This window comes from Coregonus clupeaformis, chromosome 21 (assembly GCF_020615455.1).
Source record: "Coregonus clupeaformis isolate EN_2021a chromosome 21, ASM2061545v1, whole genome shotgun sequence".
In the NCBI taxonomy this organism is placed as follows: Eukaryota; Metazoa; Chordata; class Actinopteri; order Salmoniformes; family Salmonidae; genus Coregonus; species Coregonus clupeaformis.
In genome coordinates, this window is record NC_059212.1 from 40387793 (window position 1) to 40529779 (window position 141987).

General features: G+C 43.3%; 9 protein-coding genes across 23 annotated transcripts in view; 5 read left to right on the top strand and 4 right to left on the bottom strand.

Moving 5' to 3' along the window:
• The window catches only part of LOC121534477 (basic proline-rich protein-like), an 11759-nt gene extending 5786 nt beyond the window's left edge, over positions 1 to 5973 (top strand). Inside the window, exons 3-8 of the mRNA XM_041841070.2 lie at positions 1767 to 1864; positions 2140 to 2297; positions 2414 to 2606; positions 4420 to 4597; positions 4639 to 4741; positions 4977 to 5973. Of these exons, the coding sequence (XP_041697004.1) occupies positions 1767 to 1864; positions 2140 to 2297; positions 2414 to 2606; positions 4420 to 4597; positions 4639 to 4741; positions 4977 to 5086 (840 nt within the window). The 3' untranslated portion in view covers positions 5087 to 5973. The remainder of the gene's footprint in view (positions 1 to 1766; positions 1865 to 2139; positions 2298 to 2413; positions 2607 to 4419; positions 4598 to 4638; positions 4742 to 4976) is intronic.
• A 2122-nt stretch (positions 5974 to 8095) lies between these two features.
• LOC121535484 (zona pellucida sperm-binding protein 3) lies at positions 8096 to 11550 on the top strand. Its single transcript, XM_041842607.2, has 7 exons — positions 8096 to 9123; positions 9201 to 9319; positions 9394 to 9497; positions 9567 to 9744; positions 9811 to 10014; positions 11272 to 11363; positions 11445 to 11550. Exons 1-7 carry the CDS (start codon positions 8650 to 8652, stop codon positions 11489 to 11491), a joined length of 1218 nt encoding a protein of 405 aa, XP_041698541.1. The 5' UTR covers positions 8096 to 8649; the 3' UTR covers positions 11492 to 11550.
• Positions 11551 to 29822: 18272 nt separating this feature from the next.
• Positions 29823 to 34729, top strand: LOC121535488 (cold-inducible RNA-binding protein B). Of its 6 annotated transcripts, none has more exons than XR_005994745.2 (8): positions 29823 to 29926; positions 30745 to 30854; positions 30938 to 31044; positions 31291 to 31453; positions 31595 to 31772; positions 31893 to 31958; positions 34322 to 34412; positions 34518 to 34729. XR_005994745.2 is itself a non-coding variant. In XM_041842612.2 (7 exons), the coding sequence occupies exons 2-7, from the start codon at positions 30755 to 30757 to the stop codon at positions 32307 to 32309; spliced, it is 624 nt and encodes a 207-aa protein (XP_041698546.2). In that variant the 5' UTR covers positions 29823 to 29926; positions 30745 to 30754; the 3' UTR covers positions 32310 to 33297. The 6 variants fall into 6 exon arrangements, 3 of the variants coding, with proteins under 3 accessions (XP_041698546.2, XP_041698547.2, XP_041698548.2); XR_005994743.2 differs by having other exon boundaries at positions 31897 to 31958; XR_005994744.2 differs by lacking the exons at positions 34322 to 34412; positions 34518 to 34729 and adding an exon at positions 32296 to 33297.
• A 4850-nt stretch (positions 34730 to 39579) lies between these two features.
• On the bottom strand, positions 39580 to 43575 carry LOC121535487 (yjeF N-terminal domain-containing 3). The gene is made up of 6 exons (XM_041842611.2): positions 43413 to 43575; positions 41119 to 41227; positions 40922 to 41029; positions 40709 to 40822; positions 40361 to 40511; positions 39580 to 40138 (listed from the first exon to the last, which is right to left on the bottom strand). Exons 1-6 carry the CDS (start codon positions 43466 to 43468, stop codon positions 39936 to 39938), a joined length of 741 nt encoding a protein of 246 aa, XP_041698545.1. The 5' UTR covers positions 43469 to 43575; the 3' UTR covers positions 39580 to 39935.
• Positions 43576 to 44771: 1196 nt separating this feature from the next.
• LOC121535489 (NADH dehydrogenase [ubiquinone] 1 alpha subcomplex subunit 13) lies at positions 44772 to 46156 on the bottom strand. The gene is made up of 5 exons (XM_041842615.2): positions 46021 to 46156; positions 45612 to 45690; positions 45419 to 45490; positions 45222 to 45291; positions 44772 to 45029 (listed from the first exon to the last, which is right to left on the bottom strand). Exons 1-5 carry the CDS (start codon positions 46112 to 46114, stop codon positions 44910 to 44912), a joined length of 435 nt encoding a protein of 144 aa, XP_041698549.1. The 5' UTR covers positions 46115 to 46156; the 3' UTR covers positions 44772 to 44909.
• Positions 46157 to 47945: 1789 nt separating this feature from the next.
• Positions 47946 to 69598, bottom strand: LOC121535478 (transcriptional repressor p66 alpha). 6 transcript variants are annotated; one of them, XM_041842589.1, is made up of 11 exons: positions 69414 to 69598; positions 59033 to 59584; positions 57438 to 57588; positions 57103 to 57252; positions 56716 to 56793; positions 56489 to 56617; positions 55942 to 56133; positions 51091 to 51364; positions 50028 to 50467; positions 49607 to 49847; positions 47946 to 48830 (listed from the first exon to the last, which is right to left on the bottom strand). In XM_041842589.1, exons 2-11 carry the CDS (start codon positions 59578 to 59580, stop codon positions 48694 to 48696), a joined length of 2340 nt encoding a protein of 779 aa, XP_041698523.1. In that variant the 5' UTR covers positions 59581 to 59584; positions 69414 to 69598; the 3' UTR covers positions 47946 to 48693. The 6 variants fall into 6 exon arrangements, with proteins under 6 accessions (XP_041698523.1, XP_041698522.1, XP_041698525.1 ...); XM_041842588.1 differs by having other exon boundaries at positions 55942 to 56136; XM_041842591.2 differs by having other exon boundaries at positions 49718 to 49847; positions 55942 to 56157.
• Positions 69599 to 77856: 8258 nt separating this feature from the next.
• LOC121535479 (MAU2 chromatid cohesion factor homolog) lies at positions 77857 to 83842 on the bottom strand. Of its 5 annotated transcripts, none has more exons than XM_041842593.2 (20): positions 83005 to 83842; positions 82747 to 82764; positions 82496 to 82561; positions 82235 to 82246; positions 81990 to 82085; positions 81699 to 81793; positions 81513 to 81540; positions 81016 to 81171; positions 80537 to 80683; positions 80357 to 80447; positions 80037 to 80140; positions 79877 to 79954; positions 79668 to 79733; positions 79473 to 79556; positions 79336 to 79385; positions 79153 to 79230; positions 78866 to 78977; positions 78644 to 78734; positions 78444 to 78571; positions 77857 to 78026 (listed from the first exon to the last, which is right to left on the bottom strand). In XM_041842593.2, exons 1-20 carry the CDS (start codon positions 83236 to 83238, stop codon positions 77949 to 77951), a joined length of 1812 nt encoding a protein of 603 aa, XP_041698527.1. In that variant the 5' UTR covers positions 83239 to 83842; the 3' UTR covers positions 77857 to 77948. The 5 variants fall into 5 exon arrangements, with proteins under 5 accessions (XP_041698527.1, XP_041698526.1, XP_041698529.1 ...); XM_041842592.2 differs by having other exon boundaries at positions 79659 to 79733; XM_041842595.2 differs by lacking the exon at positions 82235 to 82246.
• A 1632-nt stretch (positions 83843 to 85474) lies between these two features.
• Positions 85475 to 90610, top strand: armc6 (armadillo repeat containing 6). The gene is made up of 8 exons (XM_041842601.2): positions 85475 to 85584; positions 85920 to 86082; positions 86231 to 86307; positions 86463 to 87021; positions 87147 to 87292; positions 87746 to 87877; positions 87998 to 88135; positions 88685 to 90610. Exons 2-8 carry the CDS (start codon positions 85962 to 85964, stop codon positions 88898 to 88900), a joined length of 1389 nt encoding a protein of 462 aa, XP_041698535.2. The 5' UTR covers positions 85475 to 85584; positions 85920 to 85961; the 3' UTR covers positions 88901 to 90610.
• A 426-nt stretch (positions 90611 to 91036) lies between these two features.
• On the top strand, positions 91037 to 112034 carry slc25a42 (solute carrier family 25 member 42). The gene is made up of 8 exons (XM_041842608.2): positions 91037 to 91541; positions 96593 to 96760; positions 100505 to 100619; positions 100723 to 100748; positions 100889 to 101055; positions 108505 to 108621; positions 110433 to 110584; positions 110874 to 112034. Exons 2-8 carry the CDS (start codon positions 96677 to 96679, stop codon positions 111197 to 111199), a joined length of 987 nt encoding a protein of 328 aa, XP_041698542.1. The 5' UTR covers positions 91037 to 91541; positions 96593 to 96676; the 3' UTR covers positions 111200 to 112034.
• The last annotated feature ends 29953 nt before the right edge of the window (positions 112035 to 141987 follow it).

The following is a 141987-nucleotide window of genomic DNA, read 5'->3' on the forward strand; positions in this document are numbered from 1 at the left end:
TCTTGTAGCCCATTCCAGCCTTGTGTAGGTCCAAAATCTTGTCCCTGACATCCTTGGAGAGCTCTTTGGTCTTGGCCATGGTGGAGAGTTTGGAATCTGATTGATTGATTGCTTCTGTGGACAGGTCTTTTATACAGGTAACAAACTGAGATTAGGAGCACTCCCTTTAAGAGTGTGCTCCTAATCTCAGCTCGTTACCTGTATAAAAGACACCTGGGAGCCAGAAATCTTTCTGATTGAGAGGGGGTCAAATACTTATTTCCCTCATTAAAATGCAAATCAATTTATAACATCTTTGACATGCATTTTTCTGGATTTTTTGGTTGTCATTCTGTCTCTCACTGTTCAAATAAACCTACCATTAATATTATAGACTGATCATTTCTTTGTCAGTGGGCAAACGTACAAAATCAGCAGGGGATCAAATACTTTTTTCCCTCACTGTACATTCATCCACAAATAAGTCCCCAATCAATACTTTAAATTGCCCGAACGGCACCAGAACATCAAGAAATGTATTTAGAATTTTGTGCATTAAAACTAAAAGCAGATTTATCGACCTTGGTGGAGACCCTAGGAACCTCAAAAGTTAACCAATCCTGTGAACAGGTTAGGCAACTCAGGTGTCTATACTTCAACAGCAAAGTTAGATAAGACGGAAGTTTATGAAGTAGGGCCTTGTAAACAAAAAGGGAGTAATGTAGAGATATATGGGTCTTTAGCGAAGTCCAGCCAACCTTTTGATACGGGATGCAGTGATGAGTATCAAAACTGTCACCTGTAACAAAACAAAGGGCACTATGGTAGATGGCATCCAAAGGTTTAAGAGAAGTAGCAGCTGCACTTAAAAAAAATTATATCACCATAATCAAGAACAGATAAAAAGGTTGACTGAATAATCTGGTTCCTACTGCTTAGAGAAAGGCTCAATCTGTTTCTGTAGAAAAATACAACTTTAAATCTTAGCTTCTTAACCAGCTCATCTATATGTTTTTTAAACGTCAAATCCATATCAATCCAAAGACCTAAGTATTTATATGCGGGGACACGTTCGATTGGAGAACCATCTAATGAGTGAACATGTAGTTCATCTGAAACATTCTTCCAAGAGTTTGAAAACAACATGTATTTCATTTTGCCCATATTAACCACAAGTTTTAAATCAGCAAGGGATTCCTGCATAGCTATAAAATCTGACTGTAGTTTTGACACATCCAGATTAACAGTTGCGGCAATAGCCTACATAATAGTATCATCCACATATAGATTGTTTACAATTTTTAACAGATTGACCAATGGTGTTTATATAAATGACTTTGTAATTTCAATGACAGGTATTCGTATCAATATTTTAGATTATATAATAAACTAATATCTTTACAGTATTATATATTAGTTTCTAGGGCACGTGTTTCAAAAGTAGCTAGAATTCATGTAGGCCCAATATGAGCTGTATCTCAATTTTTAAAAATCTTATTTTTTGGTGCTCCTAAATTTCATGTGGTGCTCCTAAATTTTTTAAGTTGGGAGCGCCAGTGCTATCAATGAAAATATGTCATTTAGAGCCCTTTTCTTGCTCCCCACGTCACCACGAATCTCATAGTGTTTGAAAATCACTGTTTTTAAAATGTTTTAAGTTTTTGATGATACCAAACTTAGAAATGTACCATTTTCACATATGTTGACACTGGTATTGTGCTGGAGATCCTGAAAATGAGGTTGAAAAGTGGTGGAGTTGCCCTTTAACTGTGGACTCTCCCCTGCAGGAGGAAAATGGATATATGGTTTATGAGAACAGGATGGCGTCTTCCTATGAAGTGGGGATCGTACCCCGAGGCGCCATCACCAGAGACAGCCAATTTGAGTGAGTCTTCTATCTGTAAGATTGAATTTACTTTATTGATTCCCCAGAGCTAGTTTCCTGCACCCAGATTTAGCCCATAAAGTGTTGCTATTTTACATTTCAGTCATTTAGCAGATACTCTTATCCAGAGCGACTTACAGTTAGTGAGTGCATACATTTTTTTATACTGGCCCCCCGTGGGAATCGAACCCACAACCCTGGCGTTGCAAACGCCATGCTCTACCTATGCTTCAAGATCCTACTGTATCAGTCACTACCATTGTCTCCCTCTCTAGGCTGCTGTTCCAGTGTATGTACTCTGCCACTGCGGTGAAGGCTCTGGTTATTGAGGTGAACACTGTTCTTGCACCCGCTCCGGTTGCTGTTCTGGGACCGCTCAGAGTGGAACTCAGACTGGCCAAAGGAAGATGTGACACCAATGCATGTAAAGATGGTAAGGTGCATTTCATTTCAGGCTTGTTCTGTGTACATTTGTAGAACTTCAAACACATCTATTGTTTATATAATTGACTTTTACATGTGTTTTTTTCAATCCTGTCTGACTTCCAGAGTCCAGAGCCTTCACATCGTTTTACACTGCGGAAGACTACCCTCTCACTAAAGTCCTGAGGCAACCTGTGTACGTTGAGGTGCGCATCCTGGAGAGGAAGGATCCCAACCTGGTCCTGATGCTGGAGCACTGCTGGACCACATCTGACCCCAGCCCTGTCAGCATGCCCCAGTGGGACCTCCTCATTGAAAAGTGAGTAACTACAGTACTAATCCACCTGATTTCTGTGCTTGCTGCTCCCTGATTATGAATGTATTTTGAACAATATGTTTGACATTTCTTCATTATGTGACATCAGAAGGCATCATGTACCACTATGTACACTGAATAAAAATGTGAACGCAACATGTAAAGTGTTGGTCCCATGTTTCATGAGTTTAAATAAAAGATCCCAGAAATCTTCCATACGCATCTTTTTTTTTTTTTTTTTTACATCCCTGTTAGAGACCATTTCTCCTTTGCCAAGATAATACATCCACCTGACAGGTGTGGCATATCAAGAAGCTGATTAAACAGCATGATCATTACACAGGTGCACCTTGTGCTGGGGGAAATAAAAGGCCACTCTAAAATGTGCAGTTTTGTCACACAACACAATGCCACAGATGTCTAAAGTTTTGAGGGAGCATGCAATTGACATGCTGACTGCAGGAATGTCCACCAGAGCTGTTACCAGAGAATTTAATGTTCATTTCTCTACCATAAGCCATAATGTTGTTTTAGCGAATTTGGCAGTACGTCCAACCGGCCTCACAACCGCAGACCACGTGTAACCATGCCAGCCCAGGACCTCCACATCCAGCTTCTTCACCTTCGGGATCATCTGAGACCAGCCAGCCGGACAGCTGATAAAACTGTGGGTTTGCAACACCGAAGGTATTCTGCACAAACTGTCAGAAACCGTCTCAGGGAAGCTCATCTGCGTGCTCATCGTCCTCACCAGGGTCTTGACCTGACTGCAGTTCGACGTTGTAACCAACTTTAGTGGGCAAATGCTCACCTTTGATGGCCACTGGCATGCTGGAGAAGTGTGCTCTTCACGGATGAATCCCGGTTTCAACTGTACCGGGCAGATGGCGTCGTGTGGGCGAGCGATTTGCTGATTTTAACGTTGTGAACAGAGTACCCCATGGTGGCGGTGGGGTTATGGTATGGGCAGGCATAAGCTACGGACAACAAACACAATTGCATTTTATCGATGACAATTTGAATGCACAGAGATACAGTGACGAGATGAGATCCTGAGGCCCATTGTCGTGCCATTCATCCGTCGTCATCACCTCATGTTTCAGCATGATATGGCACAGCCCCATGTGGCAAGGATCTGTCCACAATTCCTGGAAGCTGAAAATGTCCCAGTTCTTCCATGGCCTGCATACTCACAAGACATGTCACCCATTAAGCATGTTTGGGATGCCCTGGATCGACGTGTATGACAGCGTGTTCCAGTTCCCACCAATATACTGTATATAGCAAGTTGGCACAGCCAATGAAAAGGAGTGGGACAACATTCCACAGGCCACAATCAACAGCCTGATCAACTCTATGCGAAGGAGATGTGTCGCGCTGCATGAGGCAAATGGTGGTCACACCAGATACTGACTGGTTTTCTGATCCCCGCCCTACCTTTTTTTTAAAGGTATCTGTGACAAACAGATGCATATCTGTATTCCCAGTCATGTGAAATCCATAGATTAGGGCCTAATGAATTTATTTCAATTGACTGATTTCTTTATATGAACTGTAACTCAGTAAAATCTTTGAAATTGTTGCATAATGCGTTTATATTTTAGTGTATTTTGAATTGAGGCTTTGCAACATAATTTTTTTTACATTTTAGTCATTTAGCAGACGCTCTTATCTAGTGAGCGCATAATATATTTATTTTTTTCATACTGGTTCCCCGTGGGTAACGAACACACAACCCTGGCGTTGCAAACGTCATGCTCTACCAACTGAGCTACACGGGACATGAAGTTTTTATTACTCCTCTCTCTTTCTCCAGATGTTCCTACCAGAATGATAAGTACCAGACCACCATGGTCCCCGTGGAACTCTCCTCTGGCCTTCTGTACCCCAGCCACCACAAACGCTTCACCCTTAAGATGTTCACCTTTGTGGATCACACTCGGGCTCCCCGCAAAGACACGGTAATTTGCTACCTTTATTCATACCTGTTCGATATAATAGACACTACTTGATATACTATTGGCTTTTCAGTAACTTACTTTATGCCGTACTCTCTTGCCAGATTTTCATCCACTGTAGGGTATCTTTGTGCTACCCTACTCCAGGTGACTCCTGTGAACCAAAATGCAACAGACAAAGTGGGTAGTATTCTCCCTTCTTTACAAAGGCCTTGCTTGGACACCATAGCCCATATTTAAAGTGTCTCCGAGTATGAGTGCTGATCTAGGATCAGATCCTTCCTGTCTATAATCTTAATCATTATCATGATTTAAAAGACAGCTGATTCTAAATCAACACTCCTGTGCTCAGATGCTTTGTGATTGTGAATATGACCCAGGTTCTGTTCTTAACCGTTTCTGTTGGGTTTTTCAGGAAGAGATGTTGCTGCTGCTGCTTGGAGGAAGACCAGGCAGACTGCTGTGGTCTCCAGTGGAGAAGTGGTCCTGGTTGACAAAAAGCCTGCCTACCCTTCAAACGACTAATACTAGCTACAGTTTGTAGCTGGGTATGAAATGATGTATTCCATACCCGTTACAGCGGAGCTAGTGAAAAGCACTGGCAGTACTTTTTCTATGAACCTTTACTTGGCGATATTTTCTTCGTTCTTGTCTCTTATAAACGTCCATGTCCAGTTGCAGGAGGTACTCCAAAAACCAGGGAATATTTAGAACGATATTAAACTCACTTTTTGCACCGAGTGAGAAGTTCCCTCGCCTTGTATTTCCCAACATCTTTGCAGGAACTACTCGTTTCCATGCGACACGGCTGCAGCCACGCGTACAAGTAGACGACAGCGCGTCACACCGTGCGACCAAAACAAAGATCTACACACATGCAAGCGGCATTTCTCACTCGATACAAACAGTGGATTTAATACTTTAAGGAACTTTTTTTTTTTTTTCGTCTGCAACTGGACACGGAAGTTTATAAGACACTGGAACCTTCCGAATCGAGAATGAATAAAGTATCGCAAAGTAACGGTTAGTCTAAAATATCCTGATTATGGCTAAACAGCAGTTTAGGCACAACCTCAGACACAAGCTTTAACTATGCCGCTGAGTTTCGTGTTTACATGGCTATAACAAAACATGGGTTCCTGATTTCGCTACGTATTTATTGTTTCTAATAAACAGTTGTACCACAAAGTTGGCAATTCATAAACATTTTCCTTTTTACTTATTTGTGCATAGTAAAACCTACTCTCTCGCCACAGAAATGTGGATATAGGATCTGTAAATCTTGTTGAGTTTGTTTTGTGAAGGCATTGTCTAATTCCTGGAACACGTTGATAGCAGTGGTCAAGGTTGTGTAGAGGTATCATTCTATGACAGGCCTCTACAACCCTGTTCCTGGAGAGCCACCCTCCTGTAGGTTTTTGCTCCAACCCCAATCTAGCGCACCTGATTATCATAATTAGCTGCTCGATAAACTGAATCAGGTTAGTTGAAACTGGGGTTGTAGTGAAAACCTACAGGAGTGTTGCTCTCTAGGAACAGGGTTGTAGTGAAAACCTACAGGAGGATAGCTCTCCAGGAACAGGGTTGTAGTGAAAACCTACAGGAGGGTAGCTCTCCAGGAACTGGGTTGGAGTGAAAACCTACAGGAGGGTAGCTCTCCAGGAACTGGGTTGGAGAGCCCTGTTCAAGGCCAAAACACAGAACAGTAGTTTTACTACACTGAACAAAAAATATAAACGCAACAATTTCAAAGATTTTACTGAGTTACAGTTCATATAAGGAAATCAGTCAATTGAAATAAATAAATTAGGCCCTAATCTATGGATTTCACATGACTGGGCAAGGACGCAGCCTTGGGAGCCAGGCCCACCCACTGGGGAGCCAGGACCAGCCAATCAGAATGAGTTTTTCCCCACAAAAGGGCTTTATTACAGACAGAAATACTACTCAGCACCACCTCAGACGAACCCGCAGGTGAAGAAGCCGGGTGTGGAGGTCTTGGGCTGGTGTGGTCTGAAATGAACATTCAATTCTCTGGCAACAGCTCTGGTGGACATTCCTGCAGTCAGCATGCCAATTGTGTGCGCCCTCAAAACTTGACATCTGTGGCAAAACTGCATATGTGGCCTTTTTTTGTCCCCAGCACAAGGTGCACCTGTGTAATGATCATGCTGTTTAATCAGCTTCTTGATATGCCACAACTGTCAGGTGGATGAATTATCTTGGCAAAGGAGAAATGCTCACTAACAGTGTTAAATGCTTTTTGTGCTTATGGAAAATGTCTGATCTTTTATTTCAGCTCATGAAACCAACACTTTACATGTTGCATTTATATTTTTGTTCAGTATATATGGGCAATTCCATGGTAAGAGAGTGACAATGAGACTGTTTTTTTTTTCACCTTAAAATGTAGGCTGTCAAACAAACCAATGATTGCAAAGTTAAACAATACAACTCTATGCACAAAAGTTTGGTAACAGAATGATCGTTTTTGCTGTTTGCCATAATTCTGTTAACAAACCTTGCATCTTCACTGTTCTTAAAGTAAATGTATTTTTGTCAAATTCAGTAGAAATTGTTAAAAGTAGTCCTTGTACATAGTTATGGTTTGTTTAACTTTGCAAATTTGTTTGAGTCTCTGTAGCTAGGTTTTCATCCATTTGGCGACCGATTTTCATGCGAATACTCTAGAATCCGCATAAAGAAAATATGCGCATTTTCCCACCAGTGGTGTTTCCACCAAATTGAGTTTTTGCGGATACAAATCAGTGCGTGATGACAGTGCACTGCCCACAACGTATTTTTTCGCTTACATTTTCATGTACCGAATACAAATCTAAAGTTCAATATGTTTCCATCGCATTTTTAACTCTACTGATTTCGTCACAAACTGTTGAGTTAAATAGCAACTATGCCTACTCTGGTGTTGCCTGGCACCTGCGCTCTCGCCAACAGCTCGCAGATACAGTGCGGGTAGACTAGTCTACATTATATTATTATGGGTAAGAGCGAGAATATTTGTATTTGCCACGGCAGCCAAGCATCGATCATGTCACTAGAATAATAGCCTCGATATTTATTGGAAATTAGCATCAAGCTCATCACCTCGCACATTCGCCACCCTGTGAAGTTCATAAATTATTTCATCTGTAGCCTAATAAACTGTATGCTTTTCCGAGTCCATCCCCCTAGTCGTGACTGTCCATGCACCATGTAATTCATCCGCATGAATGGTTGGGTGGAAACATAGTTAGTGATCAATACTATTATCCAAGTGAGCATATTGCCGCAAAGAATAATTGGGGAGTTGGGAGATATTCCAGTGTAACAGAAGGCCTCAGGTAGAAATGTAATCATCCTCGAGCTCTTACTCTGGCCCTATTCATAATGCACCCCTTTCCCACCTTGGAGGTAATCACTGACCTAATATTTTACATTTCAGTCATTTAGCAGATACTCTTATCCAGAGCGACTTACAGTTAGTGAGTGCATACATTTTCATACTGACCCCCCGTGGGAAACGAACCCACAACCCTGGCGTTGCAAACGCCATGCTCTACCAACTGAGCTAGACGGGACTATATGTCCTGCACTAATATGTTTCTGCACTTACCATGCCTTCAATCATTGATATATTACAGGGACTGATACATAAAAGTCTTTGAAGTGGAGCATAGCTATAGATTGTTCTGCCCTGTACCCACTGAATAAACGGAGGGTTCAGTAGGTTGCAGTTGCAACCCATATGCAGCATAAAATATTGCTGATAGAAATACAATGGAATTGACACCATTTTTTATACTATATAGACAAGTCTGTTCTACATAATGCATTTCTATGAACGCTCTGTAAAGTTGAGCCCTCCTCAATAAGCCCCAGGTGTACTTGATTTTGTCTGCAGGGAGGTGGCCAATGGTAACTAAATGACAATCAACCTCACATTCCTCAGCACCTGTTTGGTTAGTCAGGTCTGGACCAGAATCAAGCTGATTGCTGAAGGGGTTTGTCTCGATCAGACAAAGAGGCTATAAAATGGGTTGACAGACTACAGCAGTATTGAGAAGAATAGTGCAGATGTATTTGCAGTGATGGATTTCAGGCAAGTATCTGCAGGGCTTCTGTTGGTTGTGGCCTTTAGCTGTGTTAGTGATGCTTGGGACTCCAGGCGGATATCAGGATTTCTGCATGATGAAGTCCCAGCCAGGTTTGACGCTCAGAAGCCAGTGCAAGAAGAGCCTGTAAGACAGGACCTTAGCAAGGCTGTTGAAGAGCCTGAGAACTCACAGACATTTGCGACGTCTCTGACTTGGACCTATGCTGAAGTTGAAAAGCCTGAGCACAAGCCCACTGTGTTTGAGTGGCCGCAGCAGGTGGTGGCCAACAGGGTGGTGGCTCGGTGTGGGGAGAGTGTGGTCCGTGTGGAGGTGAAGCAGGACCTACTTGGCTGGCTCATCCAGCCAGAGCGTATCACTCTAGGAGGCTGTGCTGCCACTGAGGAGGATGTTGAAGCTCATGTGCTCACCTTTGAATCAGCGCTGGATGGCTGTGGCAGTGAGCTGACGGTATGTCACTTCTGCTGTTCAACTTCCTGAAGAATGGGAATCGTTATTCTTGTCTGAGACATAATTTGTGTTCCTAGATGACGGAGGATGTGCTGATCTACACCTTCACTCTTGTCCATGAGCCAAAACCTCTTGCTAACACTTCTATAGTGAAGACCAGTGCAGCTATGGTTGATATTGAGTGCCACTACTTGAGGTAACTATTGTTGGGTTCTTCACTTTGATAATGCCTATTATTCTGAGGCTTGAGAAATCAATGTTTGTTTCAAGGAATCACGATGTGAGCAGCAATGCCCTGAAGCCGACCTGGATCCCCTACACCTCCAACATGGTGGCAGAGGAGCTCCTCTACTTCTCCCTGAGGTTAATGACTGGTGGGTAAACCTGACTGGAAGCCTCTTCCTCTGTGTAAACCACCACTAACATGCTACTTGTCTTTCCAGCTGACTGGCAGTTTGAGAGGCCCTCCAACCATTACTATCTTGGTGACGTCATCAACATGGAAGCTTCGGTCATGCCCTACCACCACGTTCCCCTCCGTATCTTTGTGGACCGCTGTGTCGCCACCTTGGCGCCTGATGTCAACACTGTCCCTAGATACTCTTTCATTGAGAACCATGGGTGAGTTTATTTATATTACCTTAAATGTGACCCCTGAAGCCTAACGTTGACCCTTGGTCTCCTCAGATGTCTGGTTGATGCCAAGCTGACCGGCTCCAGCTCCCAGTTCCTGTCCAGATCCAAGGATGACAAGATCCAGTTTCAGCTGGAGTCCTTCAGGTTCCAACCACGGAATGATTCCCAACAGCTCTACATAACATGTCATCTGAAAGCAACTGCAGCCTCTTCCCCCATTGATGCTGAGAACAAGGCCTGCTCCTTCACAGATGGGTATGTATAAACTAAGTTCAGATCAAATAATTGTATTTGTCACATACACGTGTTTAGCAGTTATTGCGGATGTAGCGAAATGCTTGTGCTTCTAGCTCCGACAGTGCAGTAATATCTAACAATTTCACAACATACATACATCTAGTAAGGAATGGAATATATACATATATGGACAAGCAGTGGCATGGACTAAGATATAGAATCCAGTATATACATATGAGATGAGTAGTGCAGGATATGTAAACATTAAAGTGGCCAGTGATTTCAATAGGCAGCAGCCTCTAAGGTGCTAGTGATGGCTATTTAACAGTCTGATGGCCTTGAGATAGAAGCTGTTTTTCAGCCTCTCGGTCCCAGCTTTGATGCACCTGTACTGACCTCGCCTTCTGGATGATAGCGGGGTGAACAGGCAGTCGCTCGGGTGGTTGTCCTTGATCTTTTTGGCCTTCCTGTGACATCGGGTGCTGTGTCTTGGAGGGCGGGTAGTTTGCCCCGGTAATGCGTTCGGCAGACCGCACCACCCTCTGGAGAGCCCTGTGGTTGCAGGCGGTGCAGTTGCCGTACCAGGCGGTGATACAGCCCGACAGGATGCTCTATTGTGCACCTGTAAAAGTTTGTGGGTTTTAGGTGCCAAACCAAATTACTTCAGCCTCCTGAGGTTGAAGAGGCGCTATTGCGCCTTCACCACACTATCTGTGTGGGTGGACCACTTCAGTTTGTCAGTGACGTGTACGCCAAGGAACTTGAAGCGTTCCACCTTCTCCACTGCGGTCCCGTGGATTGGGGGGGTGCACCCTCTGCTGTTTCTTGAAGTCCACGATCATCTCCTTTGTTGACGTTGAGTGAGCGGTTATTTTCCTGGCACCGCACTCCCAGAGCCCTCACCACCTCCCTGTAGGCGGTCTTGTCATTGTTGGTAATCAAGCCTACTACTGTTGTGTTGTCTGCAAACTTGATTGAGTTGGAGGCGTGCTTGGCCACGCAGTCATAGGTGAACAGGGAGTACAGGAGGGGGCTGAGCACGCACCCTTGTGGGGCCCCAGTGTTGAGGATCAGCGAAGTGGAGATGTTTCCTACCTTCACCACCTAGGGGTGGCCTGTCAGGAACTCCAGGACCCAGTTGCACAGGGCAGGGCTCAGACCCAGGGCCTCTAGTTTAATGGTGAGCTTGGAGGGTACTGTGGTGTTGAATGCTGAGGTGTGGGTATATTACCTTCATTACATGCTGCTATATAAACGAACCATATTTATCTGTAGGTGGAAGGCTGCAGGTGGGGATGACCAGGTTTGTGGCTGCTGTGACTCCAGCTGTGCTGTGAGCAAGGCTAATGATCTGGACAGTGATTCAGGTAGGTGTAAAAGCCAGAGCTTTATCTTATCACGCTGTTTTTAGCCCGTCACTTGTAATGTGTGTTTTCTACTCTCCTCAGATTTTCAGTGGGAAGGCGACGCTACCCTGGGCCCTGTAATTGTCTAAGAGTAATATTACAGTAGTCTTTATACATTTGTTTTGGGGAAATAAACTCTTAAAATGCATTGTTAATGTCAGACTGGATTTATTTACAATATAACCTTCAATGTCTGCCAGGATTAATTCAGGAGGGCGCAACGTTATCAAACATTCAGATTGGACAATTATGTATAGTGGATTATTCCTTCAGAAATGTAAACATTGCAACTCTACTGACTTGGCCTGAGTTGTCTGTATTGACTAGATCCTCACATATTTGGGCAACTGAACATTGGATGTGGTGAATTATTAGGCTCCATTGGCTAATCTTCCTGGGGTCCAACGCAGCAGCTTGGCCTCATAAACCAGATGTATCATAGTAAACACATTAGTGTGGTTGCATAACAATGGCAAAAAGCGGGTGGATGGGTACGTGTAACTCAATTGTCTAGCAACCCAAAGGTTGTTTTAATATCATCACAGCTGTTTGGCTACTTCGCAACTAAACTAGGCAAAACAAACGTCCCTTTTTCAGGACCCTGTCTTTCAAAGATTAATTTGTAAAAATCCAAATAACTTCACAGATCATTGTAAAAGTTTTAAACACCGTTTCCCATGCGTGTTCGATGAACCAAAAACAATTAATGAACATGCACCTGTGGAATGGTCGTTAAGACACTAACGTCTTAGACGGTAGGCAATTAAGGTCACAGTTATGAAAGCGTAGGACACTAAAGAGGCCTTTACTGACTCTGGGGAAAAAACACCAAAAGAAAGCTGCCTAGGGTCCCTGCTCATCTGTGTGAACGTGCCTTAGGCATGCTGCAGGGAGGCATGAGGACTGCAGATGTGGCCAGGGCAATAAATTGAAATGTCCGTCCTGTGAGATGCCTAAGACAGCGCTACAGGGAGACATGACCGACAGCTGATCGTCCTTGCAGTGGCAGGCCACATGTAACACCTGCACAGGATCGGTACATCCGAACATCACACCTGCGGTACAAGTGGCAACAACTGCCCGAGTTACACCAGGAACGCACAATCCCTCCATCAGTGCTCAGACTGTCCGCAATGGGCTGAGAGGGGCTGGACTGAGGGCTTGTAGGCCTGTTGTAAGGCAGGTCCTCACCAGACATCACTGGCAACAACGTTGCCTATGGGCACAAATTCACCGTCGCTGGACCAGACAGGACTGGCAAAAAGTGCTCTTCACTGACGAGTCGCTGTTTTGTCTCACCAGGGGTGATGGTCAGATTCGCGTTTATCAGCGACTGAATGAGCGTTAGAGGCCTGTACTCTGGAGCGAGGTGGAGGGTCCGTCAAGGTCTGGGGCGGTGTCACAGCATCATCAGACTGAGCTTGTCACTGCAGGTAATCTCCTCGCTTTGTGTTACAGGGAAGACATTGTCCCTTGTGGTACCCTTAATGCAGGCTCATCTGGATCTCAACCTGTTGGATTGGAGGGCTAGGGCCATTCCGCCCCCCCCCAGAAATGTCTGGGTACTTGCCGGTGCCTTGGATGAGTGGGGTAACTTCTCACAGCAAGAACTGGCAAATCTGGTGCAGTCCATGAGATGCACTGCAGTACTGATTGCAGCTGGTGGCCACACCAGATACTGACTGTTCTGATTTTTGCTGAAAATAAACGCAGTTGACAGTGAGGGGACGTTTTTTTTTAGTTGACTTAGCATGTTGGCTAACTAACCCAACTGCTTAGCTAATGTTAGCATTAGCCACGTAGCTCATGTTGGAATTCATAATATGCGTATTGCAAATTAAAGTTTGGTATAAAATGGCTGGACATCCACAAACTAATACATACGTATTGTACAAACTGAAGACCGACCGATTTTGTCTAACCCGGCGTTCAGATCAAAATATTTGTCACGACTGATACAATAGGTGAGGCCTTTAGTGTAAAATGCTGACTCGCGAGCCCTTTCCCAACAATGCAGAGTTAAAGGAAATAGTAACACAATAAAATAACAAGACTATATACAGGTACCGAGTCAATGTGCAGGGCTACGAAGGTAGGCTAGTTGGGGTAAAAGTGACTATCCTGATTGCATGAACAGAGTAGCAGCAGCAAATGATAGTGTGGGTAGAGTTCAGTGAGTGTGCAAATAGTGTAGCCGTTTGAGTAACTGTTCAGCAGTCCTGTGGCTTGGGGTAGAAGCTGGTTGCAGCCTGAACACAGAACTAAAGATTTTACATTAAGACAATTCAAACATTTTAACAAGCAAAGTAGACCGAATTAATACCTGACAGGTAATGCGTTTTAACAGTCAGTGGGATTATCTGTCTAGTCATGGTTAATTGCGCGACCTTAAGTGATGGATTCACTTTCCGTTCAGTGATGGCTCTGTACAATTGTCCTTGATCTGGGGGGTATTAGATGTCCTGAACTTGCCTGTTTGGTTAAGTTTGTTAGTATACACTGGTCTGAAATACTGGATACTAATTTGCTTTAAACGCGAAGCCATGAGAGATGACGCATACGGTTGACATTCATATAGATGGAGCAATGAATATCTAATCTGGCAGCCCTGTTGAGTGGGCTGGCCAGCTGTCGCTGAAGCTGTACCCTCTTTGTAGCCTTCACTCAGTCATGCTACACCCTTTTGGAGGCTAAGGCGGAACACACCAACGCAGACATGTTGATCAGCCTGTTATGGTGTGGGAGTCAACTGAGGAAAAGGGAGGCGGGTGTATGAAACCAGAAGGAGAGATGGGTAGGTAAGCGGGAAGTGCTGAAAGACGTGAAGTGGATGGGGCTGGGTAGGAGGGCAGACTATTGAAAAGGAGAATGGGTAAGGAGTGGTAACAGGGTTGATGAGGAGTGGGAGAAGGGCACCTATTGCTTGTTTCGTCCTGTATCCTGCTAGTGTTTCAGTGCTGGGTCTGAGTAACGGACAAGACAGACTGTAGACCGACAGTATAACCTCTGATGGGGCATTAGGCCTCCCCCTCACACGCTTCCATTCGAACACACACTTCACCTCCTACACTATGAAAGACACACTTCACCAATGTGCTATACTGACACACAGGAACCTATCAAGTGTAGACTTACACACACTGCAAGCACGAACCCTCAAACGTGGCCTACAGTTACACCCACACACATGCATCCTTTGACACCACTGACAGAGTTCCACGAACACACACTTCAGTCATTCCGTTCATCTTGATCATACGATGCAGTCTCATTTGTCCTAGATAAAGTATGTGGTTTTAAGCGCAACCATAGACTTAGATGGACTCATCTTTGTATCTGTCCCAGTATGACGTCTGTGAGAGCACGGCAGGGCCGTTGAGGCAGTCTCCATTTTGAACTAGTCAATGTTCTACTACTATGAGTTGGTAAACAAACTGAAAGGGTGCATACTGCCACCTGGAATGTCTTTGAACAGGTATAAAGCCAAGGTTGGCGATTTACTGCCACCTGCAGTTATAGAATGTTTGCTCACAGTGTAATGAATTGGCTGATCCCTCCTGATGACCTGGATGGAATCATGTGATCCTTCCTTAAACTATAGGATGTCCCACCCAGTTGACTACTTCAAGAATAGTGGTTGCCCGGGCAATGTCCATGCAAAAACTGGTTGTTTCCAAGTAGGGAACTCTATCCATCTCTATGGTTGCCCTCATTGAGATGGAAGGGCAACTTATACATTGGTAGAATCTGAATTGCATTTCCTTGATTCCTCGCCTCAACCCATTGGATGAGGTCAGATGCGGAGGGACTGCTGACCTTCACATCCAATGGGTTTTGAGAAGGAGAGGATGCGATGAATCAAGGAAATGCAATTGAGATTCTCCCCTTGAGCTCAAGTTCATCCTGATGAAGGGATGACACGGACCATTAGTTTACGGTTGAGAGCCCTCTGCTGGTCTCACTGTGTCAATACCATCATCTACTCAGTGCTCAATGACCACAGAACTGCAAGGAGAAATGGAGCCTCTGAACTAAAGAAAGAATCACAACGGATCACCATGTTCAAGTCACAGTAGCCAACATGGGAGATGTAACTACATAGCAGATTGGTACACACATCTTTGGCAAATTGATCACGCAATAACACATTTTCAAATGATACCTTTTTAGGTACAATATTCCAATGGGGCGAACAGGTTATGGTGGAATAACAGTTCAGGGGTTGAGGTGAGTAACATTGATTAAGCAAGTCCTCTCCCTTAAGTACAGAGGAGCTTGAGTCACGATGTGTCATTAATCACTATGAGTCATAGCAGCTAGTCACGCATAAAGCAGGGTGTTGAGATACTTTATCTACGCCGCTATTTTAGGAGCACTGCACGTGGTGCTAATATTAAGCAAATATTAATCACACTGTGTCCTAATTAGAGTACTGTTGACATTTCCATCGGTTTCTCAGGATTCCTGCAGCTGCTGCATTATCACTAAAACCAGATTTCACCTTATATTTGATCTTCAATGTTACACTCCTTGCAGATGTAGAATATAAAAGCACAGAAATGTATATTGCAGCCTATTGAATTAAATCTGATTTCATTTGAGGTACAAAAAACATCAAGGTGTGTATTTGATCCCAAATGGAAAACATTAAATCATTAATCAAAACTCTTATTTCCAAAGTTGGCCTGAGTAAGCTACGGAGTGGTCTGTTAGAATAGATATGAAGGCAGGGTTCATTGCAGTCTGATTTATATATTGTAGCACTTAAACATGTTACAATAGGCCCTACATGGAAGCCTAAGGAAGATATTCTAGTCCGCCTCAAAGCTAGGTCTACGTAAAAGAAAGTTGCCGCAACTTGTTTTTCACAGAGTAGGCCTACATAGATCTACTGTTCAGTTGCGTAAACGTTGTGATCAGAACCTGCATGTCTATCTATAAGAAGCCAAGAGCAGTGAGATAAAGTATGCAAATAGGAAGATAAAGTATGCAAATAGGACAGGAACATAATGGACACCAGAGGAGGCTGGTGGACAGAGCTATAGGAGGACAGGGGGGTGGGGGGTCAGGGATGGATAGTTGCCTTTCTCTGAAGCCCTTGGTAGTGAACTTTGATCTGTTTCACTCTGTGATTAAATTCAAATGGAGTATACAGCAAAAAACAGGAAACGTCCTTTACCTGTAAAAAAGAAAGCAAAGGGAAAGATCAGATTCTTATATAGAGAAGTGAGAAGCAGAAAACAATACCACTGTGTGCTCTCTTACCTCCCTTTCAAAATGGCCTCTAGCCTACTGTAAAATCATCTCTCTGCAGCATCCTCTCAAGTATCAAAGGATTTCCATGACAACGGCAGAAGCTTTATTTTAGCCCCCTCAGCGTTGGTGTGTTGGTAGTGGAGTAGGCGAGAGGGCATGCCTGTCGGTATCACTAGACTGTGAGACAGCCGGGATGGTGGGCAGAGATGGACAGACGGGGGCATCAGGCTAAGTGTGTGTGTGTGTGTGTGTGTGTGTGTGTGTGTGTGTGTGTGACAGACGGGGGTGGCATCATGCAAGCAGGCTTTGTCTGGAACAAATCGTCCTCTCGCCTCCCTCTGGGCTCACTCATATTCACACTCACACTGTTTTCTCAAGCACAGACAAGCCTCCAGCAGACAGAGAAACACATACAGATGCACAATCTTCATTTGACCCTGTTTCTGACAACAGGAAAATAATCCTCCAGCAACAGGAAATGTGAATTATTTGGATTATAATTAATTGATATTTTTGTAGGGGTTGATACATTTTTTTTGTTAGGGCAAATCAAGTCTGAAGTTTTAAATTAGAAGTTACAAACTTTAGAAGCCTTTTAAACCTTGAGTACCCTACAATTTGCATTTCCTGGAAAATGATCTCGACAACACATTGATCAAATTAAGATAGCAGATCTGTAGGCACATGGCAGCATGATAGAATTGTCTTCCTGTCTGGCTAAACGACACTCCCTCCAGGCCTCCACTGTGGCTTTTCGGACATAACAACAAAATGGGAGGTGCAACAACACTGCCCTCCACTCAAAATAGTTTATATGTTTGTAATACATTGACTGTCTCTGGATAGATTTGAACAATCTGAACAAGTATTAATAAAGACTTTGCTGATCTATACTGAACAAAAATATAAACGCAACATGTAAAGTGTTGGTCCCATGTTTCATGAGCTGAAATAAAAGACCCCACACATTTTCCATACACACATAAAGCTTATTTCTCTATTTTTTTGCACAAATTTGTTTACATCCCTGTTAGTGAGCATTTCTTCTTTGCCAAGATAATCCACCCACCTGACAGGTGTGGCATATCAAAGCTGATTAAACAGCATCATCATTACACAGGTGCTGGGGACAATAAAAGGCCACTCTAAAATGTGCAGTTTTGTCACTACATAATGCCACAGATGTCTCAAGTTTTGAGGGAGTGTGCAATTGGCATGCTGACTGCAGGAATGTCTAACAGAGCTGTTGCCAGAGAATTGAATGTACATTTCTCTACCAATGTCGTTGTAGAGAATTTGGCAGTGGGGGGATAAAGCCCTTTTGTGGGGAAAAACATATTCTGATTGGCCTAGCCTGGCTCCTCAGTGGGTGGGCCTATGCCCTCCCAGGCCCACCCATGGCTGCACCCCTGCCCAGTCATGTGAAATCCATAAATTAGGGCCTAATGAATTTATTTCAATTGATTGATTTCCTTCTATGAACTGTAACTCAGTAAAATCTTTGAAATTGTTGCATTTATATTTTTGTTCAGTATAGAATCAGTTTTGTCTTTTAGGTCAAAATGAATAAGATTATATGGACAGGGGGGGACCTGATTCAAGATCGGCACTACTACTCTGAGACGCTTTATGAATACGGGTCCAGATTTCCGTCAATGTTGCTTACTTTATCATCACACCATTGAATCAAAGTTATTGAGTTGATATTTGTTTGTCCCTCATCAAATAGCCTATGGATGTTTGAGCTACAATTCCACATTTTAAGGTCACAAAGCATCAGCTTATTTAAAGATCCTCCGAATGTTTTAGCCACATAACGTAGAACATAGAACATAACCAACAGCGCCTCTTCAACCTCAGGAGGCTGAGGAAATTCGGCATGGCCCCTAAGATGCTCACAAACTTTTAAAGATGCACCATCGAGAGCATTCTGTCGGGCTGCATCACGGCCTGGTATGGCAACTGTATCGCCCGCAACCACATGGCTCTCCAGAGGGTGGTGCGGTCTGCCCAACGCATCACCGGGGGCACACTGCCTGCCCTCCAGGACATCTACAGCACCCGGTGTCATAGGAAGGCCACGAAGATCATCAGGGACCTCAGCCAATGGAGACAGTACAGGTTTGTCAAAGCCAGGACAGAGAGACTGAAAAACAGCTTCTATCTCCAGGCCATCAGGCAGTTGAACAGCCATCACTAGCCGGCTACCGCCCGGTACTCTGCCCTGCACCTTAGAGACTGCTACCCCATGTATATAGAGACATTGAACATTGGTCACTTTAACAATGTTTACATACTGTTTTACCCACTTTATATGTATATACTATTTTCCAGTCATGGCTCTCACCCATCTACACACAATACCCCATCATGAGAAAGTAAAAAAAAGTTGTTCAGACATTTTGGCACATTTATTGAAAATTAAATACATAAATATCTAATTTAAGTAAGTATTCACACCCCTGAGTAAATACATGTTAGAATCACCTTTGGCAGTGATTACAACTGTGAGTCTTTCTGGGTAAGTCTCTAAGAGCTTTTCACACCTGGATTGTACAAAATTTGCACATCAGTCTTTTTAAAATTCTTCAAGCTCTGTCAAGTTGGTTGTTGATCATTGCTAGACAGCCATTTTCAAGTCTTGCCATAGATTTTTAAGCCGATTTAAGTCAAAACTGTAACTAAGCCACTAAGGAACATTCAATGTCATCTTGGTAAGCAACTCCAGTGCATATTTGGCCTTGTGTTTTAGGTTATTGTCCTGCTGAAAGGTGAATTTGTCTCCCAGTGTCTGTTGGAAAGCAGACTGAACCAGGGTTTCCTCTAGGATTTGCCCCAAATATAACACTTTGTATTCAGGACATTACTGTGCCACATATTTTGCAGTTTTACTTTAGTGCTTTATTGCAAACAGGATGCATGTTTTTGAAAAAATTTAATTCTGTACAGGCATCCTTCTTTTCACCCTGTCGTTTAGGTTAGTAGTGTGGAGTAACTACAATGTTGTTGATCCATCCTCAGTTTTCTCCTATCACAGGCATTAAACTCTGTAACTGCTTTAAAGTCACCATTGGCCTCATGGTAAAATCCCTGAGCGGTTTCATTACTCTCCGGCAACTAAGTTAGGAAGGACACCTGTGTCTTTGTAGTGACTGGGTGTATTGATACACCATCCAAAGTGTAATTAATAACTTCACCATGCTCAAATGGATATTCAATGTCTGCTTTTTTCATTTTTATCCATCTACCAATAGGTGCCCTTCTTTGCGAGGCATTGGAAAACCTCCCTGGTCTTTGTGGCTGAATCTGTGTTTAAAATTCACTGCTCGACTGAGGGACCTTACAGATAATTGTATGTGTGGGGTACAGAGACGAGGATCATGTTAATAAACACTATTATTTCACAGAGTGAGCCCATGCAACTTAATATGTGACTTATTAAGCACTTTTCTATTCCTGAACTGTAGGGGTTGAATACTTACTTATTGACTCAAGCTTTTCATTTTTAATTAATTTGTAAACTTTTCTAAAAACATAATTCCACTTTGACATTATGGGGTATTGTATGTAGGCCAGTGACACAAAATCTCAATTTAATCAATTTTAAATTCAGGCTGTAACACAACAAAATGTGGAAAAAGTCAAGGGGTTGCAGTGCTTTCTGAGAGCACTGCAACTACTGCTGTACACACCTTTTCTATTCATATACTGTCCATACTGTAAATAAAAAATAAAAATAAAAATACTGTCTGTATTGTTACTGTTGTTTTATGGATTATGTGTGTATTATTATTGTATTTCTAGATAATACTGCGCTGTTGGAGCTAGAAACATAAGCATTTCGCTGCACCTGTGATAACATCTGCAGATCTGTGTAAACGACCACTAAACTTTGATTTGATTTTATAACCATAGAACATTAATATTGTCTCAATCAATCAAATTTTTACATCTGCAGATGTCACAAAGTGCTATACAGAAACCCAGCCTAAAACCCCAAACGGCAAGCAGAAGCTCTGTGGCTAGAAAAAAAGAAAGGCAGAAACCTAGAGAGGAACCAGGCTCTGAGGGGTGACCAGTCCTGTTCTGGCTTTGCCGGGTGGAGATTATAACAGTACATGGCCATTAAGGCCAGATTGTTCTTCATGATGTTCAAACGTTCATAGATGACCAGCAGGGTCAAATAATAATCACAGTGGTTGTAGAGGTTGCAAGAGGTCAGTACATCAGGAGTAAATGTCACTTGGCTTTTCATAGCCGGGCATTCTCTCTCCTCTGCTCTTATCCTTCTAGACCTGTCTGCTGCCTTTGATACTGTGAACCATCAGATCCTCCTCTCCACCCTCTCTCCACCCTCTCCGAGCTGGGCATCTCCGGCGCGGCTCACTCTTGGATTGCGTCCTACCTGACCGGTCGCTCCTACCAAGTGGCGTGGCGAGAAGCTGTCTCCGCACCACGTGCTCTCACCACTGGTGTCCCCCAGGGGTCAGTTCTAGGCCCTCTCCTATTCTCGCTATACACCAAGTCACTTGGCTCTGTCATATCCTCACATGGCCTCTCCTATCATTGCTACGCTGACGATACACAACTAATCTTCTCCTTTCCCCCTTCTGATAACCAGGTGGCGAATCGCATCTCTGCATGTCTGGCAGACATATCAGTATGGATGACGGATCACCACCTCAAGCTGAACCTTGGCAAGACGGAGCTGCTCTTCCTCCCGGGGAAGGACTGCCCATTCCATGATCTCGCCATCACGGTTGACAACTCCGTTGTGTCCTCCTCCCAGAGTGCGAAGAGCCTTGGCGTGACCCTGGACAACACCCTGTCGTTCTCCGCTAACATCAAGGCGGTGACCCGATCCTGTAGGTTCATGCTCTACAACATTCGGAGAGTACGACCCTGCCTTACACAGGAAGCGGCACAGGTCCTAATCCAGGCACTTGTCATCTCCCGTCTGGATTACTGCAACTCGCTGTTGGCTGGGCTCCCTGCCTGTGCCATTAAACCCCTACAACTCATCCAGAATGCTGCAGCCCGCCTGGTGTTCAACCTTCCCAAGTTCTCTCACGTCACCCCGCTCCTCCGCACACTCCACTGGCTTCCAGTTGAAGCTCGCATCTGTTACAAGACCATGGTGCTTGCCTATGGAGCTGTGAGGGGAACGGCACCTCCGTACCTTCAGGCTCTGATCAGTCCCTACACCCAAACGAGGGCATTGCGTTCATCCACCTCTGGCCTGCTGGCTCCCCTTCCTCTGCAGAAGCATAGTTCCCGCTCAGCCCAGTCAAAACTGTTCGCTGCTCTGGCACCCCAATGATGGAACAAGCTCCCTCACGACGCCAGGACAGCGGAGTCACTCACCACCTTCCGGAGACATTTGAAACCCCACCTCTTTAAGGAATACCTGGGATAGGATAAAGTAATCATTCTACCCCCCCCCACCCCCCTTAAAAAAAAACATTGTAAAGTGGTTGTACTACTGGTTGTAAGGTGAATGCACCAATTTGTAAGTCGCTCTGGATAAGAGCGTCTGCTAAATGACGTAAATGTAATGTAAATGAAACAGCTAGGTGTTCTATCTAATTACACTTCTGGTTTCAGGAAACCGTTTCCCCATCAAGTAGCTCATTGGGCATAGGTGAGGATAACATGTGGCAGTACGTTTAAAGACAATGTTATTTAAACAGAAAATGAAAGAAAAAATAAACCTGTAGAACTAGAACCCATAAAGTACGGGAGGAGGAGGAACGGAGCACTGACTTTGCCGATAAATACTTTGTTGATGGAACTTTAGGGTACTTGATACGATTGTGATGTGTTGTTGTCTCACCTAGCTATCTTAAGATGAATGCACTAATTGTAAGTCGTTTTGGATAAGAGCGTCTGCTGACTGACTGAAATGTAAAATATAATGTCAACGTGAGCAGAAGAAAGGAAGAGAGATTCAAGGACACAGAAAAATCAAGCTTTTCAAACTGCCAGCAGATGGCAGTGTTTCACACTTTAGGTTATGGAGAGGAACACTGATTATACTCTAACCTTTGTACTTTGTTAAAACAGCGCGAATGGAAAAGTACCACATTCCACATGTAAAGGGTTACAGAGAATTGAAAATGAATTCAATACTTCAAAACTTCAGGACCTGTATTGTAATTGATGATTTTGCCACCATTTAAAACACATTCCCTCATGCAGCACGTATAACCTGCCCTAGCCCCCAACAACTTTGCATTTACTCTGTCTTCTGTGGGGGGGTTCTGTTCATTTACATGGGGATATATCTTGGCCACATGGCCAGAATTCTCATTTCCATCCACACAATCAAGAGTTAACTGTGAATGGGACAGCCATCTGCCCCAGTGTGTCCCACTTTGCATTCAGTGAGGTGGGGGATGGTCACGTCTTTGTTGTTCTAGATAGAGGGTAGATCTTTCACCAACTATCACCCCTGTAGGGACACTGATCCAAAGTTCAATTCCATTCAAAGGGCTTTATTGGCATGGGAAACATATGTTTACATTGCCAAAGCAAAAGTAAAAGTGAAAGACAATAAATAAAAGTGAAATAAACAATTCAAAATGTACAGCAAACATTTCACCTACAAAAGTTCCAAAGGAATAGAGACATTTCAAATGTCATATTATGGCTATATACAGTGTTGTAACGATGTGCAAATAGTTATTAAAGTACAAAAGGGAAAATAAATAAACATAAATATGGGTTGTATTTACAATGGTCTTTGTTCTTCACTGGTTCCCCTTTTCTTGTGGCAACAGGTCACAAATCTTGCTGCTGTGATGGCACACTGTGGTATTTCATCCAATAGATATGGGAGTTTATCAAAAAAAAATTTTTTTTTCAATTCTTTGTGGGTCTGTGTACAAAGTACAGTCATGAACCTGAAGGGACCAACCTTCCCTTTCACACTTCCAAACAAAGACAACTCTTATCTCTTCGACTTAATTTTCCCTCTCAAAAAGACAGAATAAAGAAGGTGATAGAGGTCTCAGAGCAGGCAAGACATACACACACACACACACACACGCGCGCGTAACGGGAGTGTTCAGAATTCAAATAAATGTTGTGTCAAAGAGTTTAAAACAGCTGGCCTCTCTCCATATGCCCACTCCCAGTGCTTAATTTGAGCAGAGGATCCGGCACCTCTCAATTTTGGACTGTTTTGTTCCGGAACCCATTTGCCAGGATCAGTACCTCTCTTGGCATGAAAAATAATTGTCACTGTTTGCAATGTAAAAATTATAATAAAATCAATCAGAGTTAATTCAAGTTGACTTCTCTGTAATTCTCCTGCCCCCTAAAAAACGTAATGTGAAAACGTGCCTGACATTCTAAGAATTGATTTGTGTTGGGCCTGCCCGGGTTTATGGTTTGCGCATTGCTGTGGTGAGAGAGAGAAGCGTGCCTGTATCTCTCACAGAACTAGAATGAGATTAACTTTCTATGTTCTCTCTCCCTCTCTCTGCTCTGATAGACATACTGCTAAATTCTCTAAAATGATGTTAGAGGCGGCTTATGGTAGAACATGAACATTAAATTCTCTGGCAACACCTCTGGTGGACTTCAGCGTTGCACTTCATAATTTATTTCCTTTAGAATCATACACTCTTAGAAAAAAAGGTGCTATTGTAGTGTCGAGTTAACGTTGCTAATTATGCTGTGAAACCAAGGAGTCCGCTTATACTGTACTTTGATTATACTTTTATTTATATCACAAGATTTCAGCATAAGTTTACAGACGTCTGCAGCATCTGGAGAACAGTGTCCCAAAAGAATATGTCTGTTCTGATCTTCTTTGTCTCTAACCAGTACTTATATAATCTTTACCAGGATATGGGTGGTTTCCCATACTGACCAATCACCTGTCTCCACCCAACAGACTTCCTCTGTTCTATGGGGTGTCACTCTAAAACGGATCCCTCTAAAACTGAATAAACATCCTCTCAGGTTCCACTTGAAAACATTAGCAAAGTCATAATTCTTCATACACTACACTATCTAGAACCAAAAAGGGGTTTTCGGCTGTCCCCATAGGAGAACCCCTTTTGGTTCCAGGTAGAACCCTTTCCACAGAAGGTTCTACATGGAACTCAAAAGAGTTCTACCTGGAACCAAAGAGGGTTCTACCTGGAACCAAAAAGGGTTATCCTATGGGGACAGCCGCAGAACCTTTTGGAACCCTTTTTTCTGAGTGTAGCTGCGGGAAGGGTGCTGGAGGTGCCGCAGCACCCCAAATACATTTAAATACATTTGCCAAAGTTCTAGAATTACTGCTGTCTGTTCAGAAATAAATTAAATAATTCAGAATACTACACCAGAAGTAGGCCTATAATTTAGCCACAAAGGATCAATAGCTTTTTTGTTGTTGTAAGTAGCCTAGCTGCAGATTGTGTGTAGCCCAATTACAAGGCATGCCTACAGTCTGGAATGGACAGCAAATCTGTCAGTGAGCAGCCAACACAATCTCACACTCAATTAGTGCAAATATGTACCAAAAGTATTTCAGCAGATTTCGTATGTACCAAAAGTATTTCAGCAGATTTCGTGCATTTTTGTGTGGCTTAATACAAAAATACAAAAAATGTTGTCCAACTTAATTAATAGAAAAAGCCACACATTTTTGTGCGACTTCATTCACAGGAAAATACATTTTTGGGGGCAAACTTCAGAACAATCTTTTGAAAGTTATTGGAGCAATGCATTTTGGGCAGTGGTGTTCTACACTGGCTTTTTTTGTGTCCCACATTTATTTATATAAAAAAACGTGTTAACAACCCAATATTGTTAATCAACCAGGTTGTCACCAAAATACTTATAATATAATAGTAGCCTTACGTTTTATTTTTATTTTTATGAATGCCAATGCTGTTTTCTATGCTTGTTTACGCTGAATACATTGGGATACTGGTGCTATGTTGGATTTTATGAGGGTTGCCAGATTAGAGTAAAAAGCTGATTTGTCTGGGGTATTTTGTGTGGTATCAATTAAGGTATTTGATTGGGGAATGGGGATACATTTTCATGATGGGAAATTAATTCATCAATAAATGTGGGGAAACAGAAGATCTGCAAAAAAAACTCTGTTTGGTTTAAATTCCCCTGGTGCAACTGCATGGTATTTGCAACTATAACGAGTCTGGACTATGATCAATTAAGCCATATCAATGCAGTTAAACAGGTTAATGTAAAATAATGATTTATGTTGCCTTACACTTATGGCACTTCCATGGCCGTTTCATGACGATTATTACGGTTGTGTCCATCATGTTATATTCTTAGGCTATTGTAACAAGGTATACGCCAGCATTGTAGGCCTACTGCCTCTGCCCAGAGGCCCACTAGGCTTTCATGGAAACGGTCGTTAGAGCTCACTTTGCCACGTATGAGCCCTGGTTAGAGTCCCTATTGCAGCTTTCACTTTCTTCCGCTACATTGGTGGCAGCGTTGGGATCACATCCAGCTCACGTCTAGTTATGTGATCTAGTGGTGCCAAGCATTCTGTTTTTCAACACGTGTTGGGTGTAATTACATTGATATATCTAGTGAACAATGGTTAAGCAACAATGGGCGTGACGGATAGAAGTAGTCCCTACAGGTGGGATCAAGCCTTATATCAAAGTTGCCTGAAGCTGAATGGAAAGTGCTATGCCCTGACCAGTTATTCAGAAGAAAATCCTCTGTGACTTTCTAATTTACACACGTTAACTTACCAGTGTGGACCCAAAACAAACACATTTACAAACAACCTGTTTAAAGTGTTATTACAACCATGGTGTTCTTTTGTTACTGAAGCTTATATATCAAATAACCTGACAATGATCCACATCATATGGGTAGACAAATAATGTAAGTGTGTTATGCAGCAAAACACAACTATACTTTTTTAGGATGCAAACCAGTAATAGGAATCACTGTTGATCCATCCTGTTCTGATCTAATGAGATGGATGTAGGATTTTCTACGGCTTAGAATCGAGGCCTTTCCCAGTCATGAAGGATGAAGCTAGGCCCCTCTTGGTTCTCATTGGCGAAGAATGAACTCAAGTTAGGGGTTATATGTCAGACTCTCCTGTACCACTTTGCCCTAAATGTTATACCCCAGAGGTTGTAAATAAACCCTTTTAAGGTGATATAACTTGTATCATTATTATAGGGCTGTGAAATCCATAGCCGAATGGTTTAAGACTGAGCATTTCTCACTGGAAATTGCTGCTGACATTGAACATAGCTTAAGGTTAGGGTATTTCATTCATTTCAGACTCTCCTATGCCACTATTCCCAACATCTTATACCACATAGGTTGTAAGTAAACCCTTTTTAAGCTGATATAACTTGTATTATTATAGTGCTGTGAAACCCATAGCCAAATGGCTTCAGACTGAGCATTTCTCACCATTTATTTACGGAGAGCAATTTCCGTTTTATAACAGCTAGTGTACAGTTATTCACAGTAGTGTGTTGATTAATTATTGCTTTCTTCAGTGAAAATACAGAATATGTATAAAAATGCCAAATATACCAAAAGCTAAATCAAGCAGAGATTTACAACTATTTAACCATGTTAATCATTACTGAAACATGCAAACTACAAACATTTAACCAGTTAAAGATAATGAATACATGTCAACTAGATACAAATATTCATACAAAAGTCAAGAGTTGGCTATAACATGAGTACAAACAAAGTGAGTGTGTGTATATATGTGTGTAAGTGTTTGTGTGCATGTGTGTGTATTATGGTGTGTATTATAATTTCCCATCATAAAAATGTATCCCCATTCCCAATCAAATACCTTCATCGATACCAAAAAATAAATACAAAAAGTATTTTTTCTCCAATCTGGCAACCCTCATAAAATTCGATATAGCCTTGTGTAAAATGCATTATGAAAGAAATGGTGTACATGAAAAAGTGGAGCCTTGAATTAAATGCATTATGAAGAGAATTGTGTTGGCCTAATGTTGCCTACACACAAAAATACCCTTTCTGACTACAAGCATCCCAAAGTATTAAGCGAAAACAAGCAAAAAAAAAAACAGTATTGGCATTAATAAAAAATAAAACAACGTAAGGCTCCTACTATATTAGAATTAAACAAAACAACGTAAGGCTCCTACTATATTATAATTATTTTGGTGACAACCTGGTTGATTACGTTTGTTTTTTTATTTAAATAAATGTGGGACACAAAAAAAGGCAGTGTAGAACACCATTGCCCATCATGCATTGCTCTAATAACTCAAAAGATTGGCCTATTGAGCGAACAACATTGTTTTAGAAAGTAAAACAAGAGAGAGATAGGCTTTTGGCAGAGCGTATCCGCCATCACCCGTGAGTGAGATGCACATTATTGGGTGAGTCAGTGAAACTGGAACGCTTTTTTAGGACTATTTCCTCTTCATTTTGTACAATATGTGTGTCTCCACACACCTAGGCCTAGGGTATTGATGGATCTTTTTTTATCATTTAATAGACGCTCTTATCCAGAGCGACTTACAGTTAGTGAGTGCATACATTATTTTTCATACCCCCCGTGGGAATCGAACCCACAACCCTGGCGTTGCAAACGCCATGCTCTACCAACTGAGCTACATTCAAGACAAGGTCGTTTTTATTGATCTCAGATTCTCAATTTGTGAGGTATTCAAAAAGATTCTGCTAAAGTCTCCAGTCATCTAATATTATGTAGAATTGCATGAAATGCGTTTATAAAAGGCAACATTTTTCCCGGACCATAGGCTTTAAAAAAAATCTACTCTACTGGTCTATGCCAGCACGCAAAAGCGATGATATGCATGCAATGCTTTATTATAAAGGTGATTTTTTTCTCTCTCATAAGATCCGGTACATCAGAGCCCCCAGGGCTCGGCTCGTTTTTTGTTCCCGCATCTCCCAATTTACAAATTAAGCACTGCCCACTCCTAATAATTCACCTCAAAATCAAGTTTTGTGACAAAATAGGTCTAAAGTCCATATTCCATTCTATCTGCTGCAGACCCAGGTGTAGTCTGAGTTAGAAAAAATCTACAGGCATAAATCCTCAATAAACTTGAGAGAATAGCCCCATACATCTCTCATGTTCACCTTTGTGGAAAACTGTAGTGAACAAAAATATAAAAGCAACATGTAAAGTGTTGGTCCCATGTTTCATGAGCTGAAATAAAAGATCCCAGACATGTTCCATACACACAAAAAGCTTATTTCTCTCAAATGTTGTGTACAAATTTGATTACATCCCTGTTAGTGAGCATTTATCTGTTGCCAAGATAATCCATCCACCTGACATTGAGCATGTTTGGAATGCTCTGGACGTGTAGGACAGTGTGTTCCAGTTCCCGCCAATATCCATTAACTTCGCACAGCCATTGAAGAGGTGTGGAACAACATTCCACAGGCCACAATCAACAGCCTGATTAACTCTATGCGAAGGAGATGTGTCGTGCTACATGAGGCAAATGGTGGTTTTCTAATCCAAGCCCCTACCATTTTTTAAAAAGGTATCTGTATTCCCAGTCATGTGAAATCTATAGATTAGGGCGTAATGAATTTATTTTAATTGACTGATTTCCTTATATGAACTGTAACTCAGTAAAATCTTTAAAATTGTTGCATGTTGCGTTTATATTTGTATTCAGTGTAGATGCAGGCCAATGCCAAAGGTCAAACATTTCCATATACCGATTCATGCCTGCATCAAAATGTGACAAGGTCTGATAATTTTTTTCTGTCAATAATACTTTAGGAAGAAAAGCTCAGTAGCTTGACTAAGGCCTACAGTTGCAGAGACAAGCAAAACAAGCCTATGCATTGGGTGACATACAGTACATGCAGAAAAGGTGGACTGTGGGATACATGGACACACTGGACCATTACCATGTGTACCTTTTCCACGTTTTAATAACACATTTAAAAAGTTGCCTAAATAAAACTAGTTGGCAAAGTAGCCTGAATAATTGATCAAATATAGCCCAATTTGGACTGACTTTAAAAGTGACAAAGATATTGATCGTATAAGTTTACAAACTCAAATAGCAACTCATATATAATTTAATCAATTCGTTAGAAATTGTCAATAAAAGGTTACCGCGAAAAATATGCGCCCATATTCAAATACCACAAGATCACGCCCACCGCAAAGTCATTTAAATACTTCGCCAGCAGTCGTCACAGACAGAGTGCGCGCTTCCATTTCTTTTGTGACGACGTGCCTCTCTGAACACCAGCTCTTCTCATTCTGTCCGTAAAAGGTACGTTTTTATATATTTTTTTGGGAGGTTGTATTCAGCTGATTGCCTGTTTTATCGTTATTATGATCGGCTTTAGGTATTCTAAATAATATTTAATGTGTAAATTACAGGTAAATTGAGTTATTGTTGAATAAACGTGGTTCGAAATCCGCTTAAGCTAGCTACAGTACTCAACTAGCTAACGTTATTTTTCACACATTCATTTTGCTAGTTCACTTAAACTGATTTATGATTTTTTTTCTACGAGAACTAGCTTGTTAACATTAAATACATGGCGGATATTTTAACCTTTTCTTCTTCTTACAATAATAAAATATAATTTCAGTTCTTGTTTCACCTAACTAGCGATCAACTTCATTGTTAAAATGGCTGCATCTCCGCCTTTAGCCCGTTAGCTTAGCACCAGTCACCAGGTGGCGAAGCAGGCCAACAACGTGGTGTAAAATGGCGCTTCATTCTTCTTTTTATTATTCTAAACACTAATTTAGCCAGACGGCTAACCCGCTTTTACGTTTCACCCTTAATATGTTGGCCGCCATAGCACGTTTTTAATAACATTCGAAATGGTTTTATTTACCTGAATACCGATAATAATATACAGGTTGGCCTAACGCTAACTGGCTAACGTAGCTAATTCTGTTGTGCGCAATGTGCGTCAGACAATTGTTAACTACCGTAGATGTGACTTAGTTAAGATTTTACAACTCATGTAGGTATCAGGAACACGTTAGGTAACGTTGATATTAATGGAAACGGCTAGGTACCTAAGCTGTTTTTACGATTGGGATTTTATTTGACCCGGGCTTTTTCTGTTGCAGACAAAGAAACATGTCCGACGAAGGAAAACTTTTCGTCGGTGGCCTGAGCTTCGACACAACAGAGGAATCTCTGGCTGAAGCTTTTGCCAAGTATGGAAACATCGCAAAAGGTGCGGTCTACGTATTTTATTTGATAAGCGATGGCTAGCTACTAAATATTATCAACTGTTTAACTGTATTTGTCTTCGCTCAGTTGATGTCATCAGGGACAAAGAAACGGGAAGGTCTCGTGGATTCGGTTTCGTAAAGTACGATAATGCCGAGGATGCGAAGGACGCTTTGGATGGAATGAACGGCAAGGTAGCTAAGTCGATCACAATTTACCCAAGCCAGAACTGAAGTGCATTTATTTACCTCTTGGTTTTTGCATGTATGATTATTAGAGCACATGTGTTTGAACGTGGTTCTGGAGAACATTATCTAGCCATACCATTACTAATGTCTTACAACATGATGGCCCAACCTCAAATGTCAATGCATTTAACCCATTATTTATATATAAATAAAAACGTCTATAAACTGCTGCTAACTCCCTGTCTCTTGCAGTCTGTTGACGGCAGAACAATTCGTGTGGATGAGGCAGGCAAGGGCGGTGGTCGTTCTGGAGGCGGAGGGGGTGGATTCAGAGGTTCCAGAGGAGGCGGTGGATATGGCGGTGGAGGTGGATATGGAGGGGGGAGAGGAAGAGGTGGGCGAGTTTACTCGCGAGGTATGGGCAGACAATCTGCAAAATGGTGTGCTCCCCATCCTCCATTAGCGTTTTGTCCTGCCCTCCCTCTTAGCCGTAGTCACCTTTCTGTGTGTTTGCTTTCCATTTGAGTTTGTTTGGACTGTTCTGGTTTGTTCCCAGGTGGTGGAGGATATGGTGGTGGCGGCGACAGGGGATATGGTGAGAGGAGCTATGGTGGCGGCGGAGACAGGAGCTATGGTGGCGGCGGAGACAGGAGCTATGGAAGCGGCGGTGGTGGATACAGGAGCGGCGGTGGCGGGGGATACTCTTCCGGTGGCGGAGGATACAGGGACAATAGGTGAGGCGACACGTCCGACTGCCAATTAAGAGTTTCTCAAATTGGTATTTGTAGAAATTCTTCTCTTGCATCCTTAAAGGACAGGGACCTTACCTATATTTTTTATTTTCTCCTCCAATGTTAGGGGCCAGGGAGGCTACGGGGATCGCTCTGGGGGATCCTACAGAGACAGCTACGACAGCTATGGTATGTATTAGTCGTGTATTGATGTTCTTGCATCATAGGCCTAGAACACTTCCTCAAGGTTCTGGAATCAAATCTGTTTCCCCTGACTAGTATAGAATGCCATCTAGTTCAATTCGCCTTCCCTCAAGTGTACTCCTAACTTATGCAATCTGCTGGGATCATATATTTGCTCCATCTTACATCAGCACAGTTTATACAGAAAGATCTCCCCCACTAGTTGGTTCAGCTATTTGGGACTGTTTAGTGGGTAACTATGTGGGATGTTGTCAAACTCAAATGTTCGTAAACTTGTTTCCTAAACTCAGTGTCTATCTGTGTGCCCACTTCTTGTCCTCAGCTGCTCACGAGTAAAAATCTGCCCCCCCGATTCAAGATCATCCCTTGGCTGGCTGTATTTAAAAAGATGCGCTCCTCTCAAGAAATTTGTCCACGTGTTGACCTGATGATTTTTGTAGTCCTATTCTGTGTTTAAGTAGCTCGAGCGTCTTTAAATTTAGCCATGAGTTTCGGCCATTCATTTACAAACCATGTAAAAAAAGAAAATAGTTCCAGTTTGAGATGTTCTCCTCTAAAGGATGCATCTCAATTTGCTCTTATGGCATTTCAATTGATAAAGCATAGTGTCTGACTTGTTGGTGCTGCAAATTTAGTGAAAACCAAAACATTGCTTCACATGGCTGTTTTTGAATATCTACAGCCTCAGTTACATTCTACGCCCTGTTCCTATCCAGCACTCTGACATCTCCATTAGCATCTTAAATATGAATATTGGGGATATCAATGGGGCAAGTTAAGCTTCATGTTTTTGTTTTAAAACGACCATGTCCGACCTACCTCCTGCCAAGTTTTAAAACTGAGTTTAAAAAAAGTTTGATTCCACTTAGATGCTTTTGACAAAACTGGCCGGGAAGTGCTTTTTGGATTTTTATGAATGCATTCCTTGTGTGTTGCTAGGCAGCAATGCCTTCACCCATACCAATGAGGTTCTTGATGTAGCCGAAGTTCCTGTGTTAAGTTTCCAAAAATAGTGATTTCCTTTAAGACTGGTGACACTGCACGCCTGAAGTGGCTGGCTGTTCATGAAGTTGCAAATTGCAGCGTGCTAGTCTGCCCACGGTATTTTGTTTTGCTCTGCTCAAAGCCTGCATTTTAAATGTGCTTGTTATAATGGACTGAATTTAGAAAAAAAGATTTGCCTCATACTGTTACTACTCTTCTTGCCCAATAATCCACCTGGGAACGATTTTGTACTTTCTGTTCTTTGTATCATCAACATTGACGATTATTTTTTTGTCAATTTTGGCTTCATGGAGCCCATTAAAACGATTTGTTGAAAATACGTGTGCCTTGAACGTACTTATGGGGGAAATTAGCAGTTTATTTTCAATGATTTGCCAGTTGCAGTATTTAACAGCAAGTTCTCGTAGTCTAAACTTCACTCCCAACATATACTTCCCAAAACTGGAATTAACTTTATACTGCAATTCACAGGAAGTGCCATGGTTCCAGTATTTTAAAAGGAACTTCTGATGGCATATGTTCCCTCTGAGGCTAAAGTGTGGGGTTTGCCTTTGAGGGGCTAATGGTTAGTTGGGTACCGGTAGTCTAAAGTTACAAATATAGTTGTAATACTTGATGCCACAGTGCACATCAGTAGTGGTTAGTTTAATCACCAACTAGAGCAATATTGTATGATCTTGCCATGTCTAGTGTGGCCTACTCATGGGGTTGGGGGGGGGGGGGTCCTGTTAATGCTTCATTGCTCAGCTACAGAAAATGTCTACAAGTCCTTGGCGAATGAAGTGTTGCTCCTACCAACCAGTGCTCGTCAGAAGTGAAAGCTGCTCTCTTGCCTAGTTCATTTGTGGACAATCAATAGGCCAGTTCACGTGAGGTAAACTCCTTTTGCTCACATCCTTTCAAAGTTATTTTATATCCAGAAATATTTGAGTGTTTTAGCCATTGTCCCCTGCTGCAGAGACTGCCAGTCAAACGTCACCCTGGCCGTTTTGCGACTCAAGACTCTTAAGTCCACAACAACTGTCCCCTCTAGAAATGTGCCTTAGCGAAATGACCTGGCCTCAGTACGATTACTCTTGCGTCATGTCTGCCATGTATTTCAGTCCTTCAGAAATTCTCAGTTGTGTTCACCTCAATTAAAGCTGACTCAATTGTCCCCTCTTGGATGTACAACCCACTGATATATGTATTTTGTTTCTTACTCTTAATGTGTTTTATAGTGTGGTTCTAAGCATTGTGTACAAAGTCTGGGTAGTTTAACAAGTTAAACTGCATGCCAATGTATTGCTGTTGTCTTTGTAAGACTCTGATCTGTTCTAATGTCATGAATGTCTTCTCTTTAGGGTGACTTAACCCTTTGGAGACTAACCTGAACTCTCCAGTGTCAGCTGGTGACAAACTGGAATTGCAGTGTCTGCTGCAGCAATCTTCCAGGTATGTCTTTTCTATTTTTGTGACGTATTTAAGTGTATCCATCAAGCTGCCACTGTTCTAATTTACTGCTAAATGTTTTATGCAATATTGATTATATTCTTTCAGTCCGGTCCAGTGTATGGAGGTGGGGTGAGGTGCGCTGCAGTGGAGTACACGCATCAACCCAGAACTCTGCATCTGCAGACTGCTGTCTTTAATGCTGGGTCCCAGGAGTTTTGGGGAATATTTTCCCATGACCATCAACAAATATTTGTATTGAGATCCTACAAGCTACATGTCATTTGGGAAACTGCTTTAGGTGAAGTGATAGGACACTATACTAACATGTTACAGAATAGACAATGGCTCATATTTCCTCATCTTGAAGGATGTATTCAATAGTTTCACCAGTTCCAGTAACTAGTAGTGTTAATGTGATCAGTTTTTTATGTACATTTTTAGTCATTAAGCAGACACTTATCCAGTGTGACTTACAGGAGCAATTAGGGTGAAGTGCCTAGCTCAAGGGCACATTGGCAGATTTTTCACCTAGTTGGCTCAGGGATTTGTGCCAATAACCTTTTGGTTACTGGCCCAATGCTCTTAACTGCTAGGTTACCAATATGATGTGTTGTGATCTCAAGTATCTTAAATAAAGCTGAAATCATAAACCGTACCCAATCCCATGTTTAAGGATATAGATCTGGTCAAATCTGCAGGGTTCATGCAGTCATGGAATGTTTTGGTGTTTTCCAGGCCTGGTAAGGTTTTGGAAAATGATCATATCTGAAAAGTAATGGACATTCCTGTTAATTTAATTTAGGTGCGGTTTTAAAATGTAATCAATCAAATCAATCCACAGACCAGCCAGGATCAATAGTGTAGCAACAACCACAGCACAATGCTGCCACCACCATGCTTCACGTAGGGATGGTGCCAGGGTTCCTCCAGACATGACGCTTAGCTTTCAGGCCAAAGAGGTCAATCTTGGTTTCATCAGACCAGAGGATCTTGTTTCTTAGTTCGTTAAATGCCTTTTGGAAAAGCGGGCTGTCAGTGCATTTTACTGAGGAGTGACTCTACCATAAAGGCCTGATTAGTGGAGTGCTGCAGAGATGGTTGTCCTTCTGGAAGTTTCTCCCATCTCCACAGAGGAACTCTAGAGCTCTGTCGGAGTGATCATCGGGTTCTTGGTCACCTCCCTGACGAGGGCCCTTCTCCCCGGATTGCTCAGTTTGGCCTGGTGGCCAGCTCTAGGAAGAGTCTTGGTGGTTCCAAACTTCTTCCATTTAAGAATGATGGAGGCCACTATGTTCTTGGGGACCTTCAATGCTGCAGAAATGTTTTGGCACCCTTCCCCAGATCTGTGCCTCTACACAATCCTGTCTCTGAGGTCTATGGACAATTCCTTCAACCTCATGGCTTGGTTTTTGCTGTGACATGCACTGTCAACTGTAGGACCTTTTATATAGACAGGTGTGTGTGTGCCTTTCCAAATCATGTCCAATCAATTGAATTCGCCACAGGTGGACTCCCAAGTTGTAGAAACATCTCAAGGATCAGTGGAAACAGTATGCACTTGAGCTCAATTTTGAGTCTCATAGCAAAGGGTCTGAATACTTACCTAAATAAGGTATTATAGTTTTTTTAAATGAATAATACATTTGCAAAAATTTCTAAGAACCTGTTTTCGCTTTGTCGTTATGGGGTATTGTGTGTAGATTGATGAGGGGGAAAGTTATTAAATCAATTTTAGAATAAGGCTGGAAGGTAAAATGTGGAAACAGTTAAGGGTTCTGAATACCTACCGAAAGCACTGTATCTCTCTAGGACAAGGTGACTGTTATCAATATATTCGCCTGTCGTAGCCGGAGACCCATGGGGCGGCGCACAATTGGCCTAGCGTCGTCCAGGGTAGGGGAGGGAATGGCCGGCAGGGATGTAGCTCAGTTGGTAGAGCATGGCGTTTGCAACGCCAGGGTTGTGGGTTCGATTCCCACGGGGGGGGGGCAGTATAAAAAGTAATGTATGCACTCACTAACTAAGTCGCTCTGGATAAGAGCGTCTGCTAAATAATGTAAATGTATACTTTGATGCTAATTAGCATTTTCGAATATGAGAGTAAATAGAGCCGAATATATTGATGAAAGTCACCTTGTGATTTACATGGTTATCAACGGGGTTGTGGACTCGAGTCACAAATTTTATGATTTGGTTGAAAATAAAATGACTTGACTTGGAGCCTCTACTCGGGAATCGACTTTGACTTGAGACTGATGACTTGAAATGAAGTGGCCAGGTTTTGTAACGTTTTGACACTCATTTTGTGGCACAGTCTACGTGGATTACGCTACACTCAGCCAGAGACCGTAGCAACAGCATCGACCTTGCGAAAAAAAAAACTGCAACAGATTGGCTAGTGAAACGCATACGCGGCACTCTGATTGGACCAGCAAACTGTGAATCAACACAAATAATTTATTTATGAAGCTTGCATTTGGAATTTGTTGTTAAAATGAATTATTACTGTGGCGGTGACGCACCATAGGTGCGGCTCTTCACATGCGTTCTCCAAACGTTTTTTCCCTCTTGTTGAAATGCTGGCTGTTGCTTTCTCACGTTTAAATGCATAGGCCGTATGTGGTTGATCTATATTCAATCTAATACGACAATAATTGTTAGCGTTTCATCATTACATCTCGGTACCGTTTATTGCAACACGTAGACATTTCTGTTCCATGTTTGATAGGCCTACAGACACATTCGTTACCCTGCTCTGAGTGGACGCGATGTTTATAGTGCACGTGAAAGTTCGTATCACTCAAGGTAGAAGTTCTGTTTATTTAATTCAATGTATGGTTTCATTTGTTCATATTTCACGGGTTATGTCAGAGTTCCGAGTGTCTGTGTCCCATGTCTCTGTCATTCTGGTTGTGCGTAATAGGAGCGTGCGCGCCACAGTGTGCATAGAAATAGGCTACTTGGCCTGCCCTCCACGCTTTGGAGTCAAAGTTGAATAAGAGAAAATGATTGTTCCATGTATGCATGGTGTTGAAATATCATTAATCATCATTCAGTCTGATTAAGACTAATGTAACAATGGATGTGGAAATTGCCTTTTACATTGTAGAACCAGTGTATTGGTTATATTTGCCAACTGGGTAATTGTATGTTTGTTTCTGGGGACCAAGTTCTGATATTATGCAGGCCTACCTGTTCGAGCTCCTGTTCAGACAGATTCGATTTGGTTTCTCAAGGGGAGGCTGTGCAGTCTTGCCCTCTACCTGTGTCCGTTCAGGTAGGACAGGTTAAGCCTGATGGAGGCTATTTATTTTGGGCTATTGCCCGTGTATATTTGGTAAATCTACTTGTATATTTTGTATGATATGGCGCTTCACCATTGGATCACCAAGACCTGTAAATAAATCTACACTGAGCACGTCAACCTGTCTTGCCTTCTGCTGATTTCATTCCCTTACGACTGCTACAAGGTCCTTATGAAAAGGGCTGTCAGGTGGCCTCAATTAATAGACAAAGATTTGTAGTTGAACAAGTTTTTTTTAGACTAGACAACTTGTGACTGGACTTGACTTGCTTTTAGAATGCATGACTTCGACTTGACTCGAGTCTTGACCTGTTGTACTTGGGACTCGATTTGAGACTCTGACCTTGAGACTTGCTTGTGACTCGAATAATAGTGACTTGGTCCCACCTCTGGTTATCAAAACGTCACGCCAGGGTAAGCCTACACGAAACACAAACACCGCCCTTATTTTAAGTGTTTCTAAAATTCCCTATGGGAAAAAATGAATGTAACCATTTCCTTGTTTGACCGAAAGGCCTTATGGGTATTATGAGACCTCCAATGTGGGTCCCTATTGAAAAATCTACTGTTGCCCAATCACGGACAAAGCAGCGTCTTCGGCCCCGAACTTCGGCTTGCCTACATAAAAAATGTAGTGTGCCCGAACAACCTCACTGTTGTCCAAAACGAACAAAAACGTAACAAAAGGTCATAATATATGCACGAACACCTCCAAACTGTTTCGGTTGGGAAGCATGCGGACGTCGTTAGTCGCCAGCCGAACTGAAGCATGCTGACGACAGCGCCATCACTTGCATATGTGTGTGTGAGCTGTTGCTCAAGGAGATAGATACAATCGGACATTACAGTAGCAGGTAGGCCTAGCCTATGAAATATGATAGAGAACAGACTAACTAGGTAGCCAATTCAAAACGTAGCCTCTAGTTAACTGTTTAGCTATTATTAGAATGTATTCATGTTTTCGACGTGTCCCAAACTTTCCACAGACACGCGATACAAAGGCCATACAAAGCTCATTTACTTTTGAACGATTCATTTAAACACTTATTTTCGACGAAATGAACGATTCACTTCGCCATTGTATTATTTGGGATTCGGTTCAATCGCGTTGAATTGAAATGTGAATCAAAATAATAATTTGTGAATTGCGATCAGTAATTTTAGGGGAAAAAATTGGATGTTTCTTTTGGATTATGTGGCTTGATTTGTTTTGTAGATACGTCCAGTTGATTTGGGAAGCCAATGTATTGGATATTACAACTCAATAGATGCTAGTCAGCATGCAAAGTAAACACTTCAAATGTAGCTAAGATAAATATGACTCAATTAGAAAAGGTACATTTCCTTTAGAAAATTTGTGGGCTTGCTTCAACTGAATAAAAATAGTTGTAACATTTACATTTTAGTAACCTACCATACCCATTTGATCATTGATAGATTGAATGAGCAAATTATTTCAAAAGGCATAAAACGTATTTGGTTGTAATGTTGCAAGGTTTTACATCAAGGGTGGTCAACCATCTTCCAGGAGAGCTACTGGGTGTGCAGGCTTTTATTCCAGTCCCCCTCTAACAAACAACATTTTAGAAATTAGTTGCTAAATTGGACCTTGATAAACTGTCTCTGTTTGAGCAGAGCTGGATCAAAAGCCTGCACACCCAGTAGCTCTCCAGACTGAGGGTTGACCACGTTTGATACAGTTACCTAACAGGTGTTCTACTTTGTGGGGCGTTAAGTGCCTTGCACAACTACAAGAGATGGTGCTTAGTATCAGTGTCGATACCACACTACACATACTTTTGTTTGTTTTATTTATGTTCAACAACTATTTTCTTCACTAAACCAAAAACATGAACATTGACAAATGATTTACAGCTCATGTTTATTTTGGCAAACAAACATGAAAATGGACAAATTATTAACAGCTCATTTTGGCAAACTTAACACCATGTTACATATCTTATACAGCTGTGCAAACTTCCTCAAGGTTTAGAACCTTGCGGGTCAATCTGACTGGTTTTCTGAGATTATTAATATACAGAAAGCTTTACTTCCTTGTTACACTAAGAAAGAGATATCTGCTACATATCCTCATTACAAATAAGGCATCCTTCTTCTCTCAGTAGATAACCTCAAGGATGAAGGAAGGATAGGCCTACACTTCTAAATATTTGAACAGGGCTTAGTTCAAACCCTTGAAAAACAGCGCATCTGTTTGTTTACCCCAGCTCAACCAGACAGTCTGTGCCATGGTAGTCTGGCGCATTGAGCTTATACTTCCTCTGGATGTCATAGGGCAGGGTGCGTCCCACCAGGTAATGTGTCCCACTGAAACCGACGGCACACTTCTTTGGTGCCATGAGGGAGATGAGCGCTGTCGGGTTTATACAGTCGACGTTGGCCCCTTCCTCCTCGTCCCACCCTGAAATCACACAGATGAGGTCATCAATTAATTTATCCAACATTATCATATGATTTTTGAGTTTATCTGATACTGGCAGTAAAATAACACATCACGGCATCATCAGACAAGTCCATGGTATCAGTCCAACCCTATAACACTACACTTGGATAGGTTTTTAGCCCCTGGTAACCCTGCAGGTAGATGCTGTCAGCCAGGTGTGTGTAGGTTTGGTGTGGTCACCTGAGGGGATGTCCACGCTGGCGATGGGGATACGGATGTGTCTGAGGGTGAGCAGGATGCTGCTGTAGGGCTCACTGATATCAGACGGCTCCGTCTCCGGCCCCATGATGGCATCCACCACCAGGTTATACGCATTGTTTATCAGCTGCACCTGTAGGAAAAGACAAACACATGTCAGTCAGACCACTAACCAGTAGAATGGCATTCACCATTCACAACAAAACCGTTGTGTGAACATTCCACATTTTAGAGTGTCTCGTTTCTTTTTCCAATATCATGGCGGCCAGACGGCCACAATATACAAATGAACCTTGGTTAGCGTTGGTTGATTCATAGTAGTTCCCTTACCTCTGCGGGGAGATATGAGAGGAAAGGGATGTCCGTTTTCTCACACTGTACTGTAAAGTCCTGGTGCAGGGCCAGAGTAGAGCGCTTGGGGTAGTACACCGTGGGCATATAGTCCTGACAGAGATAGGTGGAAGGGAAGAGAGACTGGGTGTCAAGGAAGTGCCATTTAGTTAGTTCCAAAAATCAAATGCAGTGCGCTGGCAGGTTACTCACAAACATACGTAAGTGGCGGGCGCAGGCCAGACCAATACAGCCGTTCTGACTGGGACCACAGATCACCAACACTGTAGGATGCCTCTTGAGGGAACTCAGGGGGAAGCCCTTCACACAGGGAAAGAGAAGTTGTATATCATGTCATTCGATTGCCTAACTCAAAACTACCCTTAAGGTAAGAAAAAGAGAGCACAGACCTTGGTGATAGCGATGGCACAGGCATGGCCCCAGATCTCCATCAGCTGCTGCGGTCCAAAGCCATACTCTCCCAGCAACTCTGCCTCCAAGGCTGCAGCCTCCTCATTACTGAGGGAGAAAGAGAGAGAGATCAGGAGAAACAGATGGAGAGATAGAGAGAGAACACTTAAGTGTCCTTTAAGAGGTAAAACTCTGAGTGGGGGTGGTATAATATCACTGCTGTCTAATCAATGGCCACCCCGTGTGAGATCAGGAAGTAAGGAGCTGAACTTTCAGGGAATCCTGCTCTAATACACAGCATATATATCCATAATGAATGAGTGATTCTGGGGGGTATCTAGCACTGCCTCTTTGCCTCAGATTGGAAGCCTGTGGTGGGTAGGGGAAACAAGGGGGAGTGGGGGGCTGGACTGCTGCAACTGGTTTCTTCCTCTTTTCTGTTCCTTGTCTCTGATGTTGCACTAAACTTGCTCTTTTAGGTATTCTGTGAGAAAAAATATACTTTGTAAATACTACACTGAAGAAAAATATAAACGTAACATGCAACAATTAAAAAGATTTTACTGAGTTCATATAAGGAAATCAGTCAATTGAAATAAATTAATTAGGCCCTAATCTATGGATTTCACCTGACTGGAAATACAGAAATGCATCTGTTGGTCACAGATAGCTTAAAAAAAAAAAGTAGGGGCGTTGATCAGAAAACCAGTCAGTATCTCATGCAGTGCGACACATTTCTTTCGCATAGAGTTGATCAGGCTGTTGAATGTTGTCCCACTCCTCTACAATGGCTGGGCGAAGTTGCTGGATATTGGCGGGAACTGGAACATGCTGTCGTACACTTCTATCCAGAGCATCCCAAACATGCTCAATGGGTGACATGAAGGGTGAGTATGCAGGCCATGGAAGAACTGGGACATTTTCAGCTTCCAGGAATTGTGTACAGATCCTTGCGACATGGGGCTGTGCATTATGAAACATGCTGAAACATGAGGTGATGGCGGCGGATGAATGGCACGACAATGGGCCTCAGGATCATGGTATCTCTGTGCATTCAAATTGCCATTGATAAAATGCAATTGTGTTCGATGTCTGTAGTTTATGCCTGCCCATACCATAACCCCACCACCATGGGGCACTCTGTTCATAACGTTAACATCAGCAAACCGCTTGCCCACACGATGCCATACACGCTGTCTGCCATCTGCCCGGTACAGTTGAAACCGGGATTCATCCGTGAAGTCGGTTACGACGCCGAACTGCAGTCAGGTCAAGACCCTGGTGAGGATGACGAGCACGCAGATGAGCTTCCCTGCGACGGTTTCTGACAGTTTGTGCAGAAATTCTTCGGTTGTGCAAACCCACAGTTTCATCAGCGGTCCAGGTGGCTGGTCTCAGACGATCCCGCAGGTGAAGAAGCCAGATGTGGAGTGGGCTGGCGTGGTTAGACGTGGTCTGCGGTTGTGAGGCCGGTTGGACGTACTGCCAAAATCTCTAAAATGACGTTTGAGGAGGCTTATGGTAGAGAAATGAACATTACATTCTCTGGCAACAGCTCTGGTGGACCTTCCTGCAGTTAGCATGCCAATTGCACTCTCCGTCAAAACTTGAGACATCTGCACATTTTAGAGTGGCCTTTTATTGTCCCAGCACAAGCTGCACCTGTGTAATGATCATGCTGTTTAATCAGCGTCTTGATATGCCACACCTGTCAGGTGGATGGATTATCTTGGCAAAGGAGAAATGCTCACTAACAGGGATGTAAACACATTTGTGCACCAAATTTGAGAGAGAAGCTTTTAGTATTTATGGAACATTTCTGGAATCTTGTATTTCAGCTCATGAAACATAGGACCAACACTTTACATGTTGCGTTTATATTTTTGTTCAGTATACTACATTTTTATTAGATTGGTCTGATTTAAAAGAGCACATCTAAAAGCAGGTAAAGACCTCCCAATCCCTTTCCTAATCCCTATGGGGCCACAATAATCCTCCAAAATGTCACATAGTGGGATTATTCATAACATACCACCACAATCAACCTAACACATTTCTCAGTCACTATTTCTGGAATGTAGAATATTAACATAATATAAGAAACATATTTTCTCACATTCCTGTTGCAAGTATGAGAGATTAAGAGCAAATCATACAAATAGGTAAACACGTTAAGACTTTTTGTGGGACAAAGTAGATGGGTTTCCTAAAACACTACTCATGAAAAAACAATCACCCATTGACAACAATGCCTTAAAAATGAGTGAGTGAGTGTGACAGTGTTCATTCTCACCTGAGGTAGCGGAGAGGCTCTCTGGGTGTTTCTAGGTTAGAACAGCTGTAGTCCATCTTCAGAATGTGTGATGGGGGGAGCAAATTGTAACTCTGGAGCAAATTGGTATTTTGTCTAGCTCCCTTCTCTTAGTCTCTCAAACTCACAGTGATGCACACATCCTGTCTGAGTGTTAATGCCCTTCCAGGACTTACCGTGGGTGAATCTGATTGGTTCAAAGTCAACAGCTCAGTCCAACTAAAGCAAGGGGTAACACACACACACAAACAAACAGCTGGAAAGCAAAGCAGCTGGGAGGGGTGTGTGGGTGTGTGTCAGATGCAGGGACTTAGTTACCAATCTTCGAGCCCCCACTGATGAACTGAACAGATAATCACAGCATTGATGCCTCTCACTCCTTTATCTGCACATACATAATGAAGCAGTGTTTCCAACAGAAGACAGAGGTACGTCATCTGGAGACAGCGAGACGTTGAAAATAACTGAAGGAAAGGGCAAGTCACGGTTTTCATTCTTTCAGTGTGAATGTTGAACATAGTCTGGGTGCAGTGACCAGTGCTGGCCGCTTTCTTTGTTGAATGGGACAAAATTTAGGGGAAACATGAGCAGATCTAGGATAATCTTATCCTGCCCCAATCTTAACCATAAGGAAATAACATGCACAAATGACCTTAGATCAGAGATTCTCCTCCACATGACAGAGTCGGTTCTACACAACACAGTTCTATCTTGCGGCTGGGCATTCTATTATATTGTGCCCTCCTGAATAAGCTTGGAGATGGTCCATGCCTCTACTGGCCGCTGCCCAGTCAGGCCTCCTGTTGTTACAGGTGCCAGCACAATGAGGAGCAGCTGCTTAACACACAGGGTGGTTTACCCAACACACACACACTTCCACACCTTAATATTCTTTACACAACAATGACTGAATAGCAGGCTAAATTGGAAACACGTTTATTTGGTTGAAATTCCCCAAAAAGGCTCAAAGGAGTCTGAAGAGAAGCCAATGTCTGGCACCGCTCAACAGAATCACTCCGCCCATGTGGGCTGGAAGGCAGTGTGTGGGGCTGCACAGACACCCATTGTTAATAAAGGCAATTTACACATTGCCCGAAATACAAAATGTTTTCCTTTTCTATTGCTGGGTCTTCCTCCATGTGGTTATGTGCTTTGAAAATGTGCTTAAATGTTGGATAGACACTATCATTGTTATGCAAATGAATTTGCGCCGAGGTGAAAACAACAATTGCTTGAACCTGATGACACAACCATATGTAGGATATCGAACAGAATACATTCAAGATCCTGTTTAACCTGTAATATGCCTTCAGTAATTATATAAAACAGACAGAACCAGTATGGGATACAGAAAATAACACTTTAATATAGAACATTTACAAGCTGTGTTGAATTGTGGACTCAGGTTAACAGGGTAGTGGCTGTGGCTGGTATAGTAGCCGAGGTTTACTGTAGTGACACGGTTGGACTGCGGGGCGTCTACACGTACCACAGGAAGCCAAAGCGCTTGTGTAGAAGCTCTTCCCGGGGTCGAAGGTTAAACAGCTCCTCTGTGAGGGGGGCCACCCAGCGTTCTGTGTGGAAGACATTCTCGCCCACCTAAATACATACAAACGAGGAGCTTTGTATTCATCACTGTAGAACGAGCAGCATTGCAGAGTTATTTGCTTCCATTTTAGTGCTTATTCTAGAACATTTAGAAAAACAACCATCTGCAGCTTCATGACAATTGACAAATAAAACAAACATCTGTCTGTCTAGACTGAAATGAAACCAAGCGTCTGTCTTTACCTTCCAGCCGGGGACATCTTTCATTACGACTGCTTCCTCCTCCAGATTCTCCCGCAGCATCCGTAGTTGCCTAGTGGGAAAACAAATTCAGAGTTCCTAAAACAACGGATTATTCATGGACAAAATTGGTAAATCACCTTTACCCCGGTTGAAGTAGCATTTGATTGTGTGTGTGTCAATGTTGGTGCTTATCTTACCTCCGGTCCTGCTCTGCTTGCAGCAAAGGCAGAAGAGCTATCCTTGCTTCCAGCTCCTCAATCTGCAACCGCCTACAACACACCAGCAGAAAATATCAGCAGGTCATTAACCAACAATAAATCCATCTCAATGATATGAATTGGTACAATGAATCAATGACAGTGACATTAACTCCATTGTGGCAATTCTTACCTCCGCTCCCTGTTCCATTTGAAGAGTCTCCAATAACCGAAACACATGACACCGACTCCAATGGCGAGCATGCTATACCCTGAAAATGAGAATATTCACTGTCAGCAATTTATATCAGCAAGATAATAATCTCCAAACCCTGTCTGTGCTACACATATAATTACGTAATTGAATTGTATCTTTGTGGTGCTACGTCGGTCGTCATTTGTGAAGAAAATACAGTACTGGGATAACAAACAGGGGAACAACTATTTTTTTTGTTTTACAATAAACAATATCACACAAATGATTAAACTTGGCAAGATATTAGCTAGCTAGCTAGCGTCCCTTGTTTCACAGGTCTGACTATAAACCGATCTACTCAGAACTTTTAAACTTAACGCAATACAAATGTAATTAGTATACTAACCAGAGAGTCCCCTTTTCGGGAGATTTCTCTTGTAATCAACGGGACCATAACCTCCCGGAGGAGGCATGTCCTGCTTCACCTTGGACGCCGCCATCTTCCACCCCTTCCCCAAAACAGACCCGAGCGTGACGTCATAACTTTTTCTGCTTCTTCTAGCGTGACAGCAGCGGGAGCTGAAACTGAGCTGAATGGACTCTATCGCCTCCAGCCGAATCAGATCAAAAGTGCCGTGGAAAATCAAGTCTTGTAAAAAAAATCATGCTATGATTGGCATAATCAATAATTTAATGACACATTCAGACCAAATAAAATGGTTAAAATGACGTGTATTTTTATTATTACTTTCTGAAGCTGGGAAAATTTTTACCAAACAAATTGGAACATCAGTTTGTATTATGCATAAAGGGATGAGAGGGTTAAGCTTGACAGTTAACAGCCCAAGCTACCCGAATGATGGCATCTGAAAATAATCTCAAACAATTTTGACAACCCATATGTTAATTATTTTATAAACCACAGATGGCCTATGGAACTTTTACAGAAGTAGAAAACAAAACAAAACTGAAAAGGGAGTATGAGACTATATGGGGGGCCAGTATGAAAAATGTATGTACTCACTAACTGTAAGTCGCTCTGGATAAGAGCGTCTGCTAAATGACTAAAATGTAAATGTACTTGAGGAAGTGTTGTCAATCCAGTTACCTCACCACAGGCCTGTCTGGGATACAAGTTATTGGTCCTGAGTACCCTGTAGCTCAGTTGGTAGAGCATGGTGTTTGCAATGCCAGGGTTGTTGGTTCGATTCCCATGGGGGGCCAGTATGAAAATGTATGCACTCACTGTAAGTCGCTCTGGATAAGAGCGTCTGCTAAATGACTAAAAATGTAAATGATGCCAACCCCCAAAAATTAACGAGTGATTTCAATATTAGACATGTCTATTCTCTCCTCAGTCTTTTGTACATCTCAAATTTGTTAAAATTCACCAAAAGGTTGCTTTAACTAACCCAGCTTCAACATGTGGCAACCAGAAACCTAAACTTGAGATGTCCCAGAGCATGTGACAATACCTGCAGTCGCTTTTCTTTCATCCCCAGATGAGAACATTTTGTAACATGACTGGTGTCATGATTGATACAGTAGGTTTGAGCATATTAAACCAATTGAAATATTATCCATATTCAACTACTTTCTCCAGACGAATTCAAAAAGTGTAATGATTCTTGATAACTCTTCACTTTTTCAGCAAACATATGGAAACTTTGATCAATGATAAAAAAACAACTTTAAAAACAATTCACTGAATTATCAGGGAAATCGACAATCAGTGTAAAACATATAGAACAGATGTAAATCGGAACACATCTGTGATATGACTCTTGTGATTCTAGAATCTTATGTCTTCCACGGAAACTGTTTGCATGTAATTCAAGACAGACTGTATTATACTATTGGTTCTCTTTACAGACATGTTATTACTAATATTACGGGACAACCTGGAATTGAATAATAGAAAACCAAAGCAGAGGCTACAGACAAAAATATAATATAGAGATCCTCTACTTGTTCTGCTTATGTGAAACATGAGTGTGGAGCAGCTCTGTCAAACTGCAAATACAGATGTAGGATCTTAATTTGAGCCAGTCTCCTACAGCAAGAAAATAATCCTGCAGCAACAGGAAATTTGAATTATTATATGGATTGTAATTAATGGACATTTTTGTAACGGTTGATACATTGGTCGTAAGGGAAAATCAAGTCTGAAATTAAACTTTAGAAGCTTTTTTAAATGTCAAATATGCTACAAGTTTTAAATGTCCTGTGTTGTAAGAAAGTTATCCTGCAACAGGGTGATCAAATGAAGATACTGTATCTGTAGATTAATAACATACATGGGGGGGGGGGGATTCACACAAAAAAAAAATGTATGAGGCTAGAATAAATTGTTCAGTTGTTAAAACCACAACATCATGACAGGAATTTTTCATGTATACATCAGTCCCCCAAAATAACCAATAACTTACTGTAAATACAAACAAATTCCAAATCAACTGTTACTGAGGTTATGCACTGAAAACATCACTGCTCAGTTTCTTTTAACTTAAAGAGAATGTTTATTGGAGATCATATTTTTTGTCTTATATCTTTTTTAGGGTACTCTTGAATATGAAGTAAACAGTTCCAAGTAATTTCACCTTGACCACACCCCAACAGTTTGTCTGCATCCCATTCGCTGAGTCTAAGATGACAGAGGGCCAAACGGCTCCTAGTTCTGTCCAATAGGTAAAGAGCTGTCCATCGTTTCCATGGTCGGCAGAACGCCAACTTATGTTCTTGAGAGAAAAGCAACATTCTCAAGCCATCATAAACTCACAGACATCATGGCTGACGAACATATGGAAGGAAGCCCTTTACGCATTTCTTTTTTTGCTCCGGTGTAAATTGCTGTTTATGCACACTGATCAAACATCGGTGAGCCTCATGAGAAACAATAGACTTGAAAGACAACATAAGAGAAACAAAAACACTAGCACATTTTTTTCTTGAGAATGCTTCTCCTCAAAGGTTTGGAGGCTGCGCGTTTCCATAACTGTCCTCACGGGGGGGAGGGGCTGTATTGTTGGCATTGACAACAGTAGCTAATGGTTATTGATAATGGTAATGAATGAGATGATTATTTCCATGTGTTAGCTGTCTGGGAGATGGGGCGCGAGGGGATCATGTCCAGGAGGTACTCTCTCTGACGGGCGTCCACTGTGGACGAGGTCTTATGGACTGGCAGACTGGGGTTCACGTAGGCCATGGTCACACCTGCAGAGAGAGAGGGGAGAGGTCAGTCTCTGACCAGGAGAGTACACTGAGCATAATGACACACACAGGCGCACAAAACCACACTCACACACACGCGTAAATAACATTCATCTCAAAGCAGGGAAAACATGGACTAACTCTACTCTAGGGGGAGGTGAGGAGAGCTAGTCATGGAGTCCAAGGAGAACCCCAGCCACCAGAAGGACTGAAGCAGTAAGGAGACAGAGCATTGAGGGGTATAGAGGGAGAATCTCAATTGCATACTCCTTGCATCCTCTCTTCTCGCCTCCTTCTCAAAACCCATTGGATGAGAAAGCCAGAGGTACCTCCCCTCTGACCTTCTCCTCCAATGGGTTTTGAGGAGGCGAGGAGAGAGGATGCAAGGAGTATGCAATTGAGATTCTCCCTCTATACCCCTCAATGCTCTGTCTCCTTACTGCTTCAGTCCTTCTGGTGGCTGGGGTTCTCCTTGGACTCCATGACTAGCTCTCCTCACCTCCCCCTATTGAGATTCTCCCACAGAGAAGTGAGATGCCTAGTCCAAAAACAATCCCTATCCCCTTGGCTTAGGTGTAAACATTATGGTGATGACTCCACCTAGGAAGCTCCAGTAGGTTTAGACGAGCTTCGGCCATTTTGCTTACACCTATCCGTTTCCCTCAGATCAGCAAACACCCAAAGGGAAGCACAAAGTTGAGTGTGTAGAGGTAGAGGCTGGGGGGCAGTGTGGTGTGGTGGGTTGGTTGGTTGGGGGCCCGGTCGGTATTAGAGTCTACCTGTGTTGATGTTGTTCTGCTTCCTCCATGCAGTGGCTTGGGCTCTGCTGCTGTTCCCACTGGAGCTGCCCTTAGAACCCTGGGCAGCGGGGCGCACAGGGGCATGCTTACCTGGCCGGCTGACCAAGGCCGCAGCAGCCACGGCGCTCTGCAGCTGAGAGGAGGAGGAGGAGAAGGAGTGGGACACGCTCCTCGCCCCCACCGACGGGACACCGCCACGGGAGACCTGGCCCTGAGGGCTCTGGGGAGAGGGAGAAAGAAGATATAGAATATTGAGTGACAAGAACAGACCACACAAGCCAAGGGAACCATACTGTATGTATGTACGATCATCTTATAACCGTCTGTATCTAATTGATGGAGTGGCTCTGGTGGTGATATGACAGTTTCAGGGAACTGTTGAGAAGTGTGACACCCCTACCTGTTTTATGTTGGAGTGGTGGCGTGCGATGCTATGTCCTCTGTTCTGCTGCTGGTGATGGTGAAGGTGCTGGTGCTGCAGAGACGAGGCCCTGGCCTGGGCCTGAACCTGCTTCAGCTGCTGGGACATCACCGATGGAGAAGAGGATGAGGAGGAGGAAGAGGAGGAGGGGGTGTGAGAGACAGGGGAGGCGGCCTGCTGGAGGATCCGCTGCTCTATCTCCTGCTCCTGCTGCAGGGCCTTGACGAACGCAGCCTTCAGCCTATTGGTGTGCTCAGCCTTCAGGGCTTTCTTCTGATTGGAGGACATGCAGTCAGCACAGAGGATGGTCCCACCCTTGGCCTTGTCCTGTCTCCAGCGGCAGGTAAAGTCGGTGCTGCACTGGATGCAGGTGAAGGGCTCTTTGATGGCAGGCTTGTCCGGGGGCATACCTGTTTTAGCTGGGGAGGACAGACAGGATGAGTGGGATTAGACAGAGAACAGAAGAACACTGGTTTCAATATAAAGCCTAATGATCAAATACTGCTGGAGGAAACCCATCTGAGCAGTATTGTAATGTTAGGGTATGCCCTCTGTGAGGTGATATTACTGTGTAATGAAGTGTCTGTAAGTGTAAAATACGTGTTTATGTAACTTTGCTGATGGAATGCTGTAATGTAACAGTGTTCATACCAGCAAAATATTTTGTACCGCTGGTGATGGTTTAGTAGTGATATACAGTGTTTATAACAGTGTAGTGTGCTTGTTTATAACAGTGTAGTGTGTTTGCACCTCGGACACCCTTTAACGCTGGTATTAACTCTATATCACCCTATACCAGGGTTTCCTAACCCTCTCCTCGGGGCCCCCCCAGATGTTTCACATTTTTGTTTTAACGCTAAAAATTGGCACACCCATTTCAATTTAGTCAAAGGCTTGATGATTAGTTGACTAATATAAATCAGGTGTGCCAGATTAGGGTTAAAAATAAACTGTGAAACGTCTGGGGGGGACCAGAGGAGAGGGTTGGGAAACCATGGTATTGGGTAATGTAGAGTTAATACCAGTGTAATAGGTCTTGTACCTCTCATCATGGAGTCCAGCAGGTTCTGCACCACGTCCTCCAGACCCACCAGGTAGATGAACTCGTTGTTGGCCGCCGAGGGCAGGAAGTTGAGCTCTGGGGCGAGAGGTTTGGGAGGAGGAATCTCCAGAAGGGTCTTCTCCAGCTGCTTACGCAGGGCTAGCTTAGCCGCAGCCTGACGGGCGGCAGGAGAGTCGTTCACGTTGACCACAGACACACTGCTGTTTCCAGACTGGGAGGTGATAGAAGAACCCTTCATGTTGGTTGTGGAGGCCTGGGAGAGAGTGGGATGAGGGAGAAAGAAGGGGGTAGGAGGGAAGGAATAGTGAAATAGAGGAGACAAGTGTGGAAAGAAGGTGTCCAAGTGAGGTTTGAAGTCAAGAAAATACAGCATGACAGATCAGATTAATCAAAACTGTTGCAAATTCAGGTCTATCCTCTAGATCAGGGCTGCCTAACCCTCTTCCTGGAGAGCTACTGTCCTATAGGTTTTCAGTCCAACCCTAATTTAGCATATCTGATTCAGCTAGTTAAGGTCTTGTTGAGCAGCTAATAAGTAGAATCAGGTGTGTTAAATTAGGGTTGGACTGAAAACCCACAGGACGGTAGATCTCCAGGAAGAGGGTTGGGCAGCCCTGATCTAGAGGAAGCTAAGCTTGAGTGATTCAATAAACCCAATGTGTGAATGCAATTGGATTGATTGAATCAAATCTACAAGTCACAATTGCACCACTATGATTCTCTAGCCTCGAGGGGAGAACCTCATCTCTACTGTCTGCACATGCCTGAAGCTAGAGATTATGCAAAAGCGCTAGCTACTTAGCTGGCTCCAGTTCGTATGCACACTGTAGAGGGGAGGCCAGAAAAGATGCAACAGTCTTGAGTTGTTTGCTAGCTAATGGACTAAACTCCAATCCATACTAGCTAGCTAGCTGGCTAATTAGAAATTGCTAAAAGTATGCATGCAAAAAGTTATTGCGTGCAATATGTTGACACCATACATTTGTACATTTGTGATTGCTAAGAATACAAATAAGATTATTTATTGATAGCTTTGGAAAGATGTCTAATGGCGGCCGCAACCGGACTAGATTGTGAACGACTCTTGGCGGAATGCTCTCGGCTTGACTGCTGCGAGAGAGAGATTAGCACAATATGCAAACTGCAGCAGCCACCCAAACGAATAGTTTGAGTTTAAGTGCCGAGTAGAGGCATGTGTTTGTTTTGGTTCTACAAAGCTGTGACCATCGAGAACATTAAATAATCAATTATTTTTTCAGGAGGGGAGTTTAGGCTAAATGCAGCTATTTACATGTTGTACACAAAAGACATGAATTTTTTATTTTTTTTGCAGACGCTCTTATCCAGAGCGACTTACAGTTTTGAGTGCATATATTTTTTATTTTATTTTTCATACCCCCTGTGGGAATCGAATCCACAACCCTGGCGTTGCAAACGCCATGCTCTACCAACTGAGCTACATCCCTGCCAGCCATTCCCTCCCCTACCCTGGATGACGCTGGGCCAATTGTGCGCCGCCCCATGGGGTCTCCCGGTCGTGGCCGGCTACGACAGAGCCTGGATTCGAACCAGGATCTCTAGTGGCACAGCTAGCACTGCAATGCAGTGCCTTAGACCACTGCGCCACTCGGGAGGATTGACATGTTCGTACAAACTTTGTTGCCTGTTGTAACAGTATTGCAAAAATAAGCACAACACACAGGAGGTCTAGCGATTCCATGTTCTTCTTAGCTGCTGAGTTACATGCAGTTATTTAGGCAAGCATATCCAACACAAGCAAGACATAAACAGGCAGTCAAAGTAGTAGTGTTATTTTTTCAGGAACTCTGGCTGATGGCTACAATATGGCAGCATCTAGTGGCTTGCGAAAGTATTCACCCCCCTTGGCATTTTTCCTATTTTGTTGCCTCACAACCTGGAATTAAATTTGATTTTGTATCATTTGATTTACACAACATGCCTACCACTTTGAAGATGCAACATATTTTTTATTGTGAAACAAACAAGAAATAAGACAAAAAAAACAGAAAACTTGAGCGTGCATAACTATTCACCCCCCCAAAGTCAATACTTTGTAGAGCCACCTTTTGCAGCAATTACAGCTGCAAGTCTCTTGGGGTATGTCTCTATAAGCTTGGCAGATCTAGCCACTGGGATTTTTGCCCATTCTTCAAGGCAAAACTGCTCCAGCTCCTTCAAGTTGGATGGGTTCCGCTGGTGTACAGCAATCTTTAAGTCATACCACAGATTCTCAATTGGATTGAGGTCTGGGCTTTGACTAGGCCATTCCAAGACATTTAAATGTTTCCCCTTAAACCATTCAAGTGTTGCTTTAGCAGTATGCTTAGGGTCATTGTCCTGCTGAAAGGTGAACCTCAAATCTCTGGAAGACTGAAACAGGTTTCCCTCAAGAATTTCCCTGTATTTAGCGCCATCCATCATTCCTTCAATTCTGACCAGTTTCCCAGTCCCTGCCGATGAAAAACATCCCCACAGCATGATGCTGCTGCCACCACCATGCTTCACTGTGGGGATGGTGTTCTCAGGGTGATGGGTTTGCGCCAGACATAGCGTTTTCCTTGATGGCCAAAAAGCTCAATTTTAGTCTCATCTGATCAGAGTACCTTCTTCCATATGTTTGGTGAGTCTCCCACATGCCTTTTGGTGAACACCAAACGTGTTTCCTTATTTTTTTCTTTAAGCAATGTCTTTTTCTGGCCACTCTTCCATAAAGCCCAGCTCTGTGGAGTGTACGGCTTAAAGTGGTCCTATGGAAAGATACTCCAATCTCCGCAGTGGAGCTTTGCAGCTCCTTCAGGGTTATCTTTGGTCTCTTTGTTGCCTCTGATTAATGCCCTCCTTGCTTGGTCCGTGAGTTTTAGTGGGCGGCCCTCTCTTGGCAGGTTTGTTGTGGAGCCATATTCTTTCCATTTTTAAATAATGGATTTAATGGTGCTCCGTGGGATGTTCAAAATTTCAGATATTTTTTTATAACCCAACCCTGATTCTCCACAACTTTGTCTCTGACCTGTTTGGAGAGCTCCTTGGTCTTCATGGTGCCACTTGCTTGGTGGTGCCCCTTGCTTAGTGGTGTTGCAGACTCTGGGGCCTTTCAGAACAGGTGTATATATACTGAGATCATGTGACAGATCATGTGACACTTAGATTGCACACAGGTGGACTTTATTTAACTAATTATGTGACTTCTGAAGGTAATTGGTTGCACCAGATCTTATTTAGGGGCTTCATAGCAAAGGGGGTGAATACATATGCACGCACCACTTTTCCGTTACTTATTTTTATTTTTATTTTTTTCATTTCACTTCACCAATTTTGACTATTTTGTGTATGTCCATTACATGAAATCCAAATAAAAATCTATTTAAATTACAGGTTGTATTGCAACAAAATAGGAAAAACGCCAAGGGGGATGAATACTTTTGCAAGGCACTGTATAAAGATTATCCTACATCACAAAACGCTGATTGTTTTTGTGTGCCGAACGTGATCTGGATCCTTAGCTTTGAGAAAGAGGTTTCCGGAGGGGCGGAGTCGAAAACTCCTAATCGCAGCCACTGCCATAAGTTAATAGACCAATCACAAAGAGAGTTCCAAACCTGCCAATACCCTGTGCAAGTGACGCGTTCCTACGTCATACTTCCGCATTCATGTAATAATAATAATAATAATAATAATAATAATAATAATAATAAACCATTTAGCAGACGCTTTTATCCAAAGCGACTTACAGTCATGTGCGCATACATTTTTACATATGGGTGGTCCCGGGGATCGAACCCACTACCCTGGCGTTACAAGTGCTATGCTCTACCAATTGAGCTACAGAGGACCACAAGACTGAAACAGGTTTCCCTCAAGAATGTCCCTGGTCTTTTGAATGGGCTTGACGATTATATCATCAAATTCATGAAAATGCGGTCATATAAGATTTATAAAAAAAAATATTTGTGTTTGTGGATGAATTTACTTCTGCTAGATGCATTTCATTAAGTTTTTGCGCTGAAAACCATTGTGATACGTTTTTGCCCATTGAAGTCCATTCAAAAAGCCTACAGAATTCTCTAACTATAAAGCTACCTGCCGTGTTATCTGCATAGCGCATAACAGCTAATTTCAGGTTACATATCCCTCCCATTAGGCCCCTACGTACTGGTGGATTGATCCACACCACAGATAAAAAGAGGAAACCCAGATACTTCACAGGGGGTATAAATCTGAAGCATCCATTTAGAACTTCCACTCACCACCAAATATGGTGATGAGAGGAAGTCCATTGGCGGGCAGAGGGAGGAGATGGAGCTAGATGGGCCGACATTCTGCTGATTTTCTCATCGATGAAAAATCCGATCTCAATACAGTTTCCTGTTCCCAAAAGTAGAATATTTGTTTTACAAGAAAATAAATTGCATTGTTTAGAAGGAGCGCAAGGCCAAATTGAGTTCTTGCACGCAAAGAGTTGACGTTCCCTAACGGAAATATGCAATTAAATGCTAAGACACACCAATAGGATCGAGCTAGTTCGTGCTTGGCTCTGCCCAACTCCTTGCTTGTTCTGCCCACTGTGCTTCATTTGCACCCATTGGAAAAGACACAGATGAACTATCTTAGGTTAGTTCTATAATCTTTGTCCACACTGTGGTTATTGCAACGCTTTGGTGCTCTCCCTCTCACCTCTCAGACCAATCCCAGACAGTCATAGCTAAATTATTCCTTGAGAAATAGTTGTTGTTTATTTTTGACCATTTTAATGGAAAACTATTGCAGTAAGTGACTTAATTGTTACCCAGAAATGATAAACCTCTGACCCACCTGTGAGATGTTGACCAGCAGGCTGGCGTTGTTGACGTTGCCCACCCTGATGAGGCCTGACTGCATGAGGCCTCTCTGGGCCTGAGAGCCGGGTACGTTGGCCCTGGGGGCCAGCAGCAGAGGAGGGGGGCCAGAGCCCCCTGAGACAGACCCTGACAGCTGCTGTTGCTGCTGCTGCCGGAGAGACTGGATCTGCTGGGGAGACACAGCGATTGGCTACCCGGGACACACATGGGGGACAGGGGAGAGAGTGGACAGAGGAGGAGAAGAGGGCAGGGCAGGGATAGAGGGGGCCAACATAGGTCAGACAGAGGACATATAGGAAAGGACAAGGGACAGTCAACAGAGCACAGAACAATTATAGGGACAAAGCAGTAATATGTGGAGGAGGGTGGAGAGATAGGGAGGGGAATGGGACACAGAGACAGAGAGAGAGAGAGAGAGAAAAGAAAACAGGTGAGCATAGTCTAAGACACAAAACTCAGTCATTTTGAGTATTGATATCAGCTGATGACCAGTTTGGCAGGTAGATTGTGGCCTGTCTTACCAGTGCCCCTCTGACCAGGGGTGGCATGATGATCTGGGAGTTGTGGGAGCCATGTTTGGAGGAGATCTGCTGCCCACCCCTCACCAGAGGAGGAGGAATGACTGTGCCCAAACTCCTACCTGACACCACCTTGGGATGAAATGAAATGATGCAATAAACAGAAACATGGTTAACATGATAAACTTGTTTGTGAATTAAAGCTTGTTTGTGTGAGACAGGTGACTGACCTGCTGGGAGCCTTTACTGGCTGTGATGGATCCCCGGATCAGAGATGGTGGAGCCGCAGAACCCGACAATCCTGAAGGCTGTGGAACAAGACAGAGATGGAGAGAATGAGTTGTGTATGTGTTTGTGTGTGTCTATTGGTAAGTGTGCGGAGTTATGCATCTGGGTGAATGTATTTGTGTTGGCCTGTGTGGCTTTGTCTGTATTTGTGTATATGGGTTTGTCTGTATCAGTGTCTGTATCAGTGTCTGTGTCTGTGTCTGTGAGAGACTGGGATCTGAACTCCAGTCTTCCGCTCTGGGAAACCAAATTCCCTCCTGGGCGAGGGGGACACTGATTTTAAGTGGCAGCCAGGGCTACCTCATCGCGACAGAGTGAGTCCAGCTCACCTTGGCTACATGTGTCCATACCTTCTGCAACGCATCCTTCTGTATCTGGCTCTGGCGTAGTTTCTTCAGCAGCACCAGCTTGGCCTCCTCCAGTCTCAGCTCCTCCTTCAACTGTTTGATGATGCGATCCCTCTCCTCTGGCCTGCTCTTCTACACAGACAACAGATAAAGACCAGTTAGACCAAAGAGAAAGACCAGTGCAGCATAAAGAGATCAGAGCTTCAATCCACAAAGCGTAGGAGTGCTGATCTAGGATCAGAAGACCATAGAAAGAGACTGGTATGAGGAACATCATGGGAGGGTCAGAGAAAGTATGGTATAGCTCTTTCACTAACCATGAGTAGGTCTGTGTCCAGCTCATTGAAGTGGTTCAAGCCGTTCATCGGCGGACTGCAGGAGTCGTTATCCGACAGGATGATTACATCATCATCATCATCATCATCATCATCATCTAGGGACGGGGGACGCTTCTCGCTCTTTATGGAGCTAATCGAAGAAGACGGAAGAAGGAAAAGAAGAAGAAAGTGGTTTACATTGAATCTGAAAAGGTGTAGAGAGAAGTGTAGTAACCCATGTTGTCCACAAGGTGGTAACAAGTCATTCATAATATCTTCTGTAGTTTTACTTCTCACAAAGTGGCACCTCTAGAATAAGAGAGATATAGGTGGCACCTTGCTAGCCTCTTTGCATGCCACAGATTAACTAATAATGTAGGCCTACTCATGGATATGATATGTACAGCACATTATCAAGTCATTAAAGAGTGTTACATCTGCATTGCTTGCAGTTTGGGGTTTTAGGCTTTAGGTTTCTGCTGATGTAAAAAGGACTTTCTAAATACATTTGATTTGATCCGTTAAAGAACAGGGATCTTTTGGGACCGAGGGAACAGGGGAAGATATTCAAGAGGGAACTGTTTGGATCAGTTCTCTGTCATCTACAGTCTCTACTATCAGATAACCGTCCGCAGAAATAGCCCCCTTCCCCCTCACCCTCTTCTTCTTACCAGGAAACATAAAGCTGTGTTAACATGATAAGGAGTAGGAGGGAACTGCGTTATAAACACCTCACACCTAGACAAGCCGTGTCTCTATTGGAAGGCTACCATTTATATCTGTTGTATGTTAGACGTGGGTGGGCCAGTGGCTGTTTGAGTTTGAATAGCATCAATGAAATGTATTTTATTGCTGTAAACTTGTATGGATATGAATTACCCAGTTTAAAGTGTGACGTAGAGTAAATTACAAATTCTAATGAGACAAATTGTAAATTCTCAAAAGTGGGCATTAAAAGAATGTTTAATGAGTAAGGAGGGACAACCAGCCTCCTCCTCCTTAGCACCTTGAGTGTGTCTCCTTCCCAGGGTTTAACAGCACCATCACCACTTCCTGTGGATTAATCACTCTTCCAAAGCAGGTCACATGACCTTCCACTCAGGCATCATCACGTGACCCTGCCTCTCACTCTGCCCCCCTCCCCTCGCTGTTCCTTCCACAGTGGAAACCATGGCAACAGCCAGTTGGAACCGGTTTATGACACACAGGCTTCATTTCGTGGAGGGGAGTTTTAAGGGCTCTCCACAGTGATTTCACAGTTTCTCACGTTCCAAAAATTCAGCCGCACAAAAGTACATAGAGAGCTACGCAAACAAAGCTCAGTCGGCTCCGGATCCGTGGAGCCCTTTAGGGTTCAGGTAGTGAGAGGGGAAAAAGGAGGGAGGGTCAGACGGGAAATTTTGAAGGACATATTTATTTTGGAGACTGCACCGCCCCCCTCCCCTTCCCCACGAATTCTAAAACTTTTGTTTATTGGGGGAAACTGATCTGAAGTCAGTTTTAAATGGCATAGAGTAAATGCTACTACTAGTACTAGAGTAAAAGGAGCTGATCTCGCATCAGTTTTTAAGAGAATAAAAACAGTTTGTTCTCACCCTCTAGAGGTGCTCATGTCCAGAGCCTGCTCTCCTGTCTGGACCTCCACTTTAATGGTAGCCTTCACCTCCGTTGACGTCATCATACTGCTGGCCACCTTTGGCTCTGACCGCACAGTCCGGTTCTGTCCATCTAGATGCATCTCACTCTTCACCCTTACCTGGTCGCTGCGGTCATTCCGCTCAGTCCGGTTCTCTAAGCTCTGTTCTGATTGTTTCAGGGCCGGGTCCTGCTCTTGCTCATTTGCTGGTTGTGATGGTAACACTAACGGTAATGTTAACCGGGGTAGTTCTGGTTCCGTTACCTTCTCAGGCTGAACCACAGGCTTAACCAGAGGTTTAACCAGGTCCTTGTCATCCTTTGTGGTTTCGGGTTGTGGTTTATTTGGGCTCTCATGATCCTGGTCCGGAGCTCCAGTCTCGGCCCCGTCTAGTTTGAGCTTTTTGCTGTCAGACTCAGTGGGAGGGGCTTCAGAATCAGGGGGTGGGATTTCCCTCCCCAGCGCCCTCTTCTGGCTGCGTGTCTGACGAACAGCCTCCTCAGACATCCCCCTACAAAGATAAGGAGAGAAGAAGAGTTGGTCAGCCATTCACTGGAATAGACAAAGCTGACGTCAATAGATAGTAAAGCATAATATAGCCTTGGACTAGGATGGCCATAGCTGACCTCAAATCAGTTGTAAAACATAAAGTGTATAGAACTTGGACAGGCATAGCTGACCCTGAAGCAGTTACTGAGGACAGAGACAAAACATAGCTTCATAGAGAGGGACCGAATCTGGTGTGAAGTGGGCAACAGATGTTGTCCTGTGGGACAGAATGGAGTGAGAGACTTACAGTACTTAGCTAGTTCTCTCTCTCTCTCTCTCTCTCTCTCTCTCTCTCTCTCTCTCTCTCTCTCTCTCTCTCTCTCTCTCTCTCTCTCTCTCTCTCTCTCTCTCTCTCTCTCTCTCTCTCTCTCTCTCTCTCTCTCTCTCTCTCTCTCTCTCTCTCTCTCTCTCTCTCTCTCTCTCTCTCTCTCTCTCTCTCTCTCTCTCTCTCTCTCTCTCTCTCTCTCTCTCTCTCTCTCTCTCTCTCTCTCTTCTCTCTCTCTCTCTCTCTCTCTCTCTCTCTCTCTCTCTCTCTCTCTCTCTCTCTCTCTCTCTCTCTCTCTCTCTCTCTCTCTCTCTCTCTCTCTCTCTCTCTCTCTCTCTCTCTCTCTCTCTCTCTCTCTCTCTCTCTCTCTCTCTCTCTCTCTCTCTCTCTCTCTCTCTCTCTCTCTCTCTCTCTCTCTCTCTCTCTCTCTCTCTCTCTCTCTCTCTCTCTCTCTCTCTCTCTCTCTCTCTCTCTCTCTCTCTCTCTCTCTCTGTCTGTCTGTCTGTCTGTCTGTGCGACTGATGGCAAAGAGATTGGGGATGGAACACACATAACCACCTTGGTGCCAGCTACCCAGATGCTAGCTGCTCTTAATCCCTGCCTCCCGTTTACACACACGTGATAGGGAGACAGAGACAGAGAGAGACAGAGAGACAGACAGAGAAAAACTGGGAAACAAGAAGTAGAGAGACTTGACCAGACAACGCTAGACTGTCTGTACGAGATACTGCAAGACTAATCACAGTCATACTAACAGACAGTTTTTTTTAACCCCTCTGACATCACTAAGGCACATATGACCCTTCCCAGGATTCATTGGGACACACAAAGCACTTTTTCTAAGAACCAGTTTAAACCGGTTGGCGAGCGAGTGTGTGTTGTGTGTGAGTGGTTTAGAGAGATGCTGAAGCAGGTTAACCCTTTGAGGCCCGGAACGGAAACTCCGCTCCTACACTGACAGATTCTTATTTGAGACGGGGGGGAGGAGTCTTCTCATTCTTTGTTGATTTAAAAAAAGATTTTGACTCAATTTGGCATGAGGGTCTGCTATACAAATTGATGGAAAGTGGTGTTGTGGGGGGACGACAATATTATAAAATCAACAAGTGTGCGGTTAAAACTGGCAACAAAAAAATTACATATTTCCACAGGGCTGTGGGGTGAGACAGGGATGCAGCTTGAGTCCCACCCTCTTCAACATACAGTGCATTCGGAAAGTATTCAGACCCCATGACTTTCCACATTTTGTTACGTTACAGCCTTATTCTAAAATTGATTAAATAGTAGCTTGAGCTCCACCCTCTTCAACATACAGTGCATTCGGAAAGTATTCAGACCCCATGACTTACCCCCCCCCCCCACAGGTTTTTGGCAGCGATTACAGCCTCAAGTCTTCTTGGGTATGACGTTACAAGCTTGGCACACCTGTATTTGGGGAGTTTCTCCCATTCTTCTTTGCAGATCCTCTCAAGCTCTGTCAGGTTGGATGGGGAGGTGACTAGTCTCCCAGTCCCGGCCACTGAAAAACATCCCCACAGCATGATGCTGCCACCACCATGCTTCACCGTAGGGATGGTGCAAGGTTTCCTCCAGACGTGACACTTAGCAATCAGGCCAAAGAGTTCAATCTTGGTTTCATCAGACGAGAGAATCTTGTTTCTCATGGTCTGAGAGTCCTTTAGGTGCCTTTTGGCAAACTCCAAGCGGGCTGTCATGTGCCTTTTACTGAGGAGTGGCTTCTGTCTGGCCACTCTAAAATAAAGGCCTGATTGGTTGAGTGCTGCAGAGATGGTTGTCCTTCTGGAAGGTTCTTCCATATCCACAGAGGAACTGGAGCTCTATCAGAGTGACCATCGGGTTCTTGGTCACCTCCCTGACCAAGGCCCTTCTCCCCCTTCTCCCCCGATTGTTCAGTTTGGCTGGGCGGCCAGCCCTAGGAAGAGTCTTGGTGGTTCCAAACTTCTTCCATTTAAGAATAATGGAAGCCACTGAGTTCTTGGGGACCTTCAATGCTGCAGACATTTTTTAGTACCCTTCTTCAGATTTGCACCTCGACACAATCCTGTCTCGGAGCTCTACGGACAATTACTTCGACCTCATGGCTTGGTTTTTGCGCTGACATGCACTGTCAACTGTGGGACCTTATTTACACCTGTCTATATAAGGTATTTCATTTTTATTTTTAATACATTTGTTTTCACTTTGTCATTATGGGGTATTGTGTGTAGATTGATAAGGAAAAAATTAAATCAACCCATTTTAGAATAAGGCTGTAACGTAACAAAATGTGGAAAAAGGAAAGGGGTCTGAATACACTGTATATATCAACGAATTGGCGAGGGCACAACAACAGTCTGCAGCACCCAGCCTCACCCTACTAGAATCTTAAGTAAAATGTCTACTGTTTGTTGATGATCTGGTGCTTCTGTCCCCAACCAAGTAGGGCCTACAGCAACACCTAGATCTTCCGCACAGACTCTGTCAGACCTGGGCCCTGACAGTAAATCTCAGTAAGACAAAAATAATAGTGTTCCCAAAAAAGGTCCAGTTGCCAGGACCACAAATACAAATTCCATCTAGACACCGTTGCCCTACAGCAGTGGTTCCCAACTCCAGTCCTCCAGTACCCTCAACAGCACACATTTTTGTTGTAGCCCCAGACAAACATACCTGATTCAACTGATGATTAGTTGACAAGTTGAATCAGGTGTGCTTGTCCATGGCTACAATAAAAATGTGTACTGTTGGGTATACTTGAGGACCGGAGTTGGGAACCAATGCCCTAGAGTACACAAAAAAACTATACATACCTCTGCCTACATATCAGCACCAAAGGTAACTTCCACAAAGCTGTGAACGATCTGAGAGACAAGGCAAGAAGGGCCTACGCCATCAAAAGGAACATAAAATTCGACATCCCAATTAGGATCTGGCTAAAAATACTTGAATCAGTTATAGAACCCATTGCCCTTCATGGTTGTGAGGTCTGGGGTCCACTCACCAACCAAGAATTCTGCTAAATGGCATATTATTATTATTATTATTATTATAAGAATTCGCAAAATAGGACAAACACAAAATTGAGACCGCATGCATAATTCTGCAAAAAACTTTTGGCCAATACCAGGTAATTATCAAAATCTAGAAAAAAACAGTTAAACTCCACAACCACCTAAAAGGAAGCGAGTCCCAAACCTTCCATTACAAAGCCATCACCTACAGAGAGATTAACCTAGAGAAGAGTCCCCTAAGCAAGCTGGTCCTGGGGCTCTGTTCACAAATAGACCACACAGAGCCCCAGAACAGCAACACAATTAGACCCAACCAAATCAAGAGAAAACTAAAATATAATTAATTGACACATAGGAAAGAATGAACCAAAAAAACAGAGTAAACTGGAATGCTATTTCGCCCTAAACAGAGAGTACATAGTGGCAGAATACCTGACCACTGTGACTGACCCAAAATTAAGGAAAGCTTTGACTATGTACAGACTCAGTGAGCATAGCCTTGCTATTGAGAGAGGGCAGGCATTCCAAAACACCCGTCTGCCGGGAAGATGAGAGAAGAGAAAGAGTGGGAGGAATGAAACGGCCAACATACTAATGCATACTCATGTCTGCTGTCACCATGACAACTCTGCATAGAACTTGTCTGTAGGCACTGACTAGGCAGTAGGGCCTACAAGGCACAGATCTAGGACCAGCTCACCCTCCCCAAATCCTAAGGTCAGGATCTAAATGACTTAATGGCTGACATGTATCAGGTTACATCTCCATGGCAGCTCACCACATCTCTCTCTAACACGCACATCTACTGAGATGACTTGTCTGTGACATTGCCCCTTACGGATATAAGTACTGGTAGATCAGTGTTTCCCAAACTTGGTCCTGGGGACCCAAATGGGTGCACGTTTTGGTATTTGCCCTAGCACTAGACAGCTGATTAAAATAATCAAAGCCTGATGATTACTTGAACCCCCTTGGGGTCCCGAGGACCAAGTGTAGGAAACGCTATGATAGATCCATCCATCAGCAAGCTCTCCTCCTTCGCCACACACAGGAAAGGCCTACATTGGCATGATCTGAAAATGTCACCACACTGTATGTCCTCTACTCACTAAAGTGTGTGTGTATGTGAATGTGTCCAGGCAGTATATATAGCATGTGATGTAAGGCCTGCCCTAACAGCGCATTACCATGGCACTGGTTGTAGGTATACACGTCAGGATAGAGACATACCATTCTGACTCTGGATGGGATTTAGCCCAATAAGAATATAACCATGACAACAAACTGACAAGTAAAAAAGTAGCCTTACCTATGGAACGCTCTCTGTCTCCCCACTTGAGGCATTTTCTAAATGATACCAACTACGATCAACTTCATCGGTCACCACTATCATCATCATAGACCTTAACCATCTGGAAGTCTACAGCTGGTTCTTTCATACAACAGTCATCAGCCAATAACAACACACTATCAGGCCGCTGCACCACCACCACCGGCCAATAGGAACACAGTGTCTCTGTCTGCAACTGTTTGTTTTGTGGTATTTCTGTCCTTTGTCTCTGCGACCTCGTCCTTCCTTCCTGACCATACGCTACTTTGTTTACCCCACTTTTCATCCATTCTGTGTGTGTGTCCCTGTCAAACAAATTGTAAACAAGATGTTTATGTTGAAGATATGATCAAACTTGCTTTATTGCGCATCTTATCTTAAGGGTAGGCAACAACACATCTGCCACGCTGATCCTCAACATGGGGACCCCTCAGGGGTGCGTGCTCAGTCCCCTCCTGTACTCCCTGTTCACCCATGACTGCGTGGCCAAGCACGACTCCAACACCATCATTAAGTTTGCCAACGACACAACAATGGTAGGCCTGATCACCGAAAACGATAAGCCTATAGGGAGGAGGTCGGAGACCTGGCAGTGTGGTGCCAGGACAACAACCTCTCCCTCAACGTGATCAAGACAAAGGAGATGATCGTGGACTACTGGAAAAAGGGGGGCAGAGCACACCCCCATTCTCATCAACGGGGCTGTAGTGGAGCAGGTAGAGAGCTTCAAGTTCCTTGGTGTCCACATCACCAACAAACGATCATGGTCCAAACACACCAAGACAGTTGTGAAGAGGGCACAACAACACCTATTCCCCCTTAGCAGACTGAAAAGATTTGGCATAGGTCCTCAGATCCTCAAAACGTTATACAGCTGCACCATCGAGAGCATCCTGACTGGTTGCATCACCGCCTGGTATGGCAACTGCTCGGCCTCCGACCTCAAGGCGCTACAGAGGGTGGTGCGTACGGCCCAGTACATCACTGGGGCCAAGCTTCCTGCCATCCAGGACCTCTATACCAGGCGGTGTCAGAGGAAGGCCCTAAAAATTGCCAAAGACTCCAGCCACCCTAGTCATAGACTGTCCTCTCTGCTACTGCACGGAAAGCGGTACCGGAGCACCAAGTCTAGGTCCAAAAGGCTTCTTAACAGCTTCTACCCCCAAGCTAATCAAATGGCTACCCGGACTATTTGCAACCCACTAACCTGGCGTTACAAGCGCCATGCTCTACCAATTGAGCTACAGAGGACCACCATTATCTATGCATAGTCACTTTACCCCTACCTACATGTACATATTACCTCAATTACCTCGACTAACCAGGTCCTCAACTGGCAGCTTCATTAAATAGTACCCGCAAAACACCAGTCTCAACGTCAACAGTGAAGAGGCGACTCCGGGATGCTGACCTTCTAGGCAGAGGACCAAAGAATAAGCCATATCTCAGACTGGCCAATAAAAAGAAAAGATTAAGATGGGCAGTCTGTGATATGGCTTTTTCTTTGCAACTCTGCCTAGGTCAGCATCCCGGAGTCGCCTCTTCACTGTTGATGTTGAGACTGGTGTTTTGCGGGTACTATTTAATGAAGCTGCCAGTTGAGGACCTGTGAGGCGTCTGTTTTTCAAACTAGACACTCATGTATTTGTCCTCTTGCTCAGTTGTGCACCGGGGCCTCCCACTCCTCTTTCTATTCTGGTTAGAGCCAGTTTGCGCTGTTCTGTGAAGGGAGTAGTACACAGCATTGTACGAGATCTTCAGTTTCTTGGCAATTTCTCGCATGGAATAGCCTTCATTTCACAGAACAAGAATAGACTGACGAGTTTCAGAAGAAAGTTCTTTGTTTCTGGCCATTTTGAGCCTGTAATCGAACCCACAATTGCTGATGCTCCAGATACTCAACTAGTCTCAAGAAGGCCAGTTTTATTGCTTCTTTAAATCAGCACAACAGTTTTCAGCTGTGCTAACATAATTGCAAAAGGGTTTTCTAATGATCAATTAGCCTTTTAAAATGATAAACTTGGATTAGCAAACACAACGTGCCATTGGAACACAGGACTGATGGTTGCTGATAATGGGCCTCTGTACGCCTATGTAGATATTCCATTAAAAATCAGCTGTTTCCAGCTACAATATTAACAATGTCTTCACTGTATTTCTGATCAATTTGATGTTATTTTAATGGACAAAAAATTTGCTTTTCTTTCGAAGAAGTGACCCCAAACTTTTGAACGGTAGTGTATATGAACACACACACACACACACACACACACTCTTAATAACCCTGTCTGCCGCCTAAATAATCTGCTGACGGACGAGATGGGTTTTTCAAATTTATTGGTCGCATACACATATTTAGCAGATGTTATTGCGGGTGTAGCGAAATGCTTGTGTTCCTAGCGCCAACAGTAATTAGTGTAATTAGTGTGAGTGGCAGATCTTCCAAGGCTTAGCCATCCCTGTGTCTATGTGGAGTCAGGGCCGACGTGTCCTTACACAGAGGAGCCAAAAAGCAGGCGTCTCACACCATAGGCTACACCCTGTTACAGACACCACTTGTGTGAACCTATGTCCCATGGCTTGTTGGACAGGACAGGACAGGTGGTAAAAGGTAAAAGAAGAGAGAGACAGAAAATGTGTAGTATTTCAATTAGTTGCTTGGATGAGCTTTGACAGGGCTACCTCTCTTGGCTACTTGAACTTTCTACACCGATAGCTAGTGGCTGGGTTTTTCAGAACTGTGCAATTCAATGGTTTACTTTGGGCATCTGTTTGTATGCTGTAAACAAACTACAGAGAACTGGTCTAGAATTTGAATTGCTGGCATCGTCGCATTTGCCTAGCAAAATTTACATAGGCTAACGGCCATTGAGTTCAGAACCAGTATCAGACACACACACACAAATCCACCAGGATAAGTGTTTGCTCAGACAATGTAATGAGTGTCCGGGAGTGGGACACACTAAAGACAATGCCACTTTGAGCAGGGTTCCAAACACAGGGGTGCCAATGAGTGTAGCCAAGAGTGTCCCCTTGACACAAACAATGTCACCTCCATAACTGTTACAAACGTCAACAACATGGACAGTAGAACTCTCATGTTATTAAAAAAATATTACCCTTGGCCCTGCCCAGTACCTTTCAGGGCATCCCGAAGAGACAACATGTAATTGGAACCCTTGCTGTTGTTGAGGACAGTTTGCATGACCACTTCACTGGAAAGGACAGGAGACTGACGACAAGCAGTCAACATCATTCAGGATTTCTTTACACAGAAGATCATTCTCTCTCTTCAGTTTAGGACTACAGGCATAGCCGCGGGACGATGTTTGGGGGTGCTGCACATTTTTTTACAGCACCCCTACTTCCCTCGGCTATGCCTACAGGTGCTTTATACTCTTGCTGAGGGTTGACCCTTCGCAATATTACATATACCTAACGGCAGACTGACCCCTTGCATGAAATCACAGGAACAGGCATTCTTGGAAATCAGCATGAGTGAATTGTTTGGACCTGTTGCTCAACCCTATAAAGTGAATGTTAGGGATGCAGTCACAAAGGCCAGGGAAGGACTTACAAAGACTCTACTCTGGCACTCTCCATCCAACTCTATATTACAATGTGCCCAGAATTTCTCACTGGCAATGTGAGGACACCTATAAGGTCCTCTTGACTAAAGAAGCTTATCAAAGCAATCATGTGACATCACATTGCAAAGAACCTCCAAATCTATTGTTCTGATGAACAACTGATAGTCCTGTTCCAGAACTTTTATTTTTCTCAGTTTTTGTCTCTCTAGAAGCCCTAACAGAAACCAGAGTTAGCACTAAATTAGGCAGATAGCCTTATCATGCAAACCATTTCCATGGGCTAAAATAGGACCTTGTTGCATACTACTTGGTTACACATAATTAGGGGTCAGAGAATTTCCTATGTCGTGACCTGACCAGGAAAAACTCAGGACCCATGGTACCAGCATAGGTACCAGTCACTGACAACTGAACTCAACTCACTGATCCTGTAGCTACATGCAGTACAGCACAACGTGACAGAGGCTGGCTCAGATACATTTGCAGGGCACTGCACCAGCCTACACATACCGCTAGGCTGGAGAGAAAGAGTGTGTAAATGTGTGTGCGTTCAGCTTTAAGAAGAGGAAGACCATGGTCGTCACACAGAAGTAGGAAGATTACCAGGGACTCTTAATCCGATACAGTAGAACCTCCATTAAAAACAATACAAATTCTGAACATGCAAACTCCCCCCTTTAAAGACCAAACACAGCCCACGCTGTATTCTGATCGGCTTTTCGTTCGACCACGGCTAAATGGAGGAAATTGCTGGCATGTTTATAAATCGCACAACCATGAAAATAAACTAGCTAGCTAGCATAATGCCAATTTATCATTAGCAACCGTGCCATCTTAGCTACCTGTCCAGTTATTTGTTTGGCAACAAAGTGAAACAATACACGCACTTAACGAAACTGTAACTTGGTGAATTTAAATTGATAGCTAATAATTAGCTAGCTACCTAAACTTTTCTTTTTTTTTTTACAAAAACAACAACAACCAGGTACCCAGACCTACAAGACAATGAAGTAACGTTAACTGGGGCTAGCTTGCTTTTTCGGTGGGGAGAAGATGGCCAGCGGAACACTAACTCCAACACAGGTTTTAGCTAGCTAACTATTTTTTATATATGTATAATTTATTAGCTACATGTTTTAGTAGTTCGTGATTAGCTATCCTCGCATTGGCAAACTACCTGGGTTGTCAAAAGGCTAACTAGCCAAGTGCTACTCTAAAAATAATTCTAACTCCCAGTCCAACGACCAGACAGACACTCGACAATCAGATTCAGATTGACTGTCTCTGTTCGGTCGACTCAACTCAAAAATTCTAGTGGCGAAGTGACATTATTAAAATACTAAATATCGTCTAACTATGTGTAGTCATAACAATAAAGTCTGGAGATGCGACTTCTATAAAACGTATGCACCGCCCTCCCAGTTCCCAACCGTAGCTTTTGCTCTGCGGAGAAGTGCTACTTTTGAACAGCCCATCAGCTTCTCTATCGTCACAGATAGGTGGAGGAAGAGGAGCTGGCTCGCGACAAGTCCGAATAAAAGGCTTCTCTCAATCCACTTCAACAAAAAACTTCGGGAACACCTCAATCAACTTACTCGGTCGATTCGACAGCGATCCGTCGACTGCGGGTCGTCCAAAGTATTTAGGATGACAATCAGCTCCGATAATTCGATGTTATTTAAAAATCCAGGGGATACCCTCTTTTTTTCTGCCCTCCCCGCTGCCGCCTCTGTTGCCAAATAATGCGCTTCTCAACACACATGGAGTGGCGGCGTCACCACAGTGGGCATGCGCGCTTCAACACGCCAGGGGGACCAAGTGCACGTCTATAACCACTGACCACCACGGGGCAAAGCAGCACCACCATGCCAGGGTCCCCTAGGTCTTGTGGTTGCTTCTTGCCTAAAATACCTGTAACAGCTGATCCAGGATCAGGCTTGCTTTTTAGCCTACAATGGCCATAGTGAGGACGAATAAGGAGAACGGATCCCAGATCAGTTGCCATGGGTCTGAGGCTGAACCATATTCACATGCACAGTGGATATGTTGGATGCTATATCCCCTTCTCTTTTCATACCAGGTCAGAAGACAATACAGAAGCAAAGTGTGTCAACATCAGCAGTATCATACCATGGTGAATAGCCTACCCTTGGGCATTCATGATTGAGACCCCACACTTGGTATAATGTTTGATTTCAGTCTTCTAATCTAGTTCATCTCTAACCTGTGTTTAAAAAAGTCATGCTCTGTGTATGAGGGAAGTGTGGAGATGTGGGTTGAAGTTGCATCTACGAACAGATCCAGGATCATTTTAGCTTACTTTACCCTGCCCCAATGCTAACATTACTGACCTTAGACCAGTGTCAACATCCTACTCCAAATACTCAGGTTCTGGGTAAGGGGGAGAAGTGGGGAGATAGATACTCAAAAGAGCAGGGGGACCGGGGTAGGGATACTCAAAAAGTGAATGCCCTTTCAGCTAATTCTCCTGCTGTTCTTCCCCAAAGACACAAAAAGAGGTGCATGATGAAGTTGCCTCATACACTGATCTGAGGTCAGTTTTGTGTTTCCCCTCCCGAATGTTTAAGGTTAGTCAAGGTAGCCTTATCTTTGGCCCTAAAGGACTTCACACATCATCACGCCACACATCTCGCTCATCTCTTCACAGGTTCCCGTGTCTGCTAGTGTCAGAGTAAAGCCCTGTTGCTTGTTAATCAGGCAGTGAATGGGTCCAGTCCAACACTAACAGTGGGATTCAGCTAGGGTCTTGATCATTATTTGCTTAGTTAAACCTGGTGTTGTAGCATTAGAATAAAACGAAAGCCTGCAGCCCCCCACACACTGCAGCCCCTCAGGACTAAGAGTGAAAACTAGGCTACTAATATAGAAGACTACTGCAGACAGTCAGGTTGCTTCATTGTTCTGGTCAGTCAGTAGGAGACTACTGCAGTCAGAGCAGCTGACTGGTGAGCCGTCCATCGCAGACTGAATACCATTCCCTTCACACAGCATCTGGGTTCCTTTAACATTCTCAGCTCTCTTCCTGGCACTATCATATCATAAGACTTTATATCTCATACACTTGTACGTTTGTAAATGTAATACAATGGAGGTTTTGTGCTTGTGATGTATGTTTATTCATGTTATGGTCCCCTTACATTCCCTGACTCCCTCTCGCTCTCTGACTGTCTCCCAGTTTTTTTCTTCTCTATTTACAGTAAGCATTGGTGAGAAAACAGACCACATTCATTATACATCTTTCATAAAGACGTGAACATATGAATGATCTCTGCTAAATATTCATCAATCACAACACATTATGGTGATCAATCAATGAGAACAAAGAACCACGTCCTAATTTCAGATTCACACAGCGTTTATTTTACAGTGGTCTGGTCACGGACCGTGGTTTCTCTTCTCTCCCTGCATGAGGTAATGGCCGCCAGCAACATCATGACAGCTTCAACTTAATCCCCATTAAGTACTGTACAAAGCAGGAAGTAGTCGTCGCAGTCACGATCAGCCCCACTCAGCCCCACTCACTATTTGGCAGGAAGTGCTAGGGCCTCCTCCTCCACATAGCTTTGCTAAGACACCTATTACCTAATAAGCATCAGTGGCTAGTTACACACTCACAGCAGTGCCTTGGAATCCCCCCCCATCCCTCCCTCCCTCCTTTCTCTCTCTTCACTCCATCCTTTCACAAAACCATTGGAGGGGTATTTATTTTTATTATTTATTTTTTGTCATTTAGCAGACGCTCTTATCCAGAGCGACTTACAGGAGCAATTAGGGTTAAGTGCCTTGCTCAAGGGCACATCGACAGATTTTTCACCTAGTCGGCTCGGGGATTAGAACCAGTGACCTTTCGGTTACTGGCACAACGCTCTTAACCACTAAGCTACCTGCCGCCCCAGTGTAATCATCTGCATTCATTATATTGAGATGAAGCAGATTGTGGGGGTATTTGTGGTTTTATCCTGCCCTTTCATTGGAGCTGTCTGAGGAGGTAGAAGTGGCCTCTACACTCTGACACAGGTACAGTATTTTGTCATTTCCCTAAAGACTAAGATTTAGATCAAGCGTTGGTTAATCTGATCCTAGACCTGTGTTTAAGGGCAACTTCTACCTCAAGCTACAGTCCACCTCAGGCTTCTACAGTCTCGGCTCTGCAAATCAGACATAAAGACAATCATGTGACTAGTCTCTGGAGGACTGATCTCAGTAACTGGCTCACGTCCGCTCGAGGTAGATGCCTCTAACTACAGATCTAGGATCAGATTACGCCACCACATCCCTAGCCTTTACCATTAGGGGGATTAAAATATCTCACCCTGTATCAGTGGTTAGGGGGAAACCTCTAGCGACTTCATTAATGTCCCCGTAGGAGCACAACTATGGGGTAAATCTCAAATGTCTTTCCTTGATTCCTTGTGTCCTTGATTCCTCAACCTTCTCAAAACAGGAAGGTCTAAGGGGAGGAACCTGCGTTTTGTGAAAGACGTTGAGGAATCGAGGACACTGGGAATCAAGGAAATACTTAATTTAGAATATTAACATGGAATCCTCCATAAAGGTTAAGAATATTAACATTGGTCTAGCCAACAATTTTTTTAGGGAACCTTTGGTCAAAACACTACACAATCAGCCTTTTGGTAGAGCATGGCGCTTGCAACGCCAGGGTTGTAGGTTCGATTCCCACAGGGGACTAGTACAAAAATGTATGCACACACTACTGTAAGTCTAAATGACTAAAATGTAAAAAAATGCCAATGCAGAAACAATCCCCACACTGATTAACTGTATGCTCCCAACAACGGAAGTTTAATTCAAAGTGAAAACGTCTTCACCAGCAATTTTCACACATCAATTCTTCTTCACCAGCAATTTTTCACATACAGTGCTATGAAAAAGTATTTGCCCCCTTTCTAAATTTCTCTACTTTTGCATATTTGTGATACTTAATGTTATCAGATATTCAACCAAAACCTAATATTAGATAAAGGGAACATAAGTGGACAAATAACACAACAATTACATAAACAAAGTTATGCAACACCCAATTCCGCTGTGTGAAAAAGTAATTGCCCCCTTACACTCAATAACTGGTTGTGCCACCTTTAGCTGCAATGACTCCAACCAAATGCTTCCTGTAGTTGTTGATCAGTCTCTCACGTCGCTGTGGAGGAATTTTGGCCCACTCTTCCATGCAGAACTGCTTTAACTCAGTGACGTGTGGGTTTTCAAGCATGAAGTGCTCGTTTCAAGTCCTGCCACAACATCTCAATTGGGATTAGGTCTGGACTTTGACTAGGCCATTCCAAATCTTCCAATTTGTTGCTTTTTAGCCATTTTCATGTAGACTTGATTGTGTGTTTTGGATCATTGTTTTGCTGCATGACCCAGCTGTGCTTCAGCTCACAGACAGATGGTCTGACATTCTCTGGTAGAATTCTCTGATACAGAGCAGAATTCATGGTTCCTTCTATTAAGGCAAGTCGTCCAGGTCCTGAGGCAGCAAAGCACCCCCAAACCATCACACCACCACCACCATGCTTGACCTTTGGTATAATGTTCTTACTGTGGAATGCAGAGTTTGGTTTTCGCCAGGCATTACTGAAACCATGTCGTCCAAAAAGTTATACTTTTGAATCATCTGTCCATACAACGTTCTACCAAGAGTCTTGATGATCATCCAGGTGCTTTTTGGCAAACTTGAGTCCACTTTTTGGACGAGATGGGTCCCATTATGCCTGGCGAAAATCAAACACTGCATTCCACAGTAAGAACATCATACCAAAGGTCAAGCATGGTGGTGGTGGTGTGATGGTTTGGGGATGCTTTGCTGCCTCAGGACCTGGACGACTTGCCTTAATAGAATGAACCATGAATTCTGCTCTGTATCAGATCATTCTACAGGAGAATGTCAGACCATCCGTCTGTGAGCTGAAGCTGAAGCGCAGCTGGGTCATGCAGCAAGACAATGATCCAAAACACACAATCAAGTCTACATGAAAATGGCTAAAAAGCAACAAATTGGAAGTTTTGGAATGGCCTAGTCAAAGTCCAGACCTAATCCCAATTGAGATGTTGTGGCAGGACTTGAAACAAGCAGTTCATGCTTGAAAACCCACACGCCACTGAGTTAAAGCAGTTCTGCATGGAAGAGTGGGCCAAAATTCCTCCACAGCGACATGAGACTGATCAACAACTACAGGAAGCATTTGGTTGGAGTCATTGCAGCTAAAGGTGGCACAACCAGTTATTGAGTGTAAGGGGGCAATTACTTTTTCACACAGGGGAACTGGGTGTTGCATAACTTTGTTTATGAAATAAATGAAATAAATATGTAATTGTTGTGTTATTTGTTCACTTATGTTCCCTTTATCTAATATTAGGTTTTGGTTGAAGATCTGATAACATTCAGTATCACAAATATGCAAAAGTAGAGAAAATTAGAAAGGGGGCAAATCCTTTTTCATACACTGTATGTGTGTGTTCCATGGGTTGAACAGAGCAGTTAGATGATGGTATGCACCAGTCAGGACCAATGCTCTGGACAATGAGTGTAATTATAGCCTACTTCTCTGGTCTCAAATAAAAGTTGAAGATGATAACGTTTGTATGTTGAGTTAGTGTTCAGATCAGCATGAAATACAGTTTATGCAAAAGAGAACTACATTCACATTTTACATTTTATTTAAAAATAAAGTATTGATAATGTGTTGGAGGAAGAAAAAAATAATTAAAAAACACAAAACCAGAATTAAAAAATAACATAATGAGCATGGTAACCAACCTATAATAACCTTGTAGTATAACATAGACTTGAAAATAATCGAAAACGTAAGGCAGTCGTCATCGCACTAGCATTTTGTTTCACAACTGACCAAACCAAGCATTTACATGTTTAAATCATTCATAAGAAACAAAACATTTATATTTTCTGCCATATCTATACAAAAACGTATCTGCAAAAATAAATAGTGAAACTGATATATTGTCAAACATGGTATATAAATAGTCAAACTTTACAAAATCTAATAAATTGATTCATTTGTTAAAAATAAAGAGGTAAATATTTGCAATACATTATTTCAACATTGTTTATACGGCTGCTAAACTAAGTGTCTGCATTGTGATACAATACAATGACATTCAAATAGAATTAGAGAGTGATTAAGAAGTGTGTTATTCTTGAAAAAGTTGGTGATATATTTGATAGTTGACAAACCCTTATCACTCGTTAAAAACAGTCCTGTAAAATAATACAAGAAAAAGTGTTCTCTGCCATGTCACCAACAGGTTGCTCAAATATGACTCTGCAGTGCCTCCCTCTGGTTGCACTTGGTACTGTAGGGGAGTTTTCAGGGGGCCAATACTTTTTAGATGTCTAAAATAAAGGGAGATTTACAAGGTACATAACAAACATAAACGGTAGAACAAAAAGGGAAAATATGAGTAGGAATCACATACAGTGCATTTGGAAAGTATTCAGACCCCTGGACTTTTTCCACATTTTGTTACGTTACAGCCTTATTCTAAAATTCATTAAAATTGTTTATTTTTTTCTCATCAATCTACACACAATACCCCATAATGACAAAGGAAAAACAGGTTTTATACATTTTTGCAAAAGTATAAATATATAAAAAAAGAAATATCACATTTACATAAGTATTCAGACCCTTTACTCAGTATCTTGTTGAAGCACCTTTGGCAGCGATTACAGCCTCAAGTTTTCTTGGGTATGACGCTACAAGCTTGGCACACCTGTATTTGGGGAGTTTCTCCCATTCTTCTCTGCACATCCTCTCAAGCTCTGTCAGGTTGGATGGGGAGCGTTGCTGCACAGCTATTTTCAGGTCTCTCCAGAGATGCTCGATCGGGTTCAAGACCGGGCTCTGGCTGAGCCACTGAAGGACATTCAGAGACTTGTCCCGAAGCCACTCCTGTGTTGCCTTGGCTGTGTGCTTAGGGTCGTTGTTCTGTTGGAAGGTGAACCTTCACCCCAGTCTGAGGTCCTGAGCGCTCTGGAGCAGGTTTTCATCAAGGATCTCTCTTTACTTTGCTTCGTTCATCTTTCCCTCGATCCTGACTAGTCTCCCAGTCCCTGCTGCTGAAAAACATCCCCACAGCATGATGCTGCCACCACCATGCTTCGCCGTAGGGAATCTTGCTTCTCATGGTCTGAGAGTCTTTAGGTGCCTTTTGGCAAACTCCAAGCAGGCTGTCATGTGCCTTTTACTGAGGAGTGGCTTTCGCCTGGCCACTATCATAAAGGCCTGATTGGTGGAGTGCTGCAGAGATGGTTGTCCTTCTGGAAGTTTCTCCCATCTCCACAGAGGAACTCTAGAGCTCTGCCAGAGTGACCATCGGGTTCTTGGTCACCTCCCTGACCAAGGCCCTTCTCCCCCGATTGCTCAGTTTGGCCGGGCGGCCAGCTCTAGGAAGAGTCTTGGTGGTTCCAAACTTCTTCAATTTAAGAATGATGGAGGTGCCTCGACACAATCCTGTCTCGGAGCTCTACAGACAATTCCTTCGACCTCATGGCTTGGGAATGATGAACGAAGCAAAGTAAAGAGAGATCCTTGATGAAAACCTGCTCCAGAGCGCTCAGGACCTCAGACTGGGGTGAAGGTTCACCTTCCAACAGAACAAAATAATTGTAAAGTGGTTGTCCCACTGGCTATAGGGTGAATGCACCAATTTGTAGTCGCTCTGGATAAGAGCGTCTGCTAAATGACGTAAATGTGCCCTTGAGCAAGGCACTTAACCCTAATTGCTCCTGTAAGTCGCTCTGGATAAGAGCGTCTGCTAAATGACTAAAATGTAAATGTAAAATGTTTTTGCTCTGACATGCACTGTCAACTGTGGGACCTTATAGACAGGTGTGTACCTTTCCAAATCATGTCCAATCAATTGAATTTACCACAGGTGGACTCCAATCAAGTTGTAGAAACGTCTCAAGGATGCTTAATGGAAACAGGATGCACCTGAGCTCAATTTCTAGTCTCATAGCAAAGGGTCTGAATACTTATGTAAATAAGGTATTTCAGTTTTTAATTTTTGATAAATGTGCAAAAAATTCTAAAAACCTGTTTTCGCTTCGTCATTATGGGCTATTGTGTGTAGATTGCTGAGGAAAAAAGTAATTTAATACATTTTAGAATAAGGCTGTAACGTAACAAAATGTGGAAAAAGTCAAGGAGTCTGAATACTTTCCGAAGGCACTGTATCTAGATAAAATGTAGTTTTAGTTTTTCTATTAGCAAATTCCATTTGCCATTAAAAATGATTATCGAGTTAAAGAAAATGACATTCAAATATTCACCCAATCCAATGACTTTACTGCCCACTCTAGGACCGTTGTTGTAGGATCTAACCATTGTTTAAAGTTCTCTCTCATGCCGCTGCAGTGTCACAGAGACTGTCTTCTCTTTTCACTGGATTATTGTCCTGCCTTGAGCTTGGGGTACAGGTTGAGGTCTTTTCGCTCTGTGTGTAAAAACCTATGGTACCCTAGTTGTCAGCAATTCAATGTCAACCATACACACCACCAGCTAGACCAAAAAGCTAGCTTCTACTCTATGCTACTCATCACATGAGATTTCAACTCTATAAGGTGCATAGTTTCATTATGTATGCCCTGCTAATGCAGTGCCCAGTGGCAGTCTCTCTGAGGTAGGTGTAAGCTCAGTTCTCTATACTCGCTCTCATCTCACCACCTAAAGATATAAACTCCTTTTGCTTGCCCCACCACCCTCCCACTAAGAAAATCAGACAGTTGATAGAATAAGTTAAGATCTTTAGAATTCTAGATAAAATATATAGCATAGGTAGTATTCTGTTTCAGCATTGGTTAGCTCTGCTCATTGCCATAATGATGCAATGAAGCTGGCCAATGCTGAAACAAACCGGCATCCAGGCTGTATGCAGATCAGCGGCATACAAGTCTCCCCCTTCTCTCTACCTTCACCTCTCTACCCCTCTTCTACCATCTCTACCTTCACCTCTCTACCCCTCTTCTACCTTCACCTCTCTACCCCTCTTCTACCATCTCTACCCTCACCTCTCTATCTTTCCCTTCCTCTCTCTCCAGCTCACTCTCTCTCATGGCGTGGTGGTGCTCAGAGCAGGCTGGCCAGGCTGGTAGCGGGTCCATTCTGGGCCTGGAACTGGCCCACTGGAGGAGGTCCATCCGTCCACTGCAACAACACACAGTCTGTCAGCTCACTGTCTCACACTCATTCCCTCTAGCTGGAATGCCTACTTGTTAAATGTTTTTAAATGGAAATTGTAAAGTATTTTGTCTGTAAAGTATTTTGTCTGTAAAGTATTTTGTCTGTAAAGTATTTTTCGTTATGTGTCGGACCCCGGGAAGACTAGCTATCATCATGGTGTCAGCTAATGGGGATCCTAATAAAATAAAATAATTCCTCTAACTGTGCATGTACTTGTTGTGTATTTTCTGTGGATAAATATTCACCATTGTGCAGTACAAAGATATTGATGGATGACTAACTGATATATTGATTGATTGATGAGTTCTTATTCGTAATGAAGTTATGCTTTGGAAGGCTGTGCATCGATTATAAAGATATTGAGGGATTGATGAATCATACACTGATGAGGTTGTGCTCAGGGAGGCTGCAGGCAGCGATGTGGTCCTGCAGGAGCTGCTGGGAGAAGTTCTGATGCATCTGAGCTGCTTCGTGGGCGTCTATCGTGTTCCCACACGCCTTGTTTAGATCTACAGGGAGAACAGTCATTTCAGTTAGTACGTCTCTCTCACACACACACAAACAAACAGCTGTTGCCTTACCCTTGAGCAGAGCCGAGGACCAAAGCTGGACTGACATGTCAGGGATCTTGCTGGCCAGCTGCATGGCTGGGACCACCATGTTGTTGCTCTCCTGGAGGAAACACAGACAGCACCAAATGCATGGTTCAGATTCAATCACACCTCCTAGCATTGCTCCGAGGCATTATGTGTTTTTGGAAACACTGCTATAAGACCCTGGAGAGCCCTGTGATGTGATCTCACCCGGTGGTTCCCCAGCACGTAGAAGATATGGCCCAGTAGAACCAGAGAACATGCAGTCAGACGATTCAGGTCTTCAGCATTGGACATCTTCAGAGTCTCCCTAAGGAACCGCCTAACAGGACACACAGTCACACACACACACTATTTTGTTTATGTTTCACAGTCGTGCTCTTGGGCTTTCTTTCCAACCAAGCAGGTATTCTAAATGTGTGAAGATATTATTTGTATGTGAAGTAATGGAGATGTACATAAAGAAATTGTGTCTGGTGAGCCATGGTTGAACTTACTTGGCCTCGTTATAGCGTCCCTGGAAGAAAGAGAGCAGTCCACGGATGTAGAAGGCTGCTGCTACCAGACAGTGAGAGCTGGAACGGGAGGAGTAGAGAAGTCCATTTAGAATCAAACATCACACTCGCAAGATTGCACTTGGAGCTGCCAAAATACATAAACCTACAAACACCTTTTGTTACCTGACAGGGAAGTTGTGATCTGGGTTTATCCTCTCCAACAGGTTATCAAGCTGTTATAACAGAAAAAGGGACATAATACCTCATTCATCACATACAACAACCCTGCCATCCTGAATGCACCCCAGATGCCCTCTGACCTCCTGGTGCCTGTTGCCCTCCCTGATATAGACGCTGGCCAGATTGGTCACAATGAACGCCCACAGTTCCTGGTGCGTCGTCAGCTGGAAGAGTGAAACACACAGGTATTTCAGTTAACACACCCAGAAATATCAAACTAAGAGGTTACCAATTTTGCCAATAGATATTCTAGTAGACACACTCACATCACTCACCCGCAGGGCAGCAGTGAACTGCGCCTCAGCGTTATCCATGCAGTTCACTGAGATGCAGTACAGGCCCTGGAACACAGACCACAACAGTAACGAGGGACTTGGTCGGCACAAAATAGAAAATCATGACTAAACAACTACCTGTCCACTTCACTTATAACGTACAGATATAAGAAACAGAATTCCAAGGTTAGAAAATCTCCAATCCTCACTAGCAGGGTGTGTAGCTGGGATGCATGGTTGGTGAATAACCTGGGAGACTGCGCACACAGCTGACACACCTGAGAGATCTGAGAATAGGGAAACTTCATCAGCATCACGAAAATCTATCTGTTTACATGAATTAATGTGCATGTTAAGCCTGTTCCATACCTCTTGCAATGCCGTGGCCTTGTGACCAGTGACGAGTCGGCACATGATGATGTGCTCCAGCAGGATGACTTGGAATGTGGAGAGGATGGGGCTGGAGTCCAGCACTGGAAAACACATCAATATCAGCATCATCAACAACAACAATAACAGAAAGTCACTGACAAACACATTAATACTTCTACAGCTGAAAAATCACTAGGAGATTGAGAGAGGGTGAGGTTCAGAGGATCACAGAGATCCTATTAAATTACTTCTATATGTAATTCTCCTATTAAATTACTTCTATATGTAATTCTATCGTGAGGATTCCCATGACTTACTTTTGAGCTTTTCCAGCTGCATGAGTGCTTTGTCTGTGTATTTCTGGGCCTTCTCCAGGTACCCTGCTTGCATGGAGTGCATGACTGTCAACTGTGGGAGAAAAAAAAGTAAGTAAAGTCAGCCGTGACAACAATATGACCAATAGAGGTCAAAGGTCACATGCAGTAGCTGTATCTCACCAGGTAGACAAGGACACACATGTGCTCCTTGGGCAGCCAGTGGAACAGGTCGGCAGGGTTACTGGGTAGGATCTCATCGTCGTGGAGTGTAGAGATGGTCTGGATGCACTGCTGTAGCTGCTTCAGACACGGCTTCACACTCTTCACCTATCAGCCCAAATATATTTATTTATTACATCAGTTATGTGCCTTTTCAAGTGGGATTACATCTGGAATTGTATGACTTTATCTCTGCGTGCGTATTGCTCCTAAATCCTGCCGTGTTGATTAAGTCCTAACAGGCCCCTTATCTTTTTATTTTGTGACCAGTGACCACATAATCAGGTAATATCCCATGTATAATATCTACTGTATCCATATTGTATCCATACCGTATGCAGAGTGGGTCAATTCCTTTCTATATTCTGTCTACTTCATCAAGTCAAATTCTGGGTATGTGTAAATGTACTTGGCGAATAAAGGTGATTCTGATTCTGTACCTGTCCAGCGTCCAGGTAGTGTGTGACCTGCAGCACCAGGAAGAACACTCTGAGAGACTCCTTCTGGATGGGGTTCCCCTGCCAGTTCTCCACGATGGTCCCACACAGCGTCAGCAGAGGATGCACCTCCCCAAGCTTCCTCTCCATCAGCAGCAGCTTCAGACAAACACACAGGGTGACATTTCACTCTTCTTAAAACAGTCACAATTTTGCCCCTAAAAATATGTTTTCCTTCAAAATCTTCAAGTATGATGCCTCAAAACTACCATTACAACAATGTCTATCCGGTAGTGACTATTAATGCAGGTAAGTAAGTAAACAGAGCAAATATAAGCATTTGTTTTCTTTTTTAGGTGGACATCAAGACTTTCATTAAAAAACAGTTTAGTAAGCAATGGTCTAAGTGGTTTCAGCAGAATTTAATTTTATCATTATTCGATTTGAATTTATCGTCATTAGAGAATGTCTTCACATGATCAGTATATTTCTCAACTTACCATTCCTTTACTCAACAGAAAGAGAGCTCTGTGCAGGAGGAAAGACAACAAGGACATCAGTAACATCATCTGACCAGACAACAACACTAGTCCTCAGGGCAGTAAAACAACACCTCGACAATGTACAGACATTACCACAACTGTTCAACTGTTTGACGTGTGTTGCGTTCTACAATGATACACTACCTGGTGTATTCAGAGCCCACTACCCTGGTATACTCTGCCCCTACCCCCAGGAGGTCACAGGCTGACACCAGATCCTTCTCCAGTGTGTGCAGTTGCTGAAGGGGAGAAAAGGACAAGAAAACTTTAGCCCACTATTGAAGACAAGTAAATAATAACCCAAATAGATGTAAATTGAGGTGAATAACAGCTAAATACATCTCTGTGAACCTTGACTTCAGAACTGATTTGAATTCTTAAATGTCAGTCATTTTACAGATTGGGTTATCAGGTCCGGTTGTTAGGTTGACTTACCGCCAGTTGGAAGAGCAATCTGCAGTGCCAGTAGGGAGTTTGCTGGGAGATCTGGATGGCCTTTCGCAGCAAGGGCTTTGCCGAATCAACCAGATTCTACAAAGAAAGACCAGATCAGAGATAATCATCAGTTCATTGACTTTAATAACTTTTACAACAATACTTTAAAGGAAACTACAATCAGAAGTGTTTGCTAAACCAACTACCGTATCCTACTTAATCTTACTGTTTCAGAGTTCACTTACATGCAAAAGCAGCTTAATGAGGGAAAAGACAATGCAAGGATTACTGATTAGGCCTACTTTATGATGACATAACAGCCAAAGTCAAAATAATGGAGTATGACATTTTGTCTCGCAAAAGGTTGAATGACTGAAAAGTTGACAAGCGAAAATGCTGAGATAAACGTGTGAACAGATCAGCAAGTGACATTTGATTGAATTTAGGGAATAGTGCAAGGTGAAGGTGGGCCACCAGGTTGGAAAGGAGAACAACACTTCACTTACCTGTTGACAATACAGTTCTGACAGAAGACTTGCTGCCTCGAATTTGACATCTTCAAACTGAGGGATCTGGTATTACTTGTAAAGGAAATGTATTTGTCTGCATGATAACACTAGCATCAATGAAGGGGAAAAAATGAAGGGGAAAAAATGTATGGCGCATCGAGACATGGTCAACATTTGTTCAGGTAGAAGCATGTTCTCTCTCACACACACACACACACACACACACACTCACTCACGTAAAAGGATACTTGTTGTGATATGAACCACTATGTGGGAAAAACAGAATGCGAAAGTTAGTTTCAATATCAGTTTTGTACATGCAATGTTGCATTGCTTGATTGATGTCCCAACAATTATTGTAAGATAGCGCGCGATAATTAAAATATCCTCACTGATTAATCAACCACTTAACTGATCAGCAACACACCGATAGCTTTGCCAAAGATGTGGCCTTCCTTTTCCCTCCCCACTAACCACATCCACGGAGTTTCCTGGGGAATGCTTACCGCTTTCTCCAAGTGGCTCCGGGCGAGTTCGGTGTTCTTGGTGTGGTGGTAGAGTACCGAGCCAAGCTGGAGATGAGTTCGGGCCTCGACTCTCTGCGGCGGCTTGAACTGAAACACCGCCTCCAGACAGTGGACACAGAGACGGATCTTCGGAGGACTTGAGGTGCGAAAATGTTCCGCAAAGCCGAGCAGAGCTAGGTACCAAGATTCCGGGGCCTCTCCGCTTGTCGCCATTTTGCTGACAACAAAAACAACAACAGTCGCTATCGCACGACTGCCGTTGTTCAGCGATAGTTTGCTCCAGAGCGCTGATCTAGGATCGGTTATGCTCTCTGACTTCTGATTGTTGTAGTTAGGTTGGGAAATTGTAAGCTGATCCTGGATCTGCGGGTAGGAACAAGCGACCCCGCGCGATTTCAGTGGAAGCGATCACGGAGATCCCTTGCATCTTGGGACATGTAGTTGATAATACATTTGCATAAATAGAATAATGCATTTATTTAACATTTGTAAATGTGTTATAGCTTGCCAAAAAATGTTGACCTGAGTCCAATATTTTTTATATTGTATGGATTCTTTGACTTCCGGTAGTGAATAGTATTTTAACAGAACTAGGAATAAAGTATGCGGAACATTTTTCTTTTATGAAAGTTAAACCTAGCCGAGACGATTTATTTGAAGGACTTGCGTACATGTTTTCCTATTCACAAACGTCAGTATAATAATGTAGCAATCATTTCCAGCAATATCGGCCACCACACTGTGACGTTGTTTGCGTAATCTCCCCAGTTGGGTTTGATTCATTGGGCGCGTTCGAGCGGATCCCTTTTGTCAAGTCTTTGAACATCGTTAGTCACCACCTTTCAAAGGGATCAATTTTTTGTCAAATTAACATCAGATTTGACTTTTCGTAGCAGGTTAGGATAATTAACGTAGCAGGTTAGGGGGAATTAGGTTAGGAAAAAGGTTAGATAAAATGCAAAAAAATCAACTTTTGACAAAAGCTGGATCCCTTACCCTTTTTCTTCAGTGGGGTTTATCAGCGGTTGGCATTTACATTTACATTTTAGTCATTTAGCAGACGCTCTTATCCAGAGCGACTTACAGTTAGTGATTACATTTTTTATTTTTTTTATACTGGCCCCCCTTGGGAATCGAACCCACAACCCTGGCGTTGCAAACACCATGCTCTATCAACTGAGCTACATCCCTGCCGGCCATTCCCTCCCCTACCCTAGACGACGCTGGGCCAATTGTGCGCCGCCCATGAGTCTCCCGGTCGCGGCCGGCTGCGACAGAGCCTGGATTCGAACCAGGATCTCTAGTGGCACAGTTTTTTCAAATCAAATCAAATCAAATCAAATTTTATTGGTCACATGCGCCGAATACAACAGGTGCAGACATTACAGTGAAATGCTTACTTACAGCCCTTAACCAACAGTGCATTTATTTTAAACAAAAAAGTAAGAATAAAACAACAACAAAAAAAGTGTTGAGAAAAAAAGAGCAGAAGTAAAATAAAGTGACAGTAGGGAGGCTATATATACAGTAAAATAAAGTGACAGTAGGGAGGCTATATATACAGGGGGGTACCGTTGCATAGTCAATGTGCGGGGGCACACATCAAACATATGGAAACCACATGTTTGACTCCATTCCATCTTTTCCATTTCAGCCATTACAATGAGCCCGTCCTCCTATAGCTCATCCCACCAGCATCCTCTGGAAGGAATTATCTGTAATTATTTTTGTATTTTATTAGGGATCCCCATTAGCTGCTGCCAAAGCAACAGCTACTCTTCCTGGGGTCCAAACACATTAAGACACTTATATTACACATAAAACAAAAGATAAAACAGTACATCATATAACACTGTCACACCACCACATATCCACAACACAAAATGTATGATACCACTATACAACAATATTACAATGTACGTGTGTGTAGAGTGTGTGTGCTAGCGCCTGTGTGCGTATGCGTGTGTCTGTACCTGTGTGTGTCTCTTCACAGTCCCCGCTGTTCCATAAGATGTATTTTTATCTGTTTTTTAAATCTGATTCTACTGCTTGCATCAGTTACCTGATGTGGAATAGAGTTCCATGTAGTCATGGCTCTATGTAGTGCTGTGTGCCTCCCATTGTCTGTTCTGGACTTGGGGATTGTGAAGAGACCTCTGGTGGCATGTCTTGTGTTGTATGCATGGCTGTCCGAGCTGTGTGCTAGTAGTTTAATCGGTGCATTCAGCTTGTCAACACCTCTCACATCTGTTGGCATTTATAAAATTGTACCAAAATGTCCTGTTTCCATCACAGCTGTTGCAAATATATATATATATATATATATATATATATATATATATATATATATATATATATATATATATATATATATATATATATATATATATATATATATATTTTACATGGTATGACTTTACTCACATAAAAACTGTGGACTCTCAGCGGTTCTAGTCTGACTCTTCTCCCTCCCACTTCACTCCTCGACATTCGTCTACAATCGGTTGCCTTACCACTCAAACGCGCCCATTATCAGCAGCACAGCCACACTGGGCGGTGGTAAGTGATAAATGATCTATTATTTTGTGAAGTTCCCGTTAATTTCATTTTAAGTAAACACATTAGAAACGTATGTCTAAACGTCTTCTTAAAGCATCTCAGCTGTCTGAAAAATAGTTCGCTAGATACCGGTATCTGTCTCTGTGTGCTGATGGCTAAGTTGAGCTAGCTAGCTAGCTAGCTAGGGGTGTAGCTAGCTGGGAAGCTTGCTATCTTTGAGCAGCCGGTTGCAATCTCACTTTTATGTGTCACCAGCAACACACAGCCCACAAAAATAATAATGTTGGAGAAGACTGGGTCCTTTCTGATTTTGCAATCGTTTTATTGCATTTCAGTCGTGGTCGTTGTATCTTCGAGTTGAGCTGAACGTTGCAGACATGGCCTGTCGCAGGATCACACAGGAGACCTTCGATGCGGTGGTCAAGGAAAACATCGAGGAGTTCGACATGGACGCTGCGGAGGCCTTGAGGGAAGCGGTAGAGCAGTTTGAGTCTCAAGGTATAGTAACGTTACGTGATTTGATCTGAATCGTAGGAGAAACATGCACGCGTAGTGTAACTCAACCGTATGATAGGCAATGTATAAGATACATCCCTGATCCTGGATAAATCTTCCTTCGCCAATGTTTTGCCTCCGTATTCCCCAGGGGTGGACCTCAGCTGTATAGTGAAAGCTGTGCCGACAGCAGGTGATGACCAAACAGAGGAGCATGAGGTCCTTCAGGTTGGTATGGAATATATTCTGCACTGAAGACAACACAACATAAGTCATCACCACTTGCAGCACTTGTCTCCAATCAATGTTGTAGGTTTACATTTCACAGAAAAGTACAGGATGCCACCCATCATGCCACAGCTCTGTACCGTTTCTATTTACAGGCCCTGGAATCCATTCAAATAGCGTCTGACAATAGTATGGCTGCAGATCTGAAACGCTTCACTGAGCAGTGCTCTCTCGGCTTCGCCCAGAGGCATCTGGCAGCCCAGAAAGATGCCTATCCTGCAATCATCTCCTGCTGTAGAAAGACACTGGATGAACAGGAGGCTCTGCTGGCCTCTCTCTCTGCCCTGGCCGCTCTGACAGATGGCCAGCCAGACCTCCTTGACTTGGAGGGCAAGGAGCTCCTTGTGAGCATCCTTGGCATGTACCAGACAGACCCTGCACTGATGTTAGTTGCCATCCGTACGGTACGCCATTGCTGTTTGAAGCACGAGCAGAACAGGCAGGATTTGGTGAAGGCTGGAGTGCTGCCGTTGCTAACCGGCACCATCAAGCGACACACTGGACGCTCCGATCTGGTCAAGGAGGCCTGTAATGCCCTCCGGTACATGACCTTTGACGACGACATAAGAGTTCCTTTTGGACAGGCTCACGAACACGCCAAGATGATTGTTATGGAACACAATGGGTTGAAAGTCATTGTGGAGGCTGCCAAAGGTAATAGAGATGGCCAAAGGAAGATACTAAGAAAGATAATGATAGCTTTGAGTATTTATGATGGTAGATTCACATGTTTTATTCTTGGTGAATCACTTCTTCGCTGTTTATTTTCTCCCTCTCAGCACACCCCGAGAATAGCCCTCTCCTCAGTGTCCTGTGTGCTACTCTGTCCAGCCTGGCCGTGAGGAACGAGTTCTGTCAGGACATCTGTGACCTGGGAGGGTTAAAGTTCATGATGACCCTGCTGGCAGACAGTTATGAGTCCCAGGTAAGTTATGCTGACAAAAGTGCCTCAGACCAGCCTTTTTCAAACCTCTCCTCGGGGACCCCCAGCCGTTCCATGTATTTGAACTATTCCAGAACTAGCATACCTGATTCAACTTGTCATCAAGCCTTTTAGTACTTGAATTGGGGGTGTATTCACTAGGAACCAAATAGAAGCAAATGGAACAGGGAGGGACCTGCCTGAATTTGTCAATTAGAAACACTAGTTTTTGTTGCAAAACCTTTTCCGTTGTGAAACATTTAGCAACTGTTTGCTTTAATGAATACACCCCAGGTGTGCTAGTTCAGGGTTACAACAAAAGGGTGAAATGTCTGCCCCCAAACAAACAAAAAAGTCTGCTTCAGACTACATTTCTGTCTTTTTTTTGGGGGGGCATTTATATTTTTGACTTGTGGTGATCTGAATTGCTCACTAATTACTTAACTTCCCTTGCAGGAACTCACAAGGCAGGTGCTGAGCGCTCTGAGGGCCATAGCAGGAAATGATGATGTGAAGGATGCTGTCACAAATGCCGGTGGAGTACAGCTCATTGTCATCGCCATGAACAGACACATGGGCAATGCTCAGGTTAGCCTTCCACTTCATGTTGTTGACAGTTCACACGTTTCTTCATAAGTCGTTGATATTGTTTAAACATGTTATATATTTTTGTGGCTTTTATGTTGTGCCCATATCTCCTGTCTGTAGGTCTGTGAGCAGGGCTGTGCTGCTCTCTCTGTGGTTGCTCTGCGCAAACCCAACAACTGCCAAGTCATTATGGAGGAAGGCGGTGCGCTGGCAGCTCTGCTGGCTATGAAGACCCATCCTGATGAGGTCAATGTGCAGGTAATACGAGGATACTGTTGTGGAAATTGTTACACAGGGACACTCGAAGTCAATCTTAAATGAATCATTGTTTATTGTCAGCGCGCTGGAGTGGTGACGTCTGTCAGTCCCGTTAGTTCCCTTATTTACTGACAAGTTATATTTGCATGATTTAGCTTATTCATCATTCATAATTAATGTTTGCTTCATTCATTTGACGACCAATACTGGGTGATGCATGTGACAGACCAATACCTCACAAGGCTTCTTCTCTCTAAGCTGAGACCGTGAAACAAGGTTCTGGGCGTACTGCCAAATTGCAGATACTGATAGTGAGGATTAGTTCAATCAGTCACTTGCATGAACACAGAAATTGGTTTATAGAAAAGCACAAACATAGAACATAGAAATTGGTAAATAGAAAAGCACAAACATAAAAATGTCCATCACAATACAAGAAGTAATCAGTTCCCCATCGGCACTACATAGGGCTATAACTGGTGATCAAACCTTTTTTAACCTGCCACCTTTATGTAATACCATATTTCTCTCTCTCTCTCTGTTCCCCAGAAACAGGGATGTATGCTGCTGAGGAACCTAGTGGCGCGCATGACTCACTTCAACCAACCCATCCTGGAGATGGGAGCAGAGGCCCTCATCGCCCAGGCCCTGGCGGCCCACCGGGACTGCGGGGATCTGGCCAAAGCTGCCCTTAGGGACCTTGGCTGCCAGGTGGAGCTCCGAGAGCTGTGGACGGGCAAGAAGGGCAGCCTCACCAGAGATTGACATTAAGGTCTGATAGGCCCTCGGTCACCCACCCTGGTCTGGAGGATGTACAGGATGTGCATGCTTTTGTTCCAGCCCAGCTATAACAACCCTGATTGATCTAATTTACTGCTAATTTGAACAGGACATGTGTGTCAGTTCTAGGCTGTAATAAAAGCTTGCACACTCTGCAGCTCTCCAGAACCAGGGTTGGGGACCACTACACTCAGAACACCTGAACAGTCTATAAAGCCGCTAATCGTAGTAAATGGCCTCAAGTTTCTGATATGCCTGGGAAGCAGAGTTGTATGATGGGGTACAGAGCGGGATAAAGCTGTTGGACTTGTAGTGTTTTTAAATGTATTATTATTTACTGTACATATATTTTTGTTACTTTTTGTAACAAGGTACTAGTTGGAGTGGTTATAAGTTTTATTTTTACTTTTACAGCCATTATGTTTTATCTGCATTTTGTTTGATAAGTATTATATCCTGACTTTTGCCTGTACTCCCAAATTGTTTCTTTGCTGAGCTGGACCTTTTAGATTTTTATGAGTAAAAGTGTTAATTTTTTTTCAAACATTCCTTAACAATACTCCATGGTTAGGTTAAATTAGAAGTGAAGTATTTAAATTCAGGAAGTGATTTGAATTAAAAATGTAATAATGGCAAAACTTTTTTAATCGTTTCTCCTTTCGAAGTCATTGAAAATAGGGGCCCTTTTTTCAGTTATTGAATTGGAAATGTAGTTTATTTACTGAATTGACTGACTTCAATTTGACCCCAACCCTTCAACACTTTTACCCTTTTAAGTGTCCCTTTTTAAGTCTACCTGTTAGTCTCCTGTTATAGTAGGAAAGTGGAAATTCTGCTACGTGCCAGTCTTCCTCTTCCGCAGAGAGACCGGCACGTGAACTGAATGTCAAACAGTGTATTAAAACCAACAGTCATAATGTGTGCAATTTTTGCTGATCTAAACTACGTAATCTCTTTGCAGCTGCATAATATGAATCTAAAACATTATGAAATCTGATGTGTGTGTGGGTCTGATTTAGACTGCCCAATGGCTTGAGTGTGTTCTACCTACATCTGCGTGTATTCTATTGGTGAAAGCAAAGTAGACACCAGCACACTGGTGAATGCTCATGCGGTGCATCAAGTGCAATGCCTTGACGCACATGGGAGTGAATCCTAACTTCCATTTAAGTTTTTTTAAATTACCTAGTCATGCATTGATGTCAGTAGGAGACTGAGTCAAAATTAATCTTAAATGGAAGTTAAGATTCACCTGTTGATGGACTGCAGAAGCATTCGGCAGTGTGCGGGTGTCTGATTTTCTCTCATGACTTTACCGTTGGCACCCTGCAGCTGAAAGTAGGCTAACTGGATGTGGGTACAGTACCGTACTTCTAAACTGTGTGAGAGTGGTTGAGCTTTGGTGTGTGTATGGGACTCTTCTATGTTTGAGTGAACTAAATAATGTTGTTTACTGAGCTCCCATTGGGAAGTGACAAGAAGGGGATGAGATGTTGTAAAAAAAAAAAATTTAGGACATGATTAAGAAAACTGTTCTCTCTGCCCTACAATGATAAACACTTCAGAACCAGTCTGAGGGGTTGCCCAGCGGTCAGGAACACTGGTCACAATAATTTTTACAAACTGTTTCACCCACTTTATATGCATATACTGTATTCTAGTCATGGCTCCAATATAATATATATATACTTTTTTTTTCTGGATTATGTGTATAATTTTTTATTGCTAGGTATTACTGCACTGTTGGAGCTAGAAACAAAAGCATTTTGATGCACCTGCGATAATTGGAAATCTGTGTACTCGACCAGTAAACTTTGATTTGAGGGACTAGGATCAGATGAAGAGGGATAAAACATGTTATGCATGAACTTCATCTCTATATAGGACAGTGCTCTATAATCCTGGTCCTGGAGAGTTTACATGGTGTGCAGGTTTTTTTCCCAGGACTAACACACCTGCTGATCAATTTATCACCTATAAGGGGAACTGAAATTCAGACAATAGAGACATGGCACTTGGTGTTGCACATTGATCATCTGCAGGCAGAACATTAACTTGTGTGCCCTCTTTTGTTATGTGCATGTTTAGTTGCAAAATTCATGGAAGACTCACAAAAACTCCCTATTCACAGCAAAAGCTTTTCGTTTTCGTTGACGCCCCTCAAACGGACCTATCCAAGCATCCGCCACCTCCCAATGACTTCATTTCCCACTATCCCACCGCACTCGCCCTTGCGAACGCTTGCTACGAGCGGTGTCACAACAGATACAAAACAGCGTGGAAGGTGACAGTTTCTAAAGTCATAGTTGAAACAGAAAATAATGTCACAGACAGTGCCTCCAGGATCTAAAGACGTTAGTGACACGAAAGTGTTGAACTTTCAAGAGTTTCTTATTCAAAACGTTGACACACTTTGAACATTGACGTGACTGCTAGCTAGTTAGCTTGCTAACCCTGCTAGCTAAGTTATTTTGGTGTGCAGAATCAGTTCGATAGCCCTCGACAACCTCAAATACGGCGTAGGGTGTAGACTGAGGCTGCCAACTGAAAATATAACTTATGTAAATTAATTAAAAAAGAAGGGAAAACCAGAGGGATCCACAGGGGGTGCTAGGATATCGACAAGGTAAGATATTAATGCTTGTGTATCTGTTTATTGATAACATTAACAAACAGTTGAACCAGTATCGGCATAGAAGGAAACTGGTATCCTGCTATGCCCAGATACTGTTTCAACAACCAGTAGCTAGCTAGCATTATCTGCAGTGGATATATAGAGGTTAGTTAACTTGGCTAGTCACTAGTTAGCTGTCTAGTCTGCTAGTATACATGTATAGATGACACTCCAGTAATATAAAAGTTGTCCCTCTTTGTCAACTTCTGGTGCCGCTGTCACTGTCTGTGTGCAGCCACCTGTCCAATGTCACTGTTATTTTCTCAAAGTATATGATGTCATCTGATCTGGAAGAATATAGAAATCCTAGCTAACTAATCCTTTGCTTCCTAAATATGAAAGGCTTAGGTAAACATTCTGAATATCCAGGTTACATTTACTATATGGTGTGTAACCAGGTGTTATAGGCCTATATTCCCATATGTTGGACATTTGTAGGTGTGTTGGTACAGAAGGCTAGATGCAGATTGTACAGCAGATATGTGATAACTACAGTGCATTTGGAAAGTATTCAGACCCCTTGACTTTTTCCACATTTTGATATGTTACAGCCTTATTCTAAAATGGATTGAATTGTTTTTTCCCCCCTCATCAATCTACACACAATACCCCACAATGACAAAGAAAAAACAGGGTTAGAATTTGGATGGGGAGCGTCGCTGCACAGCTATTTTCAGGTCTCTCCAGAGATGTTCGATCGGGTTAAAGTCCGGGCTCTGGCTGGGCCACTCAAGGACATTCAGAGACTTGTCCCAAAGCCAGTCCTGTGTTGTCTTGGCTGTGTGCTTAGGGTCGTTGTCCTGTTGGAAGGTGAACCTTCGCCCCAGTCTGAGGTCCTGAGCGCTCTGGAGCAGGTTTTCATCAAGGATCTCTCTGTACTTTGCTCTGTTCATCTTTCCCTCGATCCTGACTAGTCTCCCAGTCCCTGCCGCTGAAAAACATCCCCACAGCACAATGCTGCCACCACCATGCTTCACGTAGGGATGGTGCCAGGGTTCCTCCAGACATGACGCTTAGCTTTCAGGCCAAAGAGTTCAATCTTGGTTTCATCAGACCAGAGGATCTTGTTTCTTGGTTCGTTAAATGCCTTTTGGAAAACTCCAAGCGGGCTGTCATGTGCATTTTACTGAGGAGTGGCTTCCGTCTGGCCACTCTACCATAAAGGCCTGATTGGTGGAGTGCTGCAGAGATGGTTGTCCTTCTGGAAGGTTCTCCCATCTCCACAGAGGAACTCTGGAACTCTTTCAGAGTGACCATTGGGTTTTTGGTCACCTCCCTGACCAAGGCCCTTCTCCCCCGATTGCTCAATTTGGCCAGGCGGCCAGCTCTAGGAAGAGTCTTGGTGGTTCCAAACCTCTTCCATTTAAGAATGATGGAGGCAACTGTGTTCTTTGGGACCTTCAATGCTGCAGAAATGTTTTGATACCCTTCCCCAGATCTGTGCCTCCTTCGACCTAATGGCTTGATTTTTGCTCTGACATACACTGTCAACTGTGGGACCTTATATAGACAGTTGTGTGACTTTCCAATTCATGTCCAATCAATTGAATTTACCGCAGGTGGACTCCAATCAAGTTGTAGAAACATCTCAAGGATGATCAATGGAAACAGGATGCACCTGAGCTCAATTTCGAGTCTCATAGCAAAGGGTCTGAGTACTTATGTAAATAAGTTATTTCTGTTTTTAATGTTTAATAAATTTGCAAACATTTCTAAAAACTTGTTTTCACTTTGTCATTATGGGGTATTGTGTGTAGATTGATGAGGAAAATTTTTTATTAACCATTTTAGAATAAGGCTGTAAAGTAACAATGTGGAAAAAGTGAAGGGGTCTGAATACTTTCCGAATGCACTGTATGTTTCCATTACAGGGCGTTACACGTTAACTTATACGAAACGCTGCCATAGATGTTTCAACTGACCTGCTCTTGGCGATACTGTCTATGTTCTCGATTCGGGGGAAAAGTTATCTTTTATAAATGTCCAGTTGCAGAAGTGACCATGTCCAGTCTACGAGAACTCAGAAAGATATTCAATCCACGTTTTGTATTGAGTGACAAATGCCTCGCGGCCACGTCATGTAGAAATGACTAGTTCCTGCAAAGATGCTGGGAAATCCTAGATGTGCGGCAGCTAAGATGGTGAGGAACCTCCTTGCGTGGTACAAAACATTAGGGCTGGGAATTGACAGGGACTTGCACACCATATGTCTGCTGCAGAGAGACGAGAGAGACGTGAGAAAACGAGTTTTGATCAGTGATGGAAATAAAAGTGCTGAAAACAAATTGGCTTCCTATTTAAAAAGAAGATGGACAACAAGCTATGAGGTGAAAATACTGGAGTTTTGGTGCAGGTACAGCCAACTAGCGCAAAAATAATGTTGCGATATTGTCAAACCGATACGATATAGTGTCAAAAATAATATCCCTATATGTAACAGTTTCGATTTACTGCCATCACTACAAAACATGGATTTAATATCTTTCGGAGATTTCTCTGTTTAAAAAAACAAATTTTTTAACCGATACCTTTTCCCCGAATCGAAAAAGAAGACGGTATCGCCAAGAGCAGGTTAGTTGAAACATCTATGGCGGCATTTTGTATAAGCTAACCTGTTACGCCCAGTAATGGAAACAGTTGTCACATATATGGCATACAATCTGTAGCTACAGTAGTCTAACCTTATCCTAAAGAAACTGATCTTGATTTGTGATCATCCATTCCGGTTTGTATTTAGCTTTTTGCAGCTTGGATCAGATAGACTGGTAGTATTGTAGTGTCCTACCATGGCCTCTCCAGTGGCCTCTAAGCAGCTTTATGGCAAATGCTGTCTTGACTCTTGCAGCCCTATGCTCCAGTTACTTTCCCATGCTAGGTCTAGGATCAGCTCTTTCTAGTACACCAAGCCTGGACCAGTTTAGCGAATAGCCTACTGTACCAACACACCTACCCATGTAAGTCCAATTAAATTGCTATTTAAAAGGATTACTTTGAAATAATTGACTAAAATACAGGCCCTGTGTGGCTCAGTTGGTAGAGATAAAAAATAAATAAAAATAAATAGGTCATTTAGCAGACGCTCTTATCCAGAGCGACTTACAGGAGCAATTAGGGTTAAGTGCCTTGCTCAAGGGCACATTGACAGATTTTTCACCTAGTCGGCTCGGGGATTAGAACCAGAGACCTTTCGGTTACTGGCACAACGCTCTTAACCACTAAGCTACCTGCCTTGCAACGCCAGGGTTGTGGGTTCGATTCCCACGGGGGGCCAGTATGAAAAAAAATAAAAATAATGTATGCACTCACTAACTGTAAGTCGCTCTGGATAAGAGCGTCTGCTAAATGACTAAAATGTAAAAAAAAATGTACTCCATTGTGACAGATGTGTATGTTCATGACATGTAACGTGACAACCCATGAATGTGTTCCTCAGGTCTCCTGTTGTCATGGCAGAATGCAGCTGACACATCACATTTCTTGACTCATGAGCGTACACATCAAACACCATAAAAGCGGTGACAGACAGGAGGGGGCTGTAAGGGGTAGCAGAAGGGGTGAGAGGGAGGGAGGGTGAGGAGAGAGGGGTGGGGGCTGTTTGAGTGCTTTTTCTGGAGTTTGGCATTTGGCCATGCTGTATGGATGCCAACATTAGTTGCCACTGACTACTCAGTCTTCCAACAGACCCCTTTTGTTTGCTCTCTTTCTAGGCTCATCCCTCTTTATACCACTCTTTTCATCCCTCATTCTCCCCGCTATTCCTAAAAGGCGATTCAGTCTGGGTTTCAAGAATGGGTGATTGTGCAGTGTAATGATATCCTCGTCAGAGATGCTTAAGCTTGCTATGTTTCTTCTCTCAGAGTAGGATGAAGTGGAGTCCCTCTGTAGGTATGCAGAGTTTCTTCGGTCTGTCTGACTGCCAATTCCATATTGGAGTTTAGTCACTCGTTTTCACTTTGTTTTTGTTTGCGACAGGACCCTGAGAAGAAAATCGAATAAAAATGTGTGCGTTGATGAGCTTGTCTGGTGTGTGTGTTTGTGCACAATACAAGAGCACGTGTGTGAGCTCACTAAGCTGTGTGTGGTAGGGTTGTAACAATTCCAGTATTGAGATACTCAGAAGTATCGTGGCAAGGAAACATAACAGGAATCAGACTTAACAGTCCTAATGTTGGAAAAAAAACAGCCTCATGTTGTCACATTTGTTAATTTTGCAAATCTGGTATCATAGTATCGTGACGACCCTAGTGTATGGTGGTGTTCTTGAGTGTTCTCTCTGCCTTGGACAGACACCTTTCACCCAGAAAGCAGCAGCAGCTCTGTGCTAGTCCAGAGGTGCTGCTGTTGATGAAATGTTGCCCAGTCACTTATTATAGCCCTGAGATGTAGGGCAGACAGACAGAGGGGTAACTCAAGTAGCCTGTTGCTCTCAAATGTCTCTCTCTTCATTCTTTCAATGGTAACACTCAGTCTGGATACATGTGGTGGAAACTTCAATGTCCCTTCCTTTTATTTAGTTGTCATAAACTCCAAGTAAGATCTTTGTCAAAGCAGTCACGAATGTGTTGAAAACACCATACATCAACACCTTTTCTGTTGATGGCTAAATATAGGGTTAGCCTAGACCACCAACGGTTGTGTAAGGGTGGAACAGAGAGCTCTCTTGACAGAGGCATTACTCCTGAATGCAAAGCCTCTCACAGGGTCTTTATTAATCGGCTCTGATTAGTTAATAATTCACTAATTGAGCTGTCGTCCATGGAGTTCTGCTCTGTTAACCCATTCTTTGTCATGTTATTTGATCCACAGGGATTTGGTGTACTGTAGAAAAGATCTGTTCAGTGGAGTGCTGGGGCATTGGTAATTGTTGTCGTGTGACGTAATTCTAGTGTCTCGACAGTGTTGCATTTCAGCTGACAAACAGTGGCAATCAGTAGAGAGGCATTGACATGATCATTCATGTGTTTTCCCCTGTCTGTTTGTCCCCTGGGCCTTGCCGTCCCTAGTTTCAGGTAGTTGGCGTTGCCGCCCCCCGGTGGCCGGTGTGTATGAGTGTGGGCAGCGGCTGGTGAGCGTCGTAGTCCACGGGGATGGGGAATGGAGTCGAGCAACACCAGGCAACGCCACTCACACAGGGAGAGGTGTTGCCACTGCCCTCCGACACCCAGGCAGAGGTAAGCTGTAGTTCAATGTGTTCATTGGCTGGGACCTGGAGTTTTGCCCCGTCAGGTCATGTGATTAGGAAAAACTCTAACTTTGGCTCTATTATTGACCCAACTCTTAATTCCAATTCCAAGTCCAACCTTTGCAGATCTACACATTGTTTTGCGTAGGGGCTAGGAGCCGGTTTGAAATATGGCCTTTTTTCCCACCATAACTGTAGCTTCCCATGGCTTTCCTTTGTGTGGAGGAAGGTCATGCCTTAACCTGGCCAAGAGAATAAGTTATTCCGGACTAAAACTGCTTTCTTAATGCAAGACAAACAGTAGGCCTACACCAAATAACTCAAAGCCATGATATGAGGATATGCATGGCAAAGATAGCCTATATTCTGTATTAGCTCTATTCTGCTCTTTCTCCGCCCTAGTGGTGTACAAGGAGTTTATCATATAGAATATCAAGGTATAGCCTATCTGGTGTTTTTTAGATTCTAGGAGTGATTTAATGCCAGTAACAAGAGACTTCTATGTCCAAACAGGGCCTCATTCTTCCATCTTGTTTTTCTAATATTGACTTCTAGTCATTCTTGTCAGTACTTATTTTATTTTATGACTCATCGTCAGGGTCGGCTATCTTTTCTCATCACACACACACACACAGTCGACACACACTGGCCTATCTCCCAGCCTCTGACTTTTTCCACTTGAGTGTGTTTGTTTATCCTTACATTGGTCGCTGCGCGAGACGTCTCAGGAATGGAGTGAATGAGGACAGAGGAGTGGGATGAGCTGAGCCAGTCCATTCAACTGGACACACAGCCTACCCTCTCTTTTATTTCTCTCTCTCACTCACTCACTCACTCACTCACTCACTCACTCACTCACTCACTCACTCACTCACTCACTCACTCACTCACACACACACACACACACACACACACACACACACACACACACACACACACACACACACACACACACACACACACACACACACACACACACACACACACACACACTCAGTCACTCTCTCTGCTCTCGCTGGCAGATCATTAGATGGCATAACGGCATTACCATCAGTCCGGTGCTTCAAAGCCTGTGTGGTGAACAAATAGTGTTCCCAAACCGTTTGCTCCTCTAAGTATAGTCCTGTATGCTTAGCTGGGTCGGTCTCTAACCAAGTCTGGGCCCATTTCTAACTTGTTCTCCCTGGACTGAGTGAACAGATGTTGGCCATTATATTATTCTTATGCAAGCTAAGTTTAATGATCTACTGCAACTCAAACAAGGCTTGGTTTAGCAAGGGACATGCTTGGTTTAGCTAGTAAGAGGCTTGGTTTAGCTAGTAAGAGGCTTGGGATAGGCTTGGTTTAGCTAGGGACAGGCTTGGTTTAGCTAGGGACAGGCTTGGTTTAGCTAGGGACAGGCTTGGTTTAGCTAGGAAGAGGCTTGGTTTAGCTAGGGAGAGGCTTGGGATAGGCTTGGTTTAGCTAGGGATAGGCTTGGTTTAGCTAGGGACAGGCTTGGTTTAGCTAGGGAGAGGCTTGGTTTTGCTAGGGAGAGGCTTGGTTTTGCTAGGGACAGGCTTGGTTTAGCTAGGTAGAGGCTTGGTTTAGCTAGGGACATGCTTGGTTTAGCTAGGGACAGGCTTGGTTTAGCTAGGAAGAGGCTTGGTTTAGCTAGGGAGAGGCTTGGTTTTGCTAGGGAGAGGCTTGGTTTTGCTAGGGACAGGCTTGGTTTAGCTAGGGAGAGGCTTGGTTTAGCTAGGGACATGCTTGGTTTAGCTAGGGACAGGCTTGGTTTAGCTAGGAAGAGGCTTGGTTTTGCTAGGTAGAGGCTTGGTTTAGCTAGGGACATGCTTGGTTTAGCTAGGGACAGGCTTGGTTTAGCTAGGGACAGGCTTGGTTTAGCTAGGAAGAGGCTTGGTTTAGCTAGGAAGAGGCTTGGTTTAGCTAGGGAGAGGCTTGGGATAGGCGTGGTTTTGCTAGGGAGAGGCGTGGTTTTGCTAGGGAGAGGCGTGGTTTTGCTAGGGACAGGCGTGGTTTTGCTAGGGACAGGCGTGGTTTTGCTAGGGACAGGCGTGGTTTTGCTAGGGACATGCTTGGTTTAGCTAGGGAGAGGCTTGGTTTAGCTAGGGACAGGCTTGGTTTAGCTAGGGACAGGTTTGGTTTAGCTAGGGAGAGGCTTGGATATGCTTGGTTTAGCTAGGGACAGGCTTGGTTTAGCTAGGGACAGGCTTGGTTTTGCTAGGGAGAGGCTTGGTTTTGCTAGGGAGAGGCTTGGATTAGCTAGGGAGAGGCTTGGTTTAGCTAGGGAGAGGCTTGGTTTAGCTAGGGAGAGGCTTGGTTTTGCTAGGGAGAGGCTTGGTTTTGCTAGGGAGAGGCTTGGTTTAGCTAGGGAGAGGCTTGGTTTAGCTAGGGAGAGGCTTGGTTTAGCTAGGGAGAGGCTTGGTTTAGCTAGGGAGAGGCTTGGTTTAGCTAGGGAGAGGCTTGGTTTTGCTAGGGAGAGGCTTGGTTTTGCTAGGGAGAGGCTTGGTTTTGCTAGGGAGAGGCTTGGTTTTGCTAGGGAGAGGCTTGGTTTTGCTAGGGAGAGGCTTGGTTTAGCTAGGGAGAGGCTTGGTTTAGCTAGGGAGAGGCTTGGTTTAGCTAGGGAGAGGCTTGGTTTAGCTAGGGAGAGGCTTGGTTTAGCTAGGGACAGGCTTGGTTTAGCTAGGGACAGGTTTGGTTTAGCTAGGGAGAGGCTTGGATATGCCTGGTTTAGCTAGGGACAGGCTTGGTTTAGCTAGGGACAGGCTTGGTTTAGCTAGGGACAGGCTTGGTTTTGCTAGGGAGAGGCTTGGTTTTGCTAGGGAGAGGCTTGGTTTAGCTAGGGAGAGGCTTGGTTTAGCTAGGGAGAGGCTTGGTTTAGCTAGGGAGAGGCTTGGTTTAGCTAGGGAGAGGCTTGGTTTTGCTAGGGAGAGGCTTGGTTTTGCTAGGGAGAGGCTTGGTTTTGCTAGGGAGAGGCTTGGTTTAGCTAGTGAGAGGCTTGGTTTAGCTAGGGAGAGGCTTGGTTTAGCTAGGGAGAGGCTTGGTTTAGCTAGGGAGAGGCTTGGTTTTGCTAGGGAGAGGCTGTGGAACCAGGCCTTGTCTGCTGTCCTGCATGTAGGGACATGAAGATGGATAACTACATTATGACAGGGAGGGGTGGCATGCAGGCATGGAATAACCCAATGAAACAGCCTGAGGGTGTTTGGACTTGCTGAGTTACGACATGTGTTTTTTAAATGGGCGGCAGGTAGCTTAGTGGTTAAGAGCGTTGTGCCAGTAACCGAAAGGTCGCTGGTTCTAATCCCCGAGCCGACTAGGTGAAAAATCTGTCGATGTGCCCTTGAGCAAGGCACTTAACCCTAATTGCTCCTGTAAGTCGCTCTGGATAAGAGCGTCTGCTAAATGACCAATTATTTAATTATTATAAAATGTTAACAAGATGCCTTTATTGGATTAGGTTTAGTTTTGAATTAATTAATCAAGGCACTCCCCGGCAGGGAAATGTTGTTGATCTCGTAAAATCTTAATACATCTTCATCTTCCTTAAATCTTTTTTTTCCACCAACACAGTCATATACATTGTTTTGTATGGAAACTCTTACTACTTATGCATAGGCCTACATTGACTACTTATGCATAATGTATTTGTTTTTGTTAGTAAATATCAATTGATTGACATCTTTTGGTCATGTTTGTACCCTCCTGCTTTCCGCCCGTCCATCTGTCTGTGCAGGGTCTGAAGCCCCAGACGCGGTCCGTGGTTAACTCCCTCCTCTCAGGGGCCTTAGCTGGAGCCTTGGCCAAAACAGCCGTGGCCCCGCTGGATAGAACCAAGATCATCTTCCAAGGTAGGCGGCAACACATCTCACATGCTTTTGGAATAGTGAGGATTCAATTATTTTTTTATTTTCAATGTCATACATTTTTGTCTATTTATTTCCTTCATTTTAGTGTCCTCAGCAAGATTCTCTGCCAAGGTGAGTTGTTTAACCCATGTACTGTATAACATTCATTTGATGATGATTCATAATTCACCTTTGTGATGATTGCGATACTGTTGATGATGATGCTGTTTATGATGATGAGAATGAACCCCATGCTGTTGGTCCACCCCCAGGAGGCGTACAGGTTGATCTATCGGACCTACCTGAAGGATGGCTTCCTCAGCCTATGGAGGGGCAACTCTGCCACCATGGTGCGGGTCATCCCGTACGCTGCCATTCAGTTCTGTGCCCACGAGCAGTACAAGAGACTACTGGGAGGATACTTCGGCTTCCAGGGCAAGTGAGTACCCATCCATATACAGTGAAGGAAAAAAGTATTTGATCCCCTGCTGATTTTGTACGTTTGCCCACTGACAAAGACATGATCAGTCTACAATTTTAATGGTAGGTTTATTTGAACAGTGAGAGACAGAATAACAACAAAAAAATCCCATAGAAAAAAGACTACTAGCAGGAGGAATGTAATGCTAACTAGCAAGCCTGTAGTTAACGTTAATTGTTAACGGTGTCACACTTCTGAAGGTCACAAGTCTGTAGCTAGCCAGCTAGCTACAGTGCATTCGGAAAGTATTCAGACCCCTTGACTTTTTCCACATTGTGTTACGTTACAGCCTTATTCTAAAATTGATTAAAAAAACAAAAATGTCCTCATCAATCTACACACAATACCCCATAATGACAAAGCGAAAAACAGGTTTTTAGAAATTTTTGCAAATGTATTGCAAATAAAAAACAGAACTTATTTACGTAAGTATTTAGAGCCTTTGCTTTGAGACTTGAAATTGAGCTCAGGTGCATCCTGTTTCCATTGATCATCCTTGAGGTGTTTCATCAACTTGATTGGAGTCCACCTGTGGTAATTTCAATTGATTGGACATGATTTGGAAAGGCACACACCTGTCTATAAGGTCCCACAGTTGACAGTGCATGTCAGAGCAAAAACCAAGCCATGAGGTCGAAGGAATTGTCCGTAGAGGTCCGAGACAGGATTGTGTCTGCAGCATTGAAGGTCCAAGAACCCGATGGTCACTCTGATAGAGCTCCAGTGTTCCTCTTGAGATGGGAGAAGCTTCCAGAAGGACAATCATCTCTGCAGCAGTCTACCAATCAGGCCTTTATTGTAGAGTGGCCAGGCGGAAGCCACTCTTCAGTAAAAGGCAAATGACAGCCCGCTTGGAGTTTTCCAAAAGGCACCTCAGACCATGAGAAACAAGATTTTCTGGTCTGATGAAACCAAGATTGAACTCTTTGGCCTGAATGCCAATCGTCACATCTGGAGGAAATCTGGCACCATCCCTACGGTGAAGCATGGTGGTGGCAGTATCATGCTGTGGGGATGTTTTTCAGGGACTGGGAGACTAGTCAGGATCAAGGGAAAGGTGAACGAAGCAAAGTACAGAGAGATCCTTGATGAAAACCTGCTCCAGAGCGCTCAGGACCTTGGACTGGGGCGACAGTTCACCTTCCAACAGGACAACAACCCTAAGTACATAGCCAAAGCAGGAGTGGCATCGGGACAAGTCTCTGAATGTCCTTGAGTGGGCCAGCCAGAGCCCGGACTTGAAGCTGATCGAACAGCTCTGGAGAGACCTGAATATAGCTGTGCGGGGGGGGGGGGAATTAATACAAAAAACAACGTTTTAAGTTAAATATTAGCTTTTGTCTGAAGCCGAAAAAGACATGACATTCAAACGCTAATTTGACCTATGCACTAACAAGGCTTTTCAGCAAAAGCAGGTTGACTATTGCTAGAGTACTGTAGCTTTATTAATCTACTGTATTTCAACAACAGATGTACTCACGTTGGATGGGTTGATTTAAACTGTCATGGTCAAAACATGTTGATACAACAGTAGCTAAGATGAGGAGAAGTCTGTCCGTAAATAAAGCGCTGCTCTGCCTTTTTAACAACACTATCAACAAGGCAGGTCCTAAAGGCTCTAGTTTTGTTGCACCTGGACTACTGTTCAGTCGTGTGGTCAGGTGGCACAAAGGGGGACCTCGGAAAAATTACAATTGGCTCAGATCAGTGCAGCTGGCCCTTAAATGTACACGGAGAGCTAACATTAATAGCTGTAAATCTCTCGTGGTCCAAAGTGGAGGAGAGATTGATATCACTATTTGTATTTGTGAGAAGTATTGACATGTTGAATGCACCGAACTGTCTGTTTAAACATCTAGCATACAGCTGACAGCCATGCATACTCCACAAACATGCCACCAAAGGTCTCTTCACAATCCCTAAGTCAAGAACAGACTATGGGAGGCGCACAGTACTACATAGAGCCATGGCTACATGGAACTCTATTCCACATCAGGTAACTGATGCAAGCAGTAGAATCAGATTTTTTAAAAACATATAAAAATACACCTTATGGAACAGCGGGGACTGTGAAGCGACACGCACACACAGAGGCACACACAGAGGCACAGACACACATACAGATGATAAGACACTCACTACACACGTACAGTTGAAGTCGGAAGTTTACATACACTTAGGTTGGAGTCATTAAAACTTGTTTTTCAACCACTCCACAAATTTCTTGTTAACAAACTGTCGGTTAGGACATCTTCTTTGTGCATGACACAAGTAATTTTTCCAACAATTGTTTACAGACAGATTATTTCACTTATAATTCACTGTATCACAATTCCAGTGGGTCAGAAGTTTACATACACTAAGTTGAATGTGCCTTTTAAACAGCTTGGAAAATTCCAGAAAATGATGTCATGGCTTTAGAAGCTTCTGATAGGCTAATTGACATCATTTGAGTCAATTGGAGGTGTACCTGTGGATGTATTTCAATGCTTACCTTCAAACTCAATGCCTCTTTGCTTGACATCATGGGAAAATCAAAAGAAATCAGCCAAGACCTCAGAAAAACAATTGTAGTCCTCCACAAGTCTGGTTCATCCTTGGGAGCAATTTCCAAACGCCTGAAGGTACCACGTTCATCTGTACAAACAATAGTACGCAAGTATAAGCACCATGGGACCACGCAGCCGTCATACCGCTCAGGAAGGAGACGCATTCTGTCTCCTAGAGATAATAATAAATAATAATATGCCATTTAGCAGACGCTTTTATCCAAAGCGACTTACAGTCATGCGTGCATACATTTTTGTGTATGGGTGGTCCTGGGGATCGAACCCACTACCTTGGCGTTACAAGCGCCGTGCTCTACCAGCTGAGCTACAGAGGACCACGGAGATGAACGTACTTTGGTGCTTTGGTGCGAAAAGTGCAAATCAATCCCAGAACAACAGCAAAGGACCTTGTGAAGATGCTGGAGGAAACAGGTACAAATTATCTATACCCACAGTAAAACTAGTCCTATATCGACATAACCTGAAAGGCCGCTCAGCAAGGAAGAAGCCACTGCTCCAAAACCACTATTAAAAAGATAGACTACGGTTTGCAACTGCACATGGGGAGAAAGATCGTACTTTTTGAGAAATGTCCTCTGGTCTGAGGATACAAACATAGAACTGTTTGGCCATAATGACCATCGTTATGTTTGGAGGAAAAAGGGGGGGACTTGCAAGCCGAAGAACACCATCACAACCGTGAAGCACGGGGGTGGCAGCAATCATGCTGTGGGGGTGCTTTGCTGCAGGAGGAACTGGTGCACTTCACAAAATAGATGGCATCATGAGGAAGGAAAAGTATGTGTAAATATTGAAGCAACATCTCAAGACATCAGTCAGGAAGTTAAAGCTTGGTCGCAAATGGGTCTTCCAAATGGACAATGACCTTCCAAAGTTGTGGCAAAATGGCTTAAGGACAACAAACTCAAGGTATTGGAGTGGCCAATACAAAGCCCTGACCTCAATCCTATTGATCATTTGTGGGCAGAACTGAAAAAGCGTGTGCGAGCAAGGAGGCCTACAAACCTGATGTTTGTATGTAAACTTCTGAATTCAACTGTACACGTGGATTTTGTATTGTAGATATGTGATAGTAGAGTAGTGGCCTGAGGGAACATGATTAATGTGTTGTGAAAAGTGTTATGAAATGTAATGTTATGTAATATTTTAAATTGTGTACAACTGCCTTAATGTTGCTGGACCCCAGGAAGAGTAGCTGCTGCCTTGGCAGGAACTAATGGGGATCCTTAATAAATACAAAGTAGGATTCAAACCTTTTCTCAAACAGCCCAATACATACTCCTAGAGTAGGTTTACCACATTAATGTACTTGGTCATGTCAACTTGTTTTTTCATGTAAGACACACATGCAATCTTGATCTTGATCAAATCTTGATATATTGGTTCTTAAAGTGTCAATCGGCATTTCAAAGAACAACAAAGCCAACACCCTGCCACTGTTTTGGTAAAAAGCTGAAGAATAGGGGTGGTGGATAAACATCTTTATTTCATTCAAGTCTCAGTTTTGGATTATTATTTTATTTTTATTTTTTGACAGTGTGCGGGGCTCCATCTCTTCCAGAATTGGGGGTGGAGAAATGTAACCATTCTGAAATTCATCGGTAGAGCTATGGATACAAAATGACAATTTAAACCATATTCAGAGGCTAAACCGTTTTTGTCTAAAATTACATTGTTTGCAACAGTTGAGTAAAACAAGCATATATTTTGGGTTCTGATTGGGTATGACAATTGGACTAAGCTCATGAGGCATTTATTATATAAGTTACATTCTTCAAGAATCAATGGGTGTGTGTGTGTAATTTAAAAGTAAAATAGTTAATGAAGCAATCACAGATTGACCCTTTAAAAACTTAAATCGAGTAGTGGTTTAACTGAATGACTACCGAGACAGAATATAATGAGGAATTTTATTGAATAGTTTTGGTTAGGCCTCGTCTCCGAGGAATGCTCCCCAGAGCCAGATGCTGATGACGGGTTGCCCTATGCTGGGCAGCAGGCATCGAAACCTGCCTGCTGGGGGAAAGGAGTTTCAATGACGGGCCTTAAGGTTATTATGCTGGTGGTGGTGGGGAGGTGGAAGGTCGTTGGAAGACTGTTGCTGCAAAACAACAAGTGGGAGACTCAAGGTTCGAGTTGACATATAAATACTCCCCTAGAGTCATGCCCATTGGTTGAAAGAAAGGATAGTGATTATTCACGAGTGAGCCAATAGGTTAATCAGCAACCGTGGTGGAATTGCCAGGAAGAGAGATGTGGCGCTAAGCTGACGAGGTAACATTATGACACTATCCTATATATACAGTGGGGGGAAAAAAAGTATTTAGTCAGCCACCAATTGTGCAAGTTCTCCCACTTAAAAAGATGAGAGAGGCCTGTAATTTTCATCATAGGTACACGTCAACTATGACAGACAAAATAATAATATAATAATAATATGCCATTTAGCAGACGCTTTTATCCAAAGCGACTTACAGTCATGTGTGCATACATTTTTACGTATGGGTGGTCCCGGGGATCGAACCCACTACCCTGGCGTTACAAGAGCCATGCTCTACCAAATGAGCTACAGAGGACCACAGGATTAAAAAATGATCCTGAAATCTGAAATCCAGAAAATCACATTGTAGGATTTTTTATGAATTTATTTGCAAATTATGGTGGAAAATAAGTATTTGGTCAATAACAAAAGTTTCTCAATACTTTGTTATATACCCTTTGTTGGCAATGACACAGGTCAAACGTTTTCTGTAAGTCTTCACAAGGTTTTCACACACTGTTGCTGGTATTTTGGCCCATTCCTCCATGCAGATCTCCTCTAGAGCAGTGATGTTTTGGGGCTGTCGCTGGGCAACACGGACTTTCAACTCCCTCCAAAGATTTTCTATGGGGTTGAGATCTGGAGACTGGCTAGGCCACTCCAGGACATTGAAATGCTTCTTACGAAGCCACTCCTTCGTTGCCCGGGCGGTGTGTTTGGAATCATTGTCATGCTGAAAGACCCAGCCACGTTTCATCTTCAATGCCCTTGCTGATGGAAGGAGGTTTTCACTCAAAATCTCACGATACATGGCCCCATTCATTCTTTCCTTTACACGGATCAGTCGTCCTGGTCCCTTTGCAGAAAAACAGCCCCAAAGCATGATGTTTCCACCCCCATGCTTCACAGTAGGTATGGTGTTCTTTGGATGCAACTCAGCATTCTTTGTCCTCCAAACACGACGAGTTGAGTTTTTACCAAAAAGTTCTATTTTGGTTTCATCTGACCATATGACATTCTCCCAATCCTCTTCTGGATCATCCAAATGCACTCTAGCAAACTTCAGACGGGCCTGGACATGTACTGGCACTGCAGGATTTGAGTCCCTGGCGGCGTAGTGTGTTACTGATGGTAGGCTTTGTTACTTTGGTCCCAGCTCTCTGCAGGTCATTCACTAGGACCCCCCGTGTGGTTCTGGCATTTTTGCTCACCGTTCTTGTGATCATTTTGACCCCACGGGGTGAGATCTTGCGTGGAGCCCCAGATCGAGGGAGATTATCAGTGGTCTTGTATGTCTTCCATTTCCTAATAATTGCTCCCACAGTTGATTTCTTCAAACCAAGCTGCTTACCTATTGCAGATTCAGTCTTCCCAGCCTGGTGCAGGTCTACAATTTTGTTTCTGGTGTCCTTTGACAGCTCTTTGGTCTTGGCCATAGTGGAGTTTGGAGTGTGACTGTTTGAGGTTGTGGACAGGTGTCTTTTATACTGATAACAAGTTCAAACAGGTGCCATTAATACAGGTAACGAGTGGAGGACAGAGGAGCCTCTTAAAGAAGTTGTTACAGGTCTGTGAGAGCCAGAAATCTTGCTTGTTTGTAGGTGACCAAATACTTATTTTCCACCATAATTTGCAAATAAATTCATAAAAAATCCTACAATGTGATTTTCTGGATTTTTTTTCTCTCAATTTGTCTGTCATAGTTGACGTGTACCTATGATGAAAAGTACAGGCCTCTCTCATCTTTTTAAGTGGGAGAACTTGCACAATTGGTGGCTGACTAAATACTTTTTTCCCCCACTGTACCTGCCATGCTGATGAGTGAGATAGGAAGCGGTGTGAATTATGAATTTACTAGATTAAGGAAAAGTGCGTTACTTCATTGTGTATAACCGGAAACAACTAGCATGTATTGCTTTAAAATATGTTTAAAAGCTGTCAACTACCTTGTCCATTTACCATCTGAGTAGGCTTATGTATTAGGCTAGGTCAAATGTAGGGTTAAGGAGTGGTTTTGCCGACACAGATTACACCTAGTCCTTGACTATAAATCATTTTGTCTGGAGATTTTCAGTTGATCTTACTTTGTAGTCCAGGACTAGGTCTAATCTGTGTCCGGGAAACCCTCCCGATAATGTTTAAATGAGTGGAATGGGATGTCGTCTTGCATGAAAAAACATGTTTACATGACCAATTACATTAATGGGTAAACCTCCTCTAAGAGAATGTATTAGGCTGTTTGAGAGATGGTTTGAATCCTAATCAACCCATCCAATGTGAGTACATCTGTTGTTGAAGCACAGTAGAACAATACAACTACAGTACTCTAGCAGTAGTCAAGATGCTTATGCTGAAAAGCCTTTAGTGCTTAGGTCAAATTAGCTTTTCCATCTCCTGTCTTTTTCGGCTTCAGACAAAAGCTAATATTTCACTTAAAATAGGGTCCTCATAAGCTAACTTGTGGAACACACTGGAAGTGTCTGCTGTTTTTTCCAGGTTTCTCAGGCCTGGCTCAGAGTCTAGGTAGTCAAAGATTGTCAAATCAGGCCCTTATCTATCCTGTGTACTGTGTTCCAGAGCCCTGCCGCCGGTGCCAAGGTTACTGGCGGGTTCCATGGCCGGTACCACAGCTGCCATGCTCACCTACCCTCTGGACATGGTGCGAGCCAGGATGGCCGTCACGCCCAAGGAGATGTAAGACGACTACCTCTACCCCTGAGAGCACGCACACACATACAGGACCAGTCAAAAGTTTGGACACACCTACTCATTCAAGGGTTTTTCTTTATTTGTACTATTTTTTACATTGTAGAATAATAGTGAAGACATCAAAACTATGAAATAACACATATGGAATCATGTAGTAACCAAAAGTGTTTTAACAAATCAAAATATATTTTATATTTGAGATTCTTCAAATAGCCACCCTTTGCCTTGATTTGCACACTCTTGGCATTCTCTCAACCAGCTTCATGAGGTAGTCACCTGGAATGCATTTCAATTAACAGGTGTGCCTTGTTAAAAGTTAATTTGTGGAATTTATTTCCTTCTTAATGTGTTTGAGCCAATCAGTTGTGTTGTGACAAGGTAAGGGGTGTATACAGAATTTAGCCCTATTTGGTAAAAGACCAAGTCCTTATTATGGCAAGATCAGCTCAAATAAGCAAAGAGAAATGACAGTCCATCATTACGTTAAGACATTAAGTCAGTCAATAGCTCAGTTGGTAGAGCATGGCGCTTGCAAAGCCAGGGTTGTGGGTTTGTTTCCCACGGGGGGCCAGTATGAAAAAATGTATGCACTCACTAACTGTAAGTCGCTCTGGATAAGAGTGTCTGCTAAATGACAAAAATGTAAAAATGTCAATACGGAAAATTTCAAGAACTTTTAAAGTTTCTTCAAGTGCAGTCGCAAAAACCATCAAGCACTATGATAAAACGGGCTCTCATGAGGACCGCCTCAGGAATGGAAGACCCAGATTTACCTCTGATGCAGAGGATAAGTTCATTAGTTACCAGCCTCAGAAATTGCAGCTGAAATAAATGCTTCACAGAGTTCAAGTCACAGACACATCTCAACATCAACTGTTCAGAGGGCACTGTGAATCAGGCCTTCATGGTCGAATTGCTGCAAAGAAACCACTACTAAAGGACACCAATAAGAAGAAGAGACCTACTTGGGCCAAGAAACACGAGCAATGGACATTAGACCGGTTGAAATTTGTCCTTTGGTCTGGAGTCCAAATTGGAGATTTTTGGTTCCAACCGCCGTGTCTTTGTGAGACGCGGTGTGGGTGAATGGATGATCTCCGCATGTGTAGTTCCCACCGTAAAGCATGGAGGATGTGGTGTTATGGTGTGGGGGTGCTTTGCTGGTGAAACTGTCTGTGATTTATTTAGAATTCAAGTCACACTTAACCAGCATGGCTACCACAGCATTCTGCAGCGATACGCCATCCAGTCTGGTTTGGGCTTAGTGGGACTATCATTTGTTTTTCAACAGGACAATGACCCAACACACCTCCAGGCTGTGTAAGGGCTATATTACAAAGAAGGAGAGTGATGGAGTGCTGCATCAGATGACCTGGCCTCCACAATCCCCCGACCTCAACCCAATTGAGATGGTTTGGGATGAGTCGGACGGCAGAGTGAAGGAAAAGCAGCCAACAAGTGCTCAGCATATGTGGGAACTCCTTCAAGACTGTTGGAAAAGCATTCCAGGTGAAGCTGGTTGAGAGAATACCAAGAGTGTGCAAAGCTGTCATCAAGGCAAAGGGTGGCTATTTGAAGAATCTCAAATATAAAATATATTTTAATTTGTTTAACACTTTTTTGGTTACTACATTATTCCATATGTGTTATTTCATAGTTTTGATATCTTCACTATTATTCTACAATGTAGAAAATAGTAAAAATAAAGAAAAACCCTTGAATGAGTAGGTGTGTCCAAACACACAGTTTGTGGTGCTGCGAATAACTCACACTTTAAATCTCCCCCCCACACTCAGGTACAGTAACATCATCCATGTGTTTGTGCGCATCTCTCGTGAGGAGGGTTTGAAGACGCTGTACCGTGGTTTCACCCCCACCATACTGGGCGTGGTGCCCTACGCTGGACTCAGCTTCTTCACCTATGAGACACTCAAGAAAATGCATGCAGGTACTGTAGTGTCTCAGCTGTCTATCTGTCTGTCTGTCTTGTTTAGTCTGTCTGTCTCTCTATCAGCATACAGTGCATAGCTATATGTAAATATAAGGTTTCCTACTATGAACCCTGTCTCACCCATCCCTGTATCTCTCTCTCTCTCACCCACTCCCTCACTCTCACCCACTCCCTCCCTCCCTCTCACCCACTCCCTCCCTCCCTCTCACCCACTCCCTCCCTCTCACCCACTCCCTCCCTCTCACCCACTCCCTCCCTCTCTCTCAACCACTCCCTCACTCTCCAGAGCGGAGCGGTCGCCCCCAGCCCTACTCGTACGAGCGGCTGGTGTTCGGGGCATGCGCAGGTCTCCTGGGCCAGTCGGCCTCCTACCCGCTGGATGTGGTGCGGCGGCGCATGCAGACGGCGGGCGTGACGGGGCACACCTACGGCACCATCATGGGTACCATGCGGGACATTGTGGCGGAGGAGGGCGTGGTGCGGGGCCTCTACAAGGGCCTCAGTATGAACTGGGTCAAAGGGCCCATCGCCGTGGGGATCAGCTTCACCACCTTTGACATGATGCAGATCCTACTGAGGAAGCTGTACCAGCTGAGGTATAATAACAGGTAACCACTTGGGAGAGAGAAGGAAAAGGCCACGGCGGGAGACGATAGAGCAACTGTCCTGCTATTATGAGAACCTCAGCACAAACGAAGTGAAAGCCAGGATGAGAAAAACGTTCTCTTTCTAGAGTCAAGGCATGATGGACTGGGGAGTGTGTGATTGAGTGATCCAGGTCAGCACAGTGGAACACACACACACACACACACACACACACACACACACACACACACACACACACCGTGTGCAAAATGAATGTTTGCACAATATTTTTTGTGTCGTCTTCAAATGTGTGTACGTACATGGAGGCAGGAAGTCTCATAAGATGTACACTATCGTCCTGTACGTTGTGTTCAAATGCAATATGCTCAGTTATTTAATGTGTGTAAATATTCACACAAAATGCACAGTGGTCTACAGATGTAAAGGACAAGTCCAGGCTACCTGTGTGTTTGTGTGTGTGAGACTGTGACAGACAATGCACACCTTCCGGGTTGCTCCCTTGCCTTGTGTCCCTATTTGAAGAGGGGACCTTCCAACAATCTGGATCAAATTACTTGTTCCTATCTATCTCTTTCCACATGAGTTGGATTTGACTTTTATCAAACGACAATGTGCCCCCATGAGATTTAGTTTTGTTTGGTTGATGATTTTTGTGTAATGAGTTATACCAAAGCATATACAAGAGGGCCATTGTAATTAATAAGATGAATTATGACTAGAGAAGATTGATATTAATATCGTTTTTTTGGTACAGTGAACTTCTCAGAGAAAATATACACTGAGTGTACAAAACATTTCCATAACATAGACTGACCAGGTGAATCCAGGTGCAAAGCTATGATCCCTTATTGATGTCACTTATTAAATCCACTTCAATCAGTGTAGTTGAAGGGGAGGAGACAGGTTAATTAAGGATTTCTAAGCCTTGAGACAATTGAGACATGGATTGTGTATGTGTGCCATTTAGAGGGTGAATGAGCAAGACAATATATTTAAGTGCCTTTGAACAGTATGGTAGTAGGTGCTAGGTGCACCGGTTTGTGTCAAGAACTGCAACGCTGCTGGGTTTTTCACACAACAGTTTCCTGTGTGTATCAAGAATGGTCCACCACCCAAAAGACATCCTGCCAACTTGACAACTGTGGAAAGCATTGGAGTCAACATGGGCCAGCATCCCCGTGGAATGCTTTCGTCACCTTGTAGAGTCCATGCCCCAACAAATTGAGGCTGTTCTGAGGGCAGAAGGGGGTGCAACACAATATTGGGAAGGTGAACCTAATATTTTGTACACTTAGTGTACAATGAATACAGTGAGTGACAATACACAGCTGTTTTTTCACTAACCTACTAACCTGTAGAAAATGAGTTTTACTAACAGACATATGGGTTAACCTAATACCCAATAGGATGTTTCTCAGTGTTGAGTCAGTCAGTCAGTCAGTGTAACATGTCCACAGTACTAAAAGAGGTATATATTTGAATATTGTCGAGTTCTTCTATCTTTAGCCTGGGGGGGTTTGTATATTGAGCTAAGTGGAGTGATATAGGGGTGGGGTGACGTGGTGCTGCGGGTGACATGGGGCAACGTAGGGGCCAGGGGGTGACATAGGGGCGATGTAGGGGCCGGGAGGGGTGACATAGGGCTGGGGGGGTGTAGGGTCCGGTGGGTGATGTAGGGGTGGGGGACCGGGGTATGATGTAGGGGTGGGGGGGATGTAGGGGTGGGACTAGATAAAGAAGGATGAAGCTTGGTCGGAGCATCTGGCATCTTAAGTTTGCTCCTCTGAGTAGCCCCAGCACTCCCTGATTCTGTTTCTATAGGACCACTATGCGTGCTGGCTGTCATTTCTGTTCAGGAATAAGATTTTTTTTATTATGATTTATCCGGATTGACATCTGCATCTTAATAGTCATTGCAGCACCATTATTAAAAGAAACACACCTCATAACGTTCAGGTGATATCATTCAGTGCAAGCTGTGATAAAGCTCAAGCCTCCTAGTAGTTCACTCAGAGACCTGTTTGAGTGAAAGCCAGCTTGCGCAGTGGCCCTCCAGTACCAGGATTGGGGAGCGCGACTCCACAGGGACGCCATAAAAGGAAACGCCTCACGTAAAAGGAGACAGACTTCCCTCCTCTACTCTGGACAGCTTTTCTGGGTGTGGTGTTCTGTGATGCTTGCACTCTTAGTCTCTTCACAACACAGTTGGTTGCATTGGTGTCCTGTATACCTCCTACAGCTACTGCCTGCCTGCTCCCGGTTCAAGTTGGCCCTTAGGCACAGATCCAGGATCAGCTTAACTTCCTCAAATCCTAACCATAATTATTAGCGGGAGCTAACGTAAAACTGACCCTAGATCTGTGTGCATGGACAACTTCATCGTTCTACCTTTCAGCCTATCCAGGTTATGTGCTGTGTGCTATGCTCCATTATAGTAAGTGCGCTTTGTTGCAAATGTGATGTGTGACTTAAGTCCAAGCTCTTGCTACTGATTCTTTAAAGTGCCTAAGAGAGGAGTAGCAACTGTTTTACTATGACTGATATACTACTTCACTAACCTTTTGTGGGTTGCTTCCTTTTTCTTGCCGGGCCTCTGTGTTTTTCATATATCAGATGTTTATAATAAAATAGAGGAGGAAAACTGAGTAGCTTTGGAGGTCAGGGGTCAAACTTCTAAGTATGAATGTAGAGCTTCTGGCCCTGTTCCAATACGAAGGAGGTATTCGTCCAGGATCATTCTCTCGCGTTGCACCCATATTTCTCAACGATGAGGGTCACAATTGAGTACCTGACACAATTGTAAATAATCTCTCGAACCCTCTCCTTTGCTACTTGTGGATTCCCCATTGCGGCTATATGGGAGTCCACCTAAAAAGTGCACTAATGTATCCTATTAGCAGAAGGCATTGAGGAAATGATCAAAGAACCAGAAACCTCTAAACAGTCTGGCAAGGCCATCGGTTTGTTTTGTTTTCTGAGTTAAGATTGTATAAAACCAAGGAACAAGTTGTTTTTGTGATTGAGTTTGTTGTGGCCTATAGCAAGAATGAATAATCAAACAGGTTCTCAATTCAAGTTAAACTCAATTCTAAAAGAGGTGTGTGTGCTTTTTATGAATCAGGAGAGATTTATATGTACCAAATGCAGATATCAAATGTAAGCAAAAATAATTTTTAGACTATCTCTTGCTGAGATGATACTTACAGACCTGCAAACAGTATTCATGCATGTGACTACACAGACATAACCCTTAGCTGTTGTTTTTGATGCATTGATGAACATAAAACTGTTTTGTAAATTGTAATGATTTGTGCCAACAGAATGTACAGTACCAGTCAAAAGTTTGGACACACCTACTCATTCAAGTATTTTTCTTTTTTTTAACTATTTTCTACATTGTAGAATAATAGTGAAGACATCAACACTATGAAATAACACATGGAATCATGTAGTAACCAAAAAAGTGTTAAACAAATTAAAATATATTTTATATTTGAGATTCTTCAAATAGCCACACTTTGCCTTGATGACAGCTTTGCACACTCTTGGCATTGTCTCAACCAGCTTCACCTGGAATGCTATTCCAACAGTATTGAAGGAGTTCCCACATATGCTTAGCACTTGTTGGTTGCTTTTCCTTCACTCTGCCGTCCGACTCATCCCAAACCATCTCAATTGGGTTGAGGTCGGGGGATTGTGGAGGCCAGGTCATCTGATGCAGCACTCCATCACTCTCCTTCTTTGTAAAATAGCCCTTACACAGCCTAGAGGTGTGTTGGGTCAATGTCCTGTTGAAAAACAAATTATAGTCCCACTAAGCCCAAACCAGACTGGATGGCGTATTGCTGCAGAATGCTGTGGTAGCCATGCTGGTTAAGTGTGCGTTGAATTCTAAATAAATCACAGACAGTGTCACCAGCAAAGCACCCCCACACCATAACACCACCTCCTCCAAGCTTTACGGTGGGAACTACACATGCAGAGATCATCCGTTCACCCACACCACGTCTCACAAAGACATGGCGGTTGGAACCAAAAACCAATTTGGACATTTATTTGGGCTGCAATTTCTGAGGTTGGTAACTTTAATGAACTTATCCTCTGCAGCAGAGGTAACTCTGGGTCTTCCATTCCTGTGGTGGTCCTCATGAGAGCCAGTTTCATCATAGTGCTTGATGGTTTTTGCGGCTGCACTTGAAGAAACTTTCAAAGTTCTACATTTTCCGTATTGACTTACCTTCATGTCTTTAAAGTAATGATGGACTGTCGTTTCTCTTTGCTTATTTGAGCTGTTCTTGCCGTATTATGGACTTGGTCTTTTACCAAATAGGGCTATCTTCTGTATACCACCCCTACCTTGACACAACACAACTGATTGGCTCAAACGCATTAAGAAGGAAAGAAATTCCACAAATTAACTTTTAACAAGGCACACCTGTTAATTGAAATGCATTCCAGGTGACTACCTCATGAAGCTGGTTGAGAGAATGCCAAGAGTGTGCAAAGCTGTCATCAAGGCAAAGGGTGGCTACTTTGAAGATTCTCAAATGTCAAATATATTTTGATTTGTTTAACACTTTTTTGGTTACTACATGATTCCATATGTGTTATTTCGTAGTTTTGATGTCTTCACTATCATTCTACAATGTAAAAAATAGTAAAAATAAAGAAAAACCCTTGAATGAGTAGGTGTATCCAATGTTTTGACTGGTAGTGTATATGAAACTAATACGTATGATCTGTGTACAGACTTTATTGATGGTGTTTGTGTGAAGAACATGAAATTCTCTTAAATAAAGCTGGATGTTGACATTCACTACTACTACTACTACTACTACTACTACTGGTTTTTGTTATAACAACTAGAGTAATCTGAACGACCTAGGACCTGATTTTAGTAAGCAAATACAAAAATATATATGTTTATTTCTCTTAAAAAGGTTATGAAGTAAGACTTACAATTGTGTACAAATGTTTTAAGGACGAAAGCATGACATGAACTCGAGTGGCCACTAGAGTGTGGTACATGACTACTGAACTGGCGGGATCCCTTATCATACCCGGAGCAACCAAGTTCGAAATGGAACCTTCTATAAAACGCCAGTAGATGGCAGTGCAACGCTATTATAGTGTTGATCTCGGGTACTTACGTGGTCCTGCCTTGAACTTGACCTTGACAGAGATCGCCGCTGTGCCTTAACTCACTACCACTAATTACAGCTCTGTCCACTCCTTAGTCTCAAGTAGCCTCTTGTCATACCCTGTAGTTGTTCGGTGGAAACCTACCCAGTCCCTTTCAATTAATAATGGAGATGATCACAGAGAGGACTGTGCTTGAGAGAATTGGTAAATCAATCCATCCCTTAATTGTTTATAGTATTTTTTTTAAGTTTAAATTACACACATTGCTGTTAGCATATTACATAAGGAATGTATATTTACATCATTACTCAACAAAGAACAAAGACACTACTTTTGTTTTGAACCTATTCATTTATTCTCTTAATGTCTTGTTTCAGACCTGTACATTGCACTGTCATATTAATGGATGTTGTGTTATTTTTGCTTGGTCAACATCAGCCTTGATTACAGGTAGAGTTGCAAAATTCCGGGAACTTTTAATATATTCCCTGGTTTTCTATAAATCCTGTTTGGGTAATTCCGGATTTTCTGCTCATTCCCACCTGATTCCGGGAATCCTCCAACCGGATTTCGAGAGATCCAGGGAATTTATTGAAAGTTTCCGGAATTTTGCAACCCTAATTCCAGGTAAAAACACCACCTGAATTTGGGTTGCGTTCAGTATCCATGAACCCTTGTTTGCTGGGGGACAGATGTTCATATGTGTTGTCCATGTTGATGTTACAAAAATGTTTGAGATGTTGAACATACCTTTGGTCATGACTGGTTGGCACAACATGGGGAAATACTGTGCTTACTTGGAGTGCATCTCAATAGTCGAACAAGGTGGCTTCCTCTCCATCCTCATCTCCTTCATCTGTACTAACCTGAAAACCTAGTACAGGTCAACCTAATCTCTGGTGGACAGACTACGTAACATGTCGAGCATCTGATTTTAGTTCTGGCTTAACCAAGATTAAGGTGAAAGCAATATGGTGGATGCCTACACCAGGTAGGCTTTCACCAGTCCAGTGGTTTCACATCGTCAGTGCAGATGAGGGATAGGAGACAAGGTGATGACACATTATTGAGATGCACCTGTTCCTTGCTCCTGAACATGATAGTGAGCAGTGGGCCACGCCCACCTTGGCCTCCAACCAATCTTTAGTCTCCATTGAGCACCCGTCATCCTAACAGAATAAGCGGAGGGAGGAGAAAAGGGAAGTGGGCTGTTGGGAGGGTAAAATGGAAGAGGGCTGTTGTGAGGAGGGAGGGTAAAATGGAAGAGGGCTGTTGTGAGGAGGGAGGGTAAAATGGAAGAGGGCTGTTGTGAGGAGGGAGGGTAAAAAGGAACAGGGCTGTTGTGAGGAGGGAGGGGAAAAAGGAAGTGGGCTGTTGTAAGGAGGGAGGGGAAAATGGAGAGGGCTGTTGTGAGGAGGGAGGGGAAAATGGAGAGGGCTGTTGTGAGGAGGGAAGAATGGATAGAAGATGTGGTTGCCATAGGTACTTGGCAGAGTGCCAGGTAGAGGGAAAACCAATGAGCATTTATTCAAATAATGCTCATTGGCACAGCAGCAGACACATCTTAACAATTTAGTCATTTAGCAGACAATCTTACCCAGAGCGACTTACAAGAGCAATTAGAGTTAAGTGCCTTGTTCAAGGACAGATTTTTCACCTAGACGGCTCGGGGATTCAAACCAGCAATCTTTCGGTTACTGGCCCAGCGCTCTTAACCGCTAGACTATAATAATAATAATATAATATGCTATTTAGCAGATGCTTTTATCCAAAGCGACTTACAGTCATGTGCGCATACATTTTTACGTATGGGTGGTCCCGGGGATCGAACCCACTACCCTGGCGTTACAAGCGCCATGCTCTACCAATTGAGCTACAGAGGACCAGAGGACTACCTGCCACACACACACACCATTCACTTACTCTTCCACACCTTGTATCATTCTAACCTTTGGATAGTCTTATTCTAAAATTGATTAAATAAAACAATTTCCTCAGCAATCTACACACAATACCCCATAATGACAAAGCGAAAACAAGTTTGTAGAAATTTTTGCAGATTTATTAAACCAAAAAACAGAAATACCTTATTTACATAAGTATTCAGACCCTTCGCTATGAGACTCGAAATTGAGCTCAAGTGCATCCTGTTTCTATTGATCATCCTTGAGATGTTCCTACAACTTGATTGGAGTCCACCTGTGGTAAATTCAATTGATTGGACATGATTTGGAAAGGCACACACCTGTCTATATAAGGTCCCACAGTTGACAGTGCATGTCAGAGCAAAAACCAAGCCATGAGGTCGAAGGAATTGTCCGTAGAGCGCCGTGACAGGATTGTGTCGAGGTACAGATCTGGGGAAGGGTACCAAAACATTTCTGCAGCATTGAAGGTCCGCAAGAACACAGTGGCCTCCATCATTCATAAATGGAAGAAGTTGGAACCACCAACATTTCTACAAACCAGTTTTTGCTTTGTCATTATGGGGTATAGTGTGTAGATTGATGAGGGGGAAAAAACAATGTAATACATTTTTGAATAAGACTGTAACGTAACAAAATGTGGATAAACTCAAGGGGTCTGAATACTTTCCCAATGCACTGTATATTGCACACTACTGAACCATTCTGTCTATTGAACCATTTCATGGCACTGTCCTTACTAAAGCCCATAGATACAACTGCAGTAATCATTGTGAGCATTGATGTAAGCCCGACATCCACAACCATACTCGCCTAGTACTTTCTCACCTCTGCTTGGAATACCTAACAGTGGTGTCAGTAGGCCTGGGCTTCAGCCCTGGATGTTTTTGATCCAGCCCCGATTTTTTTATTATTATATATTTTAAATTTCAGTCTGATATGAGTTTCCATAACCACACATCACTTGGCTATTACTGACACATGTTTATAATAAAAAGAAACAATACAATACACTGAGCAAGGCAGTAGCAGGCACGGCAAGAAGCCCCTGGAGTGACGCAGTGCCTGCTATGATTGGTCGAGATTTCACGACGCAGTGGACCGCTCACGTCCCTGGACCCCTCCCCCAACCCTACAGCACCGGAGAGATGTCATTACTCAGCAAAACGCCTGTCACTCAGTCAGTCTGGATATTATGAACTTCTTCCCGAAAGAGTGGGAATAAAAGCCATTATTTTGTGCCTGCTGTGATTGGCATACAGGAGGGCAGCTCCCACTCAGCCCAGTCAAAGCTCTTCTCTGTCCTGGCACACCAATGGTGGAACTAGCTTCCCCCTGAAGTTAGGACAGCAGAGTCCATGCCCATTTTCTGAAAACATCTGAAACCCTATCTCTTCAAAGAGTATCTTAAATAATCCCATAGCACCCCCCTCGCACCACCTCCTCATCTGACCCTCCCCAGAAATTTTAAAAAAGGCCGTTGGTGAACTAACACCCGCACTTGACTTTTTTCCCGCTTACTAGCTCTGGCTTTGCTGATAGCTACTTTATTGTGGAAAAATATACTTACTATGACTGTGATATGTGGTTCTCCCACCTAGCTATCTTAAGATGAGTGAACAAACTGTAAATCGCTCTGTATAAGAGCGTCTGCTAAATGATACAAATAAATAATTACTGAGCAGATTAAGGCAGCAGTGGAGCAGGTGGAGAAGGCAGTTAGAATGTCAGTGCAACAACAGCAGCAGAGTTAGTCACAGGTTTGTGCAGGATTGGTGGTAGCTAACTAGCTAGTCTACCTCAGCATAAGGGTTGGCTAATGCTAATAAGCACTCAGCATCCTTAAGCTATTGGGTGTCAGTCACAGTTATTAACAGTATATTTAGTGAACGGGCAAGCTAAGGATGTTAATATAAGTCATGATATTAGGACATTTGTATATTTCCAGCAAGTGTATTTGATGGGTTTCATTTCTGTAGCTAGCTTGGCTGGCTAGCCACTTCGGTAGCTACTGGCTGGCTAACTAGCTGAGACCGAAGAGATGGGAGAACATTTTTCTGACTGAAGCGCATATCTTCTGACAGTGACACAGTTCCCCCCTGTGGACTGAAGCTGAACCTTACTACAACATATTTAACCCTGTTTAAAATTAGCAATATTGAGGTGGTAGAACTGACCAAATGAAATGAATCATAGAGGTCTTATAACCTATTCCATGCTACAGGTAAACATGCTTGGCTCATGCTTGTTATTTCCATATAGGCTATATAACTTTTTGTAACAACAACAAAAAAAAGAAACAAAAAAAGGACTGCCCATTTCTATTAAATGTATTAAATTATTTAATTTAGTTTTTATTTGTATTACTATTTTTTTCACATAGCTACTTACTTTTTCTATTGTTGTTGCATTGTCGAGACGTTAACCTGCAAATAAGCATTTCATTATCCATGTATATCATGTGTGTATTACAAATAAACAAACTTGAACTTAGAAGGGAAGGGGGAGGGCAGCCCAGAAGAGACGAGAAAAGATGGCCAGCTTTGTGGTTAGATTGTAGGTGAATAAAACATTTGAAATACATAGACCCTTAAGTTATGTGTTCTCAAATGTTATGTAATCTAAAGATCTCACATTAGCTGGTAGAACTGACAAAATGAAATGAATCATAGAGGTCTTATAACCTATTCCATTCTACAGGTTCTTTTTCTTGGTTCATGTCTCTTCAAATTCATATAGCCTAGGGACTATGTAGCTTCTTCTCTGTCATGTTTGGAGTTGTGTTGCTCTGTTATGCCTATGTGGCATCAATATGAGTCAAACTTTTATTTTACTGTCAAAATTGACAATAGGATAATAGTGTAAATAGGATAATTTTGGTCATAATGTCAGTTGTCCAAAACTGAGTTTTGTGAGACTTGTGGTCAAGACTGCATCACAATGTAAATGTAGGTTGGGTTTGTTTCAATCCTGCCCACAGCTATCAGCACACAAGTAATCATCAATTCAGAGTGCAGCTGTACATGACCCAATTGTAATGCCTGTGGTAAATTTGGCTTGACTTTGGATATCCCAATGGGGCTATTTAGGGACCATTGGTAAATTACATAATGTATGGGACAATATGTTAAAATTCCAATAGCTCCAAATTTCAATGACTTAAAAACCTCAAACCAAATATAAATTGTAGAAATTCATATATAAATATTGAAAGCATTTAATGAGCAAACTAAAAGGTGTGCAACATGAAAATATTGTTTAATTTACCTTGTGTAATTTATTGGGGGAGAATGTCCCTGGACCCCCCTACTGGCTTTGGGCTAAGCCCCTAATGTCTTCAAATCAGAGAAATGCCGCTGATACCTACATCCATACACTGAAGTAAGTGGTGAGAAATACATGTATTTGCCCCAGCTGTCATTAATGGATGCTTTTCAGTATGCTGGCATAGGTTGCAATAGATGATGATAAAATTGTATCAAAATCTAAGAGGTGACTAAAGTTGGACTTTACTGCTTTTATTATCTTGCATCTGACAGATAATGTTACACTACAATACAACAGCACTTTATTTATCCCTTGCTGGGCAATCATCAGTCCAATAACATATGCTACATAACAACATACTGTATAGAACTACATTCCTACAGAACCATCACTGTGCACACAATACTGTATTGGATGTAAGATGTTTTATACATAATCAGTCCACCTTAAAAGACCCATTACTGTCGTTGTTATGGTAATTAGGGTTAATTAGACACACCAAAGTAAAGAGACACACACGGCTCCTCATTGGCTTCCTGATGTAGCGGAACTGAGCTCATCCATAACCGAACTGTTGAAGGGATGGATGGAAGAGTCCACCTGCAGATTCCACCAGTGGGAGAGACCAAGTCTAATGGGATAAAAACATGGAAATACATTTGTGGCTCTGAGTCCTTTTTATGTATCAAGTTAAAGTAAATGTTTAACTATTCAATTAAAACGAAGAGGATTCATCTTACATTTTTATATCATAAGACATCCAAGCAACGTTTTTAATTTTCCTTATGTGCAGTACGTTTTTTAAATGTTTTTATTTGATATACTTGCGTTTCTGAGAACAACATTTGTACGCTATTCAATATTTTAATTTACAAAAAATGTCAACATGCCTCCTTTAGCAGCCAGATATAATTGGCCACACTAGTTTGCATTGAGGTGGGCAAGCTCAGTATTTGCTGTTGACCTTATAATAATGAGGCAAATGTATTAGTAGGGAGGAGGATATGTGCATGTATGGTAGTGGTCTGTGTATGGTCAACACACGCTATTATCAGTGGCTAGAGAACTACATAAGGGTTTGGAATATGAATTATGTGTTTTCAGTAAACGTCAAGATGATTAAAAAATCCCTTAAATTAGACTTCTGTTTCTTGCTCGTATTGATATTTATTTAGTTATTTAGACAATAATGATATGCTCTCAGATATTTCTCCTTAGCATTTGAAGTCATTTCTCGTTTTTAATAAACTTATTCGATAAACAAAAACGTTTAGTTTTATATGCTACAATATTATAGCTTTTTTAGATATAGTGTGTTGCATATGAAAATGTGCTCTTGAAATATATAAAAAATTATGACAATGTTAAAATGCATGTGATCCTTTATGGGAGCATAATATAGCCAGCCTATAAAAAATAATAATTCGGCACTGTTTAAAATAAAACTTCGATGACTAAATATTTTCAAGAGCTTAAAAAGACATTCAAACTGCAGAATGTATACATTTTCATATACTTTTTTTTGTATACATACCTATCGAAAAAAAGATTTAGGGTGTACAAAACGTTTGTTACATTAGCCTAAACCTTGTTATTAGCCTACACAATTATTAACTCTTGTTTTAGGATGATTGGCGTTAACATCAAGGAGCTATTACAACTTTTACAATTGTTAGAATATTGTTATAACGTTTTATACACATTTTACAGGTTATTTAGACGGCATAATAATTATCCTACTTTTTTCTCCATTTACATCGTTCTTATTATACCTCAGTGATTTACACCAACGTCTACATGGCTTTTGTATGCCTTGTTTATGCGTACAATGTTGGCCTATAACCTGTAATGTATTCTAGGCCTACCCGTTTTGAAAGTCAGCCTTTAAAACCAACAAATAAATAGGATTTTAGATGTACAATCAATTATATGATTCCTCCCTAAATTAACAAGGTCTTCTGGGTCGTTGGGAAATGAATGTGTAGCCTAAAATGGACAATTACACTTTCCAAAACGAATGGGCCTATACTCAAATCGCAAATTGTGGTCCTTTAATTGACATTGATTTTAACTCGTTATCTCCCTATAGTAGCCTACATACAGTATGAAATATCAGGCAGGCTTTACAGTAATACAATCTTCATAGCTTTAAATTAACTAATTCTTGATTCCAATAAAAACGTTCAGACCCTTTTCAGTCACAGTAGAATATATTCATCAACCATGCTTTGTTCATTAACAAACTGCTTTAAATTCACTGGAAATTTGGAAATGTATGTGTAAATATAGCACAAAAAACGAGCTAATGCTCCAGTTGAATAAAAAAAAATCATAAAAAAACAAGATATATTTGGATGTTTTTGTGGTCTTGTGCTCTGTAGGTACCATGATAGTGTGCACTGCCATAATTAGCTATAAAAATAGCACAGAGGCAGCATGTTCATCTCTGGTCTGTGCAGGGACACTGGGGGCAGTCACCCAGCTCACTGAGGGGGCAGTCACCCAGCTCAGTGAGGGGGAAGTCACCCAGCTCACTGAGGGGGCAGTCACCCAGCTCACTGAGGGGGCAGTCACCCAGCTCACTGAAGTGGCAGTCACCTAGCTCACTGAGGGGGCAGTCACCCAGCTCACTGAGGGGGCAGTCACCCAGCTAACTGAGAGGGCAGTCACCCAGCTCACTGAAGGGGCAGTCACCCAGCTTACTGAAGGTGCAGTCACCCAGCACACTGAGGAGTCAGTCAGCCAGCTCACGGAGGGGGCAGTCAACCAGCTCACTGAGGGGGCAGTCACCCAGCTCACAGAAGGGGCAGTCACCCAGCTCACTGAGGAGTCAGTCACCCAGCTCACTGAGGGGGCAGTCACCCAGCTAACTGAGGGGGCAGTCACCCAGCTCACTGAAGGGGCAGTCACCCAGCTAACTGAGGCTCCCCTGGGGGGTACTGGGTAATGCCAGCAATGCCTGCTGGACTGGGAGAGTCAGCTCCATAGAGATTTTACTGTTCCTTTCATCCATTGAGATTCTGTATTCATTTATGAAGCTGGGTTCTACTGGGTGTAGAAGTCTTTGATTACTATATTTATTCTATTGCATGTGATATGTGAAGTGGAATTTGAAATAAAAACAGACGCGGTTTTGTTTGCGTTACAATAGTTGTGTAATATGTAAATTACATATATACCTCTTAGGAGGTGATAATTAACTAAAGCCACGAGTCAAAACATTATTTGACATTAAAAAACTAAATAGATTCAAAATGCTTTCAGAAAACAAACCAGTTTTGTTGATATATTTCTCTGTTATATTATTACTGTACACATCAATTAGATATTATACATACACACCTATATTTTCAGCAAAAAACTTTTTATAAAACTAAACTAATTATCTGTGATCATTGCAAAAAAAATATGAACTAGAATGGCTTCAGAGAACAGAAATCAACAGTCAGCTATGATGAACTGAGGTGAGTAATAATAATAATAATAGTAATAACTGAATAGCAATATTGTAGAGGCAATTTCTGTATTGGGATTTTGTCCAGTTTTAGATGTCATGTTACTCCACATTCTATGAATCTTCATAGCAAGCTTGAAGTCAAAGGAGTGTTTTTTACACTCTTTTCTTAGGTGAACCAATGGGAGAGCTCCACAAGGTCTTGTGATCCGGTTGGTCCAATCCAGCGCCTTTCTTCTTTCACTCTCACACGTTGATCTGTAAGGACACAGAAAGACAATGCGTTAGATGATATGTGGGTCTTTCAATTGTCCAATGCTGTTAAAATACTACTGAAACCACACTGTTGACTAAACACAGAAATGCAGTAAGATACTATTGCTATCAGTCCAGAATGCTAGTGGTGTACAGCGGTGCTGATACAGGCTACTGCAATGACAGGGCGATGATGCTGTATGTGTGTGTATGTGCAGTGGGTAATAAAAGTGGTTATGTGCATAAGAAACACACTGTCCCAGCATTTGTATTTCTCCCATCTCCTACCATCAGTCCTGCGGTTGGCGTGTGTCTGTCCCCTCTGTCTGCACATAGACACAGGTCAGCACACACAGCCTGTGTGTGTGTGTGTCTCTGTCTGTCCGTGTCTGGGCTCCCCCTACCCCTGACCTCTAGGTCTGGGACTGTCTGGGCTCCCCCTACCCCTGACCTCTAGGTCTGGGACTGTCTGGGCTCCCCCTACCCCTGACCTCTAGGTCTGGGACTGTCTGGGCTCCCCCTACCCCTGACCTCTAGGTCTGGGACTGTCTGGGCTCCCCTACCCCTGACCTCTAGGTCTGGGACTGTCTGGGCTCCCCCTACCCCTGACCTCTAGGTCTGGGACTGTCTGGGCTCCCCCTACCCCTGACCTCTAGGTCTGGGACTGTCTGGGCTCCCCCCTACCCCTGACCTCTAGGTCTGGGACTGTCTGGGCTCCCCCTACCCCTGACCTCTAGGTCTGGGACTGTCTGGGCTCCCCCTACCCCTGACCTCTAGGTCTGGGACTGTCTGGGCTCCCCCTACCCCTGACCTCTAGGTCTGGGACTGTCTGGGCTCCCCCTACCCCTGACCTCTAGGTCTGGGACGGGGGCATTTAGAGGAAGAGCAGTCATCTAGGACCCCCAAAATTACACCTCTGGGAAAACACACAGACACGATCACAGACACGATCACAGACACGATCACAGACACACTCAGAGACACACGTCTCCTGTCTGGCTTTTGCAATGTCATGGCCCTATGACTCGTCTGCACTGTGCGATGTCCATTAGGCTAACATCACTTCCTGGTGTGTTACGTTCATTTTGGATAAGAAATAGTAACAGTCATAAGATCGGTCATAAAAGACAGCCACGCCCAGTTTAAAACAAGAACTCAATTCAGATCTACGCATTTTGACCAGAAACCAATATCCAAATGCAATAGACAAGATTCCTTAAGGACAAAAAAGCACAATATCAATTTAAAAAATATGTCTGATTGGAGTCACATTTTCATGCAGCACTACAAGGACACCAGAAGGAAAGAGAGAAATCTAAATCCCATCCTAAATTCATGTGGCTCTGAGACACCTGTCCACAACCTCAAACAGTCACACTCCAAACTCCACTATGGCCAAGACCAAAGAGCTGTCAAAGGACACCAGAAACAAAATTGTAGACCTGTACCAGGCTGGGAAGACTGAATCTGCAATAGGTAAGCAGCTTGGTTTGAAGAAATCAATTGTGGGAGCAATTATTAGGAAATGGAAGACATACAAGACCACTGATAATCTCCCTCGATCTGGGGCTCCACGCAAGATCTCACCCCGTGGGGTCAAAATGATCACAAGAACGGTGAGCAAAAATCCCAGAACCACACGGGGGGACCTAGTGAATGACCTGCAGAGAGCTGGGACCAAAGTAACAAAGCCTACCATCAGTAACACACTACGCCGCCAGGGACTCAAATCCTGCAGTGCCAGACGTGTCCCCCTGCTTAAGCCAGTACATGTCCAGGCCCATCTGAAGTTTGCTAGAGTGCATTTGGATGATCCAGAAGAGGATTGGGAGAATGTCATATGGTCAGATGAAACCAAAATATAACTTTTTGGTAAAAACTCAACTCGTCGTGTTTGGAGGACAAAGAATGCTGAGTTGCATCCAAAGAACACCATACCTACTGTGAAGCATGGGGGTGGAAACATCATGCTTTGGGGCTGTTTTTCTGCAAATTTGCAAATAAATTCATTAAAAATCCTACAATGTGATTTTCTGGATTTTTTTCCCACATTCTGTCTGTCATAGTTGACGTATACCTATGATGAAAATTACAGGCCTCTCTCATCTTTTTAAGTGGGAGAACTTGCACAATTGGTGGCTGACTAAATACTTTTTTTCCCCACTGTAAGCTTGCAGTTAGGGATAGAGTTTTGTTTTGTGAATAGGCACAAAACACAACAGTTCTGCACGGCAGAATGTCAACATGTGTACTTTACAACAGAGCATTATTGGGGACCGATATGACATGCTGTATGATGGCTGAGTACCAGTAGCCTGAGGGGTTGGACTTAATAGTGAGGCTCAGACATAGACCACAATACACGGCTAGAAACCATTTCAGACATTGACAATACATGTAGACTGTGGCAGACACTGTTTCAGACACAAGGCTTAATTATGGCACCCCACCCCCACCCTCTTAAACCCCAACTATAGAGTTGGGGAAAGGGGGTAGTGCCCCCCCCCCTCCCCCCCGTCTCCCCCGTCTCTCTGTCCCCCAACCTCTCAGAATAATTATAGTGCAACCATATCCCCCAACTCCTAACTCTCATCCACCCTACCAGACTGGGGTTGAGGGGACGGGGGGAGGGGGGTGGTAAGGGAGTTGTCCACCCCACCAGACTGGAGTAGTTGAGGTTGAGGGGACGGGGGGAGGGGGGTGGTAAGGGAGTTGTCCACCCCACCAGACTGGAGTAGTTGAGGTTGAGGGGACTGGGGGAGGGGGGTGGTAAGGGAGTTGTCCACCCCACCAGACTGGAGTAGTTGAGGTTGAGGGGACTGGGGAAGGGGGGTGCGTAGGGGATCGTCCTGGTCGTATCTTGGAGGTCTGGGTTCCATTTCAGACTGTCTGATTCCTCTCCATGTCAGGAGTGGTGGATGGTGTTCTATCAGTACTTCCAGATAGACTACAGTCTAATTATGAAGTCCAATTAGAAGTCACTCTGGAGCCTGTATTATGTAAAGGCAGGGTTCCATTATAAGAGTCTTAACACTCAATTTTTAATCTAAGGAAATTAAGGAATAATCCCCAAGTGTTTTGGTGGATAAGGGGATAGTGTCCACCTGTGTATATGGGAGGAATAGAGAGAGGGGGAAACACAGGAGCTGAACAGATAAAATATGTCCATCAGGGGGGCTTGCCCTTCTCTCTCTCTCTCTCTCTCTCTCTCTCTCTCTCTCTCTCTCTCTCTCTCTCTCTCTCTCTCTCTCTCTCTCTCTCTCTCTCTCTCTCTCTCTCTCTCTCTCTCTCTCTCTCTCTCTCTCTCTCTCTCTCTCTCTTTTTGTCCCTGCTCCTGATATTGTGTCCGTCCAACAAAGACGTCCCTGCGGCCCCCTCATTATAAATACATGTCATTGGATCACACCTCGTCTCAGTCCGCTGTGCTCTAAGTGGCCGTGACTCAGTCCTGAATGGGTGGCCGGGGGACAGCTATGCCAACAGAGCCGCTGTGTGTGCGCATGTGCGTGTGTGTCTACAGCCCCCAGCCTATGGGAACCACAGCCTCACAGCAGGCTAGGGTCAAGGGTCGGGGACTGTCTGTTAGACACACACACATATGCTTGCACGCTCATCACACACACACACACACACACACACACACACACACACACACACACACACACAGACACACACACACACACACAGACACACACACACACAGACACACACACACACACACCTACCTCCTGGAGCATCCTTTATGTAAACTACACAAAAGCGAACTTGGACTGGAAGATGAGAATGGAGGGAAAGTGGTGAGTGGAAAAAAGAACATAAATAATATGAGAGAGGAAAATATGAAACAAACAGACAGGGAACAAACACCAGTAGAGTTACACTTTCCTTTTGTTTATTCATCCAAAAAACAGCTACACTAGTTTCCAAGGTAATTTAACACATTTCTCAACCACCTTTCCTAACTGTGTTTACTCTTTACTATTGTCTACACATCATCACTGTACTGTATATCATGCATGTAAATCCTACAGGGTTGAAATCAAACCTTTACTCTTCAGGACCACCATGAATAGTAGGCTGGACCAACAGCACTATTTCTAATGTTTATTCCGTTGCTAAGAGAGTTCCCAGCACTTTTGTCATTTGAATCCTGAATGCATGGATAATTAAGACTGAACCATAAATGGTAAGTCCTGCTGCATGATGCAGGCCTAGGTCAAATAAAGAAAGAGAGAGAGAGGCAGGTTTGCTTTCAATCTGGGGCGCTGAGTTTTCTGCTGTCGGAACAGAGACCCATGCAGCCAGCCCAGTCCTGACTCACTTAGCAGGGAACGATGTGTTTCTCTCCCTGAGGATCTTATAACCAGGCCACAGCATTGTTCTCTCTCTCTCTTCACCCCCCTCTCTCTGCCTCTTCTCTCTCTTCATCCCTCTCCACCCTCTCTCCCTTGCTCTCCCTCTCCTCTCTCCTCTCTCTCGCTCTCTCTCCCACGACTGCAGATATCAAGGCCGCTATTTCTGAGTCATTCCTCTCCTCCCTCGTTCCCTCTTTCCCTCCCTGGTTTTAATCATTTTTCTTCACTCTACTTTCACTTGTCTTTTTAACCGTGAGTAAGGTGTGACCTAGACTAAAGTACATGTAAAAATCACGCTTCCTTTGAAACGTTACAATTCTTAAGTCCAAATAAACAGCAACATATAAACAAATAATATATATGATCTACATACTGTACTAGAATGTAGTCTGTAAACTGTGCTATGTTATCATTACTCTGAACGTCAACAGGGGCTACACTGGGAGTGCACCATATGGATTTAAACTGGGCGCTCCAACCCAACTCACACCAGACCACATTTCTATAAATCAGTGCACAGGACTGTTCTTTAACTTTCGAGTGATCCAGAGTGTAGACAATAGTAATATTATAAATGGAGGATGAACTTGACTGAGAGGAAGAGGAAGATGAGGGAGAGAACGACTTGAGTGTCAGGCAACAGAGGAATGGCTTAGGGGCACTAGCTAAAAAATGCATTTCATCACCCTACGTTTGTATGTGCGTGCATGGATATGCATATTCACGTGTGCAGTGTGGGTATTAGCAGAGATAGTTGTGGCGGCGTTGCTGTGTCAGAATAGCTCTGAATGTGTTTCTAGACTCATTAATGCCATTTGGTAACAATGAACGAAACCAGGGATGGATGGCGGCTGGCCATGCTAATCATCCCACTAGCCTGTTGATCACCTCCCAGGTCCCACCGTTACACACGTCTCCTCCCACTCGCCAGACTAAGACCCCACAAGCCATCCACAGACTACGCCTGATGGGGATGAAGGTGGCAGAGAAGAGGGGGTGGAGTGCAGAATCCACTCTTCTTTATCAGGGTTCATTCTACCCAGCTGATGGTGTGTGTGTGTGTGTGCACCTGCATGTGTGTGTGAACTATTTGCATAGGAATTAGCTTAACTGGGCTGAGTTCTTTCTTCAGGCTCTGCCATTGTGCAAATAGAGGAGGAGAAGAAAATAAAGATGTGTGAATGAATACAACAAGGATTTAGGAGGGGAATAAGGACTGAGAGCAGATAGAGCTCAATAACCATTCAATGTGAGGACAGAGAGCTGAAAGAGAGACAGAGATCTGAGACAGACCAAAGAGAGAGAGAGAGAGAGACAGACTCATTCCTACGCTTGATTTAAGTCTGAGAGAGAAACTGAGGCCTTGTTGCGTGTGAAGGTTGGGAGACAACACGCACGCATGCACTATTCTCAAACTCAGGGACAGTAAGACAGGATCTATGGGCCTATTGAGCAGACTGGGATGGAGTTGTCCCTTTCAGCAGAGCTAATGAAGCTTACACCCCAACGCATAAAGGAGAGAAGCGAGAGAGTTAGAGCTGCCCTCCTTCACCCATTCACTCACTTCCTCCCTTTGGAGAGATCCTGATGAGGTAATGGTGTCCTCTCTTAAAGGCCTACCGCGGATTATAATTAGACTATAGAGGTACAGCACTCAGTGCAGGGGAAGGCTGAAGTGAATGGTTTGGATAGAAGAGAGAGTAAGGGTGGAGTGTGGGCGGCGACTCTGTACTAATGCTTTTCATAGAAACTAATCTGTTACAGGTTGGACCTTTAATAGTGCATGTTTTAAAGTGAATTCAATACAATGCAGTTGTATCTTATTACAGCATCAATCAGGCAACGGTCTGGCGGAACACACTGCATCATAAATGTTTCACATATAACGTGCTTCCTAACATGTCTTACTAGCTGACAGGGAAGTTTCAGGAATGCCTTAAATCAGAATGTCAATCATAAAACAATTTCACACATTCAGTAGGGGAGGTCTAACCTGAGGCAGTCTGCCTGTCTGTTATTCCAGAAGGTCTGAGTGACTGCAGATGATGGAGGACCCCTTCACCCCCATCCTGGCAGCAGCAGCCAGTCTGACCCTCTCCTCGTCTGAAAGAGGGGCTCTGATTTCCAAACAAAAGATGGCTACCGCTTATTAAACAGCCCTGAACATTCATTAGCATCCAGCTAGACCCAGACAGACAGAGTGGTGGCCCTATACACACGCACACACACACACACACACACACACACACACACACACACACACACACACACACACACACACACACACACACACACACACACACACACACACACACACACACACACACACACACACACACACACACACACACACACACACACACACACTTAAAAAGAGAGAGGGAGAGACTGGCCCCCTCGGCCCCCGCTTTGGCCTTGACCCTTGATCTCTGGGGTCCTCTTTCACCTGCTGCAGAGGCATTCTGGGCTTGGTGTCCGTCTAGCCAGTGCCTGCCTGTTCTGCATATATTCTCCTGACGTTCCCACGCTCCCAGTCCAGACCTCCAGGACCAGCCTAGTTCATCCCCCTTTCCATCTCTCCATCACCAGCACAAAGCAGCATTCATATAGGACATTATGGATATCCTCATTGTGTCTCTGTGTCTGGCTGTCTGACTTCTTTCCCACACAAATTCTGCACTCCCTAAACCCAGTTTAGTATCACTCCCTATATTCAGATTAATGTAGTCACTGCCTGGTATGGCAACTGCTCAGCATCCGACCGTAAGGCTCTACAGAGGGTAGTGCGTACAGCCCAGTACATCACTGGGGCCAATCTTCCTGCCATCTAGGACCTATATACTAGGCGGTGTCAGAGGAAGGCACAAAAAATTGTCAAAGACTCCAGTCACCAAAGTCATAAACTGTTCTCTCTGCTACCACACGGCAAGCGGTACCGGAGCGCCAAGTCTAGGTCCAAAAGGCTCCTTAACAGCTTCTACTCCCAAGCCATAAGACTGCTGACAATTAATCAAATGGCCACCCGGACTATTTGCATTGACACCCCCCTCCTTTGTTTTTACACTGCTGCTACTCGCTGTTTATTATCTATGCATAGTCACTTTACCCCTACCTACATGTACAAATTACCTCGACTAACCTGTACCCCCGCACATTGACTCGGTACCGGTACCCCCTGTATATAGCCTCATTATTGTTATTTTATTGTGTTACTTTTTATTTAATTTTTTACTTTAGTTTATTTAGTAAATATTATCTTAACTCTATTTCTTGAACTGCATTGTTGGTTAAGGGCTTGTAAGTAGGTTAAGGGCTTGTAAGTAAGAATTTCATGGTAAGGTAACCTGTTGTATTCGGCACATGTGACAAATAACATTTGATTTTATTTGAATCATGTCTGTGTGTTGGAGTGTGCCCCTGGCTATTTGTAAAAAATAAAAAATAACAACAATATGGTGCCGTTTGCTTAATATAAGCAATTTGAAATTATTTATACTTTTTACTTTTGATAGTTAAGTATATTTTAGCAATTAGATTTACTTTTGATACTTAAGTATATTTAAAACCAAATACTTTTAAACTTTTACTTAAGTAGTATTTTACTGGGTGACTTTCACTTTTATTTGAGTCATTTTCTGTTAAGGTATCTTTACTTTTACTCAAGTATGACAATTGGGTACTTTTTCCACCACTGATACTCTTTGTATATTTTCCCCCATTCACTAGGCTACGCTTGACAAGCATTTCCCTTATTCCACCACTTGGAACTGTGCTACATTCACCCACACTCTCAAGCAAACGTTCATATTGATAAATCTCATGCATGGTTTACACATTATTGATAAGAGGCTCCAGGAGCTGTCTTCTCTTCCCCTTGGAAGAAAGTTTCCTAAATAATCCCAATGTTAGTTGTTCTAGACTACATCTCCTTGGCCTTATTTCTCAGACACAGATTAAGCCTAGTCCTGAATGATTTAAAAAGCACTTTCACCTGTGTCTAGGAAATGTGTCCTGTGACAAATACAATTTTATTTGCTTAGTGCGCCACAAGACTACCCCAGTCTATGACTGTAGAGTGATCTCCCCTTGTCATACCGAGACAACAAAACCACTATCAGAACTGATTTCTATGTCATATGTTCAGTCTTGACCGCTAATACTGAACATCTCAGTCGAATTACTGTCAGTTACATTTTTTTACTGTCTCTGAGAGTATTCATTAAGTCGCATTGTATTGTCTGTGAATTGCACAACCGTATGTCTCCATATTAAAGCTTCTCGACCTGCCATAGCGCTTTCGTATTTCACCAGTACCCCTCCCTTCTCCTCTTCTCTCTCTCAGAGTTTATAGTGTTGTTGATTTCTCCCTCTCTGGCACTGCAGGGGTAAACTCTCTATTCCGTCCTTCTTGCTTCCTCTTCCTGTTTTATTATCAATTTCTATTGGCTCCAATCAGCCTTCCGTCCTCTCATTGGACAGAATGATGCAGAATATCATTAATGAGTTCAACATGAGACTAGAGCTTTACTGTAATGGTGTTACTGGTGGTGTGTATGTTCGCCCTCCCTGTTAAAGTGTGGCCGTTCCTTTGCATGTTTAAAAAGCGTAATCCTTCTTTGATAGGAGCGGGGGTGATTGTGTTCCGCTAATGGGGAGACTGGGGTTGTGTATACATCTGGGTCGTCGGACAGCATATGGGCTCCCTCGCTGCACTGAATATGTAAATGACTCACACACACATGCACAGACCCAGACATGCTATTCCCCCCCTCCTCCCTGAACCCTCTATTAATAGTTTCTGTGCAAACCACAGTTACACAACCCCCCCCCCCAAAAAAAAGTCTAAACCCCCTGAAACACCTCCCCCCATCCCCTCCAGCCCCCAAGTCTAGACCCCCAAATCACCCCACAGTCTCCCCCTCACCCAGACTCCCCAAAACCCCCCACCCCATCACCCCTCTCCGCTGCCCCCCTCCCCTCCGCTCCCACGATCGTCAGACAGACCCTATGATTCGCGTGACCGCCATTTTGCCCACGGTATAGCCAACTGTACAGGGCTAACTGCTGCAGCTGCCTGGCTGCATGGGCGAATGCAAATACGAAGACCGCATTGTTGCTCAGCTGCTCAGACCATTTGCCTCGAATTTATTAATGCCCAAAAACTGAGACGCTCAATTAAATTTAACTGTGGGAACGATGCGCCAGAGGATGTTTTAATGCAAGATATTCGTCTCTATCCACATAATTCCCAGACTATATCATTTGAATGAATTGACAGTACCGGCTAGTTACTAGACAACTCATAAGTCTGATGAGAAAATGTGCTGTGAAATTATGCCTTACCCAATAGTTAATTGTATTTATTTTAAGGACATTTTTCCTGTATTTTTCTGTCTGACATGTTTGAAAATAATGACAAGGAGATCCTTGAAAGCAATATTATCAGAGATTTATTTGAACAATAAGGAGAGTATCAGATCAAAAGAGAATGAATGAATGACTCAATGCTGTTTCCATCCCCTCTCATCGTACATCTCTCATTTCATTTCCCATTTCTATTGTATCCCGGCATGGCAGAGTCGGTTACACCACAGCTTGGCAACTGGGTTCTATACATACACAGTTGTGTCCAATGCCATGGAAACCAGACGACCCACTATGAGAGACCAATGTGCATGGTAATGAGGCTATTATGGTCTGTCTGTCTGGAGTTCGTTGGGCCTGGGCATCCCCTCTTAATTACAGTCTGGGTGCATGTGTGTGTGTGTGTGTGTGTGTTTTTCTGTCTCGCTTTTCATTTACGCGTGTCTGTACGTGTGTGTGTACTCGCATGTGTGTGTGTGTGTGTGCCAATGAGCGCCGACGCGTGTGTGTGATGTGTGTGTGTGCGTTGCATGTCTGTGTGCATGTGCGAATAAGCGCGTGTGCGTGTGTCTGGGGCATTTGATTAACGAAAGCCCCTCCCTCTCTGTACAGTGAGTGATTTGCATACGGGGGAATGTCCCAGACTGACACACATGTCCCATATGGCACCGCCAGATCACTCCTTTTATTCCAGCCACATTAACAGCTATAAAACACAATATCACACACACACACACACACACACATACACCACGAGGGAAACGAGCAGCGGTGACAAGCCTTTCTACTTAGCGTACAGACACTCACCACCTCTGCGGCATGTTTACGAGCAATTAGCTGTGTCAGCACCCACGCTTACTAAATCAAGCGGATATGCAAATGAAATTAGCCTAGATTTGCATATTGGCGGGCAAGATAACGGTCACACAGATGGTGCTAGAACAGAGACACCGCTGGCCACCATCTTTGGTAGAGGAACTGAACGGTGGCCATTTTGTCTGAGGCTGTGCCCGTCTGGATGTAAACAACGGCGCTGCGTTACCGTGACTACGATGGTAGCTTGGCACTAGAGCCTTATAACAGACAGTTGGCACATACACCGAAAAGGGGTGTGATGGAGACCCTCCATTATGGGCTGGTCCTAGTACATAACACTACCAGACAATAGCAGGGTACAGTGCATCTGTAGGGAAAGAGATACTACTCGAGAGCAATGCGGATTTGTGGGTTATGTGTGTTTAGTTTTCTTCTCACAAACATATTATGAAGGGAGATATACAGGTATCATTTTGTTTTATGTGATATTTAAATTTGAGGGAATTACAGGGAATTACAGGGAATTGCTCAGTGTTTGAAAGAAGAAGTATTGTCAGTGTGTGTAACAGTGGGAGAGTATGTTCTTACCAGGTAAGATACAGTGAGCTCCAAAAGTATTGGGACAGTGACCATTTTTTTGTTGTTTTGGCTCTGTACTCCAGCACTTTGGATTTGAAATGACTATGAGGTTAAAGTGCAGATGTAATGTGTCATTTTGGAGTCACTTTTATTATAAATAAGAATATAATATGTGTCTTAACACTTCTATATTAATGTAGATGCTACCATGACTATAGATAATCCTGACTAAATTGTGAATAATGATGAGTAAACATATTCTATTCTTATTTATAGTAAAAGTGAATCCAAAATGACACAATACATTATTTACCATTCATTTCTATTGGGCACAAAATAATCTGAAACACAACCAAAACAAACAGCAAATGTATCACAAGCTTGATGTAGTCATTGCGTGCTAGGAATATGGGACCAAATACGAAACTTTTGACTACTTTAATACACATATGTGAATTTGTCCCAATCATTTTGGTCCCCTAAAATGTACAAAATGTGGTGTAATTTCTAAACGGCTCACCCAATATAGATTAAGCTACCCTCAAATTAAAGCTGACAGTCTGCACTTTAACCTCATAGTCATTATATCATTTCAAATCCAAAGTGCTGGAGTACAGAGCCAAAACAAACAAAACATGTGTCACTGTTCCAATACTTTTGGAGCTCACTGTATGTGTGTCTCTGCTGGTATTGTGTTCTTCAGGGAGTGCCCAGTCATCTGTACTGCTCCTTTTCCTGGTCTTGTGTTCTCTAGGATCCTTTACGTCCCTTTATTCTAGCTGGTCAAAATGAAGGAACTATGTTGATAGGACATCTGACATGGGTTTTAGTCTTTTGTTCTATGGTCTTTGATCATGCCAAATAAAAAAATACATTGGAATTGAACAATAAAGAGCCTGATAAAAATTTGTAAAAAATGTCAATTTTAGTGGTTGTTGTGGTTTGTATACTGCTATGGAGGAAGCACATCAGTGTAGACTGTCTCCTTGTCAAATGTAAAAGTGTCCCAGGGAATAAGCAGTGAGTGGCTTTGACGTCTGAATAAAAAATGAGAACCCCTCCACCAGAATTTACACACAGCCACACAGGGAAGGCAGGGGAGTATGTCAATCTTTTTTTTGAAGAAAACAGAAATAAAGAGGGAGGGATATCCACTTAAGCATTCTTTCAAAAAAAGAAACAAGAACTCAGGAGAGCGTGTATCATGTGGTGTTTGTTGGGAGGCCCCCTCCAGCAGCAGAACCACACACACCAAGTGCGGGTAGGGACCCAGGCCCAGTCTGAGGAGCCTTGGCTGGGGCTGAGCGAGGTCGAGATGGGCCTCTCCTCTGGAGGTCTTCAGGCCTCTAGGCTGTGGGCTAACATTCTCTTCTCCATATTGATTTATTTTGCCGTCAGCTCCAGAGGTGCTGGTAACCAGCAGGGACTTCATCCTGCCTCGCCAGCCCACTCACAAGCTCTGTTTTTGGACCTCACTCACTCCAAATGACCCTGGGATGGGAGTATAGACCAGGGGAGGAGAGAGGAGGACAAGAGCCCATGGCGATGAACGAATGAACTGCCGCGTAGGGCCTCTCTCTGTTCAGTCGTCTAACCCAGCTTTCATCCTTCTCTCCATCCGCCCACTCTTTCTTTTTCTCGTCCTCCATCTGTGAAAGGAGACAAATACCGTTTTTACAATGTTTCAATTTTTTTACACTTCACCTTTAGCATTCGACATCTCTCCGCTTCACGCAAATGCAAAAATGTGTTACACCAGCACTTTGATGATGGAGACGTGGAAAGCAAATGCCAACTTGTGCTTTAGAAGCTTAGCCCCAAGACTCTATTATACACAAACAAACACTACAGAAATGCAAAGACAGGGCGTTAATACAATAGATGCATAAACCCACAGTATGCCTTGCATACATTGAATTTACATTCATACTAACAAACTGGTAGATGTTAATTTCAAAGTATTATTGCCATATACAATATATTTCACATTAACAGTGAAAACAAAGCTTGCGCATAAACCTTTTTTTGTTTTAGTTTGAATAATATGTTGCAATGCCTTATATCGGCATCTGATTTGTTATCATTTCAGTATTCACACTAATATCTTCCTGATAACGTCCCCAAGGTTTCCTCAAAGTCTTCTGAAACCCCTGTCTCCCTGTCTCAGTCATCCCCAAGGTTTCCTCAAACTCTGTCTCCCTGTCTCAGTCATCCCCAAGTGCATTGATGTGATATTATTCTGATGGTGTCCTGGGTCCTGTTCTCATGGTAACAGCAGAGGGGACATTCCTTTATGTACCCAAAGGCCCTTTGACCTTTCTTCCCTACACTGTGAAAGAGTTGGCCTGGGCCTCCCACCACAACCACACACACACACTGAACCCATTTATGCCTAACAGATCCAGGGGCCAGGAGATGTCGACCTGTGGGGATGGTAAGAATGATAGTAAGCATAGCTATGATGGTGAGAGATATTTGGGAAATTTGAAAATGAATGCAAATGTGGTTGGTTAACATGTTGGTAAAAAAGCAAGTAAGTAGTGGTTGACCTTGTATTTCAGTAGAGGACTGTAGTACAGAACTCCTCTGTGTCCGTGTGTCTGTGTGTGTGTGTGTGTGTGTATCCGTGTGTCCGTGTGTGTCCTTCGAATATCAGTGCATGCTTATGTGGGAGTGTGTTTGCCTAAGACAGGGAGTGGGACCAGATAGATCAGGGGTGCAGCCACGATGCCCTATGCAGAAGGGGGTTATGTGGAGGAAGATTCAGACACAATACTCCCATTGAGAGGGTTCATACATGGGTGTTAACTCCCCATTCCTCCACACACAATGGCGCTCACCACCAGAGGCAGGCGGAGGAACAATTTTAGTTTAGGGCAGCCCACCACCAAGCATGGAATAAAGGCACTGAATTATAAAGACAGACGTGGAGAGAGGGAGGGATGGAGAGTTGAGGTGAAAGGAAAAGGGGAGAGAGAGAGAGAGAGAGAGAGAGAGGTGTGTTTGTGTATGTGGAGAGAGAGAGAGAGGGGTACAGTGCTTGTCTGTGTGTCACCACTACAGGGAGGAGGTCAGAGACTTAGCAGTGTGTTGCCAGGACAACAACCTCTCCCTCAACGTCAGTAAGACCAAGGAGCTGATCGTGGACTACAGGAGAAGTAGGGCAGAGCACGCCCCCATCCACATCGACAGAGCTGTTGTGGAGCGGATCGAGAGCTTCAAGTTCCTTGGCATCAACATCATCAAGGACTTAACATGGTCCACACACACCCGTACAGTCGTGAAGAGGGCACGGCAGCACCTCTTCCCCCTCAGGAGTCTGAAAAGATTTGGCATGGGCCCTTGGATCCTCAAAAAGTTATACAGTTGCACCATCGAGAGCATCTTGACTGGCTGCATCACCGCTTGGTATGGCAAATGCACTGCCCTTGACCGCAAAGCGCTACAGAGCAGTAAATCACTGGGGCCGATCTCTCTGCCATCAAGGACCTCTATATCAGGCGTTGTCAGAGGAAGACCCGAAAAATTGGCAAAGACTCCAGCCACCCAAGCCATAGACTGTTCACTCTGCTACCGTCCGGCAAATGGTACTGGAGCATCGGCTCTCGGACCAACAGGCTCTGAGACAACTTCTACCGCCAAGCCATAAGACTGCTAAATAGCCAGACTGCTAAATAGTCAATTAATGCTACCCGAACTAACTGCACTGACTCTATCTTGCACTGACCGTACCCACACTCACTAGACTATATACTGTATACATACCAGTGGCGGTCGGTGCCATTTAAGATTAGGGAGGACGATTCTTTTTTTTTATAAGCATGGCCTTATTTCTATTACAACATATTGGATGACTGTCATTCATATTCCATTCACCCAGTTCAATGTAACATCGATTTGTTTAGGCTACTACATGATACTCACATTTTCCAAGAGGTTGCTACAGCCTAGCCTATGAATGAAAGTTTAAAACGTAGGTGCACAAGTCAAGATAAATATTTTAGTAATGAAGGTGACAGAAAGTGACACATTCAAAACCGCCTTGCACACTCTTGCCTTCATCTATCTGGTATAGGGTGTAATCATTAGTCCAACAGTTGCAAACAATAGTTTTTATTGGACATATTCAGGTATGTTTATCCCCGTTTTGTTTCCGTTTGCTTCCGTTTAAGACTTTAATGCACAACACATCAGCTGTCTGTGACCAGGCGAAAAAAAGTTCCAAGCCAAACCTTCATATCATAACCTGTAATGATGTCATGTCATAGTATCGTGGGGACCAGGGAAGAGTTACTAGATAAGTGGCTTGGTGCCACGGAGTCTACATTCCGTTATGTCAAAGGAGATTACTGATGTTTATGTTAGCATGATTGATGGACAGGATATACTGACTTGGGGTAAAGAGTAATAACATCAAAGAATGGGAGTGCCAATGATGATTACCAGATGTTCGTGGAGAGACTTGTAACAGAGTGTATATATAGAGAGAGTGGATCTTTGTTCTGGAGTTAGGAAGTTGGAAGAGGCAGGGCCATGTCCTATGTCTGTTATAACTAACCATGTTACCATATTAAATACTAATATGAACTCCCCATTAAAAGTGTCTAAGTACATCCTTACATTCGTAATCACTTGATACCCTAGAAACTCATCATAACATAACCGCTAACCACTACACACAGACTACATCGTTGTCACCATATTAGCTAACGTTATAGTCAACATACCTACTGGAACTAAAGCGTTAGTAAACCCGTTTAGCTCAGTTGGTAGAGCATGGCGTTTGCAATGCCAGGGTTGTGGGTTCGATTCCCACGGGGGGCCAGTATGAAAATGTATGCACTCACTAACTGTAAGTTGCTCTGGATAAGAGCGTCTGCTAAATGACTGAAATGTAAACCTGCTACAATCATGCAGTACAGTCAACAAGAAGTTTAGCAGTTACACCGGGGGGCCCCGGTAGCAATAAATTAATCACACCAAAAGCTTACCTTGACTTGGAAGAGTTCCAGTGTTGGATAGCCATAGCCAGCTAGCTAACATAGCATCCATCCCTCTCTGTTTGAGCTAGCTAACATAGCATCCCTCTCTGTTTGAGTAGGCTAAACTAGCTAGCTGCATTCGCTAGCTGTGAAAGTGAAAAGAAATACAACTAAATATAAATCTCTTGCTTCTCCTTCATTTTTAAATACATTTCTCTCTCTTTGAGTCAACTACTCACCACATTTTATGCACTGCAGTGCTAGCTAGCTGTAGCTTATGCTTTTAGTACTAGATTCATTCTCTGATCCTTTGATTGTGTGGACAACATGTCAGTTCATGCTGCAATAGCTCTGGTAGGTTGGAGGACGTCCTCCGGAAGTTGTCATAATTACTGTGTAAGTCTATAGAACGGGGTGAGAACCATGAGCCTCCTAGGTTTTGAATTGAATTCAATGTACCCACAGGAGGACGGAAACTAGCTGTCCTCCGGCTACATCATGGTGCTATCCTACAGAGTTTTGTTGAGGCTACTGTAGACCTTCATTACAAAACAGTGAGTTTATTTAGTATAGTTTTATATAAAAAATATAACTTTTTTAATGTTTCACTATTTATTTATTTTTTGAAATTCACTGAGGAGGATGGTCCTCCCCT

Excerpts from the sequence above, each read along its gene's own strand:
- LOC121535484 (XM_041842607.2), top strand. The coding sequence starts at position 8,650 with ATGGATTTCAGGCAAGTATCTGCAGGGCTTCTGTTGGTTGTGGCCTTT. Across the intron at positions 9,124-9,200 it reads GCTGTGGCAGTGAGCTGACG|ATGACGGAGGATGTGCTGAT; the intron begins GTATGTCACTTC and ends TTGTGTTCCTAG. Across the intron at positions 9,745-9,810 it reads TCTTTCATTGAGAACCATGG|ATGTCTGGTTGATGCCAAGC; the intron begins GTGAGTTTATTT and ends TGGTCTCCTCAG.
- armc6 (XM_041842601.2), top strand. The coding sequence starts at position 85,962 with ATGGCCTGTCGCAGGATCACACAGGAGACCTTCGATGCGGTGGTCAAG. Across the intron at positions 86,308-86,462 it reads AGGAGCATGAGGTCCTTCAG|GCCCTGGAATCCATTCAAAT; the intron begins GTTGGTATGGAA and ends TTCTATTTACAG. Across the intron at positions 87,022-87,146 it reads CATTGTGGAGGCTGCCAAAG|CACACCCCGAGAATAGCCCT; the intron begins GTAATAGAGATG and ends TCTCCCTCTCAG.
- LOC121535478 (XM_041842585.2), bottom strand. The coding sequence starts at position 59,580 with ATGTCTGAGGAGGCTGTTCGTCAGACACGCAGCCAGAAGAGGGCGCTG. Across the intron at positions 56,158-56,488 it reads CCCTGGTCAGAGGGGCACTG|CCAATCGCTGTGTCTCCCCA; the intron begins GTAAGACAGGCC and ends TGTCCCGGGTAG. Across the intron at positions 51,365-55,941 it reads TGCTGGTCAACATCTCACAG|GCCTCCACAACCAACATGAA; the intron begins GTGGGTCAGAGG and ends ACTCTCTCCCAG.
- LOC121535487 (XM_041842611.2), bottom strand. The coding sequence starts at position 43,468 with ATGGACTACAGCTGTTCTAACCTAGAAACACCCAGAGAGCCTCTCCGC. Across the intron at positions 41,228-43,412 it reads GAGCCTCTCCGCTACCTCAG|TAATGAGGAGGCTGCAGCCT; the intron begins GTGAGAATGAAC and ends TTTCTCCCTCAG. Across the intron at positions 41,030-41,118 it reads GTGCCATCGCTATCACCAAG|GGCTTCCCCCTGAGTTCCCT; the intron begins GTCTGTGCTCTC and ends CCCTGTGTGAAG.
- LOC121535489 (XM_041842615.2), bottom strand. The coding sequence starts at position 46,114 with ATGGCGGCGTCCAAGGTGAAGCAGGACATGCCTCCTCCGGGAGGTTAT. Across the intron at positions 45,292-45,418 it reads CAAGCAGAGCAGGACCGGAG|GCAACTACGGATGCTGCGGG; the intron begins GTAAGATAAGCA and ends TTTTCCCACTAG. Across the intron at positions 45,030-45,221 it reads AAGATGTCCCCGGCTGGAAG|GTGGGCGAGAATGTCTTCCA; the intron begins GTAAAGACAGAC and ends GTATGTATTTAG.
- LOC121535479 (XM_041842592.2), bottom strand. The coding sequence starts at position 83,238 with ATGGCGACAAGCGGAGAGGCCCCGGAATCTTGGTACCTAGCTCTGCTC. Across the intron at positions 81,794-81,989 it reads GATTGCTCTTCCAACTGGCG|CAACTGCACACACTGGAGAA; the intron begins GTAAGTCAACCT and ends TCTCCCCTTCAG. Across the intron at positions 80,448-80,536 it reads TGTGTGTCCTTGTCTACCTG|TTGACAGTCATGCACTCCAT; the intron begins GTGAGATACAGC and ends TTTCTCCCACAG.
- LOC121535488 (XM_041842612.2), top strand. The coding sequence starts at position 30,755 with ATGTCCGACGAAGGAAAACTTTTCGTCGGTGGCCTGAGCTTCGACACA. Across the intron at positions 30,855-30,937 it reads GTATGGAAACATCGCAAAAG|TTGATGTCATCAGGGACAAA; the intron begins GTGCGGTCTACG and ends GTCTTCGCTCAG. Across the intron at positions 31,773-31,896 it reads GGAGGATACAGGGACAATAG|GGGCCAGGGAGGCTACGGGG; the intron begins GTGAGGCGACAC and ends CTCCAATGTTAG.
- slc25a42 (XM_041842608.2), top strand. The coding sequence starts at position 96,677 with ATGGGGAATGGAGTCGAGCAACACCAGGCAACGCCACTCACACAGGGA. Across the intron at positions 108,622-110,432 it reads GCCGTCACGCCCAAGGAGAT|GTACAGTAACATCATCCATG; the intron begins GTAAGACGACTA and ends CCCCACACTCAG. Across the intron at positions 110,585-110,873 it reads ACTCAAGAAAATGCATGCAG|AGCGGAGCGGTCGCCCCCAG; the intron begins GTACTGTAGTGT and ends CTCACTCTCCAG.